The 144,179-nt window shown below is 43.4% G+C and overlaps 1 protein-coding gene across 4 annotated transcripts; it reads left to right on the forward strand.

Annotated features, from left to right (window-relative positions):
- The first annotated feature begins 10,368 nt into the window (after positions 1-10,368).
- Positions 10,369-120,265, forward strand: CYRIA (CYFIP related Rac1 interactor A). Of its 4 annotated transcripts, none has more exons than XM_056123425.1 (12): positions 10,369-10,390; positions 56,515-56,664; positions 90,832-90,911; positions 103,109-103,230; positions 104,423-104,528; positions 106,715-106,851; positions 107,498-107,575; positions 107,750-107,866; positions 107,956-108,035; positions 109,764-109,890; positions 114,484-114,554; positions 116,754-120,265. In XM_056123425.1, exons 3-12 carry the CDS (start codon positions 90,842-90,844, stop codon positions 116,815-116,817), a joined length of 972 nt encoding a protein of 323 aa, XP_055979400.1. In that variant the 5' UTR covers positions 10,369-10,390; positions 56,515-56,664; positions 90,832-90,841; the 3' UTR covers positions 116,818-120,265. The 4 variants fall into 4 exon arrangements, with proteins under 4 accessions (XP_055979400.1, XP_055979383.1, XP_055979375.1 ...); XM_056123408.1 differs by having other exon boundaries at positions 10,370-10,390; positions 56,512-56,664; XM_056123400.1 differs by lacking the exon at positions 10,369-10,390 and adding an exon at positions 47,322-47,427 and having other exon boundaries at positions 56,512-56,664.
- Positions 120,266-144,179: the final 23,914 nt, after the last annotated feature.

Below are 144,179 nucleotides of genomic sequence, written 5' to 3' on the forward strand. Positions count from 1 at the left end.
TTTTTTAGCAAAACCTAATTAACAGCTTAGGTTTGGTTTTGGTATAGGGGTCTACACCAGATGGTGCTCAGAGCTTACTTCTGATTATGTGCTTAGGGATTAGTTCTGGCCAGGCTCAGGGGACCAGATGGAATGCTAGGATCGAACCCGGGTCAGCCACATGTAAGGAAAATGACCTATCCACTGTACTCTGGCTCTGGCCCCTCAACTTGAGTTTTAACAGACCCTAACCTACTTGTGGGAAGACAAACTCTACTTTTTGTGTTTTATGTATAGGAGTAAAAGGTGAGAAAACTGAAGAAATTATTAAGGTCACTTTTGTTTTTTTGAATGTGTGCCAGTCTCTGTGGTGTGAGATGATATCTCATTGTTGTTTTGATTTGCATCTCCCTGATGGGCTGGCGATGTGGAGCATTTTTTCATGTGCCTTTTGGCCATTTGTATTTCTTCTTTGAGGAAACTTCTGTTCATTTCTTCTCCCCATTTTTTGATGGGGTTGGAAGTTTTTTTCTTGTACAATTCTAGTAGTGTCTTGTATATCCTGGATATTAATCCCTTATCAGATGGGTATTGGGTAAATATTCTTTCCATTCTGTGGGCTCTTTCTGTACAAAAGCAACCAGAGCTGGTGTGGTTGTGGGGGGAAAGGGATGCTCTCTCACTGTTGGTGGGAATGCCCACTAGTCCAGCCTTTCTGGATAGTCCTTCAAAAACTAGAAATTGAGCTTTCAGATGACCCTGCAATACCACTTCTGGGAATATATCCCGAGGATATCAAAAAAGCACAGTAAAAAATCACATCTATACCTATATGTTCATTGCAGCACTGTTCACAATAACCAAAATCTGGAAACAACCCAAGTGCCCTAGAACAGATGACTGGTTAAAGAAACTCTGGTGCATCTACACAATGGAATACTATGCAGCTGTTAGGAGAGATGAAATCATGAACTTTGCTTATAAACTGATAGACATGGAGAGTATCATGCTAAGTGAAATGAGTCAGAAAGAGAGGGACAGACATAGAAAGACTGCACTCATTTGTGGAGTATAAAAAAACATAACATGAGGCTGAAACCTAAGGATACATGGGACAGGAAGTTTGCTCCATAGCTGGAAGCCTCACAAATGAGCAAAGGGGAGAAAGCAGCAGAAATAAAGAAGAAGGGATCACTAAGAAAATGATGACTTGAGGAACCGGTTGGGATGGGAGATGTGTGCTGAAAGCAGATAAAGGACCAAACATGATAACTTCTCAGTGTCTGTATTGTAAACCATAATGCCCAAAAGTAGAGAGAGAGTATGGGGAATATTGTCTGCCATGGAGGCAGGGGGAGGGTGGGAAAGGGGGGGTATACTAAGGATATTGGTGGTGGGGAATGTGCACTGGTGGAGGGACGGGTGTTTGATCATTGTGTGATTGTAACCCAAACATGAAAGCTCGTAACAATCTCACGGTGATTCAATAAAATTTTTTTTTTAAAATTATTAAGGTCACAACCTAGGTACACAGGGTAACTAAAAGAATACTAATTATAGAATACTTCCCTTTTCTCAACATGTTACCACAACATTAATAAGTATTTCTAATATAAGATTTAATAATTAATTTAAACTGCTAGCCTCAACCTGGTTTAAGAAAGACTCTTCAGGAAAATTCAAAGATAATAGGAAATGTTTTCTAAGGAAGTTCAGAGGTCTGAGGGATGGTGCAAGTACACCAGTACCCTGGTGAACTTGCGATTTTTAACTTTTCCTTTTTCTTTCCCTGGATTGCTCCTTTAACATTTATTTTCCTGAAAGTTCTTTTTTATACACTTAGTATCTTAAAACGCTTCTCCTGCACTTTCTTAAATATTTTCATGTCTGTTTCCCACCTGGGCAATGAGTTCACAGGAACATTCTTGTTTGTATCCTTAGCACCTACCAGAGTGTCTGGCATATAGTAAGTGCTAAATGAGTTTTTACATATGTGACAATACAACACTTATGCCAAACTTCAGTGATACTTCGTAAGAGAAAAATAAGGAGCAGGAAAAAGCTCACCACCTGCAGGAAATTAGCATCAAATTACTATGTATGCCACTTTGAGCAATAAACAAAAGAAAAATATTCTGCTGGGTTTCTACTGCTATGATTTTTAATTTAACCTTTTTTTCCAGTCTTTTCACATGCTATTTCACCCAATTCACTCAAAATTCCCATAAAGTAGGCAGGGCAGGCTTTTGTTATTCATGACCATCAATGAGAACATTGAAAGAGAAGTGTACCAATGTGACCCAAATCATACAAAAAAAATAAGTAAATAAAGAAGAGCTTTCTGTAGAACCCAGAACTTTGTAGAGCAAACTCTTCTCTCTGTATTACCCTGCCTACTTAGAATAACAATTAAGATTCTTGTCTTCAGAATTGGCTCTTTCATTGCAAAAGACTCAGCCATCTTGGAAATAAGATGCAATTCAGTAGGATTGTTTGGGATCTGTGAGAAACTGTGGTGGAAACTAGATAATTGAGGTACATAATATGTGCAATAAACTGAAATAGCAGTGTAGCACTGTTCTCCCATTGTTCATCGATTTGCTCGAAAGGGCCCAGTAACGTCTCTCTTAGGAGACTTGTTGTTACTGTTTTTGGCATATCGAATACACGGGGGCTTGCCAGGCTTTGCCAGGCTTTGCCTTGCAGGCGGGATACTCTTGGTAGCTTGCCGGGCTCTCCGAGAGAGCTGGAGGAATTGAATCCTGGTGGGCTGGGTCAGCCGCATGCAAGGCAAGTGCCCTACCCACTGTGCTATCGCTCCAGGCCAAACTGAAATAATAGAGCTCAAATCAGAAGATGAGGTGAATATCTGTAAAGTATCAGGGAAGGCGAAAAGCACTGGGCTGGAACTAGAACACTGAACTTTGAATGCCAGCTCTGCCATTTACTTGCCCTTTGAGAAATCACCTTGCCTTTCTGGACCTATGTCTCTCCATCTGTCAAGTAAAAAAAAAAAAAAAGAAGGATAAGATTATCTGTCAATTCTCTCTGCCCAGAGATCTTTTAAGACCCTGAAATGTGTAATTGTGCATAATAAAAGGTAATGTTCCTTTACTTCTTAAAAAAAAATTGACATTAAATAGATTCAAGACAGGCTGGGTCGAGATAGAATCGAAATCAGAGAAACAATAGCATCTCTGTATAACAACATAAAAGTGATCATATTTTCTAAAATCTTCCACTTCCGCTCCCATTAACAGATGGGATGCAGTTTGATGGAGTTTATCGGAAGAAGCAGCTGCCATCTGAACAGTCCCGCTGCATGAGTGACACTAATGAGACAGGTGAAATATTCAAGAGACCAAGACTCTCCCCAAGAAATCACTACAGCTTTACGAGGGTCGGGTTGGGCATGCCTGTGAATTAGTTTCATCTCCAAAAATAGACTAAATATTTTTTCCTTATAATTATGGTGACTATTACTTAGGGCTTGCCTCATCTTCCAGGCAAATATGCCAGGAAGAACAAAAAGATGCTTAGCATAATTTTAACAAAGAAAATATGTTGATATGAGGAAAGGAAGAGTTTCAACATCAGAAGGAAAAAACTGTGTGTTGGATTATATTAATAATCAATAATGAGAATTTTATATTAAGATCAGATAACTAGGAAAACGATGTTATTGTTATCAATTCTGTGATTAGTTTTGTTGTTACTGTTACTGTGTCTGGCATATTGAATACTCTCATAGTTTTAATAACAGAAAATGCTTTTTATAAACATATGTACGTGTAGGCATATAATATGTATATATGTACATAATGGCTATGTGTATATCCTATGTTATACATTCAATCCTGTATATACATGTATTATATATATGACATATATATGACACACATATATAATGCATATATATATAAAATTTCCAAATACCAAGAGCTGAGGAAATGATGAGCATAATAAAACATCACAGAATAAAAAGTATGGTAGGATTTAGTGAAGATCAGCATTCAGAAAAGATTTTATTATAAGGTAATATTTCTTCTTCCTAGAAGGAAAACTTAGAGTTTTTTCACTTCACAGTAGAAAGTGGGGCACTCCAGGAAGAGGAAGTAGCAGGTACAAAGTATATACTTGTCATATATAATAGTTATACACATTTAAACATAAAACACTCAGTGGATACTATGAGTACTGGCTAGAAGCCTCTAGAATCAACCATTCCAAATCATGGCAGTTTTAATGTTGTCTTAGTACTCAGTTGGGTTTTCCACATCTCTGAGAGCAAGGAGAGTATCCTGATTTATGTCTGAACCAATCATCCCAAGTGCTCACTGATAAATTTCTTAAAAAGCAAAGAAACTGTTTGCAAAGCAAAAGATGTGATTGTCTAAGGAGTCCAACGATTGGTCCCAAATTCTGAGCCATTACCCCTGCTTTTTATTTTCTTGGCTGAGGTTGAATGAGTTGCATCAAGCCTTAATTTCCCTAACTATAAAATGGGTATGGTCAGAAGTGACCTTTACTTAGCTGTTTGTGATGCTGCATTGATGATGAGACTATGCCTATAAAATGCTCTCAGCCTTTGCTCAAAGGGCTTAGCATATGTGTCATTACTTTGTTGATGTGAATTTAGAGATGGTGTGAGTTTTGTGGGTGGTGAGGTTGAGTCCCTTAGAGGGACTGACTCACTTTGTCAAAGGTGCCAAAAATTGATGCAATCAGCAACTTCTGGACTTACCTGGACAACCAAAGATTGAGTTGAACTGACCTATAAAAAATATCAAAAAAGAAAACCAAATATCGTGGTTGTTCGAACTTAGAACAGAAGTCATACGTTAGAACCTAGGAAGTTAAGGTAAGAAAAGAGAGAGAGAATTTTTCAATTCAAGTGATTAAAATTACCAAAGGGAGCTGGGTAGCATGAGACATTAAACATGGCACTCACTTGTTATCTGAACATTCATCATCTCATTCATCTCTCTATCTGGTATTTAGTAGCTCAGTAAATTCCAGTTGCACAAATCACCCTTTATGGTAAATTTTATTATCCCCATTTTATATATATTCGAAAGACAGAAGGAAAAAGTCAAGAAACCTGCTCCCAGTCACGTTTCTGTAAATAAAGAAGAACCCAGATTTGAACAGGACCTTCACAACAAAGCACTTGAGTGAACTCCACAACGTCTCTGCTTCCAGCTCTCTACCTTCCCTCTACTTCATTACTGAAATTCCCTATCCATTCTTGGGTTATGTGATTCTCATTATCATTTGATTCTGTTTTTTTCTAAATTCTGGCATACTACTGCTTTCTCTGAGGGGAGCAGGGTGAAGGGTGATGTTTATCTTTTACCTACTTGGAAGCTGATATCTCTATTATCCACATTTATCAAGGAGGAAGGATCTATTCCATATGAATATTTCTTAAGTTCAAGTGCAAGGATCTTCTCAAAGAACTGAAAGGAAGCAAGTCAAATTCTTGGCCTTTCTGTGGAAGGAGAACCAGAGACATTTTGTTATTTTATTCATAGAAGTTTATAAATGATTAGAGACATCTCTGGAGAAATATAGCAGTGGATTGAATTGTTCACTCATTCAATGAACACTTATTGAGCACCAGTGTTTTATGTATCAGATGCTTTTCGAGGTGCTAGAAAGACACATAAACCAATGAAACACAAATCTCTTTCTATGTCTAGTCAGGAGGCACACATAATGTAGATTTATTATTTGTCTTAGAATCTATGTCCTGGGTACTTCCATCTTATTTGCCAACAGATATCAAATACCAAAACTTTGACTGATAAGCAAGGTCCTTGCTGAGGTCAATCGAGACAAATTTCTGTCATTGTATTTTGGTTCTCTTACAGTGAATAAGTTCTTTCTTTTCAAAGACCACTTAGTACCATGTTGTCCACTTTCTGTGTCTAGTAGCGTTGATTTTACTGTTTAACAGTGCCACAAAGACAGAGGTACATTATTGCCTCATATTCTAGAGTGTGTGACGGCTGTGAGGTACTTCATGGAGAAAACATGAGTCTTAAATGAGCTTTGTTCAAGTTTAAGTCACTGAACAGCTGACTTTGATGAGTTCAGTGCTAGTGAATCCACAACATGTATTACATAAGGCTCTTTGAAACAGAAACCTACATGTGCCTATTGAAATTAAGTGAAAATGCAGTGTCAGAGACTCCTGAGAACTTTGCCACAGGAACCTTTATTTCCTATCAGAGCAGTCATACAGTAATGGCTAGTTCCATGTCCATGGTGACTTCACAAAATATAGTTCCTGGGAAGAACCAAAAAATTGGTTGTATGTAAACAGAGATCATCCACACAGCTTGGTGAGCACTGGAATAAAGATATAAGTACAAAGTTAGCAATTCACTAGGTCTTAGTGAGTGGAAGGTGGCATTCCAGATGGGTTGCTTTTCAATTAGAGTTTTGGAAAATGAGTAGGAACTTGATGGATGAGTCAGGATTAAAGGTTTTTTATTTTAGGGGACATGGAATCATGTGCACAGGAAGGGAGGGCCAAAAAATTGACTCGATATTCATAATCAAGTCCATTACGTTCCCTCTGAGCCTGGGCCATGTTCCCGTTGTAATCCCTGGTTACTGAAAGGAACCCTGGCCTGTAATTGGCAAGAGAATCTACCACCTTTGGAAGCCTTTATGCAACAACAAGGGGAAAGTGCTCTAGAATTCCTGTTGGAAATATTTGAACTGAAAGAACAAAAAAAAACTTTCCTTCCTACCAAGCAGCAGAGAGCACTGAGAGTCTTCACAACTTAAGATTCTTCAGACTCCACTCTATATCCTTATTCCCAAATCTACACTCGCAAGCAAGCCTGAAATGAGCAATAATGGTAAACCCTGCCTATTCAAGACTCAAGGAAATGTCTTAACTACACATGCAGTCACACACACACACACACACACACACACACACACACACACACACACACACACACACTCACACTTCTTTCACAGCTACCAAGCAGTTAGTATTAGCCCTCACATCATGAACCTTCTGACACAGGTTTTATGACTCCCATTTTAGAGAAGGGAAAATCCAAACTCCAAAGGCTCAGGATGAGGTTCACAGCTAGTAAGTGGTCGAATCAGGATTCATGCTTTAACTTTGACACCAACCCAACTGGGGGTTTTGTTTGTGTCTCAGAAAGATCATTGCCCTAAAAGTGAAACAAAACAAAACCCTCTCATTTATGATGAATGTTAGAAGTGACCCCAATGGTCATTTCTGGAAAATTCAGAAGATGTGTGAGTACACCACTGCCCCAAATTCATAGTGTACTGGAACACATGAACAGGGGTGGATGGGAGTCAGGGCAGGGGGTCATCCCAGGTCGAGAAACAAGCAAAGATTCAAATATAGTATGAACTTTTGCTTTTAGTTTTTGTTTGGGGGTTACAACACGTGGTGCTCAGGGCTTACTCCTGGCTCTGTGCTCAAGGATCACTGGTGGCAGTGTTTGAGGACCACATGGAATGTAAGGAACCTAAGTTAACTGCAGGCATGACAAGCAACCGGCTTACTATTCTGTCTCTCTGGCTTCACAGCATGATCCTTTGAAGGAATCCTGAGAGTGATAATGAAAAGTAAAGTCTAATTTGTTTAGAGATTAGTAGGGAATGGCCCTCTTGCCCTAGGATGTCTTTGTGGACAGTGAGAAATCCAGGACGAAATCATCCCTCTGGCTTTGGCTTCAAAGAGTATGTGCATCTTTCACAATTCTATCATTCATTCAATAAGGTATTGCATCATGTTGGTGCCTGCTGTTGTTTGAGGCATTAGAGATTGTTTAGGGAATGGGTTTGCATGGAGGGCAGCCCTCATCCCTGGACCATGATGGTAGCTCTTCCCTGATCACTGATCACCCTTACAGTGCCCTCTTCTTTATACTACTCTCCCCAGCATCTGTTGTCTCTCTTCAGTGTCTTTGTTTGAGACTGACCAAGCCTCTGCTCCACGGAGGCCCAGTGTTGTGAGCACAAGGGTCAAGTTCAGGGTGACCTTCATGGGAAGGCATTCAGGTTCTCTGCTGCTCTCAGCCTCACTCTCTGCAGTGTATCTAATACAGCAGCCACTGGGGACTGCCACCCAGCATGTATCCCCATTGTCATGCTACCTGGCGTGTCCTTGACCCCATTTCTTGCCTATTGAAGTCTAGCTCGTTCTCCTGGTTTCAGCTTTTAAAAACCTGCTCCCTATTTCCCCCAATCACAATTTAATTCTTCTTGTCCTGGAGCGACACAACATATTCCTCTATTTCAGCTTCTGATTCTGCCTTGTTGCTCACTGAGCTGGCAACTTGTCTGGGTCCTCTCCAAGACCAGGGACACGTGTCCTGATTCCATCACTTAGCACACTGCCTGGGACTTGCTGAAAGCAGAAAAACACTCTTAAAAAAAAAAAAGTAAGTAAATCCCTAAGAGGTTGTCCTCAAATTTGGAAACAGTTCAATTCAACTTTAATTTAATTAAAAAAATGAAGTTTATTTTCACAAACTTATAGTGTGACTAGAAAACATTTGAAATTTAATCTCCACCTACCTGCCCCCTCAATGGCAGATTAATTTTACTATAATCTTTATTATAGTCACCTCTAAACTTATTATTAGAATTACTAAGAAAGTTGAAAGGCCATTTCATCTGATTATTGTGTCTTAGGAAACACTTAATTATTGAATTCCACCCTGATAATTAGAAACCCTATTATTTAAAAATGGGCTAGGCACTACCATGCAGGTATCCCTCAATTACTGAAACAGAAGTCATTTTTAAGTCTGTGGAATTGAAATAGTATATATCAAATAATCTTTTCTCACCAACTTAAGCTCCATTATTGGGCATGGACTGGCCTTAAGTAAGGAGTCCTCCCTTGTTCTAAAATGATAGTGTTTTATGGGGTGGATTATACTGTGGCTGTTTTATACTGGCTATCTCTAATACAGCTTGCCCAGCTCCAAGGTGGACAGAGTAAGTCTGATGTTTGGGTATGTAGCTATACGTGTACACAAGAAGGCAGAGCTGGAAAACTTTTTCTAATAGAGTGACCCAAAGGTAAAAGATAAAATAGATTGTCTTGGCAGTCTTGGCAGGGATTAATGTCCCTGGCCAGGCTATGGGGGGGGGGGGGGGTTGTAAGGGGGGCAAATAGGAAATTTAGAAGAGCCTAGGGACCCCAGCCCATTTTATCGGGCGTCTATTTCATTTGAACAGCGGAGCGCTCCTGTGCCCTGTCTAAATTCCTGCTCAAACCCAGAACAGGACTGACACCTGGCAACTGAGGGGAACCTGGATTCCAGCTTGTGAGCAGGCAGAGTGTGAAGAAGGTTGCAGGGCATCAAGTGTAACTGGGGTCCCCTGGAGCCCAAGAAAATGACTTTAGGGACCACGGAAGTTCTCCGGTCTTGGGAGACCGGGTGACGCCCACAACAGTTTCGGGGACGAGGCTGGGCCTATCATTCGAGCTGAATCAATGTTTCACGATGCTCTGATGTCTGATCAACAGGGAAAGGAAGCTGTGGAGAAGCCTGGGCTGCAGGCACCCCCCCCCCCCCCACCCCCCCCCCCCCCCCCGCACACACACCCCCAAACAGGAGCTGTGACTCACAACCTGTTTGGCACAGAGCAGCCCTCTCAGGTTTCCTGAATCTCTCTCTAATGCAAAAAGCCTCCAAGGCAGATGTTAGAAAACAATGATCCTGACCAAGATACTGGAATCCCCTACTTTCCCCTCGCATCACAACATATTTGGGGAAAAAACAAAAAAACAAAAAAAAAGTGTCTTTGCAGACTTACTCCTTAGGGCAATTGTATGATGGACAACGTGTTTTGGAAAATAATAATAATAATAATAACATAACAAACCTTTGGGGTGGTCGCTTGGGATTCCCCCGCGACCCCCCTAGGCGGGGCTGGGCAATTACTAGTCTGCGCAGGGAGGGTCGGGGAGGGAGAGCGAGCGGCTGCGTTCTGAAACCCAAGTCCTCTGGGAGCCCGGGGCACCGGGCACTTCATTGGAGGGTGGGCGTGCGTTTCGGGGACGCGGGTGGCGCTGGACTCCGTCGGAGGAGGGGACAGCGGCTGGAATTCGGGGTGGGGAGAAAGAGCAGGAGCCGGAGGAGCGGGCTTGGTCTCCTGGGGAAGGAAGGGCCCAGGCGAGTGACGGCCCGAGGGCGCCGCGGGGTGGGCGCGGGGGTGGGCATCCCCCTCTGTCCCCGGGGCGGGGGCGGGGCGGCGGCGGGGGCCGGGCGGGGGGCGGGCCGGGGCGGGCCGGGGCGGGGCTCGGGGCCGTCTCGCTGCTGCGGCGGCCGCGGGAGACGCGTCCACAGCGGCGGGGGGCAGCGGCGGAGTCGCGGACGGGCGGCGGCGACGCGGGGTGAGCGCGGCCGGACGCGGCCGGGGATGGGCGGGGAGAGGCGGCTTCCCGGGGCGCCGGGTGGGATTCGTGTGCCCTGCGCCCCCTCCTCTGCCCCCCACCCCAAGGATCGGGACGCCTGGGGAGGAGGGACGCGGGGAGCAAGGGAGCTGGGAGCGCCCCGTTTCTGGGAGCCGGATCCCAGGCTGTGGTCCCCGTTTCTGGTTCACAGGTCCCTCCGTATCCACCCCCTTTAACCCCCCATCATCCCTACCCGCCCGGGGACAGCCCCCCGGACCCTGCTCCTGGCCGGCTAGATGCGCTCGCCCTAGCCTCACCCTCTCCACCTCACCCACCACCCCTCAACAAACTGGCATGCCGAGCCCCCCAAAGTCATTCTTCTGGAGACTCCAGCTTTCTTTTTTATTCCCTGCTTTCCACCACCGGAAGCCCCGGCTGCCCCCCACTCTTTGCAGCCCCAGAGAGAAAGACGCCCCCTCCCCCAGAACCCTGCACACCTGGTCTCTTACGCTGCTGCACACCCTCCCTTTCTGCCCCCCCCCTTTCCTTCCACCTCTGTTCCTGGGGACCCCTCACCTCTGCGTCTTGCAGCTGCCCATCTCACATTTCAAGTCTGACCCAAGGGACTTTTGGGGATCCTGAGCTTTAGGGACCATTTGACCCACTTCCCGAAAAGACTGGCCCCAGGCTAGCCTAGCCATGCTATTTGGTGACCATACCTGCCAGCTTGAAGGAGGGACTGGGGGAGAAGGGGCGACATCTGGCAACGGGAGCAGTGGGTTTCTTCTGGGTTCTCGGAATTGCCGACCTGGGACAGGGGGCTGTCTGTCCAGAGACTGGGGCAAGGACTTCATCACTTCTGTGCCCCCACGTAAAGCTATTTGGCAATCCCGTCTCCAGAGCCCTAGAATCCCGGGAGTCACTGGTCAAGGGGAGCAGATACCCCCACTGTCTGCCCAGCCTGCAGGGAAGAGCCTGGCTCTTCTTCCCAGCCCTTGTTTTCCCACCTGCTCCCTGGGACCCCCGGTAGAGGCGTGGACTCCTCTGCCCAGCCTTGACTCACCCTGTGTCCCTTTCCCCAGTAGAAAGTTTTCCCCAGTTTCACCATCCACCTTCTCCTCTTGGAAGTGCCTGGGCCTTTTTTTTTTTTCAGGTTCCCCGGAAGGTACAGAGAAGGGGGCTGAGGTCTGTGGTTGGGCCATTAGCAAGGGCAACTGCCAGCCCGGTCAGGCTGGGCACCTGGGCAGGGCTGCGGGCAGAGCCTGGAGGGTGAGTTGTTGGCTTACACTGAGCTCCGGAAGGGGTCCCGGGGCTTGTTCAGCAGTGACAAGAGAAGGCAGATCAGGGGCTGTTTTTTTTTTTCCTGCGTGCTTCTGACTGTCCTGTGTTGCCATGGCGACAGTTTTGCCTCTCTTCCTCCTTCTGACTCTTCTGGGAGCTGCTTTTTATTGGTCTGTTGTCCTGTCTTTTATGGCTCTAATTTCTTCTTCGACTTGCTCTGAAATAAACAGTCATAAACATGGGCGCGGGGCCCAGGCTGGGGACTGGCAGAACTTCATCTCCTCTGGGCCCCGGGCTCCTGTGAGGAGAGGGTGGGGAGGGGATAGAGAGGAGGATAGACCAGCCAGCACTCCCTCCTCCTGCTGTTGGGGGGGGGGGGGGCGCAGAGGCAGGCATCCCAGTCCAAGGCGCACAGTGGGTAGCATTCTGCCTCTGTGCTAATAATAAAGCTCAGTGTGGTAGAGGAACATCCTGAAGCTATTTCCTTTCATCTGAAAGAAAACCTTGTGGACTAGGTGGAAACTGTCCCCACTTTGCAGATGAGGAAACTGAGCTTGGAGTGAGCTGTTTGCCTGAGGTCAGTCATAGCAAATTAGCACATAGTTCAGACCGTGTGTGTGTGTGTGTGTGTGTGTGTGTGTGTGTGTGTGTGTGTGTGTAATGAATGGAAAAAATCTTGGTACTGGCATGCAGATGCCCACCCCCCTGAAATTTCCACCCTGCGGAGGCTTCCTGGCTCCTCTCCCAGAGGGAAAACAGAGCCCCCTAAACCCATATTCCTAGAGGCTCATCAGAAATTGTGCCCTGTTCTTCCCCTTGCTCAGATGTGCCTCTAGACTTCCCTGGGGTCAGGTTCGGGGGCGCTGCCAGGTCAGGCCCTGGCTGTGCCCTTGACCTCAGCTGTTGGAGATTGAAGTTGGGAGGAGAGTGAAGCCACTTGTGACTTCCTGTTTATACTCAGCACCATGAAGCATTCGGTTTGCTTTTACTCTGAGGGCCTAGATGCAACGGAATGAGTCAGGGACATTGGGAACCAATTAGGCCCTCCTGAGCCAGCCCTGGGTGCGGAGCGCAGAGCTCCCCAGGGCCACCGGGTCACTGACTGTCAGCTCCCGATGGCACTCGCCGGCATTGGGGCCCCTCTCTTGCCTTTGGATTTTCTCCTTCATTGCACACTCTCATTTGCACCCCACCTTCTCCTCCCTTTCCCCTCACACACTGGGACTTGTTAAGAGTAAACTGAAACAGTGTTATGGAAGCCTGCAAAAGTCAGAGGAATCAGCAGCCTTGGTACCAGATGTGTTCCTGGAGGAAGGTGGTTCACTCCTATGATCTTCAGGTTTGGTCTTGAAAGTGGGTTGATGGCATTTCGCAATGGCCTCATAGGATGCAGCAGAGTAGCCCATAGGGAGAGTGATTGGAAGATGGCATGGCCTCGCCTGGTTGGGAGATTTCCGTGTTAAGGAGACCCCTGAACCACTGCCCAGAGATGAGAACTGAATTAAGAATAATGAAGCTTGGAGGCAGGGGGAGGGAGGGGAGGGTGGGAAAGGAGGGGTATACTGGGGAGATCGGTGGTGGGGAATGTGCACTGGTGGAGGGATGGGTGTTTGATCATTGTGTGATTTTAACCCAAACAGGAAAGCTTGTAACTATTTCAAGGTGATTCAAAAAAAAAAAAGAAGAATGAAGCTGTAATATTTCAGGGGTTAGACGCGCCTGGCACTAACCTTGATATTGGGCCCATTTCTTCATTTATGCACTTTGCGTTGGTTGAGTACCTATTCCAAACCATATAGGGATAGCAAAAAAGGAAACCTTCATCTCGTTTTCAATGAATGGAGTCTGGTGTTAGGACAGCCCTGGGCAGAGGTGGTTTTGACAGATAGGTGGTGTCAGAGGTAGGGTGACATGGAGCCCAGAGAGGGTGACTTGAGTTAGTGACCCATTGGGGTTGAATCAGGCTGCCGGTGCTTGTGGCTACAATATGACCCATTGGGGTTGAATCAGGCTGCGGGTGCTTGTGGCTGCAATAGATTTTCTCACTATTGTGCGCTTGGGAAGTCCCCACTCAGTCCCCAGAGGGAGGGGATGAAGCCGGAGGAGCTGCTCTTAGCAGCCCACTGGGAGCAGCCCTTCCTTATGAGTTTTGACACATCTGCTCCTGGAAACCTCAGGTTCTCATTTCATCTTGGTCAAAACCTTTTCTTCGTTGTATGAGTTACCCAAGGCTGGAGGGGGGAAAAGTAGATTTTGAAGCCAGCCAGGAATTTACTTATTTGTTTATTTATGCTTATTTATTTGTTTATTTATGTTTTGTTTTTGGTTTGAAGTCATTCTCAGCAGTGTTTTTTGGCTTACTCCTGGCTCTGGAATGACTCCTGATAGGACTCAGGGCAGCTGGGGATCAAACCTGGGTCAATGTGCATCAGGCAAGCACCGTACCTGCTGTACTATCTCTCTGTTCTGGAATCAGTCAGGAAATTTTAAAGTACCGGCATTATGTCCCACTTACAGGATCCTGATAGCGGCACTCTCTAAGCCTGAAGTTGTGTAGCTGTGAAATGCTAATCAGAATCCTGGCCGTCTAAGAAGCAAATGATCTTATGTATTTATGGGACCTGGCGTGATGCCTGCCTCACTCTAGATTTGCTGCTGTTTGGTTATATTGATTAGAAAAGACTTCACAGTTACTGGGCCTCTGGGTCCTCTTAGCACCATGGTCGGGGAACTCTTTGGACTAATTCTGGCCTTTGGAGATCCATTCATTATCTGGGAAGGTTAACAATGGCCCCTGCTCAGGTTTCTCACACTCCTGGCTAATTTTGAGTTATCTCTCACCAGCTATGCAGTGTTCTCCACTCTTCCACAGCAGTGTGTAAATCACCCACACTCTGTAATCTCAAAGGGGAACAAATTTGAAATGTCAACGGACACCCTGAGTTTCAGAACAGGCTGTTATCTGTGAGGAGGCTTTAAAATGATTGCTTCATATTAGTATGTATCCGTAGCCATTTCTATGTATATTTTACCCCAGGCATGTTTCACTTGTTCCTTTTTTTTTTTGCATTTAAGCAAACCAGGAAAGGTAACGTCGCTTGCACAGAGTCCAGCAGCCAGTGAGTGGCAGGGCCAGAATTTCAAACTGGCTCCTTCTTGCTCTTTGTACTACGGCATGCAGTCTTGTCATTTCCTTGGCACTGCGGCAGTGACCTAAAATAAGGGCACTTGCAGAATGCGAGCTGATTTTAATGGAGGTGGGACTAGCTGATCAGCGTTGAAGCTCAGACTCATAGTAAATATTTAGAGATTTTTTCTTGAGGTTTTTGTTCGCAGCACTGCATTAACAATGCTTTCTGCAGTTGGCGGAGACCTCAAATCTAGAAGAGATGAATAGGGGCTTGCTAGGGCTGATTTCAGAGAAAATGTTTGCCAATCTTAGGGTAGCTTTCTTGCCACAACAATGGATTACTGCTTTGGCGTTGCAAAAATTTATAGGTCGAAACTATAAACCATTTTATAACTATCGGTGGAAAGCATGAAAGAGGCTTAGAGGAAGGCATAGAGGCTTGGGAGCAATGAAGGAAGAAAAAGTGTGTGATTGGCTCTTCAAATGCAGTACTGGTATGTAGAACCAGTATACACGTCTAGGAAGGTGGAAGTGAAAATGCAGTTGAGAACTGTCAATACTCCAATAATAATGAAAAGCAATTAAGACTTGTTCACTGCTAACCTTTCTCTCTAATTCGGGAACTGAAGTTCCACCTTTTAATTCTGTTTTAAAAAATTCCTTCCTCTGTTTCTCTTGGTTATTGTTGGTATTACACTAACTGTGGGCCTCACGCATGCCTGACTGGTACCTGCCTGCTTTGAGCCATGGTGCTTGCAGGGGACAGGAGGGGATAGAGATCAGGTTGTGGGGCTCAGACCCTTGGCTGCAGTACTTGCTGGCATTTGCACTATGCGTGCTCACTGTGGGGGCTGGGGGCCCCGTTTTAGTTGAGACGCACGTTTTCTTATTTGGTGCTTATCAAGGGTGGCTGCTGTGCTTACCATACCTCGACCTACCTGCTTATGGCGCTCACACATATTTTCAGTTGTGATACTTGTTGCGTGGCTTATCTCTTTTTGTATTGTTCGCACTCACCAACTATGGTGCAGTACAATGTAACTCACAGTGCTGAAAATTGCTGAGAACAAAGCTACCAGGCCCAAAGAGCAGAGCTACTGGGATAACTCTTGCGGGCATAAGGATTTGAACACGTGACTCTGTGCTGACAAGGCAGGCATGAGAAGCCCTTGTGCCCTTCCTCTAGCTCTAGTTTCCCTGGTGTCAGAGCCCCAGTGACCCAGTGACTGCAGGGGGTGGAAATGGGTGCCATGTTTGCCAGCCCTGTGCCTCCCGGGTTGGATTAAGGACTGCAGACACATGCCTTTTCTCTCCGCAATTATCTCAGACCTGAGTCTGGTGTCTGCTTATTTAATGACTTCACTTTCTAATAAAAATTCTGTATGGCATAGATAATTAGATCCTTAAAATGAAACGGGGGAAATGGAATGCCCCCAAAGAGTCTGATTGCAGTTTTATGATGGATCAAGCTTAAAGATGAGATTATTCATTCATTTGTGTCTGTGGGGATGCGACCCTGCCCTGTGCTGTTCTAGGTAGGATACAGCCTCCCTCTACCATCGACTGTCCCAGAACGTGGGAGCTTTCTATCCTGGGGAGGTCGACGAGGAAACCCCCACCCCCAGATGGAGATTGGAAAGTGTCTTCTCCAATCCATAGTTCACTGCGCTAGAGGAAGAGGTGGGGAGGGCTAATCATCTCCGCAGGCTTTGTAGCACAGCAACACATGTGTTTCCCTTCACATGGCATCCCGGAAGTACACCTGACAGGTCTCAGAGAGAAGGAACAAGTAGAATGTACCCGATCACATGGGCTCTCCTTCCCCCTTGCCTGGTAGAGGCTGCAATGGGTGGCGGGCTTATACTAAAGGTTTGCTGAGAACTAGGGGAGAGGGACCGGGGATCTAGGATGATTGAAAAGAACCCCTTCAAAGAGCAGAGTGACAAGAGGCCCAGCTCTTCTTGTGACCCAGGGACTGTCTTTGGACACGGGCATGGAAAACTGGATACCACGGTCATCGTGGTGACCACCAGGTTCTCTTGTCAGTTGTCTTCCAAAATGTGCCATGCGGTGACATTTCCCAGACTTTGCACTTGGTGGAATGCACAAGCATTGTAGGATCAGGAGCGATACTGAAGTGGACACAGATGTCCTGGCCTCCCCTCAAGCTGTCCTGTTCCTCTGAGTAACCAAGCACATCTGTATCTGGGGGCTGTGTCCCGGAGGCTTCAGGGAAGAGGGAGCCGTGGTGATAGGGGAGTAGAGAGAGGCAGGACCATGGTCCCCTCTCTCGCCCACCAGGAGCCTAGGCTTCTGCAAGTGCGTGTCCTTGCCCAGGCACAGTGAATGGTACACAGCCACCCCGTCCTCTGCACATGATGGACAATTGTCCACGGGAATAATCTACAGTGAGTAGCCATTGTAAGTAAGATTCTTGGGAGATTTGTAAGCGAGTCTTCCCCATTCTGTAGAAACTGAAGTTTAGCACCTACGAAATGACAGGCCTGCATGTGAGAAGTGTGGAATTCATAAGCAGATAGCGTAAGGGAATACGCTCCAAGAGTTAGGAAGTTCAAAATAAAAACATACAATTAAACATATATACTTCTATATAGCTGTGTTTTCAGAGCTTATCAGCGGCCAGTGTGTGCCTGAACATCCTTGAGGTTGCTCCGCACATGTGAAATTTTCACATGTCCTTAAGATGGGAAAAGCTTCTCACTCAGTTCCTTCATGAAACTGAGGGGGAAAGAAAAGGAGACAAAGGTGGGTGGGTTGGGGCATAAAGTTAGAGAGTGTCCATAAACTTTTCCAAGAACTGTATTCTCAAAGTCAAAGACAAAGTCAAAGACAATAGGACTAAATTCAAGCCTGGCATCCCCAGAAGTCTAGGTCTGTGGGAGGGTCCCAGGCCTTTGCACCCTAACAGTTCTTGATTGGAATCCTGCCTCTCCCCTGAGGCAGAGTGAGATACTAAATTGTTGATCTGTCAACTACAGTTCAAAATATTTCTGTTATAGGAATACTAAAAAAATGAATTTGACATAAATCTATCTCACAGTTTTGCCTGAGCTCTGAAGAGAAGTTTGAAAAAGTCTTCGCTGCTGTCCTTTAGTCTCCTCATCATCGGCCGATTGGGGTGAAAAATAACAGGGCCTTCTTTTTTCTCTCATAGATACATTTCATCTCCAAATCCACTCTTCTGGACTTATTTCTAGGCATGTGAGCTTTCACTTTATTCCTCCATGCTTTGCTTTATACTTAAATGAACATGGCTGTGTGTTTACTTTCATCTAAGAAGAATAGCGATTCCAGTCAGCAGGCAGTTACACACACACTGGATGATTCATCTCCTAACCTAACTTGTAAAAGAGTGTGTGTGTGTGTGTGTGTGTGTGTGTGTGTGTGTGTGTGTGTGTTTTCAGGAGGGTTGAAATTACAAATCTGGGACCTTGGAATTCCTTACAGGGTAACAAGTGAGATCATAATCATCCCCATTTTTTTGCAAGTCAAAAATCCAAGTAGGGGGCCGGGGTGATAGTGTAGCAGGGAGGGCTTTTGCCTTTCACGCAACTGACCCAGGTTCAATCCCCAGCATCCCATATGGTTCCCTGAGCACCTCCAGGAGTAATTCGTGAGTGCAGAGCCAGGAGTAACCCCTGAGCATTGCCGGGTGTGACCTAAAAAGAAAAAAAAAACCAAATAGTTGTGAAAATATATGGATCTGTTGTTTATGACATATCTGGAGGAAAAACCTGACCATATTGTATCAGACATCCAAATACCAATGAAGAAATGATTCATGAGGGCCCCAGGCTCTGTCAGAATGTACCTAAACATGGACCTTGTACAATATTACTTTTCTACAATCCCAAAAAGCTCTGAATTTGGAAGCACATCTGAGCAGAAAGTTTCAAAGAAGGGCTTGTGGATCCCCTTTGAAAAGGCCCCAAAGAACTGGTAACATCCCCAAGGCTGGGAAATTGGAAAGGCAGGGGTGGGACCCTCAAAAATCCTACTTTGGATACTAGTTGGTGGGTGACATGGTTCATCTCATGCTCATCAAAAATCTAAATGGCTCGTTTTTTATTTCATCCATGTAAATAATAGGAAGCAAACTAAATGGCCTTGCTTGGCACAAACAACAAACGCAAAAAAACAACAACAATAAAAGGCCTTCAAAGCATGGGTTTCCAAGTTTCCTTGGGACAGAGTAATTTTTCTTTAAAAATAATTAGAGCTAAAAATAAACTGAGAAAAAAAATTTTCAATCTAGTTTATAATCAGATTGCCTCTTTGGCCTTGAAGGGGGAAGGTAGATGGGAACTTGGAGATTCTGCTCATCATTCTAGCCTTAGGAGGAGGAAGCAGGGCTTAGAGAATGAGGATGAGGAAGTGGAAGCTCCAGCAGAGCGTGAGAAGGACCTAAATTTTGTCTTGGGTCTGTTTAAACTTTTTGGGTGATCTTGGACTTACAGCTTTTCTTCTCAGGGCCCTAGTGAATCTCTTTCTAAAAAATTAATTCTCTCTTTTTTTTTCTCTCCCTCTGAGAGCCTGGGACTAAGAGGCCAAGGCCCCATGAGAATCAGTGGTGCTGAGCTACCTGCCTGTCTGCATTCCTGTAGCTTCCACCAGCCTCCAGGCATATGGGAGACAGGTGGAAAGTCCGTCATGGTTTCTTCTGGCGCATGACAAGCTTTATGGTTTCTTCCTTGGCAGCGCCTGCAACAGTAATTTTCTGATGCTGCAAGCTTCGTGCTATGCTGATTGCAGCCCAGCACCTTCTTTCATGTCCAGTGAGGACTCATTGAATGAGTACTCAAAACTTGCAGATGACCATGTCCTGTGGGGACGCCAGGACCAGCCGATCCACAACTGAGAACTGTGGTTAGAGTTAAGGGGGTGCCCAGTGAGAGTGAAAAATCCCTACTGCTTACTGGAGAACATAAGATTCGTGCAAAATCTGTCCAGGGGGAAGAAATTGGTTCTTGTTCTGACCAGTGTCTAAAGGATATATTTTAAAATTATATTACTTAGGTAAGGAGGGTATTGGGACCCACCCCCTTTTCTCTCATCATCTTTTTTTCCCCCTCATCTTTTAAGTTTATTTTAATGTAGCATATTGCTGACTTTGGCCAGGTTGAAAAGTTAATGTTTCTTTCAGTGAGGTTTGAGGTATCTGCAGCTCCATCTCCCACTAAGTATTCTGCCTCCCCTTCCTCAGCACCCTCTCTGCTCATGGAGAAGATTCTCACTTAGCAGCAACTCATGATGGGAACCACGGGCCTGACCACAGACGGGGGTTTCCAGAATGGAGAAGTTATCTTGAGTTTTAGAATCCTGAAGGCATTTAGTTTGCACCAATTATGACAGCCACTTGAAAGTTTTAAATGCGATCAACACCAGGGTATGGGGAAATCTTTGGGATATCTGGTCCTTAAAAATTAGTAAGGCCTGGACTAATGCATGATTGTGTATATGTACTGTGGGGGTATGGAGTGTATGTGTATGCTTAGTATATGCCTGTGAATATATAGGTGGTGTGGCGTGTGTGTGTGTGTGTGTGTGTGTGGTGTGAGCTTATGGTGTATGGAGTGTCCAAGTGGGTGCATGGTGTGTTACTATAAGGCAAATATTGTGTGGTATATGAGTGGGGCAAGTATTGTGTAGTATATGGTGGGTGTATGGAGTGTGTAAATGCATGTATAGTGTGTTATTGTGGGAGTATATGTGGTATCATATGAGTGTCTGAATATTGCATGGTGTGCAGCTGTGGGTATTTGTGGTATAGAATGTGACTGTGTGGGTGTGTGTGTGTTTGTGTGTTTTCATAGTATATAAGAGTGTGCAGTCTGTATGCCTGTAGATGTATTCATGGTGTGGCATATGAGTGCACGTGTGCATGTTTATATGTGTGTGTGTGTGTGTGTGTGTGTGTGTGTGGTTTTGGGGTATATAACAGTGTGCAGGGTATATGACTGTGGATGTATTGTGGCATGGGATTTGAATGTGTTTGTAGGGGTGAGGGGGTGTATGAGAGTGTATGGAGTGTATGCCTGTACATATATATTCATGGTGTGGCCCTGAGTGTGTGAATGTGTGGAGGTCTGAGCGTGACTGTGAGTGCAAGTGAGTACATGCACACACAGGTGTTGGGGGGACTTGCTAGACATTGGCAGGCGCTCCCAAGGCCAGGTGCTGCCAGGTGGCCTCTGCACAGGTCTGTACCTCAGCCCAGCCCCCGGCCTTTGTGCTTTTGACAAATGGAAGGAATCCTTGCCACGGAGGTCGCACAGGCTGGAGGCGCTTCTTCCTTTCTGGGATCATGACTGCTGAGAAGGGTGATTTGGAAGGTGGCCAGCACAGAGCAATGGAATTAGCTTCCTGAGGAAGAACTCTCTCGCCCTTTGACTGTGAATTCACAGAACCAGAGCAATGTTATTCTAGTCTTATTTGAAAAGATTCAAGTTAATTGAAGAAATTATTTATTTTTCTGTTTTAAGCGACTTCCCAAGGGGTGCTCAGCAGGTCTGGGTTCTACCTCTGGTGATACTTAAAGAACAGGGATTGTGATTTAGTGCAAGGGAAGCCTGAGGTTGCACTGTGCTCAGGCTCTGCCATACTCGAGGAACAGTGGGGCCACCCAGAGGTGCTCCCAGGGCTACACTCATTGATGCTCAGAGGACTGGACAGGACCAGTGCATGCAAGGCTTGTGCTCTGACTTCCATACTACATACATACATACATACATACATACATACATACATACACACAGGAGGTGAGGGAGAGGCAAAAATTGAAGGAGTGAAGGAAGGATGGGTATCCTGACTTGTATGGCTTAGAAAGGAAGATTGATATTTACTCAACTGCCTAAACATTTGTAAACCCCTTCACCCAAAAGCATCAATTTCTCAGCTTCAGGGGAGTTGAGTAGCAGAAGTTGGAAGCAATTTCTAGGTTGATGGGAGATCTGTTCCCAGATGCTAGGTCCAAGGCTCACCTGTGATAAGAAAAGGATTTCTTGGGTGTGACCTCTTCTTTTGGCCAAGAGACTGTTCCCCATGTTTCCAAATAGAGGCCTCCTCCCAAAAGGTGAGGAGTGAATGTGTAGCCTAATGAAGCTGTGGGTGGAATACTAAGCGCTTATCCCCTGCTTCGCTCTTTTGAATCACCTGTGCACAAGCTCTACCTCTCCTTCTTCCAACTGTTGCCCCAGTAACCTGCTAGTAAGGTCATGGATTATGTACATCTTTTTGTTCAATCTCAAATTCAGAAAATGATTTGATTAGCTCATCTAAACTCAAAGAACTCCAGTGGGCTTATTCTCATGGTCTTCTGTCTATGAATTATTTGTCTTGACCTAGATGTACAGGTTATGCAATACTGATAATGCTTCTAATTTTCCAAATAGCCAGATATCTTGTGTTAGTTTCAGACCACCACAGCCAAAGGAATATCACAGCAAAACAAATCATTCAATTTTTTGTGGTTCCCCAGTGCACACATGCATGTTTGCACTGTAATGTAGACAGCATTGTGTACAAGAGCATTATGACTAAACAAAATACACACACCTGAATCCCAAATATTTTATTGCTAAAAAATGCCAACCACTACCACATGCTAATGGGAAAATGACACCAGTAATCTTGCTCTAAACAGGGTTGCCACAAACTATTAATTTGTAAAAAGCACAGTATCTACATAGTGTGATAAAGTGGAGTACAGTAAGGAAAGCTACACCCAAAAGTTCAACGATATGAGTAAGTATGGATTATGCTTTTCAACATATTTAGCATATTTAGCATGCCCTTAGCACCCTTTAGTTCTATTTTGCTAGCCTGTTTGTGTACCTTTCTTATCCTAGACACATTCTTGCAAGGTAGTTATATTTATTTCCCTTTTGAAGATAAAGACACTGAAAAATTTTCTCTGAGACAGAATTCACAGTGGGGCTTCAGGATTTTTTGGTTCAAGCCTGCCTGTCTCAAAGTCCTACATTTCCCCCATACTACAGAACTCCCAAAGCTTCCAGGCCACAGTTTGATGTTTTCAGGAAAATGAAATATTATTTTTCCTGCCACAAGTCTACCTGGCATCAAAGAAATGCAATCTTAGCTGCATTTATATGCCTTTATCTTGAGCAGAGTCCTCACCTTTCTGTAAACTTCATGTAAATAATAGACATATTTTGCAGACCTTAACCATACACATCCAAAGCACTGATGTGGCAATAGAGACTTTTACATGTCGTATAATAAGAGGATGCTGCGGACTTCATTTATAGAGAGCAGAACTAAGTCTGAGAGATGTGATGATTTATCTAAAGGTAAATGGCATGTGAAAGGTGCTGTTCTCCAATCATACAGAATGCAGTTAAGTTTGGTGCTTGGGAGTAAGCCTTTAAACTGAGACCTAAATACTGTTGTATTCAACTATGAAATCAAGTCCAGTGGACCCTATTAGCCCTTACCCTCATTGTGTCCAGTACTCAGTCTACTTCCTCCAGTCTACAAGTGGTTGTACAGAAAGGCATACTTCCTCTTCTCTTGTTCTATTTTACATCAGCCTGCCCTATCCTTGGCTCATTTTACTCGTCCACTGCTATTTTCATTTCATGGCTATTTTTTATTACCACTATCTTGTTTTTGTTTTATATTACAGGAATGATAATGTGATTTACCCAACATTGTACATGAACTACCTTTTCTCTTTCCTATAGATACTTTCTTGATTTGCAGCGTCTTAGATTCACTTACAATGTTTAGTTTTTCTGGGACCCCTTCTAGTTTCCTACCAAATGCATGGGTTCATCCATCCATCCATCCATCCATCCATCCATCCATCCATCCACCCATCCATCCATCCATCCACCCATCCATCCGTTGACTCATTCATCACCCACATACTCAACAAATATGCATGTGACACTCACTGTCAGATATTTCTCTGGGACAGTTTCTCTTCTGAGATTCAGTAGTAGCTGATCTTCTACTAGGAGAAAATGAACTATTAATACATAGCTAAGTAAGATTTATATGATGTTAGCTGGCAGTAGAGTCCTTGAAGAAATAGGAAGCAGAGATGAGTGCCTTGATTGGGGGCAGGGTGGAAAGCAGAGAGTTGGAAGGGAATTGCTCTTTTCCATTGATGGTTAAGAAAAGCTTCATTGGAATGGGATAGTGCTAAGAAAAACTACAGGACCTGTACGAATCTACCTTGCGGTTGGTTGGAAAGCTGTTGTTCAGGGAGAGTCAGCAAAAGCGAGCCAAAGTAGAGTGTGTCTAAACTACTGGAGGAAGAACAAGGAGACCACGGGCTGTCGCGAACTGAACTAGGGCTAGGCCGTGAGGACAGGCAGACAGACAGGCTTCTGTGCTGCCTTGGTGTGCTCTTAATCCCTGTTGCTTAGTTTTGAGTGTTTCTTTGCAGAGTCCTTTTCACTGGGCTGTGAACCATGAGGGAATAGTCTCACTTGCTGTGCTGGTTTATCCCTAAATTTTTCTTTTCTTTTTTTTTTCTTTTCTTTTCTTTCTTTCTTTCTTTTTTTTTTTTTTTGCTTTTTGGGTCACACCTGGCAATGCACAGGGGTTACTCCTGGCTCTGCACTCAGGAATTACTCCTGGAGGTGCTCAGGGGAACATATGGGATGCTGGGAATCAAACTTGGGTCGGCCGCATGCAAGGCAAACGCCCTACCCACTATGCTATCACTCCAGCCCCAATCCCTAAATTTTTCACTCCTAATTCCATGTCCTGGAGAAAGAGTGAGCACAACATTTCCACTCCTTCTGTTCCTTAAAAAAAAAAAAAAATTCTCTCCTCTGTGGACTAGACCCATAGTATAGCAGGTAAAGTGATTGTCTTTCATGTAGCCAACCCCAGCTCGATCTCCCATACCCCATATAATTCCCCAAGCCTGCCAAGAATGATCCCTGAGTGCAGAGCCCAGAGTGAGCCCTGTGCACTGCTGGGTGTGACCCCAAATTTTCAAAACACAAAACAAAATAATTCTCCCTTCTTTTTTAGGGCCAGGCAATATAATTAAAGATTATTTGTAATTCTTTTTACTTAAATAAAAATGGAAATTTTGAAGGCTTGCTCTTTCCAGCCTCCAATTAGCCAATTTCTTTTTGGGACAACCATCTGAGGGAGGGCATTGCTAGAGGGAGCATGGAAAAGGAAAAAGCAGGAAGTGAGCTTCCTCGTGGAGAGGAGAGAGTTAAGGCGTCAGGAGGAGGAGAGCTTCACCCAAAATTCCCAGGGCTCAGAGGCTCTCCCTGCTCCTGCTGGGGACTGGTATTCCCTGCCTGTGACCACAGATTCACCAACAAGGAAGTCTCTCGAGAAACCCTCAAAGCGTGTCAGGAGTCGGGCCAGGGCTGTCCACTCACCAGTGTGCTGACTCAGAGAGCAGCTGAGGGAAGAGGGTGGGGGGCAGGGCTTTGTCTCTGGAGCCTTAGGGAAAGAAAAGAGCATTCTCCCTGGCGGGGAGTTTCCGCCAAGGGAAAGAACTCAGGACACGGGCTGGCTGAGGTGCAGGGACACTGGGGTCTGAACAGAAGCAGCTGGCGTCCAGTGACATGCCAGGGTCAGCAGCCTTCCCTGGCCTCGGCCCCACCTTTGCTTCTGCTCGCTCCCCCAACAAATCCTCGGGAGAGCAGAAGATAGAGCACTGAATACAAGGAGCTCACTCTGAGCCTGGAGGCCGCCAGTGAGAGGAAGGAGACAAGGAGATGTAGCAGAGGGTGGAAATGGCATCTGGGGGGCCTGAAATCTGACGGGTGGGGGAACCCTCAGAATTTTTCTCTTTTGGATTTTGAGCCACACCTGGCAGTGCTCGGGGGTTACTCCTGGCTCTGTGCTCATGAATTACTCCCGATGGTGCTCAGGATACCATATGGGATGCTGGGGATCGAACCCAAGTTTGCCTAATGTAAAACATATGCCCTACCTGCTGTGCTCTCTCTCTGGCCCCAGCCTTTTTGAAAAAAAAAATTTAAAAAAATTTTTTTTTTATTGGATCACCATGAAATACAGTTACAGAGCTGTCATGTGTGAATTTCAGTCATACAATGATCGAACCCCCATCCCTTTAACGGTGCACATTTTCTACCACCAATGTCCCCAGTATCTGCCTACTCCATCCCACCCCTCCCCTGCCTCTATAGCAGACAGTTCCCCCCATTCTCTCTCTCTTTCCCTTTCTCTCTCTCTCTCTCTCTCTCTCTCTCTCTCTCTCTCTCTCTCTCTCTCTCAATCTCTCTCTCTCTTTCTCTCTCCCCTTTTGGCCCCAGCCCTTAAGATTTTTCAACAAGGAGAGAAGAGGCATGTAGATTCCCTGCCAGAGGCATGCGCATACCTCAAAATGGGGCATAGTTGGGAAACTGGTTACAGAGATTTGGGGTGGGCAGTGATTCCTTTTCAGCCTGCATGTCAGGCGGTGGGTGTATTTAAAAATAATAAAAAAGAAAGGATGTGTCTTTTAATAGTTCAGCAGTGATGTTTCGCGCTAAGAGCATATGGAGACACAGCTTTCATGGATGCTGCATTCGACTGGGCTTTGCTAGAAGAGCTGGGCCTTGAAAGCTCTTAGCTCAGATCACTCGAATGTGCTGCCTTTAAATGCGTGTTGCCAATGTTTAAAAAGTGGGCAGATAAAAATTCCCAGTCCCTGTGGAGATCTCATTCTGTACCAGCTAAGGATGGGTTCAAAGCAATTCACAGCCTTGCTAGGCCTTTATTTCCTCACCTCCCAGTTGACCTTCTGTCCTGCCTCCCTCCCTCTCAGGGGCTTTAGGAAGATAACAAGCTTTGAAAACAAGTGAAAAGCTCTGTAGGAGTTAAAAGGGAGGTGTTAACCAACATGCCTAGAAGGGCTCTCCTTTTGCAGGGTGCCACCTGGGGAGCCAGCAGAGGTGAAGTTGAACATTGGTTCGTAGCTAAATTTTAGCAGCCTTTTTTTGTGTGTGTCTCCAATGGCCTGTTTGGGCTTTTTTCCAGTGTCCAGAGCCATTTACCTGGGTTTGATGTTAGTGCTCAGTTTTTGCAATTCGGTGTGTGCTTTAAAAATGTACCCATGTCTGTGCTCACTAAAATAGCGCCGGACTGATTGCTTTGTTGGATGTTGCTCCCATGGAAGAGAAAGGCCTAGGATGGTCGCTCAGGATAGAAAAGCCTTTGGGTGCAGGATGGAAATAGCATCTGTGGATAAAAGTGGGGAGGGAAGTGTCCCAAGTTCACTGCGCCGGGGTCAAAAACAACTGTGTGAATTCTCATGAAAAGTCCCATGCAGAATGCCCACACTCTTGGACGCCCCCAATAGCTGTTGAGAATGGAACTTTCTGGTAAAAAGATCAGAGGCTGCAGAACGCCTTGCATCAGCCAGCCAGCGGGGACAGAAATATGTCTGAATAAATGATTAAGGTGACTCACACACTCCTGTTGAAAGGAGCTCTTTTAAAAAGTGAAATGAAAAGGGAAAGATGAGAATAAGGCAAAGACAAAGAACAATCAGATTCTAAGGGAAAACAATGGGAAGAAAATGAAATTAGTCACTCCTGTGAGATCCTGCGAACCTCTGTCCTGCATTACTACCTCCTGACTCAGTTCTGAGGTCAGGGTCACTTAGTGCTTCAACTTCCTGGTGAAATAATACAACCTCCGGTTGTTGCCATGTTCCAGGCATGTGCTGAGTGTTCTGGGGGTAATTGTCAAGCAACTGCTGGAGAACGGCTCTGTTCATCGCAAAAGGACTTCCTCTGGCTGGAGAATGATCACAGTTCCCGGGACCGCTTAGAATGACTCCAGCCGCCTGTCAGCCGTGGGACATAAGAACGAAGGCCCACCTTCCTCCAGCAGATAATGATCTAGCTTTGCCTTCAGCGTTGTCTGTACCTCTTCTCTTCTCCTGCTATAGCTTCCGGGCTATCAGAAACAAGTCCTGAGACCTCTGTCACTTTGATGATTTGCTAGAGTTTTTATCACGCTCCAGTCTGCAAAACAGATTATTACATGAGAGATGAGTCACAGTTTTGTTCCCATGGCTTTCGTCTCTTTGTTATTAAGTTCCGGCCCATTGCTTCATCACGTGTAGGTCTTTGGACCCTTAACCATAAAATGGACATTGCTGCTTCTTGGCTGACCTCAGCATAATGCCAGTAAATGTGCAATGATTAAAGCCTGGTTACGTTAAGAGGGAACAGGTGATATGTTTGTCAGTCAGCTTCAGTAAGAAATAACCCCCAGCTTTCCATGGTTGACAGCAACAAAGATCTCCTTTTCCGGGCTGAGGGTTGGCTCTGTAGTTGACCTGGGTTGAAAGGACAGCTGCTTCTCGCATAGGATCATGTTCATGACAGAGGGAAGAATGAGCCTAGCAGAAGGAATTTGAGATACTTCTTGGAGAAGCTTTATTTTACATACATGCTATTTGCCAAACCCAGGAAATGGTCAGTCTTCAGTTGAGTTCCTTCCCTAGTGAAAGAAGACTGTCCAGGCAAGTAAGTCAGTTGACAGACAGAAAGACTGGTCTTCCTACAGCTGATAGTCTGATGTGGCTCAGTCCTTACTTTGGAAACCTAGTAAGCATCATGTGAAAGTTAGGGTCATAGCAAAATAACATTTGATAGCACACTGGGAGTTAAGCTAACATTAGTCCATTGGACTATATTATGCCAGTCCACATGCAGTCATTCTGCATTATAGCCATTCTGAGATAGAACGTGTGTTGTCTCTTATTCCATATCCTAGGATAAAACCTCACACTGTGACTGAAAAAGAGGAGAGGGTCAACATTTCGTTTTGTTGTTGTTTGTTTGTTTGTTTGTTTAATTACAAGTGTTCAAAAATTCAGCCAACCCAAGAAAGCTGAATATAATAGTGTATATTCCCACAGTGGACTGGAGCAATAGCATAGTGGGTAGGGCATTTCCCTTGCATGTGGCCAACCCAGGTTCAATTCTTCTGCTCCTGTCAGAGAGCCTACCAAGCTACTGAGAGCATTCCGCCCACACAGCAAAGCCTGGCAAGCTACCGTGATGTATTCTATATGCCAAAAACAGTAACAACAAGTCTCACAATGGAGACGTTACTGGTGCCCACTCGAGCAAATCACTGAACAACGGGATGACAGTGCTCTAACAGTGCAGTGCTAACATTCCCACAGTCTCTTCAAGATTTAAAAAGAAAATAGCAGTGTATTTTAGCTAGTTGCTAGATAAACAGATTTATCAGTTTATTTTTATAACATTGAAGATAATATACCTTTCCCTCTGTGTTTTTAAACTTATGTTATCATATCAAAGAAAACTCAGGACTGCAGTCATAACCAAAGTTTCTAATCCTAATTGATGACTCCTCTTCTTGTCAAGGACAATAATAACAGTGTGACATTATTATGTCTGGGGATTTTTAAAAAACTCTCATTATTCCTCATTTCTTTGTTTTTGTTGTTGCTGTTCCTAACTCTGTGTTGCTGGAGCAAGAGCAGCTTCTTAAATTAGAGGGAAAAGACCAAGATACTAAGATGCAAGGTGATGCTAAAGAGCCCCGGGGACTGAGCACCACCTTCTCCTCACTCCCTGCATCGCAGTTTACTCAAGCACTCTGGGCATCATCACTCACATCTGCAGAAAATGGATCTCAACAGTGACATCTCCTTCTTAGGAATGCTGTGAGGGTTAATGGGGTGACCAGGGGGGGTGTGTCTGGGGCCTTGCCCGGCATGTCCTCTGTGCTTAGTGCATTTATGACACATCTCAGCTGCTCACCTTTTCAAAAAGAAGAGGAAAAAATAGAAATGAGTTCTCTGGAGGTTGATACCTAGACTTCTAGGACCAGAAAGAGCTAAGGAAGACAGTAAGAAAGGGAATGCCTCTGGAGTTCCTGCCTTGAACTGTTCCATGACTTGATGCAGAGGCTGGAACATTCTTTAGATTTAGGGTCCTCATCACTGCTGTACCTGGACCTGGAGGGCTGAGGAACTTGGTGAGCTTCCTGGTTGGTCAGGATTTCCAAAGAGTTGCAGTCGTGGGTCTCCAAATACACTGGTGGAGGGTCAGGCAGGCGCTTCCACCAATAATACCCATGTGAGGCACTGAGGATAATAACATTGGCATGCTGTCTGATCTGTCCCTGATCTCTGAAGGACTCTCATAGCCTGGTGAGGCAGTGCCAGCTGAGACTGGAGGTTCAGGGACGCTCTCTGTGGAGTAATCCACATGTTGCGCACAGAGCAAAATCTCTGTTGAGGACATTTAAACTGTATGTGTGTACACACTCATGCATGTACGCATGCATGTCCGTGTTCATGCACAGTGTTTTCCTAGGGATCCCTTTCAGGAAGAGGCATCTTCAATTGTTCATTGTCTCCTGGTATCATTGCAAACGGTCGTCACAACTTTCCTCTGAGACCTTGCGCAGATGACTTTGGAAGAGGTCAGTGTGAAATGTACTCTACAGTTGAAGAGAATCAAATCATTCCACTTTTTAAAAATGTAATTGAGTTACCTTTTCTCTAAGACATTCAATTTAAATAATTTCATCCTGCGAGTTCAGACATTTCAAAATCCATTTCAGCATCTAACCCCTTTGTCACCAGGACTGAAAGCCTTTAGCAGGACATAACAGCTCATTTAGAAGATACTCTGTTTTAGTAACAACAGGGGATAGATAAGTGTTATTTACATGTTAATATTTTTCTCCCGTGCAGCATTTTTGACGTGGTAAGACATTTATGTTCTGATCTGATGATATAGTCAAAGTGCCAGGACACTGATTTTCAGTTAGAGAATCTTTTGCATTATCTTTTTTACTTTTCAGAAGAATCCTGGAAATTGCACCTCATGTGTTTTTTGTATTTTATTTTTACATACCTATTTATGAAGAGGGAGTAAAATTCAGAGGATCCTAGGAGCATTTAGTCCAGGTTATAACGGAGAAGCTCATATTCAGTCCTATTGGATATGTTTTTGGCACTACTTAAGATAGTTATTGGTTGTGTGATGGAATAAGTCAGCTTTTTGAAGATGCTTTTTGGAGAAGGGAGGGGGGTTATGCTGAACTGTATTTAGAGTTTGCTCCTGACCCTGCACTCAGGGATCATTCCTGGTGGGTTGGTGGTACTGTATGAGGTACCAAGGATTGAACCCAGGTCTGCAGTGTGCAAGTCAAGCACCTTACCAACTGTGCTCTTGCTCTGGCCTCTTTCTAAGGGTCCTCCATTGCTCCCTCACTGTTTGGGTCAAAATGAGGGAAAATATGTGATTATGAAGAGCTTGATGGTGTGACTAAAATGTCTATGAGTTCTTTTTCCTTAATCACACAGTGGTGACAAGGTGACAAATGTGGGGAAGATTCAGGGCTTTTCAGACAAGGTTTCCCAGTAGAGAACTCTCCCCATCCTTGTCTTCTTTTCAGTGTTTCCCCAGGCTGAGTGTTTACCCTAAACACGTCTGAGCATGTGCATTTTATTTACGTGGACTATGATAGCTTAGCCTGACCTATTCATTCAAATAGTCGACCAGTAAATATTGGTTTAGCCCTTTCTATGTTTCTGGGGCTGAGCAAAACAAAGCCACAGGTTTTGTGGCTTTTGTTTGACATATGCATACATGCACATATACGCATTGCTGGACACTGTGGAGTAACATGGTCCAGGTGATGAAGGTAGAGAGTGAAGGAGTTTCACTTTAATATGCATGGTTCAGAGAAGACAGATGGAGAGGTAAACACTTGAGACAAGAAGAAAGTCATGTTAATGTGCGGGGGGATCTGGGGTTGTACCCAGCAGAGAGAAGTAAGTTGGTAAGGACTAGGCTTTATCAAAGTAAATGAAAAAAAAAATAGGACTGGTAGTAGATCAAAGCATGTTAATCCTCTGCATTGGCATTTGAAAAAACCAGGGGAACTTAGTGAAGCCAGAAAGGTAAGGGGTGTGGTAGATGTTGGACATATTCTCTGGGGTTTGGTGATTGGGTTTCTAACAGGAAGGAAGGGAAGAAACGTCTGCCAAACACCCACTGTACACAAAGCTTGGGACTGGGTCTCAATCTTGGATCTGTTGCAAGAGTAGCTGATACAGCTGAGACAGTCTGGGTGCTGGTCTGCCGCTGGGTAGCTCAAGGATAGCAAAGGCAGAATTTAGACACGGTGTTTTGATTACAGAGCATATCCCAGACCTGCTTTAAGATTAGACATTTGTTCATTAGTATACGAATATACTTGTTCGTCTCTCTGCTTCATATCAACTGTGATAACATGGAAAGCTTAATTTCCCTTCATTGATTTACATGAGCACAGTTGATGGTTATAAAACATCTTTTTTGGAAGGGAGGTTGTACCAGATGTGGTCGCATTGCTTGAGCAAATTAACGCATCCCCTGCTTGCTTATGTGAATTAGTCTGGATACATATCCCAGGAATCTGCAGAGTGGTCGGGGGAGGGGAAGCCAGAAGGATGGAGACTGTAGTTTTAGATTGAGTCCAAAGCTGCAAAATCCAACTGCACATATGTTCCAGTGGTAGAACATTTGCATTGCACGTGTGAAGTCCTAGGTTTGATTCCTTGAGATGGGGGTGGGGGTGAGGGTAGGAGAGAAAGAACAGAGGGTAGGAGAGAGAAAAACAGAGATAGAGATAGAATGGGAGAAGAGAGAGAAGCCTCACAATTAGGAGCCAACATTCTGGTTTGCATGAGACAAGAGGAGATATCAGTATACAAAGAGAATGAATTCTCTCTTCTTCAACCTGTTTTCCTGTTCAGCCATCAACTGACTGTTTGAGGCCCACCCATCAGAGAGGGTGATCTACTTTACTCAGTCTAAAGATTTGAATGTTAAGTTCCTCCAGGAACATTCTCTCCCCACAGATATTCCCAGAGTAATGTCTGACCAAATATGTGGGCAGTCCATGGCCCAGCTTGTTTGGAGGTTCTAGCAGGGGAGCGCAGCTACTCGTATACCCTCGACCGAAGACCGGTCCGTCTCTATCTGGGAAGGCCGTCCTCTTCGACCGAGCGCACAGCTTCGGGAGGGACGCACATGGAGCGGTGAGGGAGGAAGGGGACACCCGCCTAGCCAGCCAGATCAGCCGAATCAACCCTGGCGATCAATGGGGTGACAGATGTCGCAGCCAGATCGCCCTCACATCACATTAGGGCTGGAGCGATAGCACAGCGGTAGGGCGTTCGCCTTACAAGCGGCCAACATGGCCGACCCGAGTTCGATTCCTCCGCCCCTCTCGGAGAGCCCGGCAAGCTACCGAGAGTATTCGATATGCCAGACACAGTAACAACAAAGTCTCCAATGGAGACGTTACTGGGCCCGCTCGAGCAAATCGACGATCAACGGGAGGGCCTTTACCTTTACCGTACCATGGCCCAGCGAGTTGACACACAAAAATAACCATGAGGGAGGCCATCTTTCTAAATGGTGAAATAAATTACTGGCAGACATTAAAATAAATAGTGGCAGACATCAGAGAGTTACCAAGCAGTGACTGACTATAGATTTACCCTCTTTAGCCATGCAGGGAGACCTGAATTCTTGTGTCCCAATGACCCAGAGCCCCATCTCTCCTTGTTTGCACCAAAGATTCCTAAAATTTTGCTTTTAGGCAAGTCAAGCCCTCTCTGCTTTCTGGGCAAGTCTTAAGCTTTTCTTGATCATTGACTAAAGAGTCAGTTTCTTTGAGACGATCTCAATTAGCATTTTTCATCAAGTTCTCTGTCATAGCCACATGGAACACAGTAGTACACAGAGGAAACGGAAGTGCTTATGACCCCAGGGGAGTGATCTGAGGGCTCCGGGAGTCCCCTTACAACTAGCTATCCCTCTACATTAAGGGCATAAATTGGCCTATCTTTGCCACATGACCAAGCAATCTGACTCATACCAAGCCATCCATTTTATAGATGGGAATATTAAGGCCCAGAGATAAACCAGAGCTACTGATGATCACACCTGTGGTCAGCTGCACAGCTTCCTTATTCTGAATTCAGAATGATTGAATTATTTGCCCCTTATTTGTTACAAATTGTCAGAGACATCTCCCTTGTGTATGTGTGAATACAGGTACATACATACGTGATATCTCCCTCACTGGGTTATACATTATCTGGGGACAGGATTTATGCCATAGTCCCATTATTTTCTTTTACCCTCCATTTTACCAGGCACAATGGCTTGGAATTTTCTATGTATTAAAGTATAAATGCGTAACTTTTCATGGCACCCTTTAAAGTTAGCTATGGCGGCTTCCTCCATCAAATATCTTCCTTCTAGAAACTGTTCTCTGATGTCTGTGATTGTTAATAACAGAAACTTTGTCTGACCTTCAAGACATTTTTTACTGATAACATTCTATGTTTTTGATTATTTTCTACTTAATATTAGAGTCATAAAGGAACATAGTCCATCTCCCATTCCAATAAAATCACCACCAGAACAGAATTGCTCATGGAGTTCATTTAGCAGAATGGCACTAATCCTCAGGCATTCAACTGCAATTAAGCATTTTTCTGGGGTGGGGGCAGTGCCAGGAATTGCATCTGAGGCTTCACGTGTACAAAGCAAGTTCTCTCTCTCTCTCTTTCTCTCTCTGTCTCTCTGTCTCTCTGTTTCTCTCTTTCTCTCTGTCTGTCTCTCTCTCTGTCTCTCTCTCTCTGTCTCTCTCTCTCTCTCTCTCTCTCTCTCTCAGCCACATCCCCATCCATTATTACAGCATGATTACCTGTAAAGTACTCCTTTGGTTTGCTAATACAGGAGTACCTTTAAACTTTGGTAGCCATGGTAGGTTGGATGGGGTAGGATGGTATATTAGCTTCACTTTATGATTTGAAGAAATTGAAGCAGAAATAGGGGGACCTGAACAAGATAGCATAGTTTTAGTTGAGACCAAAACCTTATGACTCTAAATCCCAGCTCTTTTGCTCCAGACCAGGGAGATTGCATACTTACCTTAGTGCACGTTTGTTGAATAAATATGTCAGCCAGAAGAAGTGACTTCTTTCATTTAGAGGCTCACGAACTTCATTCATTTAGAGGCTCTGGGTATTTTTAGTATAGGTCATAAAAGTAACCTTGCACTGGATATAATGAAAAGGATATTGGTTCTCATGATGTGTCCTTCAGGCCTGATGTGGATCCCAGGGATGTCTGGAACTCCACTTGAAGTATGACTTTCAGGTGAAAGAATGTTCTCACTGTCCCACATCTTTCTTCCCTGATTACAGCCACAGGGAAAACCAGGAATGTGGTGATGTTCATTTTGATATTAATTAGATTCCTTGATAAGTCTTGAACATAGGCTATAAACTTAATCAGCTGCTGACCCCTAAGCAGCCAGAATTGTGACGTGTGTGTGTGTGTGTGTGTGTGTGTGTGTGTGTGTGCATGTGTAAGCAGCAGGACTCCAAACATCGTACTTAATTTTTCTGCTCTACTTTCTTCTTATTTCCCATAGCAATAATTGTCCCCCTTTCATGTTAAAGACCCCCCAAAGGTAGGAGGAAGCATACACAGAGATCCTGGATTCATCTTCCATGTGATTATCTAAGTGAGGCCTTCAAGGAAGTTGCTTCTTGAGAGCAGTTAATTCCCAATTCTAATCAGAGCCCCAAAGCCCCCAATCATGCTTCAGAGTTGGGTAATGGCAAGTCTTTTCACAAACATCTGCAAAGAAAACAAGCTCAGAGGAAGCTTGTGATTGACAACAGTAGTTAAACCCCCAGCACCCGCTTGATAGATGCAGCTTAAATAGCATGATCTGCTCCAGCTCTTGGGAGAACTTGGCAGGAAGTGCCCATAGAAGAAACGGTCATCTGGAGCCAGTCTTCCGAAGAGGCTCTGAATCTTCCCTACAGGGTGGCACATTGGTACCATGAGACCTTTGATGAAAGCTGATGCTGAGGCTTATTCACTGAAGCTTGTAGTGTTGGAGTAGAACCTCTCTCATTCTACTCAGGAATGACCATCTGCCAGTGAGACAGGGAGGCTCAGAGGATGTTGCAGGACAAGATGCTTCAAGCTAGTTCTGTACTTCACATCCAACAGAGTAGACTATGCTGAGCTGCTGTTACAGAGCCAAGAAGATGTATGCACATCAGATGTGCAGATAGATAGGTAGATGAACTTGACTTTAAATATTAGATCTTGTACATGTGCTGCCCGACTCATGTGCTGCTTGTGCCCATGAATTACTGTTGAGTGTATGTGGTACCTGAGGAGTTCTGTCAACCACATCTCCTTTCTTGAAATGTGTACTTTCATACTGGGACACGTACTGGGGCTTTAACTTGAGAAAATAAATAATACACCTTTATCAAATATCTGCTGGAAGTTGGGTTCTATGTCGTGCACTGCAAGGAAAGTGACGGCTCAGGCGTTTTCAGTTTGGAGTCTGTCTAGCTGAGAACTATTTCATAGACTATAATCTTATGCCGTGGATCATTAGAAACACTGGGACACATGAGGAAAGTATTTCTTCTGATCTTCATTGATCAGACAGATCGTTTTAAGTCACCTACTCCGTGTGGGTATCACAGAGGGAAAGATAGGAAGTAAGACTGCTCAGGAGCCAGCTCTGAAAACATGCTGAACGACTCTAATTGTGGATGAATATAGATAAAACTAGGGACATTCTTGTTGGTTAAAAAAAAAAAAGGAGAAAAGGTGTGAAGAAATGTGTAATGTAAATAAAATTGTCGAGGGAATGTTTCTAGGCCATTATTTACAAACATTGCTGTGTTTCAGTTCCATTTGGACTGTGTCTTTTCTGGGTGAGATGGGGATTGCCCTGGGGCGCTGGTGACGCAGTACGGTGCAGGTTCAGCAGGGCCGTGGGTCACCAGGTTACACCCAGTGGTACGGGGGCTGGGTAAGTGGCGCTGAGGGATGAACTTGTAGCCTTATGTATGTAAGGGATCTACTATAGCTCTTTGCACTATCTCCCTAGTCCAGTGTGTGTTTTGTGCCAAATAAATTTTAAAAAATAAAATAACTATTTATTGAATTCCTTTGAAACTTCCCTTGGCTTGTCTAGACAAGTTGGAAATTGCTCAACTTCACTTCTTTCGTGGTTTTGTATAACACAGGCATTCTTTTGCAATGCCGTCGCATCTTAAGACGTTGGCGAAGGTGGTATCTGTGGGTTCTTGCTCCTCTTGTTGCTGCTATTTATAGCTGCTTTTTCGGTCCTTTCTAAATGTTATTTATTGTTCAAGCGGCAATTCAGGGTTTGTTGGTTAAAGTCATTCATAAGCAAATGTGTATCGAATGCCTACTTTGTGCTATGTGTAGTTCTTGCTCGTGGTGATAGGAAGATATATTAGTGATAAAAGTATATAATAAAGTAATGATGGAAGTGAATCAGGTAAGGGCAGTTATATTTCTTAGAATGTCAAAAGAGCAATGGAAAAGAATGAAACAGGAAAAATATTATATTTCCTAATCCGAGGTGAATATATTTTAAAAGTAAAGCTGAAGAAGTTCCTGAAGAGTTAGATGCAGAGTGTGATTAAATTGGAGGCTAAGGTGATTCAGTATTGGACCAGAGAGATGCCTCAAAAGTAGGAAAAGCATTCTTGGTATGCAGGAGCCTCTAAAGTTGACCTGCCCCTAAGCACTGCTGAGTAGAGCAGCACCACTTATTCCTAGAACTGAATTGTCTGGTTCATACTACTAGGCATAGTATTGCCAGGAGGACACCATGGGCCCCCTGAGCACCGCTTTGGAGAAAATACAAAAAAAAAAAAAAAAAGAAAGGAGAAAAAATGACTTAGTATTTTTTTTCCTACAAAATTGGAAGGATGGAATTGTCATTATCCCAGATGAAAAAGACTGCGGCTAAAGCAGGATCAGGAGGGGAGACGAGGAGTTCAGTCTGGGGTCACATTAAATTTGAGTTAGCCTTCCAAATGTAAATCTGGAGTAGACTGTTTGTTATTGCAAGCAAGGGAAGGGCCAGAACTGAAAATAGAAATGGCGATGTGTAAAAATATAGATGATACTTAAAGCCACGGAACTGGGTACAGTCACCAAAGGAGTGAGACCTTATAGACGAGAAAGAGCAAAAGGCGAAGGCCCAGGGAAGGCCACTGTTTTAAGTTTTGGGAAACAGAAAGAACCAGCTATGGAAACTGAGAAGCAGCAGACATAACTCGGAGGAAAATTAAGACACTCGTTAATTTCTTGAGGTCAAGTAAATAAGTCTTTCTAGGAGTCATGTCTCCGTTGTGTCAGAATTGCTATCAGTCGAGTCAAGATGAAGATTGAGAATTGACTATTCGACTTACATCATGGAGATCATTAATGTTACCGACTTATCCTAGTCGGCCCAACTTGCTTCCTCGGTACATTGAGTGACTCTCACTTTAGGAAGCTGGGTTACACAAAATAGCTTTACATCTACAATTTTGGAGTCATCCTCGTCAATTTATGAATGGTCTCCTGGACTTTATCAGCACCTACCTAGATGAATAAGCAGAAATAAGTCAGGCATTCCTCTCTGCTCAGATATATTTGGTTGAAGGAAAGAAAACCAAGATTTATAGAATTTGTTATACCAAAAGAAAGAGATTCAAAAATTAAAATGATGGGGACTTAGAAAATAGAGAAATTTTCCTTACGTGAAGTCCTTGGCTGAGTGACCTTTGAACTTGATCAAGAAGGAGGAGTAGAATTTGTAATTAAAAAGGTGAAATATGGGAGCTGGAAACAGTATAGCAGGTTGAGGCTTGCTTTGCATTTCCTTGCATTTGGTCTGCCCAGATTTGATCCCTGCTACCCCAAATGGTCTCCCAAGCACTGCCAGGAGTGATTCGTGAGCACAAAGTCAGGAGTAAGTTCTGAACACTGCTGGTGGAACCCTCACCCCCAAATAAACAAACAAATAAAAAGCTGAGAGAGAGAGAGACAGAGAGAGAGAGAAAGAGAGAGAGATATTGAAGGAACAGGGACACACCGTTTTAACTAAAGGGAAATAGACCTAAGTTGGATGGGGGTGGGCGGGTGTGGGCAGGAGAAAGAGAAATGGAGCATGAGGCAGAATTCAGGCCAGGACCTGATAGAGATGCCTTAGGAATTAGAAGCGGAGCTCTCATTCTTAGGCAGTGGGGAACTCGTTAAAGGCTTTGAGCCATGAGTGATGCAACACTAGCCTTGCTGCTTCAGGAAGAGTCATCTGACTGCATGTAAACCCATCCAGGAGAAAGATAATAAGGCCCTGAATTAGGGCAGCAGCAGTGGGAGGACCAGGATGGGGTGACGTGACCCGCTGTGGAAACAGACTCAGGACAGCACTAAGGTTCAGCGCATGGGGCTGGGGGTGAGGCTCTGGGCTCTCCTGAAAATCCAAAATCAAGGTATGCCTTTGGAAATGCAGTGCTCTAAGTGGGACCTTCTTGCTCATTATCTCCACCCCCCACCTCTTCTTCCCACTCTCAAGATTCATTCCTTCTGCAAAGTCCCCCTCTTATTTGGGATTTTCTGTGAGGGGCATCTTTTGCCTTCCATAACAAAGAAGCTCTGTGCGTTTCAGGACTCTGCATCAGATGAGCTTTAAAGAGCTCATTGTGGGCAAGGGAGAAATGCAAGCTCTGGGGAGGCTCACGCAGGTCGATCCCTCCCTCCCCTTTCTGATTTGTCATTTGCACACAATCTGATCAGATCAATTGCATAGAATATTCTAAACTGGAATGCTCAAAGCCCAGAGAGGGTCCTCCATGGCATCACCCCAACCAGCAGGGCCCTAGGAAATGGCAAATGACCCAGATGGGGCCCAGGCTGCCTGGCTGCTTAGTTTCTCTAACACACACACACACACACACACACACACACACACACACACACACACACACACACGTGCGCTGGGTCTTTGTAGCAGAAGATGAGGACACTCTTGCTGCTCTGTGATTCTCACAGCATCAGCTCGGGTGGGCTGAGACATGGCAGGTAATGACACCCAAGGGGATCAGCCCTGATTTCGGGGAGGTTGGAAGCCCCGGCTGTGGGGGAAGGGCCTGGCCTGCCGCCAGCCCCAGCATCCCCATCCGTGTGGCAGCATCGGGGAACAGCCTTCGCTGCGAGGCTGGCTTCCTCCCGAATCTGCCCATAAAAGGATAAAAACGCTGCTATCTGGTCGGCATTGGGGAGGATTGCTAATGATACATTTTTAAAAAGTGTGGATTCGCCCCCCCCCACCCTTTTTTTTTTTTGCCAGCAGTGTGCATGTGTCTGTGTGTGTCTGTGTGCGTGCGCATGTGTGTGTATGCTTTCACACAGTTTGCAGCCTGTGTGCTAACAGATGGACGCAGCCTCATCTTTTATCTAGTGTTAGAGAAGATAAAACTGAAATTGGATGACATGATGCCTCTCCAATTTAAGAGACAGAAGAAAAAATAAATAAAAGAACTCTTTAAGGGAAGCCCTTCTGGTAGGGAAGAATGGGCCAAAATATTGTCTGGCTTTCCTCAGAAGGCGAAGTATAGTCGAACCATTTAATAGAGATTTTTTCTCCTCCCCCTCCCTGACTTCTAAATATATGATCTCTTGTCAGAAGTAGGCCACGCTTGAAGGCGGTCATGAATTATACATCATAGACATCTTTATCCAGGAGTCTTGAACAAATGCCCCCTGGTTTAAATTGTGCAGACATTCCCTCTCCATGCCCTGCATGCCCATGCCCCACCCAATAGCAATCATTTCTGTGACTGCATTCTTCCTAACATGGAAAAAGAGAGTGTTGGACAAAAAGATGTGAGGAGACCCGATGTTCATAAAGGAGGCTGTGAAGGGCCGAAAGGAGTCTCCCCTCCAGAAGGAGCCTTCATCCCCAAGCGATGCTCCCGGACTCCAGAAACTCCTTTGTCTTGCCTGGTTTCAGCAGAAGTCAAAGGCCTCCCGTGAGAGAGCTGGGGCTGGCTGAGAGGAAGCAGATGAGTGGGGCAAAGCTCTGCCCCCGCCCCTTCACGGCCCAGATCTTACCATGGCGTTTGACTATGCTTTGCTCAGGCCACGTACTCATTCTCCAAAGATTCAGCCAGGATTTGTTGAAAATAACTCTCCAATCGAGAATCAGAAAGGACTGTGGGGTAAATGGGGTTAGCTCTGTACAGCTGTCTCGTAGAACAGCAAGTCAGCCTTGAACATAAGCACCTGTGCTCCTGGTACTCCCTCTTTTGCTAGTGCTCCCTCTGCTCTCAGTGCTCTCTAGGCTCCCAGTGCTCCCTATGCTTAGGACTGGGCAGGGTCTGCTAGGAAGAGCACCTGTGGTCTCAGGGTCTTGCTCATGTTCGTAATCTCCCTCCCAATGCCCTGCTTTAACTGGAGGGGGTGGGGGGTAGTCAATACCCATCAGTGCTTAGCGGCTACTCCTGGCTCTGTGCTCAAAAGTGAAAATGTACAGTGGTGGAGGGATGGGTGTTGGAACACTGTATATCTGAAGCCCAACCATGAACAGCTTTGTAAGGGTCTCTCTCACAGTGATTTAATAAAAAAGTTGAAAAAAAAAGTGATTCTGGCGCTGCTTGGATGGTCATAAACATCGTTGGGGTGGAACCTAAGTCTATCACAGGCAAGGAAAGTGCCTTAACTCCCTACTCTCTCTCTGTACCTTCCCCCAGTGGTTGCTTCTGAGAGTTCCAAGCTCTCTTCCACATAGCCTTGAGCAAAGGCAGCTAGCCTTTCTGTAGGCCTCTCAGCTTCTTTTTATTTTAAATAATCCACCCTCTCATTGACTCTCCCTTTATTCTTGTATTACACTTTGGGGCCGGAGTGATAGCATAGTGGGGAGGGTGTTTGTCTTGCACGTGGCCGACCCGAGTTCTATTCCTCCGTCCCTCTGGGAGAGCCTGGCAAACTATCTAGAGTATCCCACCTGCACGGCAGAGCCTGGCAAACTCCCCATTTTGGCATATTTGAAATGCCAAAAACAGTAACAACAGGTCTCACAATGGAGACGTTACTGGTGACCGCTCACAGCAAATCGATGAACAAAGGGAGGACAGTGCTACAGTGCTACACTTTGGGAAAATGGGCCGTATGTATCTCTCCCATTTTTGAGATGAAATCGTTGAAAGCCTAAGTGGAGAACTAACTCCCCAGTCACTGCCACTAGGGTAGTGAGTCGCTTGTCTGCGTATGTTGCACGTGACACGAAATGCAATCCTGACCAGAGACACCCGCCCGAGCCAAAGAGTAAAATGTCTACAACCGAGCCTCCATTTGGAACCTCGATTCCTTTCCGAGGCTGTGCCAGGCCCTCTGTGGTCTGACTCGCCTCTGGCCCCACTTGCCTTCCAGACGTCTCTCCTGCCCAGTCCTAAGCATAGGGAGCACTGGGAGCCTAGAGAGCACTGAGCAGAGGGAGCACTAGCAAAAGAGGGAGTACCAGGAGCACAGGTGCCTATGTTCAAGGCTGACTTGCTGTTCTACGAGACAGCTGTACAGAGCTAACCCCATTTACCCCACAGTCCTTTCTGATTCTCGATTTTCTCACTTTCCCGCCGGACCCTGTGGTTTGTGGTTCCTTAGACCAGGAACTTGGTGCACCCCTGCCCCTTTGGATTACCGTGTGACCTTTGCTCTGCACCTTCCTTCTCCAGCTCCCTCTCCCCCTTTGACCTAGCTAAGCCCTGCATGGACTCCAGATTGAGTCATGCATTGACCTGTCCACAAAGCCTTCACTGCCCCAGTCCCCACCACATGCAGGAAGTCCCTGGGCTAAATGCTCCACATTGACCTCTGCTTCCCACGGCAGTAGATACCACCTTAATATCCCAGTTGTGTCTTCATGTTCTTCTCTTTTCTGGTAGCTGTGGGGCTGCTCATTGTTCTCAGAATCTTCAGATGTTTTCCCAGGGAAGCTAGGGACAGCCAGCAAGACTGGCCTCCTTATGTTACCCTTCTGTTTGGATGCACCCAAAGGAGGGATCACATCCACCAGGGAGTTTGGTGGCCCTCCTAGGTGCCACCGAGTTATATGGTTGTATCCAGACTCCCAGATGAGGCCACATCAACCCCCTTTCCCCCTATTAATTTATAGCCCTGGTCCAATATACCACACCTGGGTGAAACAAGAAGGGAGGTTGGTTTCCAGAGTCTGGTGGCTGTTGCAGCCCTGAGTTAATACTTACTAAGTTGTTAGGGTAGAAGAAACAGAATTAGACTCAGACTGATCTGCTGGTGGAAGATACTCCTGCCATCAGGGGACTGTGTGATCTTGGAAAACTCACTGGGAAAACTTGGAGTTTTTGTGTCTACCTGAATAAGCTGAGGGTGCACTATGAATCTGTTTAATAATAAGTGATTATGTTATAAAGAATGTGGTCCATAAGGGGTATTTAGAAGTATCGCCCTGTGTTATTAGTATGGAGAAAGGTCAAGCTTGCAATCCCATAAATTAGGAGATTGTTTATGGTTTTTCTGGAACTCAAGAAGTTATCACATCGTTGCTTTAGACATTGCACCTTTATTTTTTTTATTTTTTAAAAATTTTTATGACATTGCACCTTTAAATGGGAAAAAAATGTTTAAGAAGCCATAACCCATCTGGATACCAGGAAATGTCTTTACTTTGGTTTGATTTTCTCTTCTTTGTTATGGGCATAATAAGGATCTGAGGAATGGATGAGAACTGTGGGGCTATGAGGTGTCCCAGTTCAGACAGGGTTGAGCTGTTTTTCTGGAAATGATGGTGTTTATATTAAAAATTTAATTTTTGTTGTTGTTTTTGGGTCACCCCCGGCAATTCTTACTCCTGGCTCTGTACTCAGGAATTACTCCTGGTGGCATCTCCTGGTTGCCTGGGCAACATACGAGTTGCTGGGCATTGAACCCATGTTGGCCACTTGCATGGCAAACGCCCTACGCACTGTACTTTGTTCCGGCCCCTTGTTTTTATTTTTTAATTTTTTTTCCAGAAACTGCCCTACTTCCAACAGTGTTCCAGGTTCTACTTGGATTGGAACTAACTTTCCCCCCAAGCTCCAGGAATACCTGGAGAGTTAGAAATTTAGAGCTCGGAATCAAAACATGCCCTGACGTTGAAGAAGTCTGTTCCACTGAGAGTCGATTGGAAACCGGCTTGCGAGCCTGGGACAGCCTGCCTTCTCCCTGGGGTCTCCGGCTGCTCATCCATAAAGTGAGGGGGGTGGTAGACAGCTGCTCAGGTGGCTTCCAGCCCTGGCATTCTGTGAGTCTAATTTGTAGCTGAATGAGTTGTCATTCATACACCAGGAAGGGCAAAATTATCTTCATTATTCTCCTCACGGTGCTGGTGCCTGAGAAGCCACTGGGTCCTGCCACATCTAGAATTAGCTCTGAACCCTTGGGCTTTTAATTAAAGGGCTTTGTGAGTCAGATGGCTTATGGTCAGATCAGCTCTTTGGGGAGACACGGAGGGAGGTCCTCTCTACTTTGTCATCCACCCCTGGAAGAATCAGCTGCCTCTCCCAGTGCAAGGAGGGGAAGTGGGAGTCTGCAGGCGCGCTTGCAGAAAAAGCAGCGGTGAAGCTGGCTCGCAGCCCCTCACTGACCCCGGGCACAGAGACTCAGGACAGCCTGTGTGCGATGCGTGGCAGAGCCTCTTTGCTTGTGAGCGCGTGAGCTTTGCCTCTTCCGGTTCCCTCAGTCCTGGCTTCCACCATCACCACCTGGTAGGTGTCTCCTCCAGCATACTTTCCTTTTGGGGTGTTTTGTGCTCAATGCATTTTTCAAGGGACCTAATGGGATGCTGGGAATTGAACCTGGGTCGGCCACATGCAAGGCAAATGCCCTATCCATTGTGGTATCGCTCCAGCCCCTCAATGCATTTTTCAGTCCTGAGCAGCTCAAGGGTTTTAGAAAAGGATAGCTTAAAAAAGCTGGTTTTGGAATGTGTGGGAAGCAAGGCTGCCTGCTATGTGGTTGGAACAACTGCCTCCCCGGAGGAGGCTGGAACACCTCACCTTTCCAGATCTTTCCATTCCTGTTAGAGAGGAATTGAATCACATCCATCTTCTAACTACTGCGGCTGTGACTGTGAGCCAGGGTCTATTGGTCTAAGCTGAGTGTCCAGAGTTGGAAAGTGACACCTTTTCCTGCCAGAGGAGGTGAAGTCCCATGGGTGCTCGTTAACTTCCTCTGCCTGTGCCCGGCTTCTGCGTGAGAGCACGTTTCGGTGACAGTCTTTAGGCTCCCTGCTAAGGGTTACTGAGCGTCTACTGTGTGCTGAAACAGCGTCAGGGTAAGAACTCTGTGGGATGCTTGCATGGCTGCCCTGTGGCATACTTCAGTGTTCTGTGGGCTTCCTGCCAGCTGACCAAGCTCCTTTTCTTTTCCTCCTGGAGACTGACGTGTTCCAGGCACTTGAATGGGGCACTGTCCTTCACTCTTTACATCAGGCTTTCCCATCCTTTGCACTAATGACTTCTTGAACATAACAAGTCTTTGTGGTGTGTGCATGTATATGTGTGTGTATGTGTGTGTGTGTGTGTGTGTGTGTGTGTGTGTAGTAGGGGGTTGTTTCTCCTGAGCTCATAGTAAGATGTTTAGCAGCATCCCTGATCTCTCAACACACTCGATGCCAGTCACACCCGACACGTGCGAGTTGTCATTTTGAAAAGTGTAACAGATAAATCCTCTTAGTTTCGTATTCATCCAAATGTCTTTACACCCATTCTCTTTCTTTATATACTTGTATAGAGAAAAGCAAGATTGGTCTCCCCCTTTTGTTAAGGCAATTGAGAATCAGGTCTGGAAACACCTGATCTCCAATTCCAACTGTGAGTTGGGGCAGTTCTAGTTACTGGTTAAATCTTTTGTCTCTCCAGTGTGCTAGCTGTCTCATAGATACATTTGGTGCTGTGTAAATATTTACTCATTATTGATCTGGGAAAAACAAAAATAAAACAATTGTGATTAGTAATGGTTGCCAGTTTCCCTGGTGTAAAACTCCTACTACAACTGTTTTCTACTTATAAACATGAAATTGGGAAGAGATAGGTATAATTGGCTCAGGAGAATTATGCCATCTGGCCCTGGGATAGCCCTGGATCCAGATGTGCTTCTGTCACATATTAGCCTTGACTTTCTCTTCTACCCCGCTTCCTGTGCTGCAAAAACACATAAACTAATTACTGTGAAATACAGTGGAGGAAGCAGCCTGGAAAAAGGGTGTTGATCACTTCTTTGGATCGATACAACACAGTTTACATGGAGTTTTCTCCCTCTCCTATTAAAAGGACATTTTATTTTTGGTATCTTTCCATATAAGGAGTTGGATGAGTAATAGAGCAGCTCTGGTCTTAGAGCAGAAATCTTGGAACACTCATCACTGGGATCTCCTTGGCAAAATGATAATCTCCTAGGTAGGAACTAACTGCTATTATTCACATCAGATTTGTCAGGTAGGAGTTACCTGGTGGTAGGAGATATTGATCCAATGGGCTGTTGGCATTTTGGAGCTTAAGGGAAGGGTCTTGGCTGGAGTTTTAGTGCTGGTATGAGTTCTACCTTGATTAGCCTCAGTTTCCATACCTATAAAAGGACAAACAACAATCTCCTCTTCATTTTTAATAAGTAACAAATGCACTTTTTTAAAAAATTTCTGAACCTAGATACCTCTCCTAGAAGTTCATCAATCCTGAGGACTGAGTGGGTGGGTCTTAACATTATCACCTGGTTGTGTGCACCTGACCATCTTGTCTGTGGTTCACCACTAGACCTGGGGGAGCCATGGGTGAGGTTCACAGGAGACCTGTGTTCTTGTTCTACCTCTGGAACCATCTCATTACATAATCTCTGGGAAGTTGTTTGGTGAGTCTGGAATGTGGGTAGCCTCAGGGAAGGGGTGGGAACATGATGTTATTTGGATTTCCTTCTGAAGGTGGTGGGAAGTGCTAGGAGGCTTTTTCAGCAGGGAAGGCACATCATCACACGCATGCTTTCGAAAGTTCTTTTTGTGGCCAGAGTCCAGGCAGTATGAAGCCAGTTAGAAGACCAGTGCAACAGTCCAGCCACAAAGTGATGAGGCAACCTGTGGGGACTAAGGACTGTATGGCCCTGCTGGAAAATGCTGTGAGAGTTCAGAAAAGAGACAGGTTTGTGTGAACTGGGCAGCAGAAGGGCATCTAAGAAGACGTCCTGGAGGAAGAGACAACTGCTCACAGAGCTACTGGCTTTGAGGAAGGGTCAAAAGAATAGTAATGCAAGATGATACACTGCAAGAAAACTTGAAGCTGCAGTAAAATCACTTTTGGACTCAGTTTCTCCATTAAGTATGAACCCATTAATGGACAGAATGGACCCAAAGTTCAGGAATAGGGATTTCGTTCAAGGACGGTGGTCTCAGAGGGAAAAGTATATTTTCTACTAGCTGCTCCACCTTGTTGTCCATTTAGAGGGGAGCTGAACCCCTGATGTAGGGTTCAGCAGACCCCTGCTGCTTGGAAAGGCAGAATCCCCAGGCTTTTTAAAGGCTGAACGAAGCACTGAATGCTGATTGGCTGATTCCCTATTTGCCTCACCACAGGGAGCCCCAGAAGTAGAGCAGCTGCGCTATTGTCTGCACCCAATCGCCAGTGTTTGTCTGCTTAGGCCTGGGTGACTGTTGTCAACACTGTAGATAAGCCGGCTCCCAGCTGTCGCAGGTATGTCCTCAATCATCCCCCTCCTGTTGACTCTGCCTCTCTCTCCCTCCCTGTGAAGAATGGCAATTTCGCCTCCCCCCCACGCCAGCTTTGTGACAGCGCGTCTGGCTCTGCCCATGAAGGTGAAGGATGGCTCGCCTTGGAGTATCCAGAGGAAATGAGATCTGTGCTTTGGGGGAAGTGTTAGAATAGAGAGTTCACAGCAAAATGATATGAGCGAGATACAATAAGCTCTGAGACACACCTGAGAAAATTGGGGGTTGGGGGGGGGACATAGGGGTGACTCAGCCAAGGTCGCACAGCCGGGAATTAGAAGAGTGAGAGACTAGAATCTGAATGTCCGAACTGGACTTAAGCACCTGCTCGTTGGATTCAGATAGCCATATTTTGTAGAAAGGGCTGGTGTAATTTTTAGTAGAAAAAAAGTCCCTCTTAGTAATAAAATGACTCTCTTGGGACTGGAGCCATAGTAGACTGGGTAGGGCATTTGTCTTGCATGCCGCAGACCTGAGTTCGATCCCTGACATCCCTTATGATCTCCTGAGTTTAAGTAACTCTTGAGTGTCGAGCCAGAAGTAACTGCTGGGCACCAGTGCATGTGAACTAAAAAAACAAAATGGCACACACACACACACACACACACATGCACACACACATATGCGCGTGCGCACACATGCACATACACGCATGCACACACATACACACACAAAGAAAGTGACTCCTGGGCTGAAGCAATAGTATACCAGATACAGCACTTGCCTTATACTTGGCCAACTTGGGTTAGTGCCCTAGGGTCCAATGTGACCCTCCAAGAGTCAGAAATAAGAGCAGTGCCAGGTATGGCTCCAAGACCAAAAGAAAATAAAATGACTCTCAAGTGTCGGTATATATCATAGGTTCGACTGGCTCAGAAGAACTTCACCCACCAAAGAGCATCTGGAAATTGAGAGCTGTAAATTCCAAGGATTCCTAATCATTATACAGTTGACAGTCATTGATTTTTCCCAATGTCTTCCAGAGATCAAAGGAGCTTGGAGCCAGATCTCTTGCTTTTTAAACTCCAGGCTCTGCCATCTACCCAGCATTGAGGCATAAGTGGGGTCTTTCTCCATAACACCGAACATAAGGTGTTTTGTGATGGTGATGTTATAGGCCAGGAGCTGCTGGAGAATTCACGGGGGTGAGGTGAATGAGTATGGCCCTCAGATGGGATGGCCACTTGTCACTTTTTGGTCCACTGGTGTACAAGATACCAGAACGCATCTGAGTTTTTGGAAGCCTGACACATGGGGTCGGCAGCTGGACTCTGCTGAGTTGGTGCTCAGCACAGTCTAGCCACAGCACCCTTTTGGCTTTCTACTCCCACACAGCCCTGACTTCGGGCCTCAATTCGTCTTCCTCTTGAGGGTCCAGGTCTGCTTTGAGCCCCTGTATCCCTTTGTATTTTGGAATAATTGTATTAGCTGAAGCTCAAGCTGGCCACTTAGAAACTGGGTCACTCAACAGACTGAAATGGTGCTATTATCTTTATTATATACTCTTCTCCTGGAGAGTTCAAGGCCCCAGACTCTTCATATCACCCTGTTCTCCCTGAAAAACTTTGACATTTTTCCTCTCTCTATTTTTTTTACCTGCCAACTTACTGTTCAGCTCCACAATAAGTGTGGGTCTATGACCCCAGCCGTATCCCATCTTCCTTTTTGCCACACCCCCATCACCTCTTTCCTCGCTCCCAAGCTATACTGATCCTATCACTGCCCTGGTTTGACAGATTCACTCACCCACATTCCTCATCCTTACTGGACTCTGGGCTAGTTCGAGTAACCTGTAGAGAGATGGTAGACTGCCACTTCCTCTTAAGGATCTTTCCATCCAATGGCAGAGATGAAAGTAGAACGAAAATAGCTATGGTTCCTTAAAATCCCTTGATCTTCAAAGTAGCCTGAGAGACTTGCTAGTGTGTCTCGCTGTAAGATCTGCATTTAACACACTTTGCATCTAAAGGTCAGAAACTAACAAGATGGGAGTGTCTAAAGGTCTCACAGCCAGCCAGGACAGCATTGGGGATAGAGCCAGGTTTGCTGGCCTGCCTTCATGCTACATCAAAGTGTCCTCTTGGCTGTGTCACTGTGATGAACAAGTGTGACCCCTGAAGGTTGGTCCTGGGTCTGTTTCTGTCGTTCCTTCCTCTTCCTCAAAGGCGAGGCTCCTGAAGTTGCAGCCTGGGAAAAGGAAGAGGCAGCTGGAAGTAGTCTGCTTCTCTGGAATTTGGTATTCAGGGATTTCAGAAAGAGGAAACTGATTTTATTGGATTCCTAAAGTGTCACCCACTTCCTCAGTGCAGAGGAGGATGGGAGGACTGAAATTTCTCTAAAAGAAGGGCTTCACTCTGGCATGTTTGCTGTAGTAGGAAACTTGGGGGTAGTTTTCTGAACTCCTCTGCCAGTTTGACTGGATCCTACCACTTTCCTAGTGGTTATTCAGGTTTGACCAAGATCAGGGACAGAGGTAAAACCACAACCTTGAGGCATGGAACAAAAGTGAGCCTGGACATAAGGACTTGACTCACCTCCTGGTTCTGTGACCATGGGCCACATACAACTTGCCTATTTGTAAACAGTGAGCTGGGCAGAGAGCACAATGGTTAGAGCTAGACCTTGCGATTGAACTAGGGTTCTAATAGACACTGACTGCTGACCCAGAGGAATATTAAAGCTTACTAAAGATCAGTAAATATTGCAATTGAGGTAAAAAAATGCAAGTAAACAAAAGAACTATTTTTTTAAGGGCCAGAAAGTAAATGAAGGGTGAAGACATCACTTTCTGATGACTGTGTCTAGTCCTTGATATTCTGAAGCAGCTTCAACACCTGGGACTTGTTAACTGGCTGAACATTTCTATAGCCCAAGGCTCCAGCTAAATCTGTAGTAGAATTATATCTGGCGTGAGTTTCAGTCCTTGGGTCAGCTCCATCTTGGCTCTTCTTGAGTAGGCCGCCATTTTTTTTTAATAGTGAAACACTGTGAGGTACAGTTGTAGACTTACAAATTTTTGTGCTTGGGTTTCAATTATACAATGATCAAGTACCCATCCCTCCACCAGTGCCCATTTTCCTTCATCACGGATCCCAGTATCCCTCCCACCCCACATCCCCCCATCCTATCCTGCCTCTGTGTCAGGGCATTCCCTTTTGTTCTCTCTCTCTTTTTGGGTGCTGTGGTTTGCAAAAGAGGCATTGATGGCAATCATGTTCGGTCTATGGTCTACTTTCAGCATGCATCTCCCATCCTGGGAGGATCCTCCCAACACCCTTTCTTTGGTGCTCCCTTCTCTTCTGTCTGAGCTGCCTTTTCCCCTAGCATGTGTGGCTGGCCTCCAAGCCATGGAGTAAACCTCCTGGTACTTATCTCGAGTAGCCCACCATTTTCTTATGGGTAAGATGTGGCTAGCGGGAGTGTGGCAGCATTTGGTGGATGGCGGGAAGGAGAACTGCGGGCACCAGGTGGGGGTGTCGTCCTCGGAGCTTGCATATGGTCAGCCTGCAGAGAGAAGAGCTGACATTCTCCCGTGCCATGGCCTTAGTCCACTTGGTGCCCTCTGATCATCTGAGGCAGCCTGTCCTACCTCGGTCTTCTGGGGTCAGCCACATGATTGGCATGAATTTTGTCCCCAATGTGAGTCCCCCTGAAAATTTCAGTCTGAGGGTACACTCATTAGGACCAAGAAGACCCTACTGTCATTTGGGAGACCAAAAGAGGACCACGGTATTCTCTTTCTTGCATTTTCACCCACTAGCTGAGAGGTCTGAGGTCTCCCCAGAATAGCATTACTATTAATCTCATGATGACTCATAGGAATAATAGTAATAATATCACAGAGGCGTGAATTGTGGCGCCCAGAGCATGTGTTCATGCTGAGTTCCCAAGAGTCTGTGAATGGCACCTAGTAGATGGGGAGTCTCATTTACCAAACTCTTCACTTGCTGCATCCCTGATGCCAAACAGACCCAAAGGCTTGTCACTTTTGTTCCACAAGATGCAACCCAGAGCCCCGCCCAGAGCCACTTCAGATATTTCTGGGCTTCCAGCCTGTGAACTTGTACAATGTTCAGAAAAATCACTGTCCAGGGACTGGAGCAATAGCACAGAGGGTAGGGCATTTGCCTTGCATGCGATTGACCCGGATTCGATTCTCAGAATCCCACATGGTCCCCTGAGCACTGCCAGGAGTAATTCTTCAGTGCATGAGCCAGGAATAGCCCCTGTGCATTGCCAGGTGTGACCCGAAAAGCAAGAAAAAAAGAAGTATTGCTGTAGGAATCAGATCGTACAGTAGGTATGGAGCTTTGCCTTGCAACTTTCTGACTCAGATTCAATCCCCAACTCTTTCCCCCAACCCCCCAGCACCAACCACCGCCAGCAGTGATTCCTGAGCTCAGTCAGAAATAAGCTCTCAGCTAATAGACTGGCTGGCAACAAGCAATTGTTCCCGTTATTTTTGTTGTTATCGGTTTGGTTATTACTCTATGACTATTATTATTCGTTTCTATTCATTTTTGTCTGTGGAATGATGAGCCCTGCCCTGTCCAACTCCCCAGATCTTTTGGTGGCTGGAAGCAGGCAGCATCTCCAGAGCCAGTGTCCCAGGAGGACACTGTACTGTTTGAGGCAGCACTTGCCTGCCCTGTGCCCTGCCGATCCATCCCTGAGACTTGGGAACTGCATTCCCATGGCATTTCCCCCCTCCACCCACTCTGCTTGCTCTCCCATCTCAGTCCCTCCCGCGGTGGCCTCAGAGAGCAGCCTGCTTCCTGCTCCCAGGATGAGTGCTGCTCTAGAAACCAGCTCCAGGATGTCACTGGCTGGAGCTGGCTGGCATGGAAAACTTCCCCTGTGGGAACCACATTCCTGGGGCTGCCTCTGCAGTGTCTCAGTCTTCTGTCTTGGAGAGCTCTCTCCCTTCCTCTAACCTTTGAATGAAAGGTCATTCATTCTTAGTGTGCTTACTTTTTTTTCTTCTTCCTTCCCTCCTTCCTTCCCTCATTCCTTCCCTCCTTCCTTCCTTCCTTCCTTCCTTCCTTCCTTCCTTCCTTCCTTCCTTTCTTTCTCTCTCTCTCTCTCTTTCTTTCTCTCTCTTTCTTTCTTTCTTTCTTTCTTTCTTTCTTTCTTTCTCTCTCTTTCTCTTTCTTTCTTTCTTTCTTTCTTTCTTTCTTTCTTTCTTTCTTTCTTTTTTCTCTCTGACTCTTCTCTCTCTCTAACTACCTTAAGAGGGCCAACAAACTATAATTCGCACCTGATGGCCTGAATTCAAATCTTGTAGGGCATTTGCCTTGCATGCGATTGACCCAAGTTGAGTCCCTGGACAAGGACCTCAGTTTCTCCATGGGTAAAGGCAATCAGAGGAATGTGAACTGATACTGTGGCTATGAGATTTCAAGGCATTGGACAGATGGATGATGCCATGCTAAAAACTCCAGGTACATAGAGGGTTCCACCATGGATGGGGGGACTGTCTAGTTACAAAAAGGCCTGCTTGGTGTGTCCTCATGTTGCCCAGGAAACTTGGGGCTGTGAAAGGTGGCCCTCTGGGGTCTAACTGCCTTCAGAGTCCAGCCCTGACTACTGCTTATCTGGGACTTAGCACAACCCACTCCCCCACTGGGATAGAGTCTTCTTATCATCCCAGCCTGGAGGCCAGCAGATGGTCTTGTAACCTTCAGTCCCTGTCATCAGCAGAGACCCCTGTCCGACCCACTCACTACCCTGGCCCTGCCGCCTGAGTCCAGGAACATTCCCAAGTGAAAGACATGCTGTGGGTCAGAGTTGTCCCCCAGCCCCTGTCCTTACTGAATGGGGTATGGGGACCACATGGTGTCATGATAAAGTCGCAGATCATTGGAGCTGGAGCAGTAGCAAGCAGGTAGGGCTTTGCCTTGCACGTGGCCGACCTAGGTTCGATTCCCAGCATCCCATATGGTCCCCTGAGCACTTCCAAGGGTAATTTGAGAGTGCAGAGCCAGGAGTAACCCCTGTGCATCACCAGGTGTGACCCAAAAAGCCAAAAAAAAAGTCTCAGGTCATCATTTTGAAGGTAGGGGATACTTGGTCTAGTCCTGATTCTATTCTGTGACCTGAGCTATATGATTTTTTGTTTGTGGACTTTAGTGCCCTCTTTAAAATGGGCTCATGATCCCCCTCTGCTTTGCCCCTCTCTTGCGAGGATCACAGGAAGATATAGAAAGGCATCTCACTGGCTGAGAGGTGCTACAAAAATGGGGTGGAAGGTCTGTGTGACGTTGGGCCAGGAGGCGGGTGTGGGCATTGCTGTGGGGGGGTGGGTCTGTGGCAGCTGCTCACTCCCTCAGCTTGGCAGCAAATTCTCACTGTGTTGTGTGAGGTCATGCTGGTTGTGGGGATGCAGCGTGGGAGTTTTAAGTGTCTTTCCTGGCTTCATCTCTGTCCTCTCTGATGGACATCTGGCCTTGGGGGGCGACTCAAACAGGAAACCCCCCAGCCGTTACTTCCAAAGGCTTGGACGCTTCTCAAAGATCTGCTTGCTTTTTTGTTGTTGGAGTTTGTTTGGATGGTAGAGGGATAATTTACAGAAGCCAGGGCAGATCCTTAGCGCAAGCCCCTCCCGGACAGAGCCTCTGTGATATTATCTAGAAGGTGCGTGTGTGGGCGGGGGACGGCGGGCATACAGGGAGGGCTGGATCCAGGTCCAAGTTCTCCATCCAAGTGCTGGTCTAGAGCCAGGGTGGTGACATGGAAACTCTCTCAGAAGCTTGGTTTGGTTTGGTTTGGTTTTTTGGTGGTGGTTTCCCCCAATGCCTTGCCAATTGGGGAAACTGCTAAATAGGAGAGACGTATCAGAGATGGTTATCTGAGGACTTTTCCTTGCAGAGCTGCTTCAGTCCTTCCTCCACTCCCTTCCCAGTGCTCACCAGGAAGCAGTAGAATTTCTTGGACCGAGAGAGATGAGGTGATTGACATAGTCATCGATGTGTGTGATTGTTCAGTAGGCAGGGGGCGATCATATTTCCAGACACACATTGGAAGCTGGGGAACTCACCCAAGGATCCCTCCACATAAATGCATACAAAGACTGGGGAAGATTCTGGAAGGACCTTAGAATTCATGGTGTATAGGAGTCTAGCAGTCCTCCCATTCTGATCTTCTGGGTTTGTTTTAGAGGCAACAGAAGGAGGTCCTTGCTGTTCCTGGTTGGGTGAATCAAACTCCAATCGCATACCCTAAACATGAGTATAATATTGAGAACATTTGAGAAGGAAACGTTGGGAGCCCCTGGCGTCCCATCCATTTAGCAGCCTCTCCCTCCTTTCCAGAATTTTTTTCTGTGGCACGCCTGGTCTCTCAGCCATGACCAAGAGGCTTGAGACTGGTATTCCCCAGGGATCCTTCCTTGGAAATCTGCCTCCTTCGGGTCCTGGCAGACAGCCGGAAGTCCCTTTTCCTCGGGCTGTGCTCTTCTTGGTGGGACTTCATAGGCGGTGACCCCAGGCTGGAAGAAACCAACCTCGTGGTTCCCACACTGACCTGGGTCTTCCCGGTAGGCAGCGCCAGTCCCACACGTGTCAGCTCAGAAATCACTTTCTCATCAGGACAAGGACTTTGCAACGTTGCTGTGTTTTCGCTCTCATTTCCTTCCCTCCTCAACCGCCTCCCCCTCACTTCCTGTTTTTTCTTCCTCTTTCTCCACCCCCACCCCATCTCTCCTGCCCTGACCCTGGTTGTCTGAGAACAGGAACAAAGCGCCCAGCATTGATAATCATGATTTCCTGATGGCTCTCAGAGCCAGGGGCCGGCCTGGCTTCTCTGGGGCACGTGAGCCCGGGCTGAGAGCACGACAGGAAACTGGGGCCTTTAGAGTCTTCTGTCGGAAAGGGAATCTAGTAAGAATCCTCCTTCCCGGACTGACAGCAATTGACTACTTCCAAAAAGCGCTCTCCTGCATGCAGCGGAAACACTGGGAAAAGAACTGCAAACGCCTCAGTCGCATCGCCACAGTCCAGCTTTAATGGACAAAGACATAAATCTGGGCTTGGGAATCTGTGGCACTATACAGCATTCTGCCCCTCGGGAAACATGGAGTTATTGGTACCCCCTGGAGAATTTTTGAGGATGTTAGGGAGATACTTTTGATGTTGGGAGAAAGTGACTGTCTTTCTCCTCCCCACTCACATGAGCCACCCGAGGGGTCCCTCGACATCACTTTGATATGATTAACCTCTTAGAGCTGTGCTTTGCGTGGTACATGTCAACTCCCTTCATGGGTTTTGTCTTCTGCACAGAGCGGTGAGTGGTCACTGCACAGGAGCCAGAGTGATGCCAGTAACATCCCGGGGAGGGCCCAAGGCTGTTATTACTGGTTTCTCCGGAAACCTTAGCGAGGTAAGACAGGCAGAGAGACAAAAAGGGACCAGAGTCAGAGAGGCAGAGAGGGGCTGAGGGAGCAGCCTGAGGATAGAGTGTATGTACCAACGTCACTGGAAGGGCAGCGCCCCACATCACAGGAGGGCTGGCACAGCTCCTCAGAGCTGACCCGTTATGTAGTTTTCTTGTGGGAACTGTGGGATTCATATTTAAGGTGGAATGTTTTACTGATCTTGCTCCCCAGAGTCAAACTACAAAAAGTACAAATCCAACAACCCCAGGGAAGAGAAGAGTGTCACCTCCCTTTAAAAAAAATCTAGTAAAAAAGCCAAAAAGACTTTCCATTTGAATTCAAGGTCAGTGACCACTGTCTGAGTGACCTGACCATGTGGATGCTTTTAAAAAATTCCAGCAGGCCAGAGCAAAAGAAACCCGTTCTCTTCTGGATTCCTTCCCAACTGGTTGCACTGGGACATGCTTCTCTACCGTCCCAGCCTCAGTTTCCACAGTGGCCACTGCCCAAAGGCCTTCGAGAAGGAGCTCTCACTGACGACTTTTTCCAGCTTCACTGCTCCTGCGTGATTCTGGATCCTGCTGGCTGGCTCTGCTCTCCTTTTCAGAATGCAGTGCTGTTGGGGGCAGGGCAGGAAATGGGCCTCTCCCTAGTGACATGGTTTGCATTCCCTTTCAGCAGATTATCACTCACTTAAGGACCCAGAAGCACTCTCCGAGGTCAAGGTCCTGAGCCAGAGCCACAGACCTGCCTTGGCCTCACAGCTGCTCAGCTGACGTTCAGCCCCATCAGCCTGGATTGGTGAACTTGAGTCACAAGAGATTTCTCCAGGTAAGCAACAGTAGACTTTAGTTTGAGCAAATGGCACAGAGTCCTCCCCCACCAGCGTGCTAAGTGGAGGGCACGAAGCATCTGCAGCCTTGCAGAACCCTTGGGCATATTAAAGATGGTTATTACTCTCTATCTGTCATGTTTGATTGGAGCCAGCCAGGCTTCCTAACACCAAGTCCATGGATGGAAATGGGGGTGGAAGGGGAGAGGGGAGGGACATCATAATTGTGTGCATTTCAAGGTGGTTGCAGCTTTAAGGTGGTTCAAGGTTCCGGGGTGGTTCTATAACAGTGCTCTGAGTGGGAGCTGTTGCCGACTTGAGACTTTTTTTTGAGCACGTAGGCATGAACTAGAGTAGTCGAAAACTACAGGCAGGAGTGGAAATTTAGAGCTGTGGTATAGTGCGCCTTTTCCACTGCAGAATCTATTATTTGAGCTCAAGGCATGTTTCTGGCTCTCCCGTCCGAGCAAATTTAGAGGAGCAAAGAGCTTCGCCCTTCAGTCGTCCAGCCCTGATGGGAGTTGGGTCTCCGGCAGGAGATCTGGTTGGCATCTCACTTGTTCACATTTTCAGAGGTGTTTCCAGATGGTTCTCCCCCTGGGCTGGAGCGATAGCATAGCGGGTAGGGCGTTTGTCTTGCACGCACCCGACTTGAGTTCCATCCCCACCCCCCACCCCCCACCTTGGAGTCCCGGCAAGCTACGGAGAGTATCGTGCCCGCATGGCAAAGCCTGGCTAGCTCCCTGTGACGTATTCAATATGCCAAAAACAGTAAACACAAGTCTCCCAATGGGTATGTTACTGGTGCCCGTTGGAGCAAATTGATGAACAGCAGGAGGACAGTGACAGTGACAGTGGAAGTTCTCCCCCAAGATCACCATCCCCTTTTTCCTCTTGACTCACTTGTCAATGCATAGTCCTTCCTCTCTTATCTCCTCCAGATCAGCAGTGCACACTTTTTTTTTTCTCATATGCAAGGAAAGGAACGTATTTACTTCTTGATTGAACTTGAACCTACCACGTGCTGGTATCCCGCCCGTATTTACTTCTTGATTGAACTTGAACCTGCCACGTGCTGGTATCCTGCCCAGATGCCTGAGGACCCCGTGGCTGAGCTTCCTGAACTCTGTATTAATTCATCCCTTGAAACTGACGTAGTGCTCCCACACATATGAGATCCTGGGAGATGCCGCAGCCCTGCACTGCTAATTAGACTGTAACTTTTGCTCTCTTCTTCCTTTTTATCTACATGTCTTGAGTTTCCTTGAAAACTTAAACCAGAGTCATTTCATAAACCTGAGCACAGTCCAGAAGGCATCCAGTGCCTTCGAAGGGAGTTTCCAGTTCTGAAAACGCCCAGTATCATGTTACCCCAGACTCATTCCTACTACTAAATTCTTATTCTTTAAGGGTATAAGTTTTTCTTTCTTCCTTTCATGGTTTTTTTTTCTCCCCTAGAATGATCCCTGCAATAGTGTAATTCAGAGAAAGAAGAACCTTTGGAATTATAACTGACTTCTAATCTCAGTTTTGCCCATTTACTGTTTCAATAATTTTACTTAGATTTTTTTTTAAATGAGATAATGTTGGTTTACAGTACTGCATATATTTTCAGGGTACAAATCCACACCTCTTTGGAATATACACTATCATACCCACCATGCAAATACTGAGACACCCCCCTCCATGCCCCCCACACTCACAGCACCCCACAAACACAGTTCAGTCGACTTTCTTCACCTTTCACCCCCTTTCACCTCCTCCTTTGTAGTCCCAAGTCCACAGTCAGAGTTCAAAGTTTGCTTTATTTGGCTTTGCCTGTTCTTACTTTGTTTTGCCTAAGTCCTCTATTATCCATTCTGTAAGAAGGGGAAAACATACTATATATTGAAGGCCTATAATGAGAATCCAGAGCAGTGATCTATTAGCATAGTTTCTTGCTTTGTAGGCCTTGAAAAATAGTAGTTTCTTTTCCTGCCCACCCTTTATTTAGAGTCAATGCAGTATATAGTTTTGATTCCTGTAGGGTTCCTTTTGAACCTGTGTCTAAATTTAGAGATGCCTTATTTACATGACTCTAAGTCCCACCCAGTTAGGTGGGGGAAGGAGATGGAGAGAGAGAGAGAGAGAGAGAGAGAGAGAGAGAGAGAGAGAGACATACAGACAGATAGACAGACTGCTGTCTTTGGAGTCAGTCTCCATCTTCGATGTTCCTTGTCTGAACTTGGGGCAGTTCCCATCCAAAACTGGACCTCTTGAGTTGTTTGTTTTGTTACAGCAGGACTTGTCACTGTCCATTGGCCCCATCCTTTATTCTAGATTTGAGCAGAGACCCTTCTTGCTTTTTTTTTGGGGGGGGGGAGGTCTCACCCAGCGATGCTCAGGGATTATTCCTGGCTTTGCATTCAGGAATTACTCTTGGCGGTGCTCAGGGGGACCATATGGGATACTGGGAATCGAACCTGGGTCAGCCGTGTGCAAGGCAAACGCCCTACCTGCTGTGCTATCACTCCAGCTCTGACCCTCCTTACTTTAAGCAACTTCTTCACTGAAGACCAGCATTACTGGGGTAAGAGGTGAGAGGGAAACTGGAGATGCTGATGGTGGAAAATGTACACTGGTGAAGGGATGGGTGTTTGAACATGATATAACTGAATCCAGATCATAAACAATCTTCTAACTGTGTATTTCACTGTGATCCAAAAAGAAAAGACCAGCATTACTGCCATCTCAGAATAAATGTTCTGACAATTGGAATAGGTTGATATGGGAGGGACCTCCTGGCCTGGTGTTTAACAAGAATGCTTGGCTGCTGGCATCATTTCATCTTGGCCAAGGCATTGGTTGTGGTGTTCACCCTGTGGGATGCTCCTTCCTCCAGTCAGCCATGTTCTTCACGGTGTTTATGAAGCACGTGTGTGTGTGTGTGTGTGTATGTGTGTGTGTATGTGTGCGTATGTGGGGGTGGTGGTGGTAGGTTTCATCTTGATGCCAAGCAAAAATTTGTTTCCTCATGGAGCTTACAATTTTCTGTTGAAGTCAGGGAACCATCATCTTGTAGCCAATCTGGTATATGTTCTATGAGGCAGTATTGTTTTGGTAAAATAAATCAGCCCAAGTTATAGAGTTAAGGATTGGGGGGTGGGGGGCAGACATTGCTGTTTCATAGGGTCCCAAGAACTTTCTGATACATTCCTTACTAGAGAAGAAAGCTGTGATGGAGAAGGAATCCGAGGCAGAGCAGAACTTCTGAGGGAGAAATGTGCATGAATCTAGTCACCTGCTGTGGAAAACAGGATGAAGCAGAAGGAAGAGGTCACGGTAGCTAGGGATGGAGGCAGAGAGGGGTGCGGTGTTCACCCTGTGGGATGCTCCTTCCTCCAGTCAGCCAAGGGCCTTCTACACCATGTCAGGAGCTCTTATGCTCTGACTGGCCTTTCAGAGATTTCCGGGCCTTCTTCTCTCTCCCTCAGTGCATCCTTGAGGCCTTATTCCACAAGCACCCTGATGTAGAAATAAGGGTGGAGGTTCTTAGTCAGTAGAGTATTAGCCATTTATTCACACACTTGTATTGGCCACTAATGAGCTTGGTCATGCTCTGGACCCATAGTCTAATCAGGTCAAGACAGCTTGGGGAAACTGCATGGGAAAATTAGGTTAAAATTAACAGCTGTTCTCTTGTATTCAACCTGGAACCAATGAGCTGGATTGGGAATGTTCTTCTTGGAACCTCCCACAGGGGACTATACCGATTCTTTTGCAAAGGTGTTCACCTAGACACTGGCTAAGCCATGGCTATGGAGTTGAGGGAGGACCAGCCACCTGAGGAAACATCTGAGCACCAGAGCTGGGTGCTGGAGTGCTTGCTGGAGCAAGAACTCCAGCTGGTCCTACCTTCTGGTTGCTTCTGGTTTTGCTGGGAGACGTACTACCTGCTTATCAGTATGGTGGAAGAATGATGGGTGCGTGGAAGCCATGGGGACTATGGGACTGTGGAGGTGAGGAGAAATCAGATAGGAGAGCACTAAGAGACTTCAGAAAAAGGGTTATCAGGCAGAAAAAAAGTCTCCTGCTCAACCACCGTAGCCATGTGAAGCCAGGAGGAGCACACGTGACAGCCTGCCAACTCTCGCGATACTGCCTTACTCTCAGAGGAAGCTGAAGGCGAAGGCTTTCCCTGGAGGGGTTGGGGGGGGGGGCGTGTCTCACATCCCAGCTGACCTGCTGGGCTTCTGAGTCTCTCCTTAGGACAGCTAAGAAACAGTGATTTAAGTAGAAGGCTGACCTGAAAAGATGACAGTTTCGGGAAATAAAGGTTCTCATCTTATTGGACCCTGTTCTTGAAAGCGTTGCTTTTAGATGTGCTCTTTGGACGGCCTGAAGGTCATCGTTTCCCTGACTGTACCATCAGTTCATAGAGACCGCAGAGGGAGGTGCTTGTCAGGAGAGGATGCAGGCACCTGGACACCAGCAGTCAGCTGGAGCAAAGGTGAAATCTTGGCAGTGTTGCATGTGGAGCCTTGGAACATACGTTTCCGGAAATGGTTAGAGCTTGAGCCTTGTTTCTGAAAGCAGGGAGTTGGTTGGTTCGAAAGCAGATCCATGTTATTCGAGCAGACCTACTGATGGTATGCATTAGGTTTGGAGACATTTTCTTTGAGTCAGAAAACAAGCGGGCCACAGCCACCTCTTAGCTCTCTCTTTGTTGAATCTGAAAGGCCAAGCGTTCCTTTAGAAACTCACTTTCATTCAAGAGGGAAAACCTGAGTGCCTACGTGCCATGTTCCTGTGCTTTTGGCAGCATCAAGACAGATCAGATAGGGTCTGGAGCAATAGCACAACAGGTAGGGCATTTGCCTTGTATGTGGCCAACCTGGGTTCGATTCCCAGCATCCCATATGGTTTCCCAAGCACTGCCAGGAGTGATTCCTGAGTGCATGAGCCAGGAGTAACCCCTGAGCATCGCCAATGTGACCCAAAAAGAAAAAAAAAGACAGATCAAATAGTCTCAGCTCCTTATGGAGTTTCTGAGATGGTGACAAGCTAGAGGGGATCCTGTCCCAGAGGCAGGTTGAGGAAAATCCCCAGTAAAGCCATAGTGATGTGCATGAAGTCCGAGAAGACAAAAGCCAAGAGGAGTCATAGGAGCTGGGTGTTGCACGATGTGTAGGAGTTGAGACCTGGGCGAGAGACACATCTGGTGCAGAACAGCAGTCCTGTGTTATAGAAATAGGGAGGAAGAAGCCAGCGTGATTGTCTTGGGACACAGTGAATGCCTTGACTCTGCTTAAAAGCACCCACTAGTAGCCCCTCATCCTACCACCTCGTTCCCAGCAGTGACTAAAAACGATTAAAGTTGTTTGAGTTGATCTCTGTCCTGATGCCATGGAGGAGTAGGAGTGTGTGTGTGTTGTGTGTGTGTGTGTGTGTGTGTGTGTGAGAGAGAGAGAGAGAGAGAGAGAGAGAGAGAGAGAGAGAGAGAGAGAGAAGACTAAGGTAAGGGTGACTGAGAAATGAAGAGAGTGGGTGAGAGATTCAAAGGAGAGAGATCCTTCTCTGTACTCCAGAAACTCTGCTTTCACAGTGGAGACTGCCAAATCTGTCTGGGGGCAAAATCTGGCTTTACAGAGAACTCGGTTTGCTTCTTTCCAGTGAAAGCTGGAGCAATGTTGGAAAACTATTTATATCCTTCTGCCTTTCTCTTGGGAAAAAATTATATATATATGATATAGAGAGTTTTGCTTGCTGATGTCTATATATTTATGTATATTTATACATATACATGTGGATGCATGCTATATGTGGATACATGCATGTATATATATGAATATATATGTATATATATGATGTGGCATACCATGTGTGATTAAATAGAGAATATAGAATTTAAAGAAGTATCGGCAACCTTCTCCAGTGTCACTTGCTAGCTGGAAGCTGAGTGACTTGGCAGGACCAACCCACCCAACCCTCTTGGGGGCCCATACATGCCATGCTCTGTACGCCCTGGATGCCGGATGTTCCCACAATCTCCCTACAGAAGAGAAAATCGAAGCTCAGAGGCTACCAGGTGGCTCATTGATAAATTAGTTGATTTGGACTCAAACTCCCTTCTAATTATCCCTGCTTCCGCTTTGCATGCTGCCTGCCACTCTCTCTGTAAGTCAGGAGAACTTCCGGTCAACCCAGGAGGATATTTCACAACTAAGAGTTGTCCTGGGCTGTAGCACTTACCCGGAGCACTGACCTGCATCTGTCAGTGGAGTGTTGAAGGAGATGTCTGCAAGACTTCTGGCTCTCTGTGGTGCCAGCCGTCTCTCAATCCTGCCCCTCAGGCCTCTGCTTCATGCTTCTGGGAATGTAGACCTCACTACCAGACAAGACAGCTGGTTCTAGTTCAAATACTCTTCTCTCCTCATAGCACTGCTTTTCCACTAAAGATTTTCTTAATTTTAATCTGAGTGGTGGTGCAGTAGTGACGGCACCTCCCTTGCAAGCAGCTCAGCTGGGTTTGAATCCTGGCACCCCAGCTGGTCTCCCAAGTCCCGCCAGGAGTGATCCTTGAGCACAGAGCCAGGAGTCAGTCCGGAACACAGCTGTGTGTGGCCCAGACCCCACCCCCTTCAAGTTTCCCCCCCTATTTTTGTGATCATCTTGTTCTTGGCTTATATGTGTCATCGTCAGTGGATCAAGGGGTGGGGATGTGCAGGCCTCGGAGACACACAGCCCATGAAAATCACTCTCCATTTCTCCTCTTAGAGGATCACTTATGCTTACCAGAGCCGTGGCTCTCTAGCTCTTGCTCCTGGGGGACCAATTTGTTCTTCCTGATGCGGTAAGCAAAGTGGGAGACATGATAGCTGGATTTCTTCTCTTCTCCCTCTAAGTATGAACTTAGTCAGTATGGACTTACTCAGTATGAACTTACTCTGACCTCTGCTTGTACCCAGCAGGGATATGCATTTTTCTTGGGGTGTTTTTAAGAAATGAAAGATGAAAATTAAAAAAAAGACAGAGAAGAGAAAGGGAAAAGAAGGGAAGGGAATGGAAGCAGAGTGGAGGGATGGGGAGGAAAAGGAATGAAGGGGAGGAAAGGGAGAAGGAAGACAAAAAAGGAAAGGAAATACAAGGAAGAAGATGTGACTAGGAGAAGAACTGTTGCAGTCCTTTATGTCATTTTAATTCCATAACCAATGGTTTCCCTTAAGGATACCTTTACGGATGTCCCAGCTGGAAAGAATTCATTTCTACTTCCAGTCCTGTAGTCTGCCTCAGAGTAGCAGTTTTCATTGAAATATGAAGGAAGGAGAGAGGAAGGAAAAAAAGGAGGGAGGGAAGAAGGGAGGAAAGGAAGGAAGGGAGGAAGGGTTGAAGGAAGGAAGGAAAGGAAAGGAAGGAAGGGAGAGAGGAAGGGAGGGAGAGAGGAAAGGAGGAAGGGAGAGAGGGAGGGACAGAGGGAGGGAGGAAGGGAAGGAGAAAGAAAGATGAGTGTACCACCAGGATTCATGAGTTCTAGCCTGGTCTCTGACACGGATTCCTGTTGATCCTGAGCACCCCCTTTCTATCTCCATCCTCACGCTGAGGAAGTTGGATTTGTCTGTCAAGGTCTTCTTTTTCTCAGCTTGTCCCCAAGGAGAGTCCTTGACTCCTGCAGAATTCCCCAGGAGGCAGCAAGATTATCATGTGGGTTTCACATTTGCGTTCCCCTTTCTAGGAAACAGCTAGACCCCTCTCTTCTTCTAGGAAGGTGGGGTTTGCCTCAGCCCTCGAGGCAGATCAGCTGATCAGTTCACAAAGTGAAAGTGATTCCATCTTGCTCCTCCCCCCCCAACCCCCGCCCACCTATGTTTGAGCTCTGGGCTAGTTCCTGCCTCTGTCCACCACTCCTTGGTTTGACTCCTTTAGCTTCCTTGATGCTGTTCTCTTCTCCTCTGGCTTAAAAAGAAATAGGAGGCCAGCCACAATTGCTAGGGGAAAAAGAAGCTCAGATAGAGAAGAGAACACCAAATAAAGGATGTTGTGAGGACCCTCCCAGGGTGGGAGAAGCATGCTGAAAGTAGACTATAGACCAAACATGACTGCCACTCAATGCTTCTCTTGCAAAACACAGGGCCCAAAAGAAGAGAGAGAGAGAGAACAAGGGGGATTGCCCTGCCACAGAGGCAGGGTGGGGTGGGGGGGATGGGGGGTGGGAGGTATGCTGGGACCCGTGGTGGTGGAGGATGGACGCTGGTGGAGGGATGGGTACTTGATCATTGTATAACTGAAACCCAAGCACAAAAATTTGTAAATCTATAACTGTACCTCATGGTGTTCCACTAATAAAAAAGAAAGAAAGAAAGAAAGAAAGAAAGAAAGAAAGAAAGAAAGAAAGAAAAAGAAATAGGAAACCTTACCTGGCGTGTTTGGCCAAACCCCAGTGTCAGTCTTCCTCACTTTGGCATTTGTGAGCTGCCAGCCCATGGCCCCAGGATTTCTCCCAACCTGGAAAGCAGGAAGGAAACTGGGTCGGGACTAGCCTGCAAACTGTAGGAATCCTTCCATGGACGGATGGGAGTTCTGAAGGCAGGCTTGGAACTCCATTCCTCCCAGGAGCCAATAGGCCCCTCCCAGTAACACCCTCCACCCCGACCCCACGCCAGCTCCCTTTCTTCTGATCTGGAACCTGGGCCAGGCAGACAGGGCCAGGAAGGGACACAGCAAGCCATTGGCTTTCTTCCTCCCATTCCTGTATGTGAGTTAAGAAGAGTCTGGAAACGTGATGACCTTTGCAGAGACCCGGCTTTAAGGACTGGCTCAGAGCAGAGAAGGTGCATTGGAGTGGACTTGGGTGACCATGCAAAGTGTCTCGTGGGAGCATGAACGGGGACCATTTTACTGTCCTTGGGGATCAGCAACTTACCGTCTGGTGAGCTCGACAGTTGTGGAATCTCTCAGAACAGTGTCCTCAGCAGAAACATGGGTGCCACCATCACGCACAGCTTTGTGACATAGTGATTCAAGTTTTTAAAAAATTACTTTAAAAAATCTGAAAATTATAACAGAGACAGGGGTGCCCGTGGGAACTGCCTGGGTGAGCTGTGCGCTCAGAGAATGAACTCACAGGAGGCAGCAGCCGTGGCAGTACCTCCAAGGGGACCCCTTAGCCGAACACCCTCTTGGGTCCCTTTCGCTCGTGGGGGGTGGGCACACCAGCAGGTCAGCACCCCCTACCACCTACGCACCTATGCACGGTTGCAGACTTCCTCCAGCCATTGTCCCTGGAATGCACAGACCCTGTGTCACCTCCGGGTTGTTCCAACACATGTAAGAAAAATGTCCTTTCTGTGTTGGGAGGATTCTCCCAGGATGGGAGATGCATGCTGAAAGTGAACTATAGACTGAACATGATTGCCACTCAGTGCCTCTTTTGCAAACCACAGCACCCAAAAGGGGAGAGAGAACAGAGGGGAATGCCCTGCCACAGAGGCAGGGTGGGATGGGGGGATCGGGGATGGGAAGGATACTGGGATTGGTGGTGGTGGAGAATGGGCACTGGTGGAGGGATAGGTACTCAATCATTGTATAACTGAAACCCAAGCACAAAAATTTGTAAGTCTACAACTGTACCACATGGTGTCTCACTAATAAAAATTAAAATCAAACAAACAAACAAAATAAAGCAAATCATGCAGATAAAAAAAACAAAGAAAAATGTCCTTCCTCATGGAGACATTCGTTTCCTGACCATCACATTTCCTCGTGGTCCTTATGATGCATTTTCACCTACAAGGCCAGCTCATCTAAACGGTGCCTGGGAAAGAGCTGCAGAAGATGTGAATGGCTATGTAAGGCCTCACTTGCCCCGGCATTTAGTAAAGACTCTCTTAGGGTTAGCCGCTTGGATTCTGCTCAAGACCTCAGTCGACTGCTCCAAATGTTTCTGGGTATGTGCTGTGGGTTCCGTTCTCCGGCGACTGTTTTGTGAAGCCTCTCCCAAGTGCAGAAAGCACGGAAAAGGCTGGGATTTCAGGGGCTGGAGCAATAGCACAGTGGGTAGGGCATTTGCCTTCCACGCGGCCAACCCGGATTCGATTCCCAGCATCCCATATGGTCTCCTGAACACCACCAGGGATAATTCCTGAGAGCAGAGCCGGGAGTAACCCCTGTGCATCGCCAGGTGTGACCCAAGAAGCAGGGATACGCTTGAGGCCTCCTGCCTGGGCCACCCTCTGGGCCTTTAGAACATTCTCTGCATCCCGGATAATAGAGCTGGAGGGGACCCAAAGCAGCAGGGGGAAGGTCCCCAGAGGCTGGAGGCAGGGAGGGGCAGAAGCAGGTTGAGGGAACATGGTGGGGGGCACGGGATGGGGGACGGGGGAACCTGCTTAAAGATGATGTAGGGATGCAGGTAAAATTCACACTGGCAAATGGGAGAATCCCAGAGGGCAGAGGAACTGCTTGAGATGAGAATTTGGGGCCCGTCCAGGCTCACTCGAACTTGACAGCCGATCGAGGAGAGGTGCCCGCCGGCACCAGGTGGAGAGCCCCCCCCCCTTTTGCCCAGCTCTGGGTTGGGGGGATGGGGGTTCCTGCTGGGAAGCACAGCACCCCTCGGCCCGCTGAGCTAAGCGAGCACAGGCCCTTCTGTGTGTTTCCTGGCTGCCCGTGGGGCTTCACAAAGCTTTGCTTGTTCTATGCTACAGCGCAGCAGACCTCGCCCTGGGGACGGCTCGGCCCTTCCTGGGCTCCTCTCACGCCGCCGTGATCATAGACCGAAAGGGAAGCACAGAACCCAGGGGACACTCTCTCAGCGCCCCACGCCAACCCGCTGCCTGGCCGAGGGTGGGGCAGGTGTCCCCAACACCCCCCAGGCCCCGAGAGCAGAGTTCCCGGCGCTGAGCTGCAGGCAGAGTCCCCGGGCCGGATTAATTCCTGGCTCTGTTCAAAGACTCGTTGTTTTCTCCACCCCCCCCCCACCCCTTTCTTCCCCCTTAGATAAGCCAGTATGTCTTAAACACCTGAGTGTTCCAGTTTTCCTAAGCTCTTTAGAGACAGCGTTGCCTTGGAAATCCCGCTAAGGCACACATACCATTTCAGAGGGGTCTGAGGCATCATCTGGGCTCGCATCTGCCTGATCTTTTTTTTTCTTTTTTTTTTCCGGGCAAGAAAACTGAAGTTGGGTGTTGGGAAGGCTTTGATCATAGAAATGGACGGGGATAGGGGAGACTAGAGGGTGATGGGGTGGGGTGGAGGGATAATAGAGCGGCAGGGCTCTTGCCTTGCATGCAGCTGACCTGGATTTTATTCCCAGGCATCCCGAGCATCCAAGGCCGCCAGGAGTGATTCCTGAGTGCAGAGCCAGGAGTCATCCCTGAGCACCACCGTGTGTGGGCCCAAACCGAGAGAGAGAGAGAGAGAGAGAGAGAGAGAGAGAGAGAGAGACAAAGAGAGACAGAGAGAGACAGAGAGAGACAGAGACAGAGACAGAGACAGACAGAGACAGACAGAGAGAGACAGAGACAGAGAGACCGAGACAGAGACAGAAACAGGGACTTGACTCCCACCCTATGCCAGGCTCTGGAAGCTCAACAAATGTTTTGCCACATTTCCTTACATTCTTCCTTGTGCCAAGTGGGATCCATAAACAATTTCATTCGAGGCTGAAGTGATAGCACAGCGGGTAGGGCATTTGCCTTGCACGCGGCCGACCTGGGTTCGATTCCCAACATCCCATATGGTCCCCGCAGCACCTCCACGAGTAATTCCTGAGTGCATGAGCCAGGAGTGACCCCTGGTGTGCAATGCCGGGTGTGACCCAAAAAGTAAAAAATAACCAAACCCCCACCCCCACACACAAAAAAACGAACAAGCTCACTCATAAAACAAAGGGCAGAGCAGGCCGACCACACGACACCCCTCATCCCCCCTACCCAACACTCAAGGGCCCAGCCCAAACCACGGTGAACTTGACATACCAGTGGCTGAAAGGGGGTGTTGTCACTGTGCCTCCTGTCTTTAGTATAGTGCAGTGATCCCCCCCTCCAGTCCCCTCCCCCAGGCTATGGCCAAGTCCATCACCTGGCAAGTGGACGGTGCGCCTATCTCTGCCCTCATCTGTACCTCCCCCAGGACACTGGTCACCACGCAACCTGAGGTTATTTTGTTTAGCTGGATTCTCAGCTGGACCGGACTGATCTCGTGTTTGAAAACAATGGGCTATGTTGAAGTGGGATGAGAAGTAGCCTAAACAGCACTTGCTCTGTCTGTGAGGTCTGCCGGCCCGTTGGGGCACGCGGGCAGGGCTTTCAAAGGCAGAGCTGCCTGTGGTCGCGCACCAGCCTGGGAACCCGGGAGGAGGCAGGGGGAAAGTTGAAGCCAGGCTAGTGCTGCTGGAGTCAGCTAGAGCAAGGCCGAGCGCAGACAGACATCCATGCGGACGTAAACTTGGTGAGCTTGTTTGTTTGGTTTAATTGTGATCTTGGTGGATCAATCTAAACAGAGAAATTCCCCGGTTGACCTTGGTGCCTGCTCTGTGTATAGCGTGCTTCCTGCAGAAGCGTCCCCGTGTAAGCAATGTGGCCCTTCCATGTCTGCCCGTCTGTCTTGAAGAAGGACCTAGGACTGCTAATATATAGACGCTTGCCAGCTCTCTGAATTTGCACCGGGATTATTCTAAAACCCAAGTAGAGTCACCTTATGTAATATGGATGCTTCATTAAAGTGAACTATAGAAATTGATTTTTGATAAGCTTGGGTTTGAGTTTTTTTTTTTTCTCCTTTTTCTTTTTTTTTTTTTTATATGTTTTACTCTTTGTCCTTTACAACTGGAGTCAACTTGCTTCAGCCACAAGACAGATGTCTCCCTTGGTGGAAAACATGATTTAAAAAATTAGCGGAAAGGGCCAGGGAGGATGACTATTAGGCCAAATGACTGAATCTATTAATTTTTTTTCTTCCTCAAATGCCAGGGTTCCATTTCTGGCAGACTGATCAAGGCCTGTGCTATTGAAATGACCTTGAACACAAATTGAGTTATTGCATTAAGCAAGCATCAGCTATATTACATTCTCAATTTGAATTCTTGTTGACGTAGGAGGACAACGTTAAGAAAACATTCAGGATGTTGACGTTGATTGCTCTGTCCCGGCTACAAACTTCTGCTTTCGTGCTAAGAACCCTGCCTGGTTCTGACAACCTTAATGTGTGGCGAGAGTACCCTCTAGCGGACGTTGCCGTGAACTGCAAGCTCTTGCCTTTGCAGAAACTTGGAAAATGAAACCGCTTACTTACTTGGGAGGCTTCTTGGAGCCCTTAATTAAAATGGCATTGAATTCGGGGCCGACCCGAATTCCACAGCAACTGTTTCTGCTTCTCTGAGACAAGGATTTCACTTAGACAGGCCCGTGCGATCCTCTTCCAAAAGGTTATGGGATCATCACTAACGACCTCATTTGCTCTTCCTTTTGCTCTGAAAATTTTAAGTAGGGTCTGGCGTGCTTCCGTGTGAGTCTTTCTATGTTGAAACTAGTTATATCTTTATCAAATTATGTAGGAAAGTAGGGAAATTATATATTTTCCCCTCTTCCACCCTTTCTTTCCATGCTGTGTTTTTTTTTCTATTGATTAAGACCCGTGGACCAGGAACTTCACATATATTTGCGACACTACATATCTATGGAAAGTATATATATGAAATTGTAGGAATTCCCTCTATCTCTCTATCTCTCTCTTTCATAAATATGAAGGTGAGTGGTAAAGCAAGGGTTTGGGTTTGGGTGTAGTATGAGGCATCCACTGAGTTAAACTGAAAAGGAAGTGACATGGGGTATCGAGAGAGCCAGAGAGAGTCAAGTCTTGCCAACTAAACAGAATCTGGGTTTATACTGTGAATTTTAGAAGGTTTGGAAATGCTTATTACTTATTCCAACTAAACACTGCTACTTTCTGGATAATGTAAATGCACTTCAAAAGCCTTGGGGTTTGGATAAACATAGTCTCATTTTCCCAGGGCAATTTTATTTTGGAAGCCAAATGAACTCAGATTGGGTGTTTGCAAAATTCCACCCCCTCCCCCTCAACTGATAGCCCTTATGTTATCATTTGCTGTTATTATAATTGCATTCAGACCTGAGTTAGGCTCATTAGAACTGAAACTGTGGCAGATTCTCAACTGCTTCTTGAATTCCAAAAGCAAAAAGTCTAAATCCGAGAATGGCTGTGTAGATCTCTGTACGCCAAGAGATTAAAAACCATGTTGACCAAGTGTTGTCTGACATCAGTACTCTGGGGTCCCATGCACTAGATATTAATATCAGCATATCTGAGCTTTTCACATTTCCAAAGTATACACGGGCTAGAGAATGACTTCTTAATAGATTAATCATGTCACTTGCTTTCCAAATCACAACTCTTAACCAAGATAAACTCTGTGACACTCCCTGGTTGCACGCCTCACCACTTTCACACGTCAGGACCCTTTTCCAAGTAACTTGAAACCCAAAAGGACTTTGAGGAACAAACCTAGGGGAAGATCAGGTCTTCCTACTGTAAGCATGCAGTTCTGCATCTTGGATGGAAGTTGCATACCATTTCTAATTAATCTATTCTGTTAGCCTGAATTCTCACAATCTAAATAAATCCCTAGGATACTGGATATTGAGAAGCCGTTCCCAGGCCACCTATGTTAATTCAAGTGGATTACAGATAATAGGATGAGGCTCAGAGCAGAGGAATAATCCCTCCCCAGGCACTGTGGCATGTGACTGAAATGAGATCAGGACTCAGCCTATAACTCCCAGGACACTCCGTGACATTAATGTCTTCCCGACCCAGGCCCACCCAGAAACCCTCTTCATACATGGAAGGCACCTAGGTGCATCTCATCTCAAGATAAAATGAGTCTCTTCATTTCTGCTGTTAGATCTTTATATTAATGAATCCTCAGCTAGTTCTCCTAACCTTCTCTTTTCCCTCCCTCCGAGCCTCACTTCGGTTTTATAATTCCAGGCTGCCATCTATGAAGAACACACTTACTGGCATGTAATTATTTCTCCGTGCCCTGGAGTGACCACTACCCTGTGTTCTTGCACAAATGAGAGGGCAGAAAGCAAAATCCCAGAGGATCTCAGAGCCACTCTGAGCTCCCATGGAGTCCGGAGGAAGAAACTTAGGTTTTATTGAAAGGAGCTCCATGGCAATTATCGTGTTTATGAACGAAGGACTTCCTTCCTTCCAGGGTCTGTGTGTATTTCCTCCTGGGTGTCGGGCCCAAGTCTGAGATTTGGGCTAATGTGTTATTGGGTTGGAGCAATAGCACAGTGGGTAGGGCGTTTGCCTTGCGCTCGGCTGACCTGGTGGATCCGGGTTCGATTCCTCCGCCCCTCTTGGAGAGCCCAGCAAGCTACCAAGAGTATCTCGCCCGCACAGCAAAGCCTGGCAAGCTACCCGTGATGTATTCGTTATGCCAAACCACAGTAACAACAAGTCTCACAATGGAGACGTTACTGGGCCCGCTCGAGCAAATCGATGAATAAAGGGAGGACAGTGCTACAGTGCTACAGTGTTATTGATAACAGAGATGAAAATGAAAAGTAGAGACAGACAGTGACTGTGAGGTCAGAAGAACTAGTTTGGACTCGACTGGTAGGAGGTGTTCTGTGGAAACATATAAAGACCTGAATAAAGACCTAAGGGGAAAAAAACAGGTCCAGGGGGCATGAGGGGTCAGTATTCCAGGGCAAAAGGACTAGCAAGACCCAAGTTCTTATGGAAGAAGTGTGTGGTAAATTGAAGAACATAAAGGTGATGAGCAGATAGCGGAGGGGGGTGGGTCAGGAGGGGGGAATTCAGGACATTAGAATAACATTCCTAGCCGCTGTCACTGTGATTAGGGTCATTATGTATTTTACTGAGTGAGACAGGAAGTTGTCTGTGGGGGGGGGGGGGTTAAGCCCAAGAGAGACAGGATGCAGCCTTTAAAATTGCCCTTGAAGCCAGGAGGATCACTTCTTGGTTTGGAAGCCAGCCCAACGTGGTGTGGGGGGGGGGGGGGGGAGGGGGGAAAGACAGTTGAGATGGAGAAGGAACCAGTAAGTAAATGATGATTGGAAGGATGGCCCAGAATGGGAGACGTGTCCTGAAAGTAGACCAAGGACCAAACCCGATGAGCTCTTAGTATCTGCATGGAAAACCATAATGCCCAAATGAGAGAGAGAGAGAGAGAGAGAGAGAGAGAGAGAGAGAGAGAGAGAGAGAGAGAGAAAACAAAGGATTGTACCTGCCATAGAGGCAGGGAGTGGGGTGGGATGGGGGTGATGGGTGGGACACTGGGAACATTGGTGGTGGAAAAAGTCCACTGGAGGAGGGATGAGCGCCTGAGCATTGTGTGAGTGAAACATAATCAGCCAAGTTGGTAACTGTATCTCATGATGATCCAATAAAACTTCTTAAAACAAACAAACAACTCTCCTTGAGCTGTGGCTCAGGCAATGAGCTGGGCGCTGGCAGCGAGAGGAGAGGAGCTGGGGATTGGTTTACAAGCCCCGAGTCTGTGTGAGATGGGAAGCCCCGTGGTGTGGCGGGACTCAGGGCTCTGAGGCAGGTGTGTGCAATGGTGAAATGTAAGTTCCATCCTAGAGTGGGGATTTATCACTACAGACAACGGGGCTGGGAATAGGAGATGCCAAGAATCATAGCATTCTTTTTGGACTGGGTCTTTGAAACCATGGAACCAATGGGATTCCCATCCTAAACAAGACTTGGGAAGTGTGGATTTTGTGGGGGAGAAATCGAAGCATTATTTTGGTTGTGTAAAGTTTGAGGTGTCTCTAAGAAGCCAAGAGTGGAAGAGTACAAAAAAAAAAAAAGAAAGAAAATGTTTAAAGTAAGGATTAGGGCAGCATTTAGGATTTGGTTATTTACATATGGCGACTCTTGTTTCTAAATCCCTCTTGAAGTTGAGCTAATCCCTGGTTTACTCAGAATGAGGGTGCGACTCAGGTAGGGTAAGTGAAAGTTGGAAAACACATTCGCTTCTGGACTCCAAACCAAACATCACAGTCTGTCTGTGATATGATGACCAACAGAAACTGGCACTTGAGTCATTCTGCGGAGTGGCCAGGCCTTTCTTCCATCTCTGAAAAAGGAAACTGAGCCAAGACTTGCAGCTAGTTCACCCTCTTCCTTCTAGTTGAGCCAGACCTGGCATTTCAGATGCTGATGAGATAGGACATGTGGTACCATGCACCCCAGGACACAACCAGCTCTGGAAAACAAGAACCAACAATTGAAAAGAAAAAAAGAAATAGAACTCTGATGTAGTTTCAAAGAGAAAAAATTACCTTTCTATCCAAAATGCTGAGTACAGGTTAAGCAAAGACGTTGTTACCAATAGGCATTTCTTGCTGATGTCGTTCTCAGTTGCAGACTGGTCAGAGATTAATCTCTGGTCAGAGATTAATGCCTGGCCTGCTGGTGGTGGTGGAGAAGAGGAATATCTGTGGGAGTGGAGGGTCTCTTCAGAGGAAGACAGGGCGGGGGGGGGGGAGGGGGGAATGCTGGTATTTAGTCTACGGGCACTGCCTGGGAAAGTAAGAGCTGATGAATTATATGGTTTGCCCAATGTCCTGTAGCCAACAGCTGTTGCAGTTGAGGATTAGACTCCTTTTTCTGAACTCCAAAGCTCATGTCTGTTGAATAGCAGCCCTTCAGAAGACAAATGACGAACTAGAGAGAGAGTAAGTGGGTTAAGTCATTTGTGATGCATGTGGATGACCCAAGTTTAATCCCCAGAACCACATGATCCTCTGGGTGCAGCCCTCGAGATCCCCAAGCACCACGGGGGTGGGGGGTGGGGGTGGGGAGTGGGGAGCTGGTGATCCTTTGCACACTGCAGAGTCTGAGCTGTTTGGCAACCTTAAGTGCTTAGCTCCTGCATTGAACCTTTGCCTTGGTTGACCAGAAACCGCCATGAAGGGCCCCTCGGCCTCCTGCACCCTGCTTTAGAGACCATTCCATTCCCCCCACCCTTCCAAAAAAGGAAAGAAAAGATGAGGCTGGAAATCCTCAGTGGCCAAGTCTTCTCAGTATCCCGGACCCGCAATTCCAGAGACGGCCAGCAGAGGGGGCCATACTCCTGGGTTTCTCGGTCCGCTGCCTTGAAGCCATGTTGCATGAGCAAACGTCTGCAGCCTGGCTCTGCGAGATCCAAATGTCTCCTTGGCAGGAAATCCACGAGGAGCACTGCGGGGTTGTGCAAACAGCCTTACAATGTCCATTTGTGTGTCTGCACTCGGCGTCGCCTGCGTCTCCCACAATGCTCTGTTTTTTTGGTGGGGGGATAATGGGGCTCTGTGGACCCATACGCCTTGTCATGCAAAGGGAGTGACCTGTGTTTGTCATAAATGGGCTCTTGTATGATTAATAGCCGTGCGAACGAGCCCACAGCAGCCGTTCAGCAGTGGGTTTCCCCTCTTCACAGAGGTGGTGGTGGTCTGAGGCGGCTTTCTTCCCCTTACAACAGAGCGCCGGTGCAGAATTTATTGCTCAAAGGGAAATGACTTGTTTGCATTGAGGTTGCAGTTTTTTATATGCAAGACAGGAGGTGCAGAAAACTAGCGTTTGTTGTTGGAAGGAGGTCTGCTGCATGCCAGCTACTAACCTAAGTACTTGGCTCGCGTCAGTTTGCAGAGTGCATCCTAGCACTGCCCAGGAGGTCTTCTGGGTGGGACCTCACAGATGAGACGCGCTCAGACTGAAAAGAAGGCAAGGACTTGCCCGGGCTCATCAGAACTCAGGCCTCTTTGCCCACTGGTTGTTCCTTCTCCTTTTCAAGATGCTCCATGGTCCCGCATGCTTGGAAATACCCTTCTCCTCCCTGATGACTGTACAGCACAGTTGGAACTTTAAAAATCATTGACAGGTTTCTGTTTTGGATTGTGTGGGGTTGAGGGGGTGTGATTGAACCTCCTGGAATGATGTGCAAAACTGTGTGGATCTGTGTGCATGTGTGTGTGTGTGTGTGTGTGTGTGTGTGTGTGTGTGTGTGTGTGTGCATTTCTCTGAGAGGGCTAACTTTTATTAAATTCTCAAAAGCAGTTACACTCACAAAACAACAAGGCCACACCCCTCCAAATATTCCCATTTCAGAAAAAGTTGGTTTCCTCTGACCGGTTCTTTTTGGAGCCTCCTGTCTCTGTCTGCCTTGCAGGTGACATCCTACCGTTTCTCTGCAGTGTTGGCCTATTTAGAAGTTCTAATCTGGGTGTCTAGTTCGGTTTGGGACTGGGCCTCCTCCACCCAGCTCCCCCACCTTCCAGTAGCTAGACAGTTACACCCACCAACTGCCATGTAACCCCAGCAACGGCCAGGATCCAGAGACTCTAAAACCAAACTCCCAGAAGCACGCGGCTGCAAATGTAGCCATCTCACCTCACTAAAACTAGAGACCTCTTTTTCTCTAGTTCTCACTCTCAGAGAATCCGGCAGGCTACTGAAAGTATCATGCCTGCCTATATGCCTGGCTAGGAACACCTGTAAAGGTGATTAGAGGCTGCCCCAAAAGCTTCCACTCCTCTCAGAGAGCCTGGCAAGCTACTGAGAGTATCCCGCCTGCATGGCAGAGCCTAACAAGCTAACTGTGGTGTACTTGATATGTCAAAAACAGTAACAATGAATGGTCCTCATTCCCCTGATCCTGAAGGAGCCCCCAATATGTCATCGGGCTACACTAGCACATGACAGGGACTAATGGAGACGTTACTGGGCCCGCTCGAGCGAATTGATGAACAACGGGGTGATAGTGATAGTCTGGGTGGATGGAAAGGACAAGTTCTGCATGTCAGACCTGTGTGTGGTGTTTGGGTAGGGAGGCTGGAGGGGGGGGGGTGTGGGAATGCGTAAGGTGCTGAGCGTAATGACAGCTTAGCCCCTGGGAAGTTCACAAGGAAATTGCTGTTCCTCCAGCCTAGGGGTTGAATAAGATTTCTGGGAGAACACTGTCTGATCCGTGCCTTGAAAGACTGAAGGGATGCCCACAGGCAGAAGCCATAGGAAGTGCTGGCCAAATACAGGGCATAGCAGCAGCAGAAGGAAAAGCAAAACAATAGAGCAGAAGCAGAAGAAAAGCGGAGAACAGAGTGTTTGGCACTGTCCTTGTTCTGATACGATGAGCACAAGTGTCAGTAGACTATAGACTGAATGTGATTGCCACTAAATGCCTCTTTTGCAAACCACAGCACCCAAAAGGGAGAGAGAGAACAAAAGGGAATGCCCAGCCACAGAGGCAGGGTGGGATGGGGGAGACAGGGAGGGTGGGAGCGATACTGGATCCGTGGTGGTGGGAAATGGGCACTGGTGGAGGGATGGGTACTCGATCATTGTATAATTGAAACCCAAGCACAAACATTTGTAAGTCTACAACTGTACCTCTTGGTTTGTCACTAATAAAAATTGAAAAAAAGAAAGGGTGAAACTATAGAGAGCTTCGGGTCAGGGTTTGCAGAGACAGAGAAGTACAAGGCTCTCCTCCTCTTTACTGAACTGTCAGCTTGGCAAGCATCTAGGCTCAGACAAACCTTTCAGGCAGTTGGAATAGAGAAGGGATCGTCGTGACAAAGAGAGTTGGAAATGATAACCCCGAATAAGAACCTCACGCTGAAAATTGGTAAGGAACAAACATGTTGAACTCTCAGTACCTGTATTGCAAACCATAGCACCTCCGAAGTGTGTGGAGAGAGAGAGAGACAGTGAGAGAGACAGAGATAAAGAGAGACAGAGAGAGACAGACACAGAAACAGAGACAGAGAGAGACCGAGAGAAGGAAGGCACCTGTCATAGAGACGAGACAGGCCAGGAGGAGTATGGCAGGAGGGAATTTGAAGACAATGGTGGTGGGAAATGTGCACTGGTGGAGGGATGGGTGTGGAACACCGTATGACTGAAACCTGACCATGGTCAGCTTTGCAACTCTATATCTCACAGTGATTCAGCAAAAATAAATATAAATTAGAACAACAACAATAAAAAAAGACAAGCTCTCTTCCTTCCATTGCTCACCCATCCTTGCCATCCCAATGAATGCTCAACGACAGTCTTCTTGACTAACTTGGGCACCAAGGCCAGAGACTGGGGATTCAAGCACGTGTTTGGTTTGCAGTGCTGAGTACCCTGAAGTCGGGTAAAGGCTTCTTTGAGGAACTGCAAGTGAAGTCACTTCTGCCTGTCGGGTGGGTTTCTTTGGAATGACTGGTCCCTTGCCTGCCTTCATGCCAGCCTCTCTGACCTCAACATCTTTCAGCCGTTAGATTTTTTTTTAGTGCTTATGGTAGTTTTTGATGTCTTACCACCACCCCACACAGCCACCAGACTCAGTCTGACATGGGCAGTTGGGCTGTTGATCTATTAACCTGCCATTTCAAATGGCTCCTTGGTAGCCAGTGGGTCCATTTAAGAAAAGTCAGCCTACATCTAATGACAGTAGACACTAGGGCCAGGAATATTGCACCATGGTTGGAAGCCTGTCTCACGAGCTGGGGGAGAAGGCAGCTGGAACACAGAAGGGATCACTTGGAAAATGAGAATTGGAGGAATCAGTTGGGATGGGAGATGTGTGCTGAAAGTAGATAAAGGACCAAAAGTGATAACCTCTCAGTATCTGTATTGCAAACCATAATGCCCAAAAGTAGAGCGAGAGAGAGAGAGAGAGAGAGAGAGAGTATGGGGGAAATTGTCCACCATAGAGGGAGGGGGAGGGTTGAAAAGGATAGTTGGGGGCATTCATGTTGGAGAATGTGCATGGGTGGAGGGATGGGTGTTCAATCATTGTATGACTGAAACTCAACCATGAAAGCTTCGTAACTGTATCTCATGGTGGTTCAGTAAAAAAGAAAAGTCAGCCTCAGAAAACCTAGACTTACAAATCAAGTCCCCCCACTGGCCTGGGGCCGGGGGCAGTGATCTTCAGGGGGCTTCTTCCGTTTCCCAGACACACTCCTTCCTCTAGACCCATCTCTCCCTGCGCCTAACCTGCCAGGCACATTTCACCACCTGACAGCCAACTGTGAGTCAGGAAACTTCCAGCACCAATGTGCGAGTCAGCTGCTTAGGGTTTGAAAACATGGCTGAGGCCAGGGAAATGCCTTTCTACTTTGTATGTCTAGAAACATAAAGGAAGTGACAGAAATCGGCCTCTCCAACATTCATTTTTACACATGAGTTTTCCTATAATGTACTGAGAGGTGGTGAACGGTGTGAGGGTGGGTGGAATTGGAGGAGGAGAAAGTGGTGGGGGACAGCTCGTTTTTATAAAATTATTGAATCACCATGAGATGCAGTTACAAAGATTTCATGTTTGAGTTTCAGTCATACAGTGATGAACACCCATCCCTCCACCAGTGCACATTTTCCACCACCAATGTCCCCAGTAGACCCACCCCTCCCACCGTCGCAACCCACCCCCTGCCTCTATGGCAGACAATTTCCCCCGTACTCTCTCTCTACTTTTGGGCATTCTGGTTTGTAGTACAGATACTGAGAGACTGTGTCCTTTACTTTCAACACACTTCTCCCATCCCGAGTGATTGAGGGCAGCGCTTGAGGGTAACCCGCCCTCCCAAAGTAGCTGTGATGGCTGTAAATTCATGACAGTTATGGTATTATTAAGTCTCTGAGCAATATTTAGAATTTAGAAGGACTTCCTGGGAGGATGAGCAAAGGTCAGTGGAGACCTAACCTTGAAAAGGCAGATGAGAGGCTGGAACGATAGCACAGTGGGTAAGGCATTTTGCCTTGCATGCGGCTGACCCGGGTTCGATTCCCAGTATCCCATATGGTCCTCCAGCAGTGCCAGGAGTGATTCCTGAGTGCAGAGTCAGGATTAACCCCTGAGCATCACCAGATGTGACACCCTTCCCCCCCAATAAAAAAAAAAAGAGAAGGCAGATGGGAGAAGCTGGAAGTTCAGAAAGGACATTCAGTAGAGTGGAGAGGGGCTATGGGACAGAGACCCCCCCCCCAACCCATCCTAGCCGAGTGCCCTGGAGAGGAGAATTTAGGTGAGCAGCAAGGTGCGTGGTGACTCCTTGGCAGCTCCACAGTCAGAGCGGGGGAGGGGGGGTCTTCATCACTCTGAAGACTTCTGGAAAATGGTGGAGTGCAGAGCAGGGGGACCGGCAGTCTGTAATATGCCACCATAACCTCATGATCCATGACTTCTGGGAGTCCCTCTTGCTTTCTGAATGCAGAGGGAGGCGGTCCCTGAGAAGCTGGCCACATAACTCGGGTGGCATCGCTCAACACGAAGGGTTTCCAAGATGCAGGATGCGCCAGGCTGGCCTTGTAAAGGGCCTTTGGAATGAGGCAGGTCAGACCTGGGTGGTCTGAGGCCAACAGCCCCCCCACCCCCCATGAGCTAGAGGGCAGCCTGGGGAAACAGTTCTTGATTTTACAAGTGAAAAGGCATACATTCCGTAATAATTCTCCTGCCGTGGCAAGCCCATCCAGAACAGAGCTGCATTTGGTTTTTGTTGCCTTTTGGGGGGGTGTTTATATAACTGGTGACATCCCAGGCCTCCCAATCTCTTGATTGCTTCCATATTCACTACCATTTGAAATTGGGGGCGGGGTGCACACTCACTTTCAATCCCTAAAAAAAAAAATCTTACTTTGCCCTCATTTTCTTGGAGACTTTGCTGCTATCATATTGATGTTTTGGGGGCAGGAAATTAGCACTGATGAGCTAATAATCTATTTTAGAAAACTGAACTCAGCTCTTGAAAGGAGCCGCTTTAAACCTGCACTTAACTGTTCCATTCCATAATGGTCTCTCGGTGTTCTTGTGAGAATTCCCAGGGATTGCCTTCTGACTGGACTCCCACAGCTGGGATGAGCCCTTTTGAGGGACACTGTGGTATTAATGATCGATGAGAATATTCAAGGCATTTTCCTATTTGAGTGCCATTACTTACAGTGTTAAAACGTTTTGAAAACACATTTTGGCCATTAACTCATTTTTATTGTCAGATGAAAGGGCTTAATAGACTCCCTCGACTTCAGTTTTGCACCTCCGTCTTGGAATGAAATCATCTGGTGGGTACTTGGCAACCTAGTCAGCCGCGGAATCGAAAAACTCATGACTTCATTGTAACCATGACAGATGGACAAGGGGCTTCCAGCCCAACCCAGCTTCTAAAATGGCTAACCTGAGTGCGTTCTGAGAGAAGTAGAAACACAGTGAGTCCATTTTGGAAAGCCAGACTCCATCTTGTGTCTTGGGGTCATGGGTTTACAGCCTAGTAAGAAAAACATGCTGGACCCCAAGGTCCTGGCCATAAACACCCAGACATCTGACCACAGATAACATGGATGATTTTTTTTTTCACCTTTTGGGTCACACCCAGCAATGCTCAGGGGTTACTCCTGGCTCTGCACTCAGGAATCACTATTGGTGGTGCTTATGGGACAATATGGGATGCTGGGAATCGAACCTGGGTTGGCCACGTGCAAGGCAAACGCCCTACCGGCTGTGCTATTGCTCCAGCCCCAAGTCAATGGAACAAGACGTGTGAACTGCTCTGTTTCACTTCTGTATCCTCTGCTTGCTTGCTCAAGGCCGTGAGAGTGCACCTGGCAGGGGGGCACCCAGACCCATAGGCAGGAGCGCACAGGGCTTAGAAACCTCTCCTGGAGGGCGATCAGGGTTCCAAGTCTCTAAGGCTTTCGAACCCTCAGCACTGGATCCCTTGTCTGGTGCCTTTAGTGCTGAATCCCTTGTATGAGTGTGTCTGGGTATGTGGAAAAAAAAAAACAACTCAAAAAATCCATCCTGTCTCTGTGTGTCTTAGCCAGCAGCTGAGCTCAGGCTTGTGGTCACTTTACAATTCAGATTCCTGAAGTTCTTCAAATGGAATGTCCCCCTGGGGCTCCCCACTCCCCAGGGGAAAAAAAACAAAACAAAACAAAACAGGTGCTTATCATATTTAAGAAAGCTGCCTTTTGCTTTTATTTTTTATAAAAAAAAAATTAATGAATTACCGTGAGATACAGTTACAGATTTACAAACTTTCGTGATTACGTTTCAGTCAATAATGGTCGAGTACCCATCCTTCCATCAGTGCCCATTTTCCACCACCAGTATTCCCAGTATCCCTCCCGCCACTCTCCCTATCCTCCCCTGCCTTTTGCTTGAGAAGTAATTTTTTAAATCCCTTCTTTTGTTGTTGTTGGGGCGTTTGCCTTGCATGTGGCTGGCCTGGCCAACCTGGGTTCGATTCCTCCGCCCCTCTCAGAGAGCCCAGCAAGCTACTGAGAGTATCTCGCCCCACGGCAAAGTCTGGCAAGCTACCCATGACATCTTCAATATGTCAAACACAGTAACAACACAATGGAGACGTTACTGGGCCCGCTCGAGCAAATCGATGAACATTGGGAGGACAGTGCTACAGTGCTTCTTTTGTTGCTGATATAAGTTAATGGTTGACTAGCTTTGCTTATAATGAGAACAGCTTAGTCGTAACAGATCAAGGAGTCTGCAGGTACCAGGGGAAGGTCCTTCTGAACCCCGAGATGCCAGACATATCCGTACCACCTTCCCTTTCTCCAGGGGCAGTTCCTCGGTTTGGGGAGTTAAGGGTGTTTGCCTGGTACTCTGAATTCTCCAACTTCGAACCTTTGCGAAGGAGGTAAAGGTAGATTATCTTCCTAGCCCAGTTAAAATCACATCCATTCCCAGCCAACATTTCTAATGCCGGAAGTGGATTTCTCAGCTCCATTCTGCCAGGAAAATCTCATACTGCTGTTGCCGTTAGCTGGTCAGACTTCACCGTCAAATGAGGGCAAGCAGGTAGCAAACTGCAGCTGGAAACCCTGGGCCTGGGTGTCCGCCAGGACCCCTCTGGGCTCTGTACACAAACCTAGGTGGCTTTTTGGCCAACCTAGCAGCCCCTCAACCTTTGAGTTTCATTAACTTGTTACGTTTCCTAATAAACTTTGGGAATTTAAGTTATCTCAATTACTATGTTCTTAATTATTTAAAGATATCTTAATTACTCATTTCCTAAAATTAAATTAAAATGTTTGTATACCTTTAGTTTTCTGTGGGGCTCACCAATGCCCTTATGTTTTTTTTTTTCACTTTGCTTTGACTATCCCTTGGACAAGGCCATATTAAGTATATTTTCCCCCTAGGTCTACCTGAAGGCCAGGCCTCATGCTAATGGCTAGTGATTAAAAAACTTAGATATATTAAAATTAAATATAGAATGTAATAACAAAAATTATAAATGCTCATGAAAGAAAGCTAAACCTTGAAAAGAACAACATTTATATGTTTGTGATAGCATCTGGGGTCTCCAGATAACTTACTATTAACTTATTAATGTTCATTTTCAGCATGAAAACTCAAAGTATATATAAATACTTTTGGACACAGGAAGAGTGAGGTCACTCAAAAAATATTATGAAAGACAATTTTTAAACAACTGGTTTAATGGCTAGACCTGTAGTGAAGCGTAACAGCTCTGCTGGAGATCTGAAGTTCTTAGTGATATAGGTGCGAAAGTATCGTTACGTAAGATCCATGATGATATAGAGAAAACTCAAAGGAATCTTCCAGGGGGTCCTGATTTCTGAACTCATCCCAGCAAGGGGATGTGACAGGGGCATTGATGGCCAGACCTGGTGCTAAGAGGTCAAGGGCAATTGGATTCCAGATTTTACTCTGCACTTAAGAACCTGAGCACGTATAGAAACTTCTAATTCTATTTCTTTGCTTTTCCATTGGCATAACCACAGATCCTACCTCATATGGTTGTTTCATTAAAATGCTGCAACACAAGTCTCATCACTCAGACTAATAGATCATTCAGAAAAGTTATTGATCATTTGGGAAAAAAATGGTTTCTGTTCTTGACGGGAGAAAGCAGGGTTCTCTTTGAGAAATGGCGGTATGAAGTGGGAGGTAGAGAGCATCCCCAATCGGTGAGAGGGGGCCAGTGGCCAGGTCTTCTGTGCCGTGGGTATGCATTTGAGTGTCTTATGTTCAGGAGTCTCGGGAAGAACAATCAGATTTGTGTTAGGCAGATAGGCTGGCTGGCTGTATGGAAATCAGAGAAGTGTGATCAAGAGTAGAATGGGAAGTCAAATATGATTATCTTCTGTTCTCTTCCGTCTTCAGCAAGATTCCTCACCCTCTGAACTCTTTTTCTTTTACCGAAGGTGGGAATTGTAAGGGCTGAGTGAATTCCAGAGTGGTGGGTGCTCCAGGCACATAGTAAAAGGTCAATAAAATGTGGGTATTCTTGCTTCTGTCATATAGTACTGATGACAGTATTAATACAGTTGCTCTGATGGATACTTATTATATAACGGGTACATACTGTTCCTTTCACGTTCAGGGGACATTTTTGAGTATTTGACCTCTAGGATGTGAACTGGTTGAACATTCAGAAATGAAGCGTGTGCTTCGTGGACTGGGTCCCTAAGTGGACTGGTCTCCCGAGTGTTCAGTCTCTGGTTCTTATCATTGCCAAGCTCACCCTTATGTGTTCTGTGCACTCAGGGTGTTCCACTGACTGATTCCCTCAAGGTAATTATTAAAGGTGCATTGTCCAAAATGAGAGAAGTAGAAAGGGGCAGAAGAAACTCTCCACTGAGCTCGTATTAGATTGTCTTTGCTTGGGATAGGAGCTGCTCATTGCTTTTTTTGGCCATGCCTCTGGCATCCCAAAAGTCAGTGCTGAGGAAGGTAAAATAAGTCAGCAGAAAATATGTGCCCACCCCACTAAACCCACCTTTCTATTCTTGGGCATTTCAGACCTTTTATCAGAGCTATTACATCAGTCCTTGTGGCAAATTTTCTTTATTAGATCATTGTGTTTTCTTTTATTATAAAACATGTCAACTCAGCCACAACCAGTTGTTTAAAAATTGTCTTTTGTAACCTCACTCTTCCTGTGTCCAAAAGCATTTATATGTACTTTGAGTTTTCATGTTGAAAATGAACATTAATATAAGTTAATAGTAAGTTATCTGGAGACTCGAAATGTTATCAGAAACATATAAGTGTTGTTCTTTTCAAAGTTTAGCTTTCTTTCATGAGCATTTATAATTTTTGCTATTACATTCTATATTTAATTTTAATATATCTAAGTTTTTTAATCACTAGAATATGTATATTTGTAGCACAGTGGGTAGGGCGTTTGCCTTGCACATGGCCAGCCTGACCGACCCGGGTTCAATTCCTCCACCCTTCTCAGAGAGCCCGGCAAGCTACCGAGAGTATCTCGCCCGCACGGCAAAGCCTGGCAAGCTACCCCTGACGTATTTGATATGCCAAACACAGTAACAACAAGCCTCACAATGGAGATGTTACTGGGCCCGCTCAAGCAAATCAGTGAACAACAGGAAGACAGTGACAGTGACAGTGACCTATATATGATTGTCCTATGTATATTTTGAAGATGAAATCGGGTTATGTATTTGAAATAGAATATTTTACACGTTATAGTTCATGATACATTTATTTGTGTAAATGTATCATGAATCTTGAGAAATCAAACCTGAAAGATAAAGAAAAATGCAATTTACACTATTTGGGGGATGTTATAGTTCTTTGATTCCTGAATACCTTGAGCGATAACATAAGTTTTAATGTAGAATAATTATAGCTAATATTTGCAAAGCATTTTATAGTGATCACAGCACTTTACTCTCATTTTATGCAGGCCTTGCAATAATTACATGCAAGAGATATGATTTTTATTCAGACAAGGAACTGAGAGTCAGCTAAAATGATTTACTTGCTGAAGAATATAGGCAGGAGAGGGAGTGAGATGGTGTTTCGTGTCTATGTGGCCATTTCAGTTCTTTTTTTTATAGTGTAGTACATTTTTTATTACGAGGCTTACTGCTGTTGATTAATTAATTACTCTAACACTCTAACACTAATAGGATGTATTATTTTAGCTTATTAGTTTTATTTATTTATTTTTAAATTTTTCATTAGTGAATCACCGTGAGATACAGTTACAGACTTACAAACTTTCATGCTTGCGTTTCAGTTATACAATGATCGAGTACCCATCCCTCCACCAGTGCCCGTTCACCATCACCAATGATCCCAGTATCCCTCCCACCCCCACATTCCATCTCCCACCACCCCACCCTGCCTCTGTGCAGGGCATTCCCTTTTATTTTCTCTCTCTTTTGGGTGTTGTGGTTTGCAATAGAGGTATTGAATGGCCATCTTGTTCAGTCTATAGTCTACTTTCGGCGCACATCTCTCATCCCCAGCGGGCCCTCCAAACACCTTTTACTTGGTGTTTCCTTCTCTATCTGAGCTTCATTTTCTCCCCAGCATGTGAGGCCGGCTTCCAAGCTGTGGAGCAAACCTCCTGGTACTTATCTCTACTATTCTTGGGGTGGTAGTCTCCCATTCTGTTACTTTATATTCCACAGATGAGTGCAATCTTCCTATGTCTGGCCCTCTCTTTCTGACTCATTTCACTTAGCATGATACTCTGGTCTCATCCATTTGCCGGGCTGGAGCGATAGCACAGCAGGTAGGGCGTTTGCCTTGCACGCAGCTGACATGGCTGACCCAAGTTCAATTCCTCTGGCCCTCTCGGAGAGCCTGGCAAGCTACTGAGAGTCACCCACACGGCAAATCCTGGCAAGCTACCCATGACGTATTCGATATGCCAAACACAGTAACAATAAGTCTCACAATGTTACTGGGCCCATTCAAGCAAATCCATGAACAACGGGAGGACAGTGATGCAGTGATGCATCCATTTGCCATAAACACTCTCAGTTTTATCCTACTATTCAACACTTTCCCCCTCTTGCTTTTACCACGTATTTCTATGCCTTAATTATGTATGTTTTCAATTAAAGAAGATAAAATATTAAAAGTAATTCTTATTAGTTCATTATATCACCTCCATAGTAATGTATAAAGCAAAGCATTGTGTATGTACTTAGGAACTGTTTGAAAAGAGTGTCTTTGCCCTGAGGAATATGGCCAGTGGCTGTAAGAGAAGCCTCAGGGGCAAGAAATCATTTCAAGTGGAGCCCTGGGCACAATTAAAAACAGCCATGGTCTCTACCCCATGGCCATCGTGTGAAGTCATCTCTCTTTAAGTTAGAAACAGTTTTATGAATTCTTGTCAATCTTGGAAGGAAGAAGACGTAATCATCAAATCTTTTCTCCATAAAGGAAATAAAACTATTTCTATCTTTATTCAAAGATAATTTGTATACATACATGCTTTGTAGTTTCCACAGGACTGGACTTGACACCCAGTATCACAAAATCCTGTTCGAACCACAAGATTTATAGTGACCTTGATTGATGTTAGGGTTGAATTCCAAAATACTTAGTCTTATCAGCCACTTAAGGTATAGGTAGAATTCTGTTGCCTGCTAATGTTTTCATCGGGATTTTTTTCAGTTATTACTAATTTTTAAGGACTTGACATACTATCCAATTCTGACAGTAAAATCATATACAAGACAGATTTTTTTAGGAGGAAGCTAAATCCATTTTGGTCTCTTGTGATGCACAATTAACACAAAACTAGGAAATGAAGACTACTTAACTCCCATTAAGGCACTTTATATAAAAGTGGAGGCTTCCACACAGCTGTAGTGTCACCTTCCTCCAAAAAGTGCCTCCAGATATGAGCTGGATCATTCATTAAGATAGAAACAGGTTCTTTCTAAAAGACCCAGGAGAATTTATAAATTCATTGGCAGGGGTGGGTTTTATCAGTTCCAGTTATTAATTTACCAGTACCTATTTATACCAGTTTGTGCTAAAAAATGTGTTAGGATTTTATTAAGATTACAGAGGAATTTAAGATTGACCAAAAGAAAAAAAAAGGAGATTTTACTTTCCAAAAAGAAACAATGTTTTGCCTCCTACTGTGTGTGTGTATATATATATATATGCATACATATGTATGACCAATTCCACATATATAAATATGAGTAAGGCCTAAGAAGTATGTAATCCAACTTTGTCCACATATAGTTCATTTTAAAAGGACATGTATAACATATTGCCAATTAAACACCAACACTATTTCATAACATTCAATATTCTGACAATTCTAACAGTGAGAAATTCTTTTCAAAAAATTAAATAAAGATTGTCATTTTCTCACTGGTCCCAGTTCTCTTTTGTAGAACTATAGACAACCAAATACATTCTTTTTTTTTTTTTATAATTTATTTCTTTATTGAATCACTGTGGGAAAAGTTACAGAGCTTTCGGGTTTAGGTCTCAGTCATGTAAATATCAAACACATTTCCCTTTACCAATACTTATTTTTAACCCCGAACCCCCATAGAACCCCACCTCCCACCCCTCCCAATTCCTGTGAGGCAGATGAGTTCTAGTTAATACTCTATCTACTTTGACTAGATACATTGTTTTGATAGAAGATGCACAATTATTGTTTAGAGTTTATGACCCACCCCCGACAATCAGACATGCTGAAACAGCGTTGTGAAATGATTTGCTTTCTACAACTTGGTTTAAGAATAAAATGATGTCATAAAACCAGGGGCTCACCCCTGGTTTTGGATTTCTGCTATTTTACTTATTGACCCTGGAAGAATTTCTATTAAAAGTTAGATAGTTAAGAGATTGGTTTCTGTGCCCTGGAGTCATGGCCGTGCCGGAGAGCCGCTTGTGGGGGGCAGCTGGCGACCTCGGTCGGGCGTGAGGGACGGCCCACAACGCCCCCCTTCCCATGAGGTCCCTGCCGCTCCCACCAACCCCGGCTCAAACCTGCTGTCCCCAATGCTCCCGTGCGGCCGCCATCTTTCTTTCCACCAAATACATTCTTAATCAGACAACTTTGTTTAAAAATTGGTATGATTATCATAATGAAGACAACAGTGACAATTCTCAATAGTGATAGCCTATAACATTCCTTGAGAACACATCCAAAATAACATAGTATTTGCTAAGTTAGCATTTTATATATATATATATATATTTATCATTTAACTGTCATTACCAGATGCAATAAATTATGTTGCGGATAAGAAACTGAAGATTAGAGAGATCCCTGGATTATAGAGATAAATACATTGGAAATCAGGTCTCCTTAGGAGATCCTTTCCAAGTTTCACCTTGTTGAGTTTCACTGTAGATGATACCTCCATGTGTGTTTGTTTGTGTGTATTTGTGTGTGTGTGTATTTGCAGGAAACGATCATGGAGGCTAGACTATACCATATTCTGATTTTTTTGTTTGCTTTTTTAAAAAATTTTTAAAAATTTATTTATTTTTTTATTTTGAATACCCATCCCTCCACCAGTGCCCATTTCCCACCACCTCGGATCCCAGTATCCCTCCCACCCCCCATGCCCCCCATCCCACCCTGCCTCTGTGGCAGGGCATTCCCCTCTTGTTTTCTCTCTCCTTTTGAGTGTTGTGGTTTGCAAAAGAGTTAAGCCTGATTTTCAGGGAGAAAAGTTGGATGATTTACTTTCCATTGATCACTTTGTATATATATGGAGATGTCGTGTGGCCACTTATGCGGCCGCGTGGTTTGGAAAAAAATGTCCTGGTTCCTGCATGCCCGAACTATGCTTGTAGAGACTCAAGGTCACCGGGGTTCCATCTGGAGAAGGCGGGATGCGGCAGCTACCGCATCTGGGACCTCCTGGTGAGATCGGCTCTGTTTGGGACCTGGAGCATTCTCCGGGAGCTGTGGTGACCTCCAGTGGTGTTCTTCTTTGTTGCTGTGTGCTGTAAAGATGGCGCTGGGGGGCTAGACTATACCATATTCTGTTTATAAGAAAATTGCTTGTTTCACACTTTCCTGCACATCTTTTTGGATTTTTGGCCACACCTGACTGTGTTCAGGTCTTACTACTGGTTCGACACTCATGAATCACTCCTGAAAGGGCTTAGGTAACAATATGCAGTGCCGGGGATTGAACCCCAGTTGGCTGCATACAAGAAATAGTTGTACTGTCTCTCTGGCTCTCAAGCTTGTTCTTTTAGTGCATTCTTTCTCTCTGTACTGGTATATTTATTAAACTCCCTTGTGTAAACACTGTCAGAAGCCATGTGCAGAGAAAAATTACAACCTTGCACTTTCCATATACTGGTCCAGTGATTCTTCAAATTGAGTCTCTACTCGCAAAGGTATCTGCTTCACTAGTCCCAGTGTCTTCCAAGGGGTACAACCATGGAATTGTAGGTCTATGGATACAAGTTTGGTAAATGGATGGGTTAGTGGCCTCCTGAGCAGGAGTTTACCATAGGGAACTGACAGCAGCAGAAATGATGCATTTAAATAATAACTGCATTTTCTCGATACTTTGAAACTCAGATTGCAGATGTGTTACAAATTTGTGTTTCTCTGTAGATTTGAGTTACCTTTGCAAATGTCTTCAAGCTATAATATAGTTTTTATTTAAAAAAAGGTTCTGTATTTTTTATATTTTTTGCACTTTATGAATAACCCAATTTCATTGAGATGTCAAATAAAGAGACTCTTCTTTGCCTTGGAGTTATACCTCCTGGAAAAGGTGACCGTCCTAGGAATTCCCCTAGTTTAAGAAGGGTCCCCAGGGTAAATCTGTGTTTCTAAGCTCTTTATTTCCAGAAGCTGTAAAATCTTATGCTTCTAGATAGATATTTTAATAATTCCCTCACGTCTATGCTTGCCCATTAGCATGATATATCGCATTGACAAAAATGAAATAAAACACACTGGAATTATTAGCTGTATGGATTCAGTTGGTAAAGGGGGAAAGGAGTGATGTGTAGAATATAACTAAGCTACTGCCAGGAACTAACTAACTAATATCCAATTTCTTAAATCAAAGGTTCTTTTGTTCATTTCCTTTAGGGTGACTGAGATACAGGATGCAAGTGTATTCTCCAGGGGGGAGCTTGTGTCATTCTTCTTATTGTCACACTTTGTATGGTTTAGGTCAGATAGCCCTAAATTTTCAAGACCCAGTTCAGTAGATATGCTCTGATAGGGGAATGCATTACTAAGCTATTACTCATCTCCTCGAAGAAAGATGCTCTCTGGATGATCTTCAGATGAAGGTGCAAGGTGTCCCAGTGGTCTATTATTCAAGTTAGTCTAATTTATTCAGCCTTTTTAGATGTCTATTTTTAACACTGCTAATGGTTTTTGGTTTTGTGTTACCTCTCCTAGGTTTGCTGGGATGGGAAACCTGCTCAAAGTCCTTACCAGGGAAATTGAAAACTATCCACATTTTTTCCTGGATTTTGAAAGTAAGTTCCAAAAATTAAAAGATAATGATGAAAGCCATTCATTTTTTAAAGTAGCTTGTCAGTAAGGAAATTATGACATAAAGAGTTTATGATACTTAAACTAAATATGTATGCAACTATGTCTGAATTCTCAGGGATTGTTTTTCTTCTATTAAAAACCAAAAACAGAAGATCCTTCTTAATGTCTCCATTTGTATTGATTACTGGTGTAGGCCAAGCATAAATTAGCATCATCTGTCTTTCCTAATTAAAAAAAATACTGTGTCATCTTCCAAAGAAAAATGGTACACAGATTAATATAGAATAAATATCACTGGAGGTGAAATAAAAGGTGATCAATACAAGACATAAAATTTATATATGATTTCTTTTGAGTCATTTCTCTCTGTTCTTTACATGACAATTATTCAAAGTAATTTCAGGATTTTGAGGTTATCCTTTTAAAAGGTAAAGGTAAAGGCCCTCCCATTGATCGTCGATTTGCTCGAGCGGGCCCAGTAACGTCTCCATTGGAGACTTTGTTGTTACTGTGTCTGGCATATCAAATACTCTCGGTAGCTTGCCGGGCTCTCCAAGAGGGGCGGAGGAATCGAACTCGGGTCGGCCATGTTGGCCGTGTGTAAGGCGAACGCCCTACCCGCTGTGCTATCGCTCCAGCCCGTATCCTTTTATGTAAAAGAATATTTTTAGTCAAAAAATTAATTTTTTTCTCAGATTAAATAAATTATAAATGCTGACTAAAAGATTTTTTAATCTTTTTTATTGACTGAGTATATTTTCAAACACAGCACATTCATGTTTAATCAAACATAAACCTGTTCCTGCTTGGCATGTGTGTTTCCTTTTTTCAAGTGGTAATTCCCAAGTAGCATAGTTGAGTGTCTTTTTCTCTAGTATTAACCTTGGATTGCAGAGTTCATATGCTTTACACAAATATTTAATGTATTTCATCTATATTAAAAACAACAGTTGATACTTCTTTATATATAAAGTTTCTAACAGAGATTCTCTACATAAGGTGCAGTAAACCAAAAGATTACACATACTTTTTCAGTATCTTTGGTATCTTTGGTGTATCTAATATAGCTATTTTATTTTATTTTTGTTCGTTCATTTGGGGGTTGTGCTTGGCAGTGCTCAGGGCTTACTCCTGGCCCTGAGCCTAGGATCACTTCTGATGGGGCTCAGGGGCCCATATGGGGTGGTGGGGATTGAACCCAGATTGGCTGTGAGCAAGGCAAGAGCCCCAGTACTGTACTTATTACTTCAACTCCTAAAATACCTATTTTGAAAGCAAGAGCAAACTCAAAAATCATGTGTTCTGGGGGGAAAAATTAATATTTAATCTTGATTATGTTCAATATAAGATATCTCACTCTGGATTTAACACATCTGCTTTGTTTTTTATTGTGTTTGACTAGCTATAGCTATGTTTGGTTATGTTTGGTTAAGTTTTCTTATGATTTATATTTGGTTAAGTTTGGTTGTATGTGACTAGGTTTGATTTGGTTTAGCTGAGATCTGTTGGGTTTAATTGGGTTTGGCTGGACTTGGTAAGGAATCAGATGGGATCTCAAATCCAGTTTGATTTGATATTTCAAATGGAATCGGCTTTATTTACTGGCATAACTTTTACTACTTGCTCCTATATTAAACATATATTTGTTGTTGGTGGTGTTAAAATGAATATTTATTAGTAACTAAATATTTTTACAAAATAAAATGACTATTACCTTGTTACTCTTTTACTACTTACATTTTCAATTGGTCCTTTTTACTTCCAGTCTTATGAATACAGGTTGATACCACATGTACAAAAGTCAAAAATTGGGATAAGATACCAATAAGATATCATTTATCCTCAACAACAGGAGCATATGAGTACCTTAATACTTTGACAACTTTATGAAAACTTCTAAATCCTACAGCTGTACATATGGTTCACAAATGCAGACCAAACTGAGTGATACCATTTTTTCCTTAGAGCTATTCTTGAACTCTTCACTTTTGCTTATTCGTTAAACACAGAGCAGGCCAGGGCTTAGTCCTGCCTCTACTCGGGGTCATTCCTATCAGTGCTCAGGGATCACTCCCAGCGGTTCATGGGGGGAACGTTTTCCTCCTGGGATCAAAATCTGGTTAGCCACATGCAAGGCAAATGAACTACTCACTTTACTTTCTTTCAGGTAAGGAATTAGGCAGTGAACTGCTCCATTCTGTGAGAGTCATTGGATGTATTATTTTAAGTTGGAGGCCAGATTCCAAAGAGTTAAGAAGGAAGCACTACAGGGAGGATGGAAGGCTGAAGGACATGTAGGAACAGATGAAATTTGACACTTCTACCTTGAATGATAAATATTCTTTATGAAATTGATGATAGAATATAATAGAAGTGGGTCAAATAGATATAATTAAGCTGGGTCAAATACAAAATTAAACACATCTATCCTTAGGTTTCCTGGTTGTGTAGATTGGACATAAATTTATGTCTGACCTTTGCATTACATTTTACATTTTATGCTCATGTTCCTATTTTTTACCATACCATTTATTTTGTTTACTTTTTCTCTACCTCCTTGTTATTTTTCCATTTTCTCTTTAAACAATAGAAGACATGGGGAAACATTAGAACAGTCTAATGCTTCATAAGCATTTGTTTCAGGGATAGTGTTTGGGAAGATGCCTGAAGGACTGTGGGTAATTGTTCAACCAATACCAGCTATTATGCCATCAAAAGTGGGCAACAGATTTTGGTCTTTCAATGGAGTAGCTACTATGATATATAGACTAAAATTATCATTACAAAAACCAATGAACCTTTTAAAATATAATTGTTTGAGTCTTATCCTATTATTTTCCAATGGTCTTGTCCTCAAAATCTGCTTTTGCCCATATAGCATCAATTATTAGTGATATTAGTCAAACTTGGAAACTGCATATGAATAATGCATCCTCATGAGGTACCAGCCTACCCTCATTTAACACTAGAGAACTATCCAGACAGTGCCAAGATCCAGAGTTTAGTATTGCTTACAGAGGCCACACTGTAATTCTTATTTTTCCGTTGTTCCTACTCCATAAAGTAAGTAAAGGTAAAGGCCCTCCCTTTGATCATCGATTTGCTCGAGCGGGCCCAGTAACGTCTCCATTGGAGACTTTGTTGTTACTGTGTCTGGCATATCGAATACTCTCGGTAGCTTGCCGGGCTCTCCGAGAGGGCCGGAGGAATGGAACTCAGGTCGGCCATGTTGGTCACTTGTAAGGCGAACGCCCTACCGCTGTGCTATCGCTCCAGCCCTCCTACTCCGTATGCAGTATAAAAGTAGCTGTAAACCAGAACTGTGACTTTAGAGTGATACACTTCCCTAGGTCTTTGCACCAATGTCTATATTGGTGTAGAAGGACTCAAAAAGAGTAGAACAAATAGATTGAAGTAATCTATTCAGAGTAAATATCTCATCAAAGAGTTCTATCAAAAGATTCACTTTCTCAAAAAAAAATTAACAAATGGTAAAGCACATGCAAAGAACTTCACTATCATTAACCATAGAGGAAGGCAATCAGAACTACAATGAAGTAGAAATATGAAATGGCAAGGTTAGAGAGATAGTACAAGGATTGAAACACTTGACTGACTCAGAGATGACTGGCATCCCATAGTGTACCGTGAGCACTGCAAAGAGTGGTCCCTAAGTCCAGTGCCAGAGGAAAGCTCTGAGAACAGATAGATGTTCCACCTTCCCCTTTCTAAATAACAAGAGAGATAATAAAAAATGTGGATGAGGATGTGGAAAAGTGGATCCTTTATGTACTACTACTAGACATATAAAATGGTGAGTCTAAGAGATTATGGAGGGATTGAGGTACATGCCTGGCATACAGCAGACCCCAATGTGATCCTTAACACCTCATGGTCCCAGGAGCATCACCAGGTATATCCTTGGAGCTGCTCCCTCTCCTAACACCAGTACTATAGGATTGACTTGGGTAATCCCTGACACCATAGAGTATGAGCAACATCACTAGGAATGGCCGTCAGGGCCCTGTGAGCATGGCTTAAGGGACCTGCAGACCACACACACACACACACACACACACACACACACACACACACACACAGAGTTTATATATCTATTCATAGATATATGTATATGTACTCTATGTATAAAATTATGCAGATGCTTTGGAATTCTTAAAAAGTTAAAGAGTTAGAATATAACACAGTGATTCTGCTCCTAGGTATGTAGTTAGAAGTTTTGAACAGGTGTCTCCACAGAAATGTGAAATTTTTAACATGTATCTCCACAGAAACGTGTATGTGAATATGTATGTACATGTTCCAAATGGAGCAAAAACCCTTAGTGCCTATCATTCTTTGCCTAAGGGCAAAGAAATGTGGTATATCCATTCAATGGAATAGTGTTGGGGAGAAAAAAAAGAAATTAAGTACTGACACGTGAATTCCTTAACACCATTATACTAAGTGAAAGAAGCAGTCATAAAACATCATATATTGTATTATTCCATTTGTAAGAAGTGCCTGAATTAGGCAAATATATAGAGATAAAATTGATTAGTGCTATCTTGGTCTCGGGAATGGTTATAGGGAGAAATGGGGAAAAATCATGAATAGGTACCACGTTTTTTGAAGAAAAAAAATTATTCCAAAATTGTAGTGATGGTTGCACGGCAGTTCCAAGACCTTAAAAATTGCTGAAGTGTGTGCTTTAAATGGTGAATTTAAATGTTATGTGAATTAAAATCACATACAAAGAGCTTCCTTTGGAAAATCCAGTTTCCTGCTTCTGGTTAATTCTGACATCATCCATCTGCCTAGACTTGACAACTTCTCCTCTTTGTGAAATTCATCTACTTTTATTTTTTTTTTAAATCAATGTGTAATTTACAGGCACTGAAATATTCAGATCTAAGTGCACATTTCAATCTTTGTTTTGACAAATGCCACTTTCTGTCAAGTCTTAGGTTTTTACATCACCTCAGAAAGTTCCAATATACCCCTTTCCTGTCAATCCATCTTTCTATATCCATACAGAAACTATTGATCAGTTCTGATTTGATATATCAAAAGATTAATTTAACTAATCTATGTTACTACACTCCATATAAATGGAATTGCAGGGCCTTTTTGTATTATACAGGGATTTACCTTTTATTGCATGTATCTGTAGTTCCTTCTTTGGCTGAGACTCTTTTGCTGTTTAACAATTTGTTTTTTCGTTCTTCTATTAATGGACTATTTCCAGTTTTGATCTATTTTAAGTAAATCTACTCATAGAACATTCTCATAGAATTTTTTTGTGGATCACTCCCCTGAAAGAAAAAGCTAGGCATAAAATACTAAGCCATTATAGTATAAATAACTTTTCAAGAAACTATCAAACACTTTCCCCAAAGACACAGACTTTGTGAAAGTCTGTGAACTTTAAATTTCTCCCAACAACGTAGAAAATTCTGTCCTTTCTGCCTCCTTTGCAGCATGGAATATTGTTAATATTTTTTCTTTTTTCATCTATGCTACTGCTTATGAGATGTATCTCATTGTGATTATAATTTGCATTTCCATAATTGATAATGTTGAACATCTTTTTAATACTTATTTGCTTATAAAAGGTAAAGGTAAAGGCCCTCCCGTTGATCGTCGATTTGCTCGAGCGGGCCCAGTAACGTCTCCATTGGAGACTTTGTTGTTACTGTGTCTGGCATATCGAATACTCTCGGTAGCTTGCCGGGCTCTCCGAGAGGGGCGGAGGAATCGAACTCGGGTCGGCCATGTTGGCCGCTTGTAAGGCGAACGCCCTACCAGCTGTGCTATCGCTCCAAAAAATTTGTCTCCTCAAATCATTTGACCATTTTTAATCAGTTTGTTTTTCTTTGTATAGCTAAATTGTTGCAGTGCTTACTCTATACTTCCCTTCTCTCTCTTCACTTCCTTTTGTGTGCTCTTGTTGCAGTGATCACAGCTTGGACATGCTTGGTTGTGTTGCTCAAACACTTGGTAGTGATACTCACTAAGGGCCTCCCTCATGCTCACACTTCTTCAGCTGTGGACCTTGCTGGGTGTTACACACTGTAACCTACTGTTGTCAGAGATGGCACATTCTGTGATGGTGCAGGGGCTTTCTGACACCAGAACCTTTCGGAGTACATTCAGTGCATGTGGGCAGCACGAGGCATAAAACCCATGGCCTCATAATCACAGAGAGGTTTATCAGTTTTCCTTGATTTCTAACATTCAGTGAGTGCAAAACTGGTGATAGCCCCAAAGTTTCAAAAAACTCCATCCTTGGAGGATCAACCTTCTCCCAGGGCATTCCAGGAGTCCCCTGTGACTAAAACAGACAGCCCCCCCCCCTTCCCATTGCAGTCCTGTATACGACTGTTCCTCTGAAAAGGGTTCTGTGCTCTGGAGTGAGCTGACTTGTCTTCTTATACAAATAAATATGTCAGGGAAGTCCCTTACATTTTCCAATGAACTTTTGCAATTTTATGTTGTTTCTGCAAGCAGTTAGCATCCTGCTATAAATCACTACTACTTTACATCCTCAATGTTAATAATAGATAATTATTTATGTCTTACAGTTTATCCTGAAGGGGAGAGGGGCGGAGGAGTAAGGAAGTGGGTGGGGGAGAAGAGCCATATATTTAATTTATGGTTTTGGCAGATCCTTTTCGTTGTACCTTTCTTCCGTGTGTATACAGCAGTAAGTGGGGTGCTGAGGAGATAGTAATATATTCTATTGATGAAATGCCAGAGCTTCCTTCAAAGCCAAAGACATAGCCAAATAAATGGTGTCTTCTGTTCACATTATCTTGGGTGAATTTGCCTGATTCTCTGTCAGATTCTCCACTGAATGCTAAACAGGTTGTTAGGAGAAGGTATGTGTATTCCTGCAGCTGGTGACAACAGTGTGTCCCTGGCTGAGACGTAAAGATAAGAACACTTTGACTTGACAGCCATGCTCTGGTTTTAGCCCTGCTGTCCTTCCCTGGGGTGTGTTACTGAAGATACCCTGTTCTGACAAACAAAGTGTACACCTGCTTTCTTCTGTATCCCACAGTGGAATGACAAAAATCCGGCTTTCAGTAAAGATCACCATCCTCCCAGTGAACTCTTCACCTGCCGCTGGTGACATGAAAATGCTGACAGCTAATATCCACCATCACTAGCAAATGGAACCAAAGGAGGGGAAATAGATTCCCTTAAACAAAGTTAATATATTTAATTATTTTAATTGACAAAAGGGTTGTTTTTCCTCATGTGCTAGGCACTTTAAATTCAGCACATGCTTAACAGTAAATATATGCATTCAAGGTCATGGTATACACATGATCCATTTTCAGACTTTTCACAATAGCAAGTCTCAAACGGAAGTTTAAATCATCCAGAGAATGGCCCGGATAGGCTTGTTCTGAGGCTCATGGAGGTATTGTCTTCCGAAATTGCCTGTGTAAATCACAGGGATTTTTAGTGGATTTATTGTTAGACAGGAGCAGTATCATTTGGTGACACCAATCCTGTGAGTTTCAGTGAGATCATTGGTTTTGATTGCTTAGAATGTAACCCTTAAAAGAAACATCATGAACATATTTACTGGTTGTAACTGGAAATAAGAAGCTTTTCTCATGAAGAATGTTAATAGCGGATGGAATGGTCTGCATCTTTGTGTGTGTGTGTGTGTGTGTGTGTGTGTGTGCATGCTCATGCATATGTGTACTTTTGAGTTGCATTAAAAATAGAAAAATCCATAATTGAGAGTTCCTGTTCACTCAGCAAATGCTGTAGTAGTTCGCTGATAAGTTAAATACAGTAAGCTTTTCCATCACGAATTATTCAAGGTCTCTTTCAAGATGTCATTCCTGTATATCTGAAGACAGAATACATTTTTAAAAAACATATTTGCCAGCCTCATATGAATATGCAGAATGACAAAATCCCCAAAGACCCCCAAATCTCTCAAGGACATTACAGAGAGCAGAATAGTCTCAGCTTTAGATTGGAAGAGAAATATCTGAGTGTTGTTTTTCACTCAACAAGTATCTTCTAGTGTGTTAACTTCACTGAGGAAACATTGAGGTCATTGATTATATTTTTAACAAAAAACATAGAAGAAATGGATTTAAAAACAAAATTGTTTGAACCAGAGAGTATACCTTACATGCAATCAGATTTCCAGCCCCATACATGGTCCCTTCAGGAACAGGCCCTAAGCACTGTCAGTTGTGGCCTAACTATCAAAAAATAAAAACATTTAAAAAATTGTTGCTGCAGTTGTGACTGATTGCTTGTAAGATATAGATACAAAGATCTCGTTGGTGTAGAAGTAGGTGATAGAGATAGAAATCTTAAAGGAAACAGAGAGACATACAGCAATATGCGTCCATGTGGGAACCTCCCAGGGAATGTTCAAAGGCTTTGGGACAGATACTCTAGTGACTCTTGACAAGACTCTGCAAAGCTCAGACCCAGGAATGATGCCGCTTAAATCCAGCAGTGCTGGAAGCTACCAGGCAACACCAGTGGTACTCAGCGTCTCTCAGTGTTATACTCAGTGTTGCAAAGGAGCACTGCATTACCAGAGATGGAACTCAGACACATATGAGGCAGGCAGCTCTGACTTCAGAGCTGTCTCCCAAGCCCTAGTCTAAATTCACACAGAGGAGACAGTAGAGCTCTAGAAAGGATAAGTCCTTTTTTCTTTCAATGCTTCCCATCACCCACATTCTTTGCTAGCAGCTCATTATCCTCCTTCGTTTATTTATTATTGCTCAAAATGGTTATTAAAAGCCTGTAATGGTCACGGCATATGAGGACAATGTGCTCAAGAATACAGACCCTGTCTCCACATATCTCAGAATTCAAAGTCCAACAGTAAAGGAGATTATACAATGTTATATGTTAAGTATATTTAAATCATTCAAGTGTTTTATTCAGTTTTTTTTGAGCATCTGTTATGTGCCAGGCACTGTGCTAAATCCTGAAGATATAATGTCAAATAAAATAAAGTCATAGTCCTACAGTCTAATGGACCACATGCTCATTAAATAATCCCAACCTTATGACTGTTTAGTTGGGAACTCAGAGCCAAATGAATCATGGACCAAAGGGCTGCATGGCATGCGAACCGATGCCAAATGTCACTTTGGCTTACACAGTCCTTTTCCCATTTAAGAAGAAAAACAGATTAGTGTTTCTCCCAGTCAGAACCCTCCACCTGGGAAGGTGATGTCACTTGTGATTTGGGGTTGCTGAAGATCTTGCAGCAGCCTGGCCTGGAAGGCAGGGGACCTGGCTGGCGGCATCAGTGGTGTCATCAATAGCTGGTAACAACTTGACTTCAGTCTCATGACAGGGGAAGGTAGAAACATATGGAGCATCCAGTTAGACCAGCATGTCTGGATGGAAGACTCGGAATTGATGGGCTTTCTGGGTTGACTCTCTCCCACTCCACCCCTGCTACACTCACTCACACAAGAAACCCTCCCCGCGGGATGCTAGGACCATGGCCAAAAGAAACACTGTCCCAGAGAGGGAAGCTGCAGCCAAGGTCCTGTTTCACCATCACTCCAGCTGCCTGCTGCCAGCTCTGCTATTTGGTGGATATTATTAACCACCACCCCCAATTCTCACATCTCTGGGAAAGAAGTGACACACCCAGCAAATGACTCATCCAGTCCCTTGTGCTCACAGAACTTAGTGTCAGTGTTGTTAGAAAGTGCCGTTTCACAGGACTGGGGAGATGGTACAGAGGCACGCCCCTGACCCTGGTTCCATCTCTATCCAGCACCACATGACCTGTCCTTGCCCAGTACCTCCCTATGTAGACCTCGGGGTCCTTCTCCCCTGCAGCAATGCAAAGTGGTGCTAGTGGTTCCAAACAAGACAGACCTGACAAACACTGGTTCATCACTGGGATTGAACCCCTGACCCAGCTGGTTGAGTATGGCTGGGACTGGCCCCCAGAGTTTCTTGAGCATAATTTGGGGAAGCCCTTTGCCAAAATTCAACAAATAAGAAAGAGATAATGTCCTGGGGATGGAGGAAAAAAAAGCTTGTCCATCTCCCACCATTGCTAGTTTTCAAGTCAGTCTATCAGAAACTGCCTTGTTTTTGAAGAATTGAAGATCGAGCTCTTTCTTAAATGTCTTAAATTGTTGCTGTTGTTGTTATTAGGGCAACACCCAGTGGTTCTCAAGAGTTACTCCTGGCTCTGTGCTCAGGGATCACTCCTGCCAAGGTTTGGAGGACCATATGTGGTACCAAGCATCCAATCTGGAATGGTCCCATGCAAGGCCCTACCCCTACCTTTATATTTTAAAAACAATATACTTTGAAATCTTTCTCGCTGTGTTTTTAAATGATCATCAAAATGGTGGGCTTTTGTTTATGTTTTGCCAGGCTTACTCTTCCAGGCTACTTAGATTTAACACCCTTTGACTAAAACTTTTCAAGTGGTGACTTGTAAAGGTGCTGCCTTGTGACCAGATTGGATTTGTCTCTTATTTGAACACCGTCTCGTCTCCACACACCGCTTCATAATTGTATGCAGTCACTTACTTCTCCCTATCTTTGCCATGGATGTCATCTGATTTTTATTTCTCTTCTAATATGTACTCCTCTACAAAATTGTTTAGTTTCTGGGATTTTCAAGCCTTCTTCAAAAATGTGTTTGATTTTTTGAAAATTTGTTTATTCTAGGCTATTTGCTCTGCACTTTTGTTCTATTTCTGTCCCCAAAGATTTTCTTCTTAGAAATTGCAAGCATTATCCTGAAACTCAACTCTTCTCTGAAATGCTTACTTATATTACAGGCTTCCTAGCTTATGGCTTTTTAGCTTTCTTTTCTAAGACACCCATATCACTTTGAAAAGCAATTTGAGAGGGCATGAAAAAATAAAATTGAAAGTGATTAATATTGTAAAGAACATGGTAAATGAGGAAACTTTCCCAGTGTTTGTGACGAAAGCTGGTAAAAGATAAGGGAATAATAACTTTCCTTTCCACTTTGTTTCCTAGGTTGTATTCTCCATTTTAACCTGGCAAGTCTCTCTCCAACTTTATTTTCACTAGCTTTGTTTTCACAAGATTTTTTTTTTTAAAAAAAACTCTTCACAGATTAACTTCCCTCATTTACCTCTTATTCAGTTTCCTCTTCCCAACCTATTATCAGATCCTCTCCAAATACCCACTTAATTACATTCCTGTACCACTGTCCTGTAACACTTTCCTCCTGTTCATCAAATTGCTCTAACGAGCACAAGTAACGTCTCCATTGTGAGACTTGTTACTGTTTTTGGCATATCGAATACATCACAGGGAGCTTGCCAGGCTCTGCTGTGTGGGTGGGATACTCTCCGTAGCTTGCCAGGCTCTCTGAGAGGGGTGGAGGAATTGAACCTGGGTTGGCCATGTGCAAGGCAAATGCCCTACCCGCTGTGCTATCACTGCAGCCCAATTTTTTGCCCACTGGAGTATTATTGAGGGGGTAGATGGGGGTGCTGTGCTTCACAGGTGTCTTGAAATTGAAGTCCCTCTACTTCTTGAGTTCATGGTCAAATAGAAGTCTTAATACTACTCATGTTTCATTTGATTCCAGAAATATACACCTTGCCTTGGCTCTATCTAACATTTCTGAAATGATAATTATGATATATTCTAAATTATATATATTTATAAAATATACTCATCTCTACTCACATTCACACATTTTAAGTCAAAAAATAAAACACTCAATAACAAATCACAAATCATCCTGTTATTCGTCGATTGCCTCGAGCAGGCCCCAGTAACGTCTCCTTCATCCTAGCCCTGAGATTATATTCAAGGCTCTTTAGGAGAATAAACTGAATAAAAAAAACTGTATTTCTCCTACCACTTATTACACCCATTGGTATTTAGTAAACATGATTAAAAACAAATAAAGCATACCCTACACAGGTAAAGGAGTATCTACCATTGTTCCAAAACACTCTATTTAATTTGTGCAGAAAGATCAATGACTATTTTGACTTGAAAAATTGACAAAAGTTTTTTTCTTCCTAGGAGCTTCCTTTATTTAAACTATATCAAAACGTTTGGGAATAAAATGGGATTTTCTAGCATGCAGAACTGAATGTTGACTTTCTTTTCAAGTTGACATAAGTTCTCAGTATTTTTCTCTTCCCTTCTCTCTGTTCAGATGCTCAGCCCACAGAAGGAGAGAGAGAAATATGGAACCAGATCAGCGCGGTGCTCCAGGATTCTGAGAGTATCCTCACAGACCTGCAAGCTTATAAGGGAGCAGGACCAGAAATCCGAGAGGTATGCCAATGATAATACTAAGTTGCCAGTTCCCTTGAAGAAGAGCAGAAATCCACACAAGCACACATTCAGCAAGATTAAGTAATAGCCTTAATATTTCCTATCATACTAGGAAAACAAGGAAGGCAATGGGTCCTTAAAAATATGTGAATGGTCCCTTTGATTCTAGCACATTAATCTGAACACTCAGTGATGTAGGTCATGTAAAATAAGACCTCTGATACTGCAAGAGTCACCTATAAGAAAATTTTCAGTGTACTGCTTCATTTAAGGGATATGTACATAGAAAGTCTGTGAACAGCAATTGGAATATGAGCCATAGTGTCTGGATTTACATGAATGTCCCAACATTTTTTAGTAATTTTGGCAGGTTCCACCAGAATCAGAAAGAACAGCTATACAATATATCCCTTGAAGGAGCCTACATATCTGTCACTTTGAAATGATTTATGAGATTAAAAAATAATAAATATATGAAAAACAGAACAATTGCTCAAACAAAAAAGGTTATTGTTGGTCTGGTATTTGAGACTTCACAACACCTGAAAAGAAAAAAATCTTTTTTTATTTGAAATAATGAGTTTTGTGAAAGTATCAATACACAGACAGACAGACACACGCATGCACACACACACACACACACACACACACACACGCATACACAATTTACAGCCATGCCCACAATCCTTCTGAAAAAAATTATAATACTCCAAAGGCATTTCTATGAAGGCAATAAGCTGTTAAGAGGTTGTTTTTCTACTTAGGAGTTGCCATTTAATTTAGCTAAGTTAGGGAGCATCATACATTGTGATATGGTTTGCTGCCATAGAGAAAGGCAAACCTCTACAGTCAGTACTTTATAATGAACATTAGCACTACAGTAGAAAAATCAAATGACAATGGAAAAGGATTGAATTACTTCCAATTAGTTGCGCATCTACTTTATTTTTTTCATTTAAGATAAAAGAAACAAGATGGGATCTAATTGGAGAGCCATTCGCATTATATTTAAGTACCAAAAATCTCCATATTAACTGAACATTTCAGAGATCAGTCCAGAGAACTGATGTCAGTATTAGCATAGTACAACAGAAATGTTTTCTTTTCTCAACTAAAACCCTTTCTCAATTACAAGTCATTTTTATGTGGTGACAATTATCTCTTTTTAACAGACACTTCCATGTCTTTGCAGGCAATTCAAAATCCTAATGACATTCAGCTTCAAGAAAAAGCTTGGAATGCTGTGTGTCCTCTAGTTGTAAGGCTAAAGAGATTTTATGAGTTTTCCATAAGACTAGGTGAGTATGTGTTAATAGTTTTCATGTCTTTCTCGTGTGAAGTTCTTTTACAATGTTTGAGGAAGTAACAGGAAAATTTGGTGCCTTGGAAAATGTGCCACATTAATCCAACTCTGTCTGCTCAGAAGCTATATATGGGCAAAACACTTGTAGTTTCAGTTCACAAAAAGTTTCATTCCTTTCATCTGTGAGCATGTTTGGGGTGTTTCTGTTGGTACATTTCCCTTGGTCTTGTCCTCAGCTAAGTCAACTCCCAACCAAGTATGGTCTGATCTGAAAACTGAATTATTGAGAAGTAGGAAAATGCAAGTTACCTGCTAAGCCTGAAAAAGAACTTGGTTTACTGAAGATGTGATAAATTTATTACAGGAAAATATAAGTAAAACTATACTCCTATGGGCTGGAGTGATAGCACAGCGGGTAAAGCATTTGCCTTGCACGCGCCCAACCCTGTCGGCCCAGGTTCGATTCCTCCGTCCCTTTCGGAGAGCCCAGCAAGCTACCAAGAGTATCTCACCTGCACGGCAAAGCCTGGCAAGATACCTGTGACATATTTGATATGCCAAACACAGTAACAACAAGTCTCACAATTGAGATGTTACTGGGCCCGCTTGAGCAAATTGATGAACAATGGAAGGACAGTGGTGACAGTGGTGATACTCCTATAGTTTAAAAATTATAACTCCTAAGTATTTTTTTTAATTTTGAGGGACTCTCCAGTAATTCTTAGGGGGAGTACTCCTGAGTGTGGGTGGTACACAGAACATTAAATGATGCTAGAGGAGTTGAACTTGGAGCCTTGTGCACGCAAGTCATGTGCTCTGTTTCTAGAACTAATTACCCTGACCCCTATACTCTTCTCTTCAGGTTTAAAAAAAAAGTACTACTAAGGTGCATGATGATTTTGTAGACGCAATAATCAAATTCAGTCTAGTTGACAGCAGGTGTATTATAACCATTCCATTCAATATCAAACAGTCCCTTTGATTTCACTGATTAATCTGGAATTGGCTAGGTAAAAATGGAAAAAGTTATGTTCTTCTTTTATTTTGCCTTAAATGAATGCCATACTGCAAGCGGAAGCAAAAAAAAACCTGAAATAAATACTTTAGGTATTTATAATAGCAGTGTTGTTGCTTGAACTTGAAGCTAACACTCCAAAGACTAGTTGTGTAAAGTCACCACAAATTTTCAAGGAGAGAGTTTCTGAAAATCTTTGAGTTCAAGAGAAGTTGATTTCTCTTTTTAATTTCTCATAGTATTTGTCTAGACAAGTGTTGATTAAGCTTTTTTTCAACTGTGGCCGCCTTCCAACCTATCTTTCTTCCTGTGACCTCAACATCCTGCTGGTTCACCTCCTAGTCTTGGGCTGTGGTCCCAACTTATGCAATTTTCACTTGTAGCCCCTTGGAATACCTCGGGGACCCACTAGTGGTTATAGTAGTCCCCACTTGAAAAACAGTGATTTAGATCAACTCTATGAACTAAACTCTTAACAAACGGAAATTATGTCACAGTTATCTCCCGGAAGAGATCAAGACACAATTGACTGCCTCAAAACAGTGCATTGTCAAAACACCGTGCATTGCCCTAGGTGAAAAAGACTAGAAATTTCCTTAGAAATATGTTGAAGAAAAAAATAAAAGAAATATTTAGAAACAGACAGAATAATGAGATAGATAAGGAGGAAAATAAAGTTAGATAGGGCACTGGTTTTGTAGAAAAAATTATCCTGGGGATTATTAGGTCAGAGTATAGCTGCTAAAAATAGCTGAAATACTACCAGAATTCTGTCTCTACAAAGAATTGTTTGACCCACATGCTTGTTGTCTTAGACTGTGAATCCATGCACATCATCTCAAATACATATTTGTGGTTATCCAATAGTATTAATAATTGAACTCCAAAATATGTGAGAGTCCAGTTGAGCTTAGAGAGCCAGTATCATCATGGGACTTCTGTGAGTGGGGGCAGGTAGAGAAGAGAACCTGCTCTGGTATAAGGGGCTTCTTCTTTTCCATAGGCATGTACACACCCCCTCCCCCCCCACACAGTGATGGACAAAGACGTAGGAAGACACAAGCAGATGACCACAGAGAATGTCAACTAGGGTTGAGAATTGTCCTTTCCTAAAAAGTTATGGATCTCCCTAAACTCCCTCAAATATCAATCCCTTTGGCTTTCAGAAAAAGCTCTTCAGAGTTTGTTAGAATCTCTGACCTGTCCACCCTACACGCCAACCCAACACCTGGAGCGGGAACAGGCCCTGGCAAAAGAGTTTGCGGAAATTCTTCATTTTACCCTTCGATTTGATGAGCTCAAGGTGAGGTCCCATCTTCTCTGACAATTTCCCAAAGGTACAGAGTCCCTGCTATACACGTGTCCATCTCGATAGTGCTGGGAGGGAGTAGGGCAGACAGATTAAGAAGAGGAAGATCTGTCTCTGGAGAGACAGAGAATGTAAGGTGAGTTACATTTCTTTTATGTCAGAATGATAAAAGGACTATGGTTCGTACACAAATATTCAAAATCTGCTAAATGCAGCAAGGGAAAACCTTCTCAAGTATCGTGAATAAAAAAAATGTGCTTTTCCTGAAATCAATAAAAACAGCATAATTTAAAACAGTGAGGTCCTGAGTAAGTTTATTCCTTTGTTTAGGTTTTGATCTGGGGTCTACACCCACTGGTCTCAGGGTTTATTCCTAGTTCTGTACTCAGGATCACTCCTGGCTGTGCTGAAGGACCCTTTGTGGCATCTGGATTGACCCAGTTCACCATGTGGAAAGCAAATAATTTAACCCCTGTTCTCTCTTAGTCTCCTGAGAACTTATTTTTAGCCTAAAGTAGTTTTGACTCCTGTAGCAAAGAGAAGTTCCCGTGTATTTACAAAACCAAATGTCTGGCCTTCTCATTCCTGTGCCTGATCTGAAACTAAGACATGACCTTCCTTTCTTTCTTTCAAATTTCAGATGAGGAACCCAGCTATACAGAACGATTTCAGCTACTACCGAAGGACAATAAGTCGCAACCGTATCAACAATATGCATGTGAGTGTCATTGTCTCCTGGGCCTACATACCCCTCCTCTATGGCTCTTTTTATTTCTACACTAGACAGAGAACAGGGAGCAGACACTAGCATTTCAGTTGATTTTTTAGGGCACAGTGTTTGGGAATTTTGATAACCTCTTTATCATCAGCATCTTTTCCTTTTTTCCATCAGCTAGACATTGAGAATGAAGTCAATAACGAGATGGCCAACAGAATGTCCCTCTTCTATGCAGAAGCCACACCCATGCTGAAAACCCTTAGCAATGCCACAATGCACTTTGTCTCTGAAGTAAGTGAAAGCAAATGACAGGATGCATTTCTCTTAAATGTACATAAATGCAGCTTGGAAGCTTAACGTGCATTTGTGTCTCCATTTAGAACAAAACTCTGCCAATAGAGAACACCACAGACTGCCTCAGCACCATGACAAGTGTTTGTAAAGTCATGCTGGAAACCCCGTAAGTAAATGGCAGGTGTATTTGTGGCCAAGACTTAATTTACACAGCACCTATTATGTTGATGGTAGTTGGTGGTGTGGGTGTGATACTGCGGCTGCTGCCAACCAGGATATTTGACATTTGGGTCAGAACATATATGTCATGTGAGTTAAATTGATAAGGAACTCTGGGGAATAAGAGCAGTTATTCTCAGATTTTAGTTGAAAATGCTGGGATACATACTGCTTGCCTGACTTTCCAGAGGTTGAGTATGGTATTGGATGGCAGAGCCCAAACTCAGAGACTATAGAGATTGTGTCAGAACCAAATGGAAGATCAAGTTCCATGACTAGATATGAAAAGACTTAGATTCAAAGGGCTAGGAGAGAGTACAGTGGTTAATGTGCTTGCCTTGCACATAGCCAATCCAGGTTTGATTCCTGGTCCCCTTAGCCTGCCAGGAGTGATCCCTGAGTGCAGAGCCTGGGGCAGCCCCTGAGCATTGCTAAGTGTCACACCAAAACAAACAAAAATAGAATCAATAATAGAAGTGGTAAAGCTGTTCTGACTGATTTAAGATTGATAATAGAGATTTCTTCTCTTTCTTCTCCCCTCATGTCGTTCTCCATCAACCCCTATATATTTCATTGTACCTAACTTAGTAGTTTTTAAAAAATCGTTATTGTTGAGGATGAGACTGCATAATAATATAGAAATCTGCACTCATCAGAGCCAGGAGTAACCCCTGAGCATCACTGGGTGTGACCAAAAAAGTCAAAATAAATGAATAAATAAAATAAATCTTAAAAGAAAAGAAATCTGCACTCAAAAGTCAAGGATACATTATTACCAAAGTCCAACATGTATGCAAACACGTGATCTGACCAACTGGCCTGGATGTCCTCCCCCTTTCCTCTACTGAAGTTCCCAAATGTCCTCTACCTTACAGTATACTGGGGAGAGCTAAATCCATCAATTTTTATAAGAGTGCCTTATAAAAGTCTATGCTCATCCAAATGTAAGATGGCATTCATTTCAAATATTTCAGTTATTCCAAACAAGAGTTATTCAAATATTTCAGTTATTCCAAAGAAGAGTCAGATATTATAATTTTGTTCATTGTGGGGCCCATTCATAATAAAATAAATCGTAAGAAAAATCTCTAGAATTCACCTGCACTACATGAATTATCAGGGACCCTGTCAAGGTAAGTGGGCAAAATTCAAACTCTGCGAATACCCTCAGTCTGGTAAATGGTACATAATTTCTTTTACGTATTCTTGCCAATCCAATTCAATCTGCAGACGGTGTCTTAACAAAGGAAGTTATCCTGACTAGAGACATGATAGCTGCTCTGTAGAAATGAGCCTGGTTCTTTTTCTCCATAATGAAGCCATTATTCTCTATAATCTTGGACAGCCAGAGGGACTTGCTATAAAATATTCAAGATTGATGGGTGAGGGAGTGATATACATGATGAGCTGGCTCACTGAAGGGCAGAAGAGAAGAGAATTTACTGCCTTCTAATTTAGCTTATTTCACATTGAATTGCTGGTGGAGTAGATTCCAGGAGAGTTATCACAGGTTTCTGTAAGAGCGTATTAACCTGATGGTTGCAGGTCTGGATTTGTTTTCAAGAGAGGATTAGAAGAGTCTAAAGTTGCCATTTGTGAAGCCTGAAGAAAAAACAAATGTGTTCTGACAAGGCACAAGACAAGTAACACCGTTGCCATCTCGTCTCTCTTCCAGGGAGTACAGGAGTAGGTTTACAAGCGAGGAAACGCTGATGTTCTGCATGAGGGTGATGGTGGGCGTCATCATCCTCTATGACCATGTCCACCCCGTGGGAGCTTTCTGCAAGACATCCAAGATCGACGTAAGAATTGTTAGGCTATTTGCAAACCAGTGCTCCACACAGATCTTTATTCTCTCCTCCTCCATTCCCCAAAGAGAGTGATGACTGCGGGAGCCCATGCCCGTCTTGTCTGCTCTCCTCATAGCAAACACTCCTCTCTCTGGATGCTTCCAGGGAAACACCTAAGCTCAAAGCACAGCAGAAACTTGGAGGTTCAGAGCCCCTCCACCTGTATAGATGCTGAGTAGCTGGACAGTCATTTGGAGCTGTGAGCTGCTCTTCCATTGTACCCTGTATGCCATACAAAAATATTTTTACATATGCCCTATAAAACCATAAAGGCAGTATAATGAAAAAAATTTGGTATATGTGTCTAATATGGAAGCAGTTAAAAGTTAATGGATTGTAAAACACCATCGACAAAATCAAAAGCCTTCCAACTTTCTATCACTCCCACCAGGTTGGGGCACCCAATTTTCATGCCTTTTCTTGTCAATGGAATTTATGTGAGCCCCACCCTGCTCAAAGCATTCTCCCTCTTCCCGGATAGGTGGGTTTCAATAAGACAAGCTGTAAATGTCACCTCATCCAAGATCATATTCTCTGCTCTCGGATTAAAGCCTTCCTCTTCCTCTGGTCTTCAGAGCTCTTACCATTTTGAATTTTCTGATTCCTTTACAGGTAGTTGTTGGCAGGGGTAGTGCCATGATCTCTGCAGCTACTTTCTTCTTTATTGCCTAGCCCTGTACCACTCACAGACCATGACACTCAATAGATGCCCCATAGAAAACACTTAGATGTACAAGTGATTTCTTCCTGATTGTGTTATCAAGAACCCTCCTCTCAGCCCAGCATTTGTCTGGAGTATTACCCAGAAGTGAACCCAAAGTAATGATTTGAAACCTTTTCACTGCAGAATATCATTAATGTTACTAACTTACTGTGGTATGGTAGAGTTTGGTTGACCCACTCTATATTAATTCAGCTGTATAGAACAGGCTCTCTGATGCTCGAGCGCTTTGTAGATAGAAAGTATATTTCCAGACGGGTTGAGTCTGAAGGGATATAAGGAAATGTACCAGGTAAAGCACAACTTATATTGCTGTTTAGAGTTATGACTTCTCAACATAGATTGTCATGGGTCTTCACAATCTTTTTATTAATTCAAATGTAAATTCTTTCTGTTTACTAAAGAAACCACCTTTGGACCAGATTGATAAAAGAGTAAGACACCTGTCTTGCAAGCAGACAACCCAGATTTGATTCTTGGCACCACATATAGTCCTGTGAGCACAGAGCCAGGAGTAGACCCTGAGCACATCTAGGTGTGCCCTACCCATGACCTTTAGTATAAAATTTTTGAAAAACATAGGAAATACAATATTGAGAAAATGAATGTGTCAGTAGTAGTTTCACTGTACAAAGATGACTACTCAAGTTGAAAGCATATAAAAGTCTAGTGAGTATATATGTACATATATATTAAACATAGCCTTCTGCTGCTATTAGTGTTATTTTAAAACACTTAATTTGCATTATTTCAAGTATCTTATAGGTATTTTGTACTTATCAATGAATATCTTACTGTGTTATTTGTGATGCTTTTAACTTTTTTATTTGTTTTGATTTTGCATCATACCAAGAGGTGGTCTAGTGCTACGCCTGCCGTGATGCGCCAAGGACTATGTGATATTGGGAGGAGGTCCTGAATTCAGAGATCCATGTGCAAAGCATGCACTCTAGCCAATTGAGCCATATTTTCAGCCTAAACATTTTTTATACTACAGATTATAAAATATTCTATTTATCATCCGTTGTTGTTATCACTTGCTTATTCACACTCATAAGACATTCTCATTTACCCTCCACATTTAACTGGTCCAAAGGACAGCAATTAAGATTACATTGTACACAATTACATTTTCAGCCATAACCTTCTGTCTTTTTCAAAAGCTTATCATCTGCTTGTCATCTACTGAACCTTTTTAGTGAGGTCCTAATTATCCAACAATGATGCTAAATCTGACCACGTGAAATATGTTTTTGCTTGTTTTAATGCAGGTCTCACAAAAACAAAAGATTTATTCTTCCTGAAATTTGTATGAGTCTCTAAGAAAGTCTTTTTTTGTTTGTTTGTTTGGTTTGAGTTTTGGGCCACACCTAGCAGTACTCAGGACTTAATTCAGGCTCTGCTCTCAGGGGTAGCTCCAGGCAGTGCTCAGGAAACCATACAGGGTGCCAGGGATCGAACCTGGGTAGCTTGTGTGCAAGGTAAGAAGCTGACCTGCTGTACTATCACTTCAGCCCCTCTAAAATCTTTTTGGATTTCTGAAACTAATCTGCTTCTCATCTTCTAGCAGTTTCATGATCTGAGTATATAAAACTTAGGGTAGCAGCATCTGTGAAAAGTCTATATATTTTTAAGGTCCTGAAATAGGTTCTGAAAGTGAGTTTTCATGAGCATACCCTGGAGTCCAAAAGAGGTAAGTGGAGTGTTCTTGAAATCTAGAAGAGGTGACACCCAGACCCCTCACAGACAGGGTCACAGGCTGATGTCAAAATTTGAAGAAAAGAAAGGATTTCACATATTCCCCCATTGCTAGAGAAGAGGAAAAACACCAAACGGAGACCATTCTCAGGCAGTCATAGAGATCAGGGGTTACCTGTCTTCCATAGAATAGACACTTTGCTTTGGGGACAGAGAAGGCAGACTTGAGTGAGATGCATTTTCAACTTATTTCCCTAGAATTGTTTGGAATATTCCAAATAATCACTCCTGAACTCCAGTCCCCAGCCCAAGCTGTGATCCAAATTCCAGACCCAACCTCCTCTGATAATTGAAATATGGCTGGCAGCAAATCAAAGATAATTCTTACTCCACAAACCTATTACTCCTCCGCAATTCCTGACTCCAGTATTCACCATCCTCCAACCTAATCGTTAACCTGGATTTGTCCTTGAGAACCTAGTAATTACTATTTTCCCTCTTCTAACTCCTGTATCTTTCAGTCACCAAATACGGTGGACTGCATTTTAGCTGAGTCCTCAAATCTCCCCATCTCCTCCCTCCAAATCTCACCCCCCATTCCCGAACACTCCAAATTCTGTGCTTAAGGCTCTTACTGCTCCTGTATCCAGTCTTGAATTCTTATAATACCCTTCATTGAAATCACAGTGCTGGATTGCTTAATTCTTGTCAAGTATTTATTCTGCAAGAAAGAATTTCTAACATCATAAAACCTACAGTTTTTATCCTGTCCTGACCATATCATTGGATAAATCATTTTATTCACACCTTAAACTTTATACTACCTGAAATAGGACTGGAAATTCTGAGTGCCCATTGTCCTTCCATAGTTTTAAAGATCTATGTTATCTAGTTTTTTGGCATGTTTTATAATAACACTTCACACTATGATTATAAATGATGTGCCTGTCTTTTTCCACTTGGCCAGGAGCTCCTTCAGGAAGATGGACAGAATTTTTGTATTCTGGGGCTTGATCCTGTCCTTGGAAGTCATCAAGCTAAGAGTGGTGTATCCACCAAATGTCTGTAGCCCCTCTCGAATCCTCACCCATGCAGTCAACATCTCTGATTGACTACAGCTTTTTGTCCTGATGAGACTTTATGTGACCATGACCCCCGTATGAATCACAATCCTGTGCTACAGGCTAACTGTATCAAATTATTAGGGTTCAGCTGGCCTTTCAGATGAAAAAAATTGGCATACCAGAAGTATACCCACAGAAAATGTCTCTAAATGACTTCTATAAAGAGGCTCATTGTATTCCCTAATCCAATATGGATATCTAAGTTTTAAGTGAATGATTGAATTCTTTGCAGAAAGCGTCTTCCCTTGCCAAAGAATTAGTCTAGGCTATGCATAGTATAATGTTATCTTGATCAATGTCATTTTCATGCATTTCTCAAATTATGAATGTTATATTCCAAAGCATAAAAAACTAAAACTTCATGTAAGTTAACACAGATACTAATCTAGAAGACATGATGAAACCTGGCCATTGCCCTAAGTGGTTTATATGCTTGACTGTTGTCTTTTACCAATCCTCCGCTTGTCTATTAAGGGAGACACATGAATCTGTGCGTTAAAGTTTATCTCACAATACCCTTATACTATCAGGAACAACACAAAGAAGTAGTGGTTGCTTCTCCCTGGTGAAGGTAATGAGGTCAAAGGGGTTTCCTAGAGTTAGTGATAGTCAACTGAGTCCTAAAAACATTTGTCAGAGTTTGCCTGTCAAAGAGCTGAAGGAGAAAAGGCATTCTATTGGATTTATAATTCAATGAGTCTCAACCGTGTACTTAACTTCAGGCAAAACCTGCATCTGGCTCTGGAGTATAAGATCAAAATCATAGACGTGCAACTTAATGTCAGATATGTGAGATGTTCACTTGCAACAACATAATGTGAAAAATGATCCAGAACCTTCTAGAATCCCATAGAGAAACTCCCTAACTTGAGGATTTAGAAGAGTTTATTGGTTATTTTTTATGCTTCGTTTCTCTAGACAGAAATAATGTGGTATTACTTGGGATAGATGTTGTTTTGATAAGATTATAGAATATTAACAGAATGTTCTTTCTCTATTCAGATGAAAGGCTGCATAAAGGTTTTGAAGGAGCAGGCCCCAGACAGCGTGGAGGGGCTACTGAATGCCCTCAGGTGAGCTGCAGCCCTGTGGGATCCACCTGAGGGGCTATAAAAACTTCACACTGATGACCAAGCTAGATGCTGTTTGAGACCAAGGGCTAAAGCCCAGGTGTAACTTTGGCATGTCTTAGGACAGTCCTTCCCAGCACCTGCTTGAGATCATTTTTATGACCCTGGGGGTCATACAGATGGTCTTACAGATGGAAGGAACTGAGATTTAGAGAAGTCAGATAACTTGGGAAAAAAATTATAGGGCAAATGGCCAAGCTCTAGACTACATCTGGGTTTGCATGATGACCCTCAATGGACTCCTCAGAATAAGATCAGAATGAGATCATGCCCATCTCACTTCCCTCTTATTCTGTGGTTCTCAAGCCTATGTACGAGAGCAATGCAGGTAGCTCCAGAAAATACTGATGTCACTCAGACCAAGTGAATTCAGATCTCTGGAATGAGACCTCAGACACCCATGTTGTACTTTTTCATTGGTTCCCCAATTTCCTAGGTGATTCACGTGTGTCATGGCTGCCACAGTGAAGATTCTTGATCCATATCCTCTAGATGCCCAAGTCTTCCACACTTATAACATCTAACAATCACACACCTCTCTCTTCCCAAGGAAACATGTAATTTATCTACTTCCTGGAAAGGATTCTTATTTAATTGTGAAACACTTAACAGGAATTTGTGGCATTCATAATATTTTGTAAATCATTTCAGTGCTGGAATGATTTGGATTGTAATCCAAAAGATTTATGGACCCTGCCGTCTGACACCATTAATATTCCTCTCTTGCACCATCTTTGTACGTACAACTCATATTCAAAGGTGGAATATATCAATACTCTTCCACTATATATATAATACTTCTACCTATATACAACACTTAGATTTTATTCCTTACTCCCTGGCACTTGTTTTCATTTTTTAAGCATTACTGCATGGAGAGATAAGACTGTTTTCTTATAATTAATAAATTAAGAAGCAGAGGCACACATGACAGGAATAAAAATGTCAGTTTGTGACTTTATTAAGTCATCACACTTTAGAAAAGATACAGCAGGAGTATAAGTATCTTAACATTCTCTGGAAGAAATTAGGGCCTTTTCCAATGGTATCTATATTACAGAAGGTAAACTTTCCATAGTGGTCAGTGAACTTTAACTTCTTAATTGTTTTAGCCTTCCAGTAAAATTTCAAAAGCAGGCACTGTGCTGGTCTGAATTCCCTCAAAGTATTGGCATTTGTGTCTTCTTTTTGCATAATACTGAGGTCAAAGAGGCTTCGGTGGCAGCTGAATATGGGTTCAAATCTGAAATCATAAACTGTTCACTGGAAGATTTGTGATCTGAAATGCATCACTCAACAATTCTGAATCTAATTTCTATAAAGTAGAATGCTCACCTTTCCCTCTGACTTAGTGTGAATGGAATGAAAACTTACATGGAATGCCTAGGACATGGTCTAGATATCATTACATGTTAATTTCATTTAGCTCAGTGGGTAGGGCATTTGCCTTGCACTTGGCTGACCCAGGTTCGATTCTTCCGCCCCTCTTGGACAGCCCAGCAAGCTACCGAGAGTATTCCGCCTGCACGGCAAAGCCTGGCAAGCTACCTGTGATGTATTCAATATGCCAGAAACAGTAACAAGTCTCACAATGGAGACATTACTGGTGCCCGCTTGAGCAAAATCGGAACAGGGGGAGGACAGTGCTATAGTGCGACCAGGTTCATGTGCGAATTTGTACCACTTTGTTTACTTGCATTTGTGCCCCCTGGTGGTGACAGTGATGATAAGTATTAATTACCATCAAAGGAGAAAACCAGGAGCATTCAAGTTTTGAGTAGTAATGCTATGCAAATCCATACTTTGAAATTTGTAACACAGCAGGGGTATCCGAGGTGATCAAGATTCTGCATGCAATCATGAGAAGTGTACCTCATTGTAAAATGAGATTGCTTGTATCTCATCTATGTAATTATTTGATTAAGTAAAAGATCTCTGTGTTTAATAGCCAAAATACAGAATTCCTTTGGAGGGAAGAATCAAATATTCAATCTGAGAATAACTGTGAATTGAAATGTGAGTCTTCGTCTACCCTTGATTTATAAACATCAGCTGTTTCTTCTGTGGCAAGGAAGGGCTGGTGACTCACTGAAGCTTTATGGGGTCCTATTTACACGCTGATCTCCACCTTTCTCCATCCAGGTTCACTACAAAGCACTTGAATGATGAGTCGACTTCCAAACAGATTCGAGCAATGCTCCAGTAGAGCTGTATTCAAAGAAGAGGATCTATGTACTGACCTCAGAAGATGTATATGTTTACATAATTTAATACAGATTGATGTTAATACTTGTGTATTTACATAACCGTTTCCTTCTTGTCACTGAAATATATGGACCTTAATTTGTATCTTGACTCACTCAACCCCTTCAGAGCAGAAATTGACTTGAGAGCCTTACCTTTGATGTCTAAAACAAAACCCTCTTCTCCAAAGGCAAAATTTGGAGACTTTTGATTTTTGCTACTGGACTCCTTTAACTACACCTATAACAATCAGAAACCCCTAATAGTTTGTAGTAGTGTTTTAATTCTAGATCTGTAATCTCTCTGAGGAGTTATAGAAACACAGTCTTTGATTTGCCGTGTTAGCTCAGCTACAAGAAACACAAGTGTTACCCTGACATAGGAAGAGAGGAATTAGAGAGAAGAAAATGCATGTGGAGATGCAAACCCAAGTGTTTTGAATTCAGCACAACACCCCCCCCCCCCATTTCCTCAAACCACAGTGCAACTTTTTAATTTGCACATATATTATTTATTGTCATATTCTCTTCCTGTCAAAATTTACATGCCTCTAATATTCTCCTTGGGTTTTGCAAGGAGCAACTTAGCTGTGTTTGAAGCAGTTAGTAGGAAATAAGTGAAAATAGATAAATGTGCTGCCGAGGCTGGGCGAATGAATGTGGTTAACCTGAAAACTGGGATGATATAGAAAAAGAACATCTAAGCTGCAGGATAGTTCTCTCTTGCTTCAGCTCTGTCTACAGCAGGCTGGGGAATAGCCAATCAATCAGCAGGTCTGATGAGATCCACTGAAATCTTGTGGTCTGACCCTGTACTTGATGGGACAGGTGTATGCTTTTCATTGGTTACCTGTGGCCTGTCTATTTATATTGCATGGCCATAAATATTATGAATTTTCAAATATCCCCTGGCAGAATAAAAGGTCCTTCCCTCTACTCCCCCAGGTCTAAAATGGCAGGAACCCTGGCTTTGAAATGGTGGGGAAACTTGTCTGAACTCCAGTTATCTGTGGAGTGCTGGATGCACAGTTCTTCCTCTTCCTATAGACCATTTATGTGGTAGCACAGGTTTAGAACCACGTGAGTTGCTATAAACTGAGGATCTGGAGAGGAGAAAGCATTTGCATTATTTTATTACGTAGTATTTAAAGGGCAGGTCCTTTTCACTCTCACTGCTATCTTGTTGTAATGTGCAAAACTCTGGTCTGAGGACGTAGATTCATGCCTAGCCCTAACGATACATGGCCTGACTTGGGAATTTATCTAAGCTCTCTGTATATCACCTTCCCTAATTATATAGTGGGAAATTAAAGCAAACCATCTCCAAGATTCTTGTAAGGCTACAAGTCAATAAAATGACTATTCTCACATTCCTTGGTAAGTAAGGTCTAATAAGTATTATCACACCTCATTTTAATGATTAACAACATCACAAGGCCTATCTATAGTCATTCTGTCTTCAGATCCAAGCTTAGAGGGGAACCCTGTCAATTTTCCATTCTGATGTTTAGTGGGTAGACAGCAGATGATGTCAAACAGGATCACCCCAATGTAGGACTGGATCCCATACTTCCTCAACCTTCACTTCATGCTTTTTCCTTTTCACCATGTGGCCTATGCATATATCCTAAGGGATAAGACTGGACACTTTTAAATAAATCTTCATGGTGGCCTGTACAATTACTTGCCAATTTCCGATAGAAGGAAATAGTGCTTGTGAGTGACAATTCTGGAAGTTGGATCTGGGAAGATCATGGTTTGGTATCACTCACAATATTTCAGAAATGAGCCATTAGATACTGTTGTTTTCCAGACATTAGGGACCAGCTAACTTTCCCTGGAGTCCTCTAAGACAAGGGGAGACATATTCTTGTTTTGTTTTATCTTTAACAGAGAAATCTACTCAAGTGACAGATATACTGGTCTGCATCTAAATGTCTGTCAACCAGGAGAGAAAAGGCTCTTTCTTTAGGACTTTTCAAGATGAACACGTACAGTTGTTTGGATAAGAATCTCTTGTCAGAACAGAAATATGCTAGATGGCTTCCAAACCCAGAGACTCTAAGTTCTGAGAAAAATCCATAAAATGGAGCAACTTATAAAATATGCAGCTTGAGTAATGATCTATTTGATAGCAGGTGATAGTGATGAGCATAGCTTGTGGGCAGCTATAAATTTGAGCATCCTTGACAGCTGTCAAGACTAGAAGCCAAGAGAAACTCAGTGTTGCTCACATTGAGTTCAGTTTCCTTCTTCATCATTGAGGAGGTTTGGGGAGGTAAAAGGGCATGCAGAATAAATAGTTGAATAGATTTATCATTTTTATTCAGAATTTCTATTAAATTGGACCAAACATAGGAGAAGGCTGCTGGCCTGCCCCAATTTAACCAAGCCATCTACTCAAAGCCAGATTCATGTGTAGTACATGGATTCGTAACAGCCCAGACCCTGAACTATTGCCTCTGATGACCAGGAGGATAGATTAATTGAATGTCTGTGATCACTAGTAAGTGATGGGCCTTTGCCCACTCTAGAGTACTTGTGGGAGACAAATTCTTTTAATATGCTGTCCTCTAGGCATTAGAAGTCTTTCAGCAATCATATTTATGTCTGTATGTGCTGCATGCACATGTGTCCAAGACTCATGGATGGCAAAGGGCAATGTGCTGGAGATGCATCCATGTCAGTGTTAACTCTTTCATATTTGGTGTCTCATAGGTTTCAAATAAACAGTGTTTTCCATTACTCAGATATTTATTTTTGGGCAAACAACAAGGTGAAAATAACTTTTCTTAGATGCACTGCTACACTGGCATTATAACTTCATTCTCGTAACAGTTTATGTGCCACTAGGAGTTGGTAGTAAACAAAAGTTAAAGTGGATATGGGTATTTTAAATTATAGTGACCCCTTAGGACTAGAGTTTTAATTAACAGAACAGCCTGGGTACTATATTTTAATGTGTTACTTAATATTATGTTCCATCAATATTCATTCCTAGGGATCGCTATTATGTCAAGATATAAGTAAACTGAGAATTTTTTGATGCATCATTTCACTCAAGTAAAAACAATTTCGTGCTTCTTCAAAAGAAAAATTAGACCTATTCAATCTTAGCAACCAATTGTGATGTACAATTCAGAGACTTATGATTTAATCTTGTAGCCTAGCAGCTATAACTTTTTCCAGATATTACAATAAATATTGGAATTTTATCTTAAGAAAGCAAAATCTGTGCAACCTAGTGTCCCCACTATATCTTTAAAGGCTGTTGCATACACAAAGCTGTTTTGAAGTTGTCATATGTTGTTTGCGGAAGTCATTGTAATTTTTTTTGCCTGCTTTGCCTCTTTTTGTACAGAAGTTTTCAGTGTGAAATGAAAATTAAAGTTTGGTACATATATTTAAAAACACACCTCTATTTAATGTGATGCTCAAGTTTGAGTGCATGATAAACACATGATCATACATACTTGCTAAAGGCTTATATTTGCTTAGCAACTGCTCTGAGGATCAGGAAATCACTGTGTCTTCTTTACCTCTCTAAGCCTTAGTTTCTTCCTAAATAGCACCAAACATACAAAATATACTGCTATGGGTAAAGGTAAAGGTAAAGGTAAAGGCCCTCCCGTTGATCGTCGATTTGCTCGAGCGGGCCCAGTAACGTCTCCATTGGAGACTTTGTTGTTACTGTGTTTGGCATATCGAATATTCTCCGTAGCTTGCCAGGCTCTCCGAGAGGGGCGGAGGAATTGAACTCGGGTCGGCCATGTTGGCCACTTGTAAGGCGAACGCCCTACCCGCTGTGCTATCGCTCCAGCCCATGGTACCAGCTATATTTTTATCATTTCACCAAAAATACTTTATTAGAAAAAGACATCAAATAAACAGGACAGGAGTGATAGAAATATATTAGACTGTTTTTCTAAGTATATTAAGAAACCTGAACAAATTCATTTCCATCTTTTGAATGCAAAAATATTTTATGGGTTTAGAAAAAATAAGCACATAATCTATTTCCTATATAAACAAATTTTAGTCAACCCAAGCTCTAAAGTCATTATTTTAACTACTGAAAATTGAAACATTTAGAGTACGGCTTTTTTGTTTTGTTTTGGGGACACACCCAGTGGTACTTACTCCTGGCTTTATGCTCCTGTATCACTCCTGGCAGACTCGGGGGACCATATGTGGTGCTTGGGATTGAATCTGGATTGGCCATATGCAAGAAAAGTGCCCTATCTGCTATCTCTCTGGCCCCTATAGCATCAATTTGAATCTCTTCCTCTCTTAAACTGTTGCCTGATTGTGTGCGTATTGGTCAAGATCTCCAAGAAAGCCCTTCTGTGGTGACAAAGACAAAGGAACAATAATTAAGACTAATTGGGATTCAGTGGGAAATGAATAAAAATGGGAAATTTGCTGTAAGCTGACACACGAGTGATAAGCAAAAGATGAAAGGAGAGGAAAGGAAAGTGGAAGAGAGAATGAGAATGAATGTGCATGTTTTTTTAATTAAATGAATATTGGGAGTCAATGACATGGAGAATAAATGAGAAGCAGAGTATATGTTTGGTAGAATGTAATTGATAAATAGAGTATAATTGACAAAAGAGGTACAATTAATGAGTAATTGACTAATTTTATAGCCAGAAATTTGATGGTAAATTGTTATTTTCTTGGAAGATTAGGGGTGAAGAATTTAGCCGTTCACATTTATAAAACCTAGAAATATTTGCAATCCTAATCATACCTGATTTTATGCCTAGATTTATCAGTGAGTAAAAGTATAGAAATTATCGGTTTGAGTGACGTACATACTGTATATTTGGCAACCACAAATTAAAAAACATGACTTTATTCATGCTGTTTATATTCATTAAGTGCATTAATCTTCCTAATACCAAAACTCTGGTCTCTGCTTGCAACATTTCTTTCCCCACTTTTCACTGAGAATGTCCACAAGATATATCTTCACAGTAAATGAAGACAGGTCTTGGGCATTCTATCTGCTTCAGCTCAAAAATCCAACCCCAAACAAAGAGATTGAGGTGGGAAGTAAGAGTAAGATGAGAATAACAGGACCCCCCAGGTACATCAGTGGTATAGAGGAATGGTATAGTTATCCAACCAAATTGCAGTTGATAACACTGCAAGCAGGAGATCCAAACCACAACCAAACTTTAAAATGTGCCTGTCGAAAAGACAAGCTGTGGGTGGAAGCATGGGAGGGAACCTGGGGACACTGGTGGGAGAAGTTGACAGTAGTGGTGGGGCTGGTGATGGAACATATCATGATCACTATCATCCTGTTCATCGATTCCTAGAGCAGGCACCAGTAACGCCTCCTTCGTCCTAGCCCTGAGATTTTAAAGTGACATATTCAAGGCTCTTTCAGGGTTAGGAGAATAAGAATGGAACATAGTATGCTTAAAACTCAACGATGAAGAACTTTGTGAACTATAGTGTCTTAATAAAAAATAAAAACTTAAAACATAAAAGAAGGGAACTGCTTTCAAGTCATATCAACTTCTTGGGACAGGGGAAGTATACTTCCTGCACTTTTATTACACTATCAACTGTTTTGTTTTCTGTTACATAATTGTCTGGAAAATATGAAGGTGTTGGAGATAGAGGTTCTAAAAATACCTTTCAAATGTCTCCATCAAAATAATTTTTGAAATTGTGATAGATTTTAGATAAGTGTAACAACAGTTTACTTGGTGGTTAAGTGTTTAAAGTGAGTGTCCTTGTTAACTTGGTAAAGCTTTTGTCTATAAAATTTCCCACTTTCACCTATCACATGACACATTTTTAGATCCTGCCTCATCTTTGCCTTCACTTTCTACTCATTATTTTTGCACATGAAAGGTTTAGTATCTATCTGTCTGTCTATATCTTTGGTTTGGGGGGAACATCCAGAGGTGCTTTGGGCTTACTTATCAATGACTCTGGTCATTTATCCTGAAATAACAGACTCCTGACTTTTCACCCCAGGCACAGGGATCACTCCTAGTAAGGCTTAGGACACCATATGGGGTACTGGGGATAAAAACTGTTATTCATATGCAAGGTAAACATCCTACCTGCTGTACTATCCAACCTCAAAGAGCTATATATTTTTTATTTATTTTTTTATTAGTGAAACACCATGAGGTACAGTTATAGACTTACAAATTTTTGTGCTTGGGTTTCAGTTATACAATGATCAAATACCCATCCCTCCACCAGCACCCATCCTCCACCACCACGGGTCCCAGCATCTCTCCGACCCCCATCCCCTCATCCCACCTTGCCTCTGTGGCAGGGCATTCCCTCTTGTTCTCTCTCCTTTTGGGTCCTATGGTTTACAAGAGAGGCATTTAATGGCAATCATGTTTGGTCTATAGTCTACTTTCAGCATGCTTCTCCCATCCTGGGAGGATCCTCCCAACACCCTTTATTTGGTGCTCCCTTCTCTATCTGAGCTTCCTTTTCCCCTAGCACGTGTGGCTGGCCTCCAAGTCATGAAGCAAAATTCCTGGTACTAATCTCGGCCACTCCTGGGCTTTAGTCTCCCATTTTGTTACTTTTTGTTCCCCAGATGAATGCAATCTTTCTGTGTCTATCCCGTTCTTTCTGACTCATTTCGCTTAACATGATATTTTCCATGTAATACTACTTGTATGTAAATTTCATGCCTTCATCTTTTCTAACAGAAAGAGCTATATTTTAATCACTAATTTAAAGCTACCCAAGATATAAAATCTTAAATATTGTGAATTATGAATCAGCAATTTTAGAAGGTTCCTTAAATCTTGAAGAATCATGTTTCTAGGAAGTATTAACAGTATTAGGGAATTCCATAAAGTTATTTTTTTCAAACGCAAATAGATTTTAAAGGGATTTTCTTCATTTTTTTCTGAGATAAGTCTTACCGTCATTATGGGGTTATGGAAAGTTGGGATTATATGTCAATGTGGAGGGAGACAATGAAAGGGTAAGGAGCTCTATGAAGAACCAGGTGAGTATTTGCTTTCTCCTAAATGTGCCGCGAGTATGTCTATACTTACACTTATGTCATACTGGTGCACAATCTCCTCACTATCTATCTTAAACTTTACTTTAACATGAAGAATTAGGATTTGGAATGTGGGGAGAGGTGTTGTTTAGTTTTGGGATTACACCTAGTAGCCTATAGGTCCTACTCCTGGCAGTGTGCTAAGGAATCACTCCTTAGGGACCATATATGGTGCCATTGATCAAACCTGACATCAAGAGTTAGGTTATATTTTACCCCCAGTATGAATATTTTCTTAACACCCCAGTCAATGCAATAACTCTCTTCTTGACTCATCCTGAACTTTATATCTAAGTAGACATTATCACCCAGTGTGTTAAACTATGTTAGGCTTTATTTTTCACTATATTTTAAATTTCTCAGTGCAGAAAATGTGCCTTTGAGAGGGTCTATATAGACACAGGCCATTGACCAATGCTAATTGCCTAGAAAAGGGGATATCAAGATCCTGCAACCCGACTATGCTGAAATGAAACATTGCAAATTAATGTCTCCATCTCAAAGCTATCCCAAGTAATAAATTATCTGATCTCTTGGCTGGTCAATTTTATTCCTGGAGGAAATATTTACCTACCTGTCAGGATATTTTTAACCTCTGTAGACACAGAGCTTGCAGCTGATCTGCCAGGAGTCCAGCTGAGAAATCAGTATGTTTTCTTTGTCAAAAGTCAGAGTCAGCTAGTTCTGGCAAGGGCACTCATGCTAGTCAGATGAAGTCTGGCTCAGTCTGGGACAAGGCTGCTACTCTATCAGAGAGCTGAGCGGGAGAGAGAGGAAAAAGTGCAACTGAAGCAGAAAATTTACAATAACTAGACAAATCAATTCAGCACCTTGGATAGCAATCTAGAATTGGGGTCTTTAAAAGACTCTGGCCATTTATTCTGAAATATACAGATCCTATTAGCTGGTAAAAGATTGTCTCTAGAACGCTGTTATCAAATTTAACACATACATTCTAAGCACAAATTTACTAGATTTTTTTAAAGCTTTTTTCCTTTGTCCTGGATAAACATAGTTTGGGAAAGTCACAGGGAATTAATTGTTTTAGGTTCCCATACTCATCATGGTTTTAGATTAAAGTCAAACTTAATAGAACTTTTCCCTTATCCTTTTACCCTTTTTATCCTTTTACCCTTATCCTTTATATAAACATATCAAAATTAATCACATCCCCAATCTACGCTGCATTATTTACTTCAGGGTTCATCATCACTTTTTAGAACATCCCTTGTCTCGTACCATAATTTTCTACATAACCAACACACTTCTCATGCTCTTCGTTTGCTTCTTGCACATTTTCTTAAATGTAGTCTGGGAGATTTAAATTGCTTATTCAAATGTTTGTGAAATAAGTTTAAATAAATTATTTTATTTACTTCTTATTTTTACTACCAAAATATTTTATTTGTAGTATATCTCCAGAGAAGGGCAGACCATATGCTATACAGCAATTCTCAGATGCATTTGTATCCAGAATTCTTTCATACTTTATATAATATCTGTAATTTCTAATTGGCATTCAACAGAAACAGATTCAATGATTTGAAATGAAAGACTTCCCATGATGTAAATTGTACTTACTGCTCTCATCTCACTTGACTTCTATGAAATAGCCATTCCATTTTCTTATGTTACAAACCATTCAGAGTTTTCTTTTATGCGACTTTTTTATGTTTCTATAAGCTATAGTTAGCAAAGCTGCTATTTTTGGGACTGGAAAGATAATGAAGTGGGAAAGGCACTTGCCTTGCATGTTGCCAACCAGGCTTAACTCCCAGTGCACTACTAGAATTGATTCCTGAGCCAGAATTATGTCTTGTACACTATTGGGTATGACCCCCCCGTGACAAAAAGAAGGAAAGAGAGAAAGAAAGAGGAAGAGAGAAGAGAGGAAGAAAGAAAGAAAGAAAGAAAGAAAGAAAGAAAGAAAGAAAGGAAGGAAGGAAGGAAGAAAGAAAGAAAGAAAGGAAGGAAGGAAGAAAGAAAGGAAGGAAGAAAGAAAGAAAGGAAGGACGGAGGAAGGAAGGAAGGAAGGAAGGAAGGAAGGAAGGAAGGAAGGAAGGAAGGAAGGAAAAGAAAGAAAGGAGGAAGGAAGGAAGGAAGGAAGGAAGGAAGGAAGGAAGGAAGGAAGGAAGGAAAAGAAAGAAAGGAGGAAGGAAGGAAGGAAGGAAGGAAGGAAGGAAGGAAGGAAGGAAGAAAAAGAAAGAAAGGAGGAAGGAAGGAAGGAAGAAAAAGAAAGAAAGAAAAGAGAGAGGAAGGAAGGAAGGAAGGAAGGAGGGAAGGAAGGAAGAAAGAAAAAAAGAAAAAAGAAAGGAAGAAAAGAGAGAGAGGAAGGAAGGAAGGAAGGAAGAAAGGAAGGAAGGAAGGAAGGAAGGAAGGAAGGAAAAAGAAAGAAAGAAAAGGAAGGAAGGAAGGAAGGAGAGAGAAAGAAAGAAAGAAAGAAAGAAAGAAAGAAAGAAAGAAAGAAAAAGAAAGAAAGAAAGAAAGAAAGAGAGGGAGGATATGAAAAAACATTTCTGACTGTAATTATGTTTCTCTTTAATGCTTTGAGAAATTCTGTTTATTCTATAAGATGTTGCTTAAATGTCTCTTCTTGAGCTTTCCTATTCTATACCCAACTAGATTAATTCCTCCTTACATAATTCCCTGTATCTACCTCTTATTCTATATTAATACATTCTAGTGTCCATCATAAAGTTTGTGTTTAGCTGTTTATCTCTTTCTCATTGAACAGAACGTACTTTGAAAGCATTGCCTGTGTCAATTTATCTCTGTAGTCACATCATCCAGTATAATGTGTGACATTCATATGTGACAAAGGTATAATTACATGAATTTGTTAATGCAGGGCTGAAACCCAAGCCATGCCATCACTTCAAGCAGGGCAGCCTTGTCTTCTGTGAATAAATGCAGCTGTCTGATGATCTGTCTGCTAGAGGTTTTATTTTACCAAGAACTCTGATCTCCTATTTGAAATACCATGACAGTAAAGAACCTAATTCTTTAACTGCTCTCCAAGTCATGATCCTGGCATAGACTATTGGTTTTTAATATTCTCACAGAAGAAAATACAAACCACAAAAGTCAAACAACAGGAGAAAATCTGTAGATCCCTTTTACTCCACTACTGTGGAATCAGCATCCTTGATAAACTATCATCATTGATAACTTCTTGGAGTCTGTCACCTTAAGCAAAACAATGTATAATAAATAAGGTCCTCAAATAATTAAGATTTTTTTTTTTGCTTTTTGAGTCACACTCTTTTTTTGCATTGCAGAGGGGTTACTCCTGGCTCATGCACTCAGAAATTACTCCTGGCAGTTCTCGAGGGACCATATGGGATGCTGGGAATCAAACCCAGGTCGACCATGTGCAAGGCAAATGCCCTACCTGCTCTGCTATTGCTCCAGCTCTAAACAATTAAGTTTTATTTTACATCCACAAGAGTTTTTATTTGCTATATATATACATATATAGTAACAAAACAATGTTGAACATAACTATGAATATGTTTCAGAAGTTGAGCCACTTGCCTAGAATGTATGAGGCCCTGAATTCAATTTCAAGCACCCACAAAACTCAAATTTTAAAAAAATGCTGAAAAAATAAATAAATTGAGGACTTAACATATTTGGTTCTCTTTAGCATTGCTACTTTACTGGATGAATAATACAAGGCCATTTGACAAGAAGTCCCAATAGAAGCAGTTCCCCAAGATTTTCAAACTAAATTATATCTCAGATACGAGTGATAAGGATTATTATTTAATCATTTATATGGACAAGAGATGAAACTGAGATCCAGGGGTAATTCTTTAACACTAAGCTCCTTGATACAACCAAGTTCTGAGACTAGGACAGTGGAGACCACGGTGTGTGGAGCTTTAAATGTTGAAGACTGACTGAAATTACACCGAGTGTTTTACAGTCAGATTTATATATTGACACAATGTGTCACAATGTCTTGATCCAACTGAATCAAAGTTTATATAGACACAGAGATGCTTAATAGGCTCATCATGTTTAGAATGATTGGTCTAAAAACGTGAAAATTGTCCTTATCAAGGAAGTGAGGAATACAAATATCTTAGTACTTAAGTAGATACACTTGCATGATGGAAAGTGTACTTCTTTGGAGAATTGTTCTCTGCTGACATATGAAACCCAACCATCTGCAAAAGTCCTTCATCAACGAATGACTGGTGCACCAAATAAGATAATCGCACCGAGGGAGTTATAACTAACGGCACTTTCAAGGATTAGTCTCACTTCACTGGCATGAAATATAGAACTTTGAATTTGGTTAAAAGGATGTATGGCAGGTTTTCGAACAGCTGTTTCCCATAACACATGACTTCAAAAGCTACTTTTCTTTTTTTATTGAGCTAGAGTTTACAGCAGTATTGAAATTAGTTTTATACTTACAGTCCTGCTACTACAATCCCTCAACCTGTATGATGTGATCTCCACAATAAAAAAATTACTTTTAATGTGTTGGTATCATTTTATTCTATGCTTTTGTAGTCCACTTAGAAATATTCTATTTTTATAAAAATGAAGTCGGATTTTGTAGAACTCTGCAATTTTTTTTCCATTTCAATTATATAAAATGGACTTCTTTTTAGGATACTGTGTGACCTTATGTATTGGATAGGATGAAAGATGTAAGCATGTATACACATGTATACACATATGCAAAATACATAATTTTTTCATTTCATCCATGATTTTAATTCATTTTCATACATTTTATTGAGCTACATGGTTTATAATTAAAGTGAAAATTTTGTTATTTATATTAACCTAGGTGTGAAATTATAAACAGGGTCAATATAATAAATATATGTTACCCACAAATTTCCTTTTTCCCCTAAGTTTCCATATTACCTTCCTATTCCAGCTTTTCCTCTATCAGCTCTGATATACTTGCTCTTATTCTAGGTTGGTTTGTAGTTCTTAGAATTTTCTATTGCATTGTTGGGGGAAAGGGTTTAGGATTTGGGGCTTGGGGCCACATCTGGTGATACTCAGGAGCCACATCCAGTTTTATGCTGAAGGATCACCACCCATCACCCTCAGGGGACCATGGAGTGCCAAGATGAAACTAAGGTTGATTGCATGAAAGGTAAGTGACTTAAACCCTGTACCATACCTCTTGTTCTATTTCACAGAACTTCCATGAATAAAGCCATGAAAAATTTTTTGGTTGACTTCCTTAACATAATTCTTCTATGTTGCTATGTGAATCCATAGGTTGATTCTATTGCTGGCTTATATTCTATGACATAACTGTTTATCGAATCATCAAAACACTTTGTTTCTTTCATTATCACAGATAAAGCTGTTATAAATATCTAGTCAGAAGGTTTTTCAAGTGGACATGTGGCTTCACTTACCTGAAGTAGCTTAGCTGGATCATATGGCGGGCGTGGTCTAACGTTAAAAAAGCTGTCAAGCTGTTTTCCAAAGTGACTGCAAGCAGTGTATTAAATTCTCACCAACATGTTTAAGAATCCTATTGCCTGAGAATTTTCACAAATACTTAGCACAAATAAAATTGGTGTATCATTGCTGTATGCTATTATGGACTTCTGCAGACTGTACTTCACGCCTTTATATGTTGTTAACTTAGGTTCTACCACTTAAGCAACCAGTGGTAGAACTCTCAAATTGCAGAAGGTGTGGATTATGGATGTGGAAGGTCTCACACTGACAGTCTTTGCCAGAGTTTTTAATAAATGTTGTGTTCTTGCCTTAGATAATGTTGGGTGTTTGAGAAGCTGTCATGTAATGTTGACTTAAGCTGTCTGTTATTAACTCATTTTGTAGCCTAAAGATAGCTAAATGGTAGCTATGAGCTTAGAGTTTTCCAAGAATGATTTTTTCCAGCAGTTGTCAAATGTGCATCCTTGAATTTTTGTGGTGATAAGGAAGGATCCTTGACCCAAGGATAAAGGAAGCTCTTGCTGACAATATCTTTCATTTCTTCTCTGAAACTGTCTATTATTTTTCAGTTTTCAGCTACTGGATTATTAATAATGAATATAAATCCCTGTGCTCAGGTGTGGAGTTTATGTTTAAACAGTGAGTAGGCAACTTGCCTTGAACACAGCAGGCTTGGGTTCAATCCCTGGCACACCATATGCTCCACATTGTCCAACAAGCCCCAGGAGTAAGTCCTGAGCACCACTGGGTATGGGTGTGGCCCCAACACAAATAAACAAAAATATTCTGTATACTCATTGTTGAGAATATGATTTGTGAAATACAAAAAATATTTTTCAAATTCTAGCTTATCATAAGAGTCAAAGTATGTATCTATTTGATAATTTAGAGTTTTCCAAGAATGATTTTTCCAGCAGTTGTCAAATGTGCATTTATGACAAGTCATGTGATAGAAGACATGAGAAGTTGAATGTAGCCTGGTCAAACTGAAAGAATTCAGTCCCAGAGATTATAGAGATGGTAGTCAACCTTTAAGGCCCAGTGGGAGACTTTTAGAGGGACAAGAGCAAAAAATGATGGTTCCAATTTAGAGGGACAAGAGCAAAAAATGATGGTTCCAATTTAAGTAGCATGTACAAACGCAGAAAGGCAAGGAACATCCATCAGTGACTGCTTAGGGTTGAAGTGAATTTCATTTTTTCTAGAGGGGAATAAATTATGGGAGGGAAATACATGGTGGGACTGGACATAAGGGTGAAAGAATAAGACTAAGGGTAAAAGAATAAGCAGACTTCTGGGTCTTATTCTTAGTCTTCTGAATGGGAATTTATTTTCAGGTATCTAATACATCTACCTGGAGCGATAGCACAGCGGGTAGGGCGTTCGCCTTACAAGCGGCCAACATGGCCGACCCAAGTTCGATTCCTCCGCTCCTCTCGGAGAGCCCGGCAAGCTACCAAGAGTATTCGATATGCCAGACGCAGTAACAACAAAGTCTCCAATGGAGACGTTACTGGGCCCGCTCGAGCAAATCCATGATCAACGGGAGGGCCTTAATACATCTACACTTTAAGATTACAGCTCAAGTTTACAATCTATGTTTAAAGCTTAACTTTACAGTGTAAGAAAACAGGAGATGAGACTTGTATTTTCAACTTTCTTGAACAAAAATCCTCTTTCTATTAGTGTTCTTAGAACACCTGTAGATGAGCAAAGACAGAGAAGCTCACTAAAATGAAGAAGATAATGGATCTGGGTATCAAAATGCCCACTACTATCTCCAAAAGGGCAATGATACGAATTTCACATTTTAGAAAGTAAGGAGGTCATAAGACCTCCCTAGCAACTCTCAGTTTCAAAGTACCTCAAGGATGGGAAATGAGAGCCTATGAAATTGGAGTTAGGAAGAATTTTCCTAAGATCTAGGATCCATAAAATAAGCCCGGAAATAAGGGTGATGTTTTGAATATAAACATTTGCACAGCTAATCTGTATGAAGGTCAAAAATGTCTCACTTAATATGTATAATGGCTTTAATTTAAATAGCATGAATAGAGTCCTCCTCAGTAACCCAATATAAATAATAAATCATGATAGTTTTCATAGAAAATGAGATATGAGACCAGACTTTTTTTTGTCTTTAAACCACTACATATCCTGGAATTCTCAACATGCTAAATTTTGACAAATGTTATGATTTGATGTTATATCAAATATGAATTTTAGTTTTGGGGACCTACTCAACCTAAGGACTGATATGTTACAGTGCAAGGAAAGAGGCAAATTAATAGAGTGATGAGGAGATATATATGAAGGTTAGGAAATGGTAATCCACTGATCCCTGTTCATTGGAACACAAGATCCAAAACAAATTTCAGTTCAGTAAGTATGTACAATTATCAATCAAAGTACAGCTTTGAGTATCAAGGTATAGGTAATCCCTATCATGGAATATAGTCTACTGACTTGTTTACACTTTACCTGTACTAAGGTTGGTAAGAAGTCATACATCACTTAACCAAATATTTTAGTCAACGGCAGTCCACATATTCTGTGGTAGACCCAAGAGATTATAATACATAGCCCATTATGTCATAGGTTACGTGTCCTAGGTTGGTAAAAATATTTTTTGATTTTGGGTCATACCTAGCATAGTGTTTACTCCTGGTTCTGTGCTCAGAAATCTCTCCTGTTAGTGCTCAGGGGACCATATGGGGTGCTAAGGATTAAACCGAGGTTTACCATGTGCAAGAAAAACACCCTCTGCTGCACTATCTCTCTGACTGCAGTAAAATTATTTTATGATATTTATACAATATGAACATTGTTAAATGAAGCAATACTTAGAACCTTTCTTTGTTGCTAAGTCATACATGACTCTATTGTTTGCTAGTCAAATGCAGACCTAATAAGGTTGTCTTGTTTCTCTACAGAAGCTAATATTGCATTCACCCTCAGCAAAAAGGATTTTAATCAGTTAATGAAGCATCAAACTCACTTTGTAATCTGTGAAGGTGGATTGCAATTCAGTAGTGAAGGGTTAGAAAACCTGCTCTCCTCATTTTTTCAGCTTGGGCTCAACCTAACATTGTCATTGGCATCTACATTGAGCAATTCATCCAGAGATGTCAGATAATGTCGACAATGATGCTGTTAAAGCAACCTTCCTGTACGTTGCTTTTTAACCTTGGTAAAAAGAAAGCAAGTGCTTTCAGTACTGAGTGTTTCTTTCTCTGGGTACACAATGGTTGACTATTGGAAGGGTCTTCCATTTGTGTGTAGAGATTTGAGTTACCTTATTGACCTAAATCTTTCCACTTTTGACATTTGGTAGTATCCCTGTTCTATTAACCTGTATTTGGGACACTGAATGAATGAGCAAAGTAAAGACAGAATGTTATTCGTTGAAGTATTTATATTTTCAGGGTTTTAAGTATAAATCACAGGGCACACTATATTTATTTAACTTAGTCTACAGAATGACACTGTTAAATTAAGATATTTTAATTAGCTAATGAAGATTTCATAATCTACTCTTTAAATTCATATTAGGATAGACCATTTTGATGACAACTTTGATAGCTATAATTATTTGTAATAGATTTTCTTCAAAATATACAAATAAGTCATATTTCATTTTTATTTCATAATTCATGACATTTCCAATTTTGTTTTGTGTGACTCAGATTTTATTGTCTTCTCATTTCTTTTCACAAGTCTGAAATTTACTTAAGAAAATAGTTTGAAGTATTAAGCTATAATAGCCATGAAATTCAGAGATGAATCCATGAACAAAGGAAGTCTTCCTTTCCTTGATGTGATTTGTGCAGTAAGGCAACTTCAAGTGAACACCACATGCATATATCTTAAAGCTTAATCAACATAAATACCAGTAGTGACAACTTGGCATGTGTTCCCTGGGTTCAGAGACACCAGTCAGAAATACCTTTTCATGGCATTCTTCATAAGAGTCATTCTGTGGAAGTTACGCATTCCAAACGGGAAGCATATATCTTGAAAGGAAGACTGACCAATTAACTAGTTGATATTAACTTTTAATAAGTTCTTTATATTTTATCAAGATAAATCATATCGTGTGCCTTCTGTTCATATGATTCTATATCTCTATTTTGGATTCTTTTACATTTATTCCAACATAATTTTACTCCCTACTATATTTCACTGTAAAGAAATGGAATGGATACAAACTTGGAAGAAAACAAGTTCAGACCCACACCCAGAGATATGAGGACAGCGCCGAAGCACTGTCTACATTCTTTTTCTTTCTGTGTCAGGGTTTTTATGCTGCCTCCAGCCCAGTTCTTTAACCATCCTCAGACTTTTCCCTTTGGTTTTTGACAATGACCTCTGCCTGTTTTCTGTTGTCTCCAAAACAACATACCTCTGTAAAAAACACTTCCTTAGGACTGAAAATATAAATCAGATGATCTAATGCAAGACAGGATAATTTCCTTATGGAAACACAGTGAGATTTTGCAATTGCGGGTCTGCCCCATTGAGTCACTTCCTAATAGTGTTGATTTGTCCCGAGCTGGAGAGCTGCTTACTTCCACAAATGGAGCCAGAATCAGACAGCAGCAGATTTTTTGCATCCTGCTCTGGATACAGACAGATCAGATATTCTAATCTTTTCCAAGCACATCTCCTTAGGAGGACTGCAATTCTCTCATTAGCATTTTTGACAGGCTGACTTACAAAAGCTCAGAAGTTCAAAAGTGAAGCAATATTGTGAATATCAGAATAAAAAATTCAGAGATAGCAGAGCCTGTGACTTCCTTTGACTTTCTTCCATAATGGGTTACATTAGAGTGTTCTCTTCTGAAGAAACTGGGGACCTCTCTTCCTATCTCAGTTTGTCAGACCATCAAATAGGGTTCTTGCCTTATTTTTGGACTGCACTTAAAATACATAAGAACTAGAAGCCAAAATTCTCAGAGCTACAAATCCCTCATACTCTAGGCACAGAGGCTAACTCACCAAAAGGAACTGATTTCCCAAGAGCTGATTCATATTTGTTGACCAGAACTCCTGGTCAAGATACCACTGTGTGTTGTCAAAATATTCCTATTGTGATTGCAAGGCTCTTCTCAGTATTGGCCATTCACCATGGAGAACAGTGTCTCCTGAAATGGGAAAACATTCATCTTGGTTTGTGGTCTCAGATTATGCCTTGTATACTGGAGGTGAGGAGTCTGAGGGATAGTGCACTTTTGAGACCCAGAATTGTCCTGAGTATTTGTGGAATATTTGTCAAGCTTTGCAGACCTCATGATACCTGGTCAGAGGCCAACTTTTCACTCTTGACCTAAAAGACGAACTATTCCTTCCCATCCAAGGAACAGCTTCTGATTTCTTCAGTCTTTGTACTTAACTCCTTGCGTCAGAGTTCTGGCAACGTATATAGTTCCCTCCATACTTCAAGTGGCTGCTTTTCGGAATTTGATTTGATTTACATGTCATTTGGATCCATTTTTTTTCTCCACTTCACCTTGTGATATTTTGAAGCCTAAGCTTCTCTGCATTGCCTCACTATACAAATCCCATTTCTCCTCCAGAACCACAGTTACCACCTATAGATATGTGGGCTGAGATCCTGTATGGTGTCAATGACTTGGTTCAATCTATTATGACATTCTGCCCTAATTGTTCTAAAATCCATCAAACCTACTCCCACTTGAATTTGCCAGATTTCTGCCAATATTAGAAGAGCAAAGTTTTAATCCAATTTGATGTAAGTTCTTTTCACTGGATCCTTTGTGTGTTCCTACATCTCTCTTTGGGTCCAGTGGCCATGGTAAGTATCTGGATGGGTCCTGTAGCCATGGTAAGTATCTGGATGACTTGAAAATGATTGATCATTCATTAGTAATGCATCTATCTTATAGGACGAATAATAAGGGTCTCAGGGGCAGTAAGGTGAGTCTAGAATAAATTCATGTTAGTGGCAAAAGAATACCAACAGTGACTTAGAAACTCAAGATTGTCAGTTTCCTCAGGGTCTGATCAGACATTCTCTATTCCAAGTAATCTTATCTTTCCTCAGAAATGTCCTAACTTTCACATGAGAAACTTGGCAAGACTTGGAATTCAGCTGTCATTTTAATTCAGCAGCTTCCACAGCATAATTTTTGTTGATCTTTCCACAATATCTTCTCTGTGAATAGAAGGGAAAAAACACATTTAAGGTCATCCGAGAAGCATTCTAAACTTTAAACTGTAACATGAAGTTGGAAGACTAGAAGTTGTTTTCTGTCTCAAGTTGCTCAAGGCTCTCCCAAAGGAATCTTCCTCCATCATAGTCTCTTTGGTTATTCTGATGCCCCTAACAGTCCTATGCATTAGCCACTCATCCTCTTAAGGCATGTTTTTGGTTAGACATTATCACAGTTAATCACAGGTGGTAATATGACCAGTTGGCAAGCCAGAATATACCACAAATGACTAGCATATCACTTTCTATTGTTAAACAACAGTACTGCAATCAACTTCTAAGACTCAATCAAACCGATTCTCAAGTCCTCTCTTTGTGAGACTATTTCCAGTAACAATTTTGTGACAGCCAAGACTCAACAAGGACAAAGTATTCACTCATTTGTTTCTATAGAGACAAGGTAATGTAAGGAATTATTTGCTATAACCATGGTGAAAGTTAACCTATGAAAAATAACAAATACTATAAAATACTCTTTAAGACTAGCAGCAAAGTATCTAATAAATAAATCTGGTGGGGCAAGAGGCCACTGTTCAAGGATGTGGTTTGTGCTCTGATGGATGACAAGGAGGTTCATGGGGTTGCCACAGGTCAGCGTTGACCCACTGACATAAAGCTGAGGCTGGTGGACAAGACAAGACAGCTGAAACTGGCAAACAGAAAAAAAGCCCTTCTAGTTACAGAAATCAATGGGCAGGGACCACATCAGACCCAAAAAGCTGGAAGCTTGCTTCTAGGAGACCTTTAAAATAAAATAAAAATCATAGACATAATTTGCAACTTTGCAATTGCAATTGTTGGTTGGGTTGTTGGATGGATTGATGGAGAGGGGATTGAAGGAGAGACAGTTATAGAGACACCAGAGAGACAGAGAAAGAGAGAGGACAGATACAGTGAGAAGAAAGAATTGTGCAGTTAGAGATAGATAGATAGACATATAGATAGATAGATAGAAAGATAGACAGACAGACAGAGAGACAGACAGACAGATAGAGTTTCCCCATCAGGAAAACTAAGAAGCTGAACCTATAGTTGCCTGTGGGACTCACTTGGAATCTGCCCACAGAGGGACCACTAAAACCAAAAAGAAATTTCTTAGAGTGGCTAGCATTATTAGATGGAATGGAGAACCAGTGAATTGCCATACAAATGGAAAGAGCAAAAAGTAACCAAACTCAATCAAGAAGTCCTCCCTCCTGGTATGCTCTTTCAGCACCCTCTAATGAGACACCAAAAAATTGCATGAAGTGGAAAAGGAAATATTAGCGTTCTTCTAGATCACACAACAAGCAGTGAATGTTGAATTTGGAGCTGAGAATGAATATACTGAAACTCAGCACAATATCAATTAGGATGACCCATACTATTTTTCACAGTCTTTTTATTTTTTCCCCAAATCTCTTTGATGTTTACTATATAATTTTATCTGTCCAAATATTTGCTTTAGTTTAAAGTTTAAATCCCATCAACGGCCAAGACTCAGAGACTATAAAAACCAGCTCCCGGAAGAGAACAGCGCAGTCTCCTGCCCCCGTGCCTGGCTGTCCCCGCCGGGGCCCATTGGAAGGGAGCGGGTTGAGCTTTCCTCCCCGCATCTTATTATCTCATTCCTACTTTGGACACACTGGCAGACTACCAAATGTAACCGGCCCACACAGCAGAGTCTGGCAAACTTCCCGTGGCGTACCCAATATGCCAAATACCAGTAACAATGATGGGTCTCATTCTCCTAAAGAGCCTTGCATATAGCACTTTCTTAAAAATCTCAGGGCTAGGATGAAGGAGACGTTACTGGGGCCTGCTCAAGGCAATCGATGAATAACAGGATGGTCGTGATTAAAGGATGAAGAAATTGAGGATCACAGTCAATGATTTACCTGGAGTCCCACAATTAGTAAGCAGCACAGTTAGAGTTAAAGTGAAAGTTTCGGATGCTCTGTGAATTTTTCCTATCAAACTTACTGCCTTCCCCATGTGGTATGAAAGAAGGGAGAATCTATTAATTAGTTGAGCGAACAGATGCCATTGGGCTACACTAGCGTGCGACAGGGACAAATGGAGACGTTACTGGCGCCCACTTGAGCAAATCGACGACTAACGGGAAGTTAAGTGATTGATTAAGTGAAGTTGAGCGAACTTATTTTTTATTTTATTTTATTTTATTTTTGCTTTTTGGGTCACACCCGGCTATGTACAGGGGTTACTCCTGGGTCTGCACTCAGGAATTACCCCTGGAGTTGCTCAGGGAACCATATGGGATGCTGGGAATTGAACCCGAGTTGGCTGTGTGCAAGGCAAATGCCCTAACCACTGTGCTATTGCTCCAGCCCCCAGAGAGAACTTATTTTTACTGAACACTCACTACTCATTGCCAGGCACTCTGGATTTGTAGGGTAGATAAAAGAGACACGGTCTTCGCTCTCATGGAGCTTACAATCCGCAAGCAAAGTCAGCAAACTACACCATAAAAGATAAACATAAATACTGGTATTTTAGGTCTAATGGCACTCAAGTGGGGGACTTTATATTGGTGCTAATATCTCCATTTACATTATAAAAGTCATTCTTATCTCATAGACCATTTGGCTTGTAATAAGCTGTTTATTCCTGTGAAAAATAGCATGCTGATTTCTGGTCTAGATAGATAAAAGAAATGTCTCTGTATGAAAAGCACAAAAAATTATGAGAAAAATAAGTTTACATGAAGGCTAGAGTAAGACTGAGAAGGGTGAGTTGTTGGCTGAGGAGAGTTTGAAAGAATGGAAGGAGGACTATTCTGTGCAAACAGCTCTCTATGGAGAACTTGATTCATTCAAGTGTTCAAAGCACAGTCTCTGTCTCTCTGCCTCTGTCTCTCTGTGTCTCTGTCTCTGTTTCTTTCTGTGTCTCTCTCTGTCTCTGTCTGTCTGTCTCTCTCTCTCTGTCTCTGTCTGTCTGTCTGTCTCTCTCTCTCTACACACACACACACACACACACACACACACACACACACACACACACATACACACTCACACACACCCCAGTGAGCGGGATGGAGTACCAGGGGAAATCAAGAGAAGATTAAAGGGAAAGGTGGAGCTAGGTCATGCGCTCACCCAGGGGCTGGTGAGGAGCAAAGTCTCCAGGAAAGAGTCGGGCCTGGGAACAATCAGAAGTTGAAGGGAAGGAGGAAGAGGGGCGGGAACAAACGCAAGGGCAGAAGCCTGACTCGGCAGCCACGGGGGACCTCACAACCTCGCAGCCCTGCCCGTGAAATGCTGTTATGCGTGTCAACCTTCAGGGCAGGTCCCCTGCTCGAACCCCCAACCCTCACCCGCACAGAATCCTTTCAGGTCTGTACTTTGATGCGTTCAAACAAAGAGAATTCAAACCATCTTTCCAATTCATAATTTAATCTGTTGCTCCAGGCCTGACAGAGAGGGCAAGGAAGCCGTCTCACAGTCTCCTTCTCCCAAAGTTGAGGCGGACCCTGGAGCAGCAATCAGGCTCTCTTCTCTGGCTCCGCCCATTCTCACCTTTCACCTTCGCCAGATGGACTCTGACTTAATTCGTCACAGAGCACAGGCTCAGCTGCCATTGAATGCTCCAGGTTCAAGCCCATGCTCCAGCATCCTCTTTTTTCCAAGACTTCAGTCACGTGACAGGCATCTCTGCCCCTTCCATACGCCCCCTCCCCCAGCTCCCTTACCTTCATGATTGTATTTGATTGGTAGCACTGTTTGACTGGAGTTATGTGAAGGTCTAGAACAGTGGACATCAAGGGAAAAGTGCTCAGGAAATATTTGCAGTAGTAGCTCTTCTTCCTTGGATGCTTCCAGACCTCTATTGGCATAGGCAGCGCCGAAGCTTACCATCTTCTTTTAATAGATCATACATGTGAGACTCAGTGAAGTCAAGCCGTGCATGGAAGAGCTGCTTCTCCAACTCACCATCTCAGAGCTCCAGCCTCAGGTCCATTCCTTCCAACACATCTCTCAGCCAAATTCCCTTGGATAAGTCTCTGCAGTTTGTGGGTCTCCATCGGGCCCCTAGTAAGATGATGAGGTTGAAGGGGTGCATGGTCTTTGAGTTCTCCTGCTGATCTTGCCCGGCTATATGTCTGCTATCCAATTCGGGGTCTTTGCATTCAGGAATTCACTCTGGACCCCCTCCGAAGGTTGCTGAGTGATGTCCTAAACTCCACCGCTTTCCCAAGCGAGGTCTGCGCCAGCTGCCAGGCCCTGCTCTGTGCGGCCCAAGTTCCCTTGTCACATAAAATTCTCCTTCTGACACTGTTTCCCTTTAGAAAGAAAGTAAATCATAACTTTTCACTTAAGCATTTCTGCTTCTAGTCAGACCTGCTTTGGCCCGAAGTTGAAAAAGAGTCTATTTGGTTGGATCACGTTTCAACTCCGTCTAATAGATATTTGCTTAAGGGGGAAAAGGGTTGAAGAAAAAAGGGAAATGTCAAAACGGAATAATAAAATGGTCTATAAACAGAAGCAGGTTTTCTGCGATACGTTACCCCGATAAACCCGATAATGGTTCCCAAATGCACGGTCCTGGGTTGATGCCAGGTATGGTGGCGGGGGGTTCTGGGTTATTTTTAATTTTACTGTAGCCAAACCATGACCTCATCCTGAAGGAATTCTCTGCCACCAAAGAGCTGTATTGAGTTATTTGTCGGCCAAAATTCATTTGAATGCGGATTCATCGGAAACATGTGTGGCCACAGAAGCCGCCGAGAGGGAAGTCTGGGGGAGGAAAAGTGGGATTTTCAAGGAAACCCTTCCCTTTGTTTTAATAAAACAAGCTGGTCCTTGCAGAGTGCTGGGTCCGCTGCTCTCAGTGACCGCTCTGTGCTGTCAACAACCTCAGAGCAGCTCCTTCTAGCACCTCTGCAAAAAAATGCAACCTCATCCTTCAGTTACCAAGCAAAGTCTTAGAGCAGCCACCCTATGTATGAGAGGGACTCAGAGCACTGGCAAAGAGTATATAAGGAAATAGAGAGTGTAATGATGAGCATGAATGATAATAACAGTATTTTATTAAATACTGTGAACAAGTGCTACACACTTTGCACATGCCACCTCACATCCTTTCAACAAAAACACAGAAGGAATACCTAACCCCCATTGTATGATTTAAAACACCGAGGCTACATGGGTTTCCTTCCCCAAGAGCCTCTGATTATTTGGTGGCTTAATCAAATTTGGGGTTGAAATTTGTTTGACCTTAAACTTCCTCTCTAGTCCCAATTCTTCCACAGTTAAAAATCTTCAAAGGAATTAAAGAAAAAGAAAGGTGCATTCAGATGAGGATAAGGAAGACTTCCCGTAGGAGGTGGTATTTGATCTGAGCATGAAGGATAGGTAGGATTTGAGCAGAATGAAAGGTAGGAAGGAAAAGGAGGCACCAGAAAAAGGCTGAGGGAATTTGCAAAGGAGAAAAGTCTGCTTTGGCTTCGAAAGAAGAGACATTTGATGGAATTGTCTCCTGATCTTGTGTCACACGAGTAACTGGGCAAGCCTGACCTGGGAGAACATGGTGAATCCTTGACAAGTTTTGAAAATTAAGTATCACAAGCTAACATATGGGAGGGACTGGCATGAAGAACTCAGGGAGAGAGATCAAGAGACAACTGAACATAGGTAGAGCTCCCGGAATGAGAAAAGAAAAACGAATAGTTCAGGGGATTTAGGATTCTTGTGTGGATAGAAAAGGGAAGGACAGCTTAAGATGAATTCCAGGTTCCTGACTGAGTAACTGAAGAGGAAGAGGAACAGCATCATCCATAGAACGTAGAGTGAGTCAGGGGGTAAATAAGTGAATCTTGAACATCTTCAGCTGAAGTCATGCTATATCTGTTTCCTCGGCTCACTCATGGATGGTTACAGTCACATTCTTCTCTGTTTACCCAGGGTCTCCACCCTTAGCCCTGAAAATGTAGTTGGGAAATAACCATAACTGGCAGATTGGGACAAATACCCCACTTCCTACATGGCATAACATACTTGATTTGTCAATCGAGAAGATTTTGGCTATACTCAGCATCCAAATAGCACCAGCAGTGAAAGAGCCACATCAGCTGCTAACATCAGTTTATAAATCAGACAGACCAGACAGCCAGCTTTCTGAAATTGTTAGTTAACAACTTTTGGCGTGGGGTGAGATTTGGTCTCAGCATACAAACTGCCTTTGGCTTTCTCCAGCTTGAGATGGACCCAGCTTGAGATGGGTACCAACAAACTGTCATGGGCAAAGATGTCAAAGAACCAGGATGAGAAGTCTGCTGAGAACAGATGGGAGAAGAGTTTGCTGTCTTGATTTTCAATCAAGTTCTTTTTTATCTGTGTAAAGAAATCTTGTAAGAAATGGTTATTCTATTTCCTTCTCAAAAATAGAGACTACAATATTGAGGAGAATGATGCCCTACAGGTTCCACAAACAAAGGTTTATATGTTTGGGAATGTCATAATTATTTTAGTTTTTTCAAAATAATCACTGTGAATAATACACTTATTGTGGAAGGCTTGGAGACTAGAATGCACATTAATCCATCAAGTCCCAGTTGGTTTTTGCTTCTCTTTCTATGTTTCCCTCCTTGTGGGTCAACGGGAAATGACCCAGATGTCTGTGCTATACAGGACATTTAATCTCCTCTTCTCTAGAGAAGCAAATCTCTACAAGAGCAGAGCCAGTAGGAACACATATAGATGTCTTGATTCCTTTGAAGGAAAGTATCGTCTTGAATGTGGGAGTGTCGATTTCTCAGACACTTGACATGAGATTTTTTTCCCCAACATAAACTAGTAAAAGGCCAAATGATGAAACTTCAACTACTTATCATCTACTTCCATGATTACCAACATTTTAAAATTTTTGCACCAACTATAATTCCCCATAGACTATTATTAGGTATGTTTCTTTTCAAATTGTGATTTTATTTCTTTTTTGGTCTCACCTGGTGATGCTCAGGGGTTACTCCTGGCTCTGCACTCAGGAATTACTCCTGGCGGTATTCGGAGGACCGTATGGGATGCTGAGAATCCAACCTGGGTCGGCCACATGCAAGGCAAAAGCCATACCTGCTGTGCTATTGCTCCAGCCCCTCAAATTGTGATTTAATGGTGCCAAGTATTTTGCTACAGCAGAACCTCAATATACTCTCAGGAGCTTTGCTGCTGCTGGATTATGAATCCTTGACAATCTCACTTGTTCTCCAGGGATTATACAGGACCTACAATGTACTTGGTACTCAAGGAATAGAAGAATGACCCTTTCCTCAAGGTATTGAAAACATCCTTTAATATCTCTGATGATTTATTTCTCATTTGCAAAGTTTGATAATGCAAATATACCTGAGAGAATAGTAAGAAATATTATATCAGGTCAAGCACAAGACCACAAGGCATAATGCTAGGGCCACAGGATATTAATATCTCTTTTTACTTCTATGAGCTCCTTCCTTTGATTGGAATAAAGACTTTACTAAGACACAGAATTTAAACCAGGTAGGTAAAAGCCTTAGAGACAGTTCAGGGTAGGTAAAGGCCATAGAGATAGTTCAGGGATCAAGGATGCATGCCTAAAATGTGAGAAGTTCAAAGTTCAATCCTCAATAACACTGGACATCCAAAGTGTCACAAGGAGCAATCTTGGTGGCACCCAGTACTCCTGAAATCGAGTAGCATTGCATTGTGAACTCAATTATTGAACCACATCTCAGATGATTGAGTATTGAAGGGAGTAATACCCTGGTTTCCTGACCATTTTCTGGGAGGCCCTCCAAAAATGGTGAGGCAGAACATTAGAGTAATAGTACAGGTGTTGTGTTGCATGAAGTTGGCCCAGTTCAACTCTCAGCACATATGATATTCTGAGCATAGCCAGAAGTAACCCATGAATACAGAGCCAAGGGTAAGCCCTGAGCAATGGGAGTGTGGCCTCAATGCCCTCCTACATGAAAAGGGATGGGTAGAAAGAAAAAGAGAAGGATAGCAGGGTGAGAGCTAATGAATATAAAAGCAGGTGGTAAGGGAGAGGAAAAACAAAAAAACAATAAATGAGAGCAATGAGAGAGACACAACAGTTCCCTTAGAACTCTGAGATCCAGCTTTATGATGTACCTACTCATGGCATACTGGTGCATGGCAGAAAATTCCCTCTTGTGCCTCTGGTGTTCCTGTTGAATGGAAGCCTAAGGGTTTTGCACTATTTTCCACCAAACCATGAGTGTTTCCTCATCACTCCCATCTCACCTTTTCAGGGACCACATGTTCCTTTCCAATCACCTCCTCAGCACTTATAACCTAAAAAATGTGCCATGCTGGAGTGCAGAGAATGCTGAGCTCTGAATTCTCCAGTAAGGACAGCATGCATTTCTTTCCCTTTGGTCTATGATTCTCTGGTTGTAGACATGGAGAAGTTGATAGGGTTGAAGCTACAACCGAGCTTAGCCTGGTCAGAAGAGGCCACAGAGATAAAAGCAACACAGAGAAGATATCTCCAGAAGGGTGAGGATGATTAAGTTTTGTTGTAGGTGGTGAGTGAAAGTTTAGCCAATAGAGAAAGCAGAAGAAATGTTTCTATTCAAAACGATTTGATTT

This window comes from Sorex fumeus, unplaced genomic scaffold, assembly GCF_029834395.1.
Source record: "Sorex fumeus unplaced genomic scaffold, SorFum_2.1 ptg000006l, whole genome shotgun sequence".
NCBI lineage: Eukaryota > Metazoa > Chordata > Mammalia > Eulipotyphla > Soricidae > Sorex > Sorex fumeus.

Excerpts from the sequence above, each read along its gene's own strand:
- CYRIA (XM_056123425.1), top strand. The coding sequence starts at position 90,842 with ATGGGAAACCTGCTCAAAGTCCTTACCAGGGAAATTGAAAACTATCCA. Across the intron at positions 108,036-109,763 it reads AAAGTCATGCTGGAAACCCC|GGAGTACAGGAGTAGGTTTA; the intron begins GTAAGTAAATGG and ends TCTCTCTTCCAG. Across the intron at positions 109,891-114,483 it reads GCAAGACATCCAAGATCGAC|ATGAAAGGCTGCATAAAGGT; the intron begins GTAAGAATTGTT and ends TTCTCTATTCAG.